The sequence below is a fragment of the Manacus candei genome, unplaced genomic scaffold (assembly GCF_025592945.1).
Source record: "Manacus candei isolate 608988 ecotype Guabito, Panama unplaced genomic scaffold, ASM2559294v1 h1tg000076l, whole genome shotgun sequence".
Taxonomy (NCBI): domain Eukaryota; kingdom Metazoa; phylum Chordata; class Aves; order Passeriformes; family Pipridae; genus Manacus; species Manacus candei.
This window is the reverse complement of record NW_026138124.1, coordinates 9984988-10124395: the sequence shown is the minus strand read 5'-3', so window position 1 is coordinate 10124395 and position 139408 is coordinate 9984988. Positions and strand designations below refer to the sequence as shown.

Sequence of the window (139408 nt, the reverse complement as noted above, 5' to 3'; positions counted from 1 at the left end):
ATTAATCTAAGATCTTCCATAAAATTGCAATATGGCACCATACCTTTCAAGTGCCTTCATTAAAATCCATGTTATTTCTAAATCCTATGCATATCTATGAGGTCATACGGTGTTCTATTAAAATGGATTTTTGAAAGGCTAAGCTCTTTTATCACCAATTGTCATAAGGTAGTTTACAATAAAAAAAAAAATTAAAAAACTGAAATCCTCTCCTGCTGCTTAGGCAAGGAACAGATCAGCTATTTCTGCAAACTACACCTTTTCCTAATTTTTAGCCTTTTACCAGAGATTTTACATTTGGTGGGAAAAGAAAAATCACTAGAGCCTCCTTGTTTGTGTACTTTCTGCTGTTTACTATGTCCAGTACATTGCACTTTTGAAATGGATCATCCCATTCAGAGCCAGTGGACATTATTGCCAAGATTTGCCCCACTTGTCTATAAGGCATCATACTCTCAAACTGCACACTGGATTTTTTTGTCATTCTTGGGATAATACACTGGCACAAGTTTATTTTTCTGCTGCATCCCTTTCCCTACCTCTTGTGTACATTATATATTGGGACAACACTTCAGAGGGCCAGTTGGAACAGGGACCTCATGACAGAAGATGCCAATAGCACGAAAGACAGATCCTGTCCCCAAAGCCCCCTCCCTCCACACCTCCCACCCATTTAGATCAGAAGATATTCAAAGGAAAGAATTTTCCTCTGCATTTTCTGCTCACTGCGAGCAAACACAACTTGGGCAGTAAAGTTCTTACACAGTTCAGGCTTATGTGCATAAAAATAATAATACAAAGAGCAATGCAAAATAAATGGAATAATCCTCTTCCTAATAAGTGCACTGAGGTCTCCCTCCAGTGCCTGATTCTGCAAGTTCCCCTGCCCAGCTGCCTTCCTGCACCCCAGACCCTGCAGATTCCAGACCCTCCTCCAGGATTATTTCCAGGAACAGGGAATAAATTCATCCTGCCAATACCTGAGTTTACCTGAGTCGTGCTTTGCTCTGGATGTTCTCAGACCCCCCTGCTGCTTTAATAAGCAACGTCACAGCAGGGAGTGAGGGAGGGCTGGGCTCCCTTGGGAAGCCTCTCAGAGTTGGGACACGTTCTCCCAGCCTTGATGGGACTTGCCAATCCCACCTCTTCACAGCACTGGCTTTACTCCCTTCCTGCAAGGAAAAGCAGAACAAAGTGCCACCATTTACTGCAAAGCCAACAAAAGCCACTTCCATGAGAAATCAAAGCAACAAGTTCCTTAAAACAGGGATGGTTTATGTGTCTCCCTGTGAACTGAGGAGGAAAAATAACCGAAAAGACAGAGTAAAAACCCTCTGGAGTACTGCAGAGTCTCAGGAACACCTGCCTCACTTCAGAGCAACATGGGCACATGGGGAGGCAGCCTCTGGGGGTGCAGAGATACCCAAGATGCTGCTGTGAAACACTCCAGCTTTAAATTCAGTCCCTACCTATGAGCCAGCAAAGTGGTCCTGCCTTCCCACGCTCCAGCTGGAGCATCCCAGGCTGTGCCAGGCTCATGGGAACAGCTCAGGGATACAGGCAACAATCCCAACCTCCCATGTTTGCCCCAGGCTTCGCTGCACTTCAGTTTCTATCAGTAAATTCTGCAAGTCTGGAGCCTACTGATGCCACTGGAAAGCTCTCTGTGCTTATGGGCTCAGTTTAGACCTCAAACATTAAATAATTGCAAGTGAGGCCAAGTTGGAGCAACCATTGCTCCCTCCTTAATTAAATTTGCCACTTAAACCTGAGTTCAGCACCCACTCTATTGATCTCTTCTGGAAAAAAAAGAAATTCACCCTTTCCATTAATGCCAAACAAAAATAGATCCCCGGCAAAATCTAATGCAAACATTTGAGCTTTTTCATGGAGGGAAAGAGGACACAAACAACAACACCTGCACCCAAAGAAAAATAACACCACACAACATTTCCATCCCTTGTGCAAAATATTAACATCCCAAAGAGACAAAACTGTCCCGAGGTCCTGCCCTCGCCCTCTGCACTGTTTTAGAGAGGTTCCAGCAAGAGAGGCTGCTATTGAGATGTCATTTGTGACAAACCTTGCACAGTTAGCATTGCTTGATGACTCCAGCCTCGCCTTCCTTCATCCTTCCATAAAAACCCGCCCCGGCTGCGGCGCCGAGCTCACGGTGCAACATTACTCTGAAGAAGCAATTACAGCGAGCAGAGCAAGGAACTAAAGACAGGTCACCTAAATGAACTGAGGGGAAAAGTACATGAGAAAACAAGAAAATGTCTTCATCACTTTTCAGGCTTCAAATTGGAAAAACAGGGATCAATACGGCAGAACTTCATTTAATGGTGTGAAAAACAATCCACCCCGAGACAGGCAGGAATCACTTATTGCCAAACAAACAGGCCAATTAGGGCCAGGCAGGGCACAGTGGGATGGTGGTGCTGGAGCCATTCCTCCAGCCTGAGATGTGGGCACAAGGGATGGAGGCACCAATGGAGGATGATCTGAAGCCACAAAGCAAAATATCCCCCCAAAATGGGCCACATGGCAGCATTTGCTGTTTTTTCTCCCCTAATTTTTTCACCCACGGTACTTCCCTTTAAGTCTGATCAGCTTCACTGAAATGCTGTGCAGAGCTGGTTGATGCAAACACCAACTCCTGGGCTGGGAGGTGGGGACACAACGTGCTCTTGTCCGTGCTGAGGTTCAGCCAACACCTCTTGCTCTGGCCCCCAGCACAGCGAGGAGGAGGAGGATGGTACTGAACCTTGGCTTCACGTTGTCCATGATCCTGGGATGTGCAGGAGAACCCCTTAACCACGGCTGCCACCACCATTCCTCATGGGAAGCAGCAGACCCTGCAAAGCCACGTTCTCATCCTTTCTGTATCCTTCCTCAAAGCTTGGTCCAGCACAGAATCACAGAATATTCCAGGTTGGAAGGGACTTTAAGGATCATTTTGTTCTAACCCTCCCATCATGGGCAGGGACACCTTCCACTAGCCCAGGTTGCTCCAAGCTCCATCCAACCTGGCCTTGGACACTTCCAGGGGTGGAGCAGCCACAGCTTCTCTGGGCAACCTGTGCCAGGGCCTCCCCACCCTCACAGGGAAGGATTCCTTCCCAATATCCCATCTAACCCTGCACTCTGGCAGTTTGAAGCCATTCCCCCCTGTCCTGGCACTCCAGGCCCCTGTAAACTCTCCCTCTCCATGTTTCTTGCCAGTTCCCTTCAGGTACTCAAAGGCCACAATCAGGTCACCTCAAAGCCTTCATGGCCTTGAAACTTTTGGTGTGGGGAGTCCAGCACCCTCCTCAGTCAACTCCTTCTCTGAAAGGCTCTTTGTGTTGGGAAGTTTTCCTTCATCCCTAGAGGAGCAGCAGCTCTCCTCTCCAGCACAGCATCCAGGACACGGCTCCCGAATACAGACATCTGCCAGGGAGGGTTTTATTGCTTTCACTGTCATTGCCACTGCCAGGTCCTGCAGCAGATTAAACAGATTAATAGGAGTGATGGAGAGGGAGTATAAATCCTGCCAGCCTTCACTGTGGGCCAAGTGCCACCGAAAGAGAGAGGCTGGAGCTGACATTTGCAGAAGTAACGTCGTGTTATTAAAACAAATTTGGCGTGAGGGGGAAACATGTTTGCTTTGCACTTAATGATGGCTATGAGAGCATATTCAAAATCAAATATTTGTAAGGCAGTAAGTTAGTGTTTTCTCCTCCCCTTCGTCATTCAAACCCTCGTGTTACCAAGTCACAGGGCTGCGGGTTTTAAAGTACATCAGAATGCAGAGTGGACATCAGGCCTAAATCTTAAATCTGACTTTGAATTTATATTTGTCTTCAGAAAAATAATCAACCCCAAAACATGTGGCCACAGACTCTGGATACATTTCCAGAAAACTGCTATGCACTGCAATTTTTCTCTCTTTCCCCCCCCCCCCCATCGAAACATTGGTTGTATTTTCTCCCTTTATTTATTGGAGTGCTAAATGGATTATTTCAGTAATAAATCAGGCCCTTTCATTACATTTTTAAGGTGTTGTCACTGTTATGAAGTACAGCGTGCCATCAAAATTAAGCTCAGATTGCATTACCACCTACTTTATAGATAGAGAATTACTTGATGGATTTTTTTTCCAGCAGTCTAAGCACTTTGTGTCTTTCCTTCCAAGAACAACCAGCTCCCTACTTTCACAGGAATTTTCCTCTACAAGTTACAAAATTTTCACTCAGATTATCTCCCAACTATCTTTGCATTATGTTTTAAACCAGAGGGATGATATTTCTTCTAGCCCTACCTAACTATTCATGTAAATGCAAGGAGCTGTTTTGTTACTGGGTGCAGGCAATGCTGGAGCAGAATTACCCGTGTGTCTGGCTCCTCTCTCACTTCACAAGGCATAAATCAGAAGTAATTCCACTGAAGTCAGTGCAGTTACCTTACAGCAAAAGAAATTGCCTCGGTGGCACTGGAACAAGGCAGCCTTTTGGTTTGGCTGGATTTGGAACAAAGGCGACTGAAGGAGAGGCTGATTTCCAGGATAACTTCTAATTGACTTCCTTGGAGTGAGAGTCCATCCTCCTTCCCCTGGTGAGCACACAGAGCCCACTTCACCATCACCCTGTTCCACGGCTCCACTGCAAAGGACAAAGAACATTATTTGAAATTGATTCCCAAACAAACCTCCATCTCTGAGAGTTTACTATTTACGTTCTCTGTTAACCCTGGAAATTTCTACTTGGGTGTTTCAATCTGCAGTAATCATATATGAACTTATGTGAATTATAAGAGTACTAATAATAATCATCACTCTGCCAGGGGCAGTGCAGGGTAGGCCAGAAAATCCAAATTTAAACCCCTGAGCTGCCACGTGCCATGGTGGCGAGTGTTCTGAATTGCATCTTTCTGAGTATTTTATTTAATACAGAAAATATACCATGGACATAAGATATAAAGAAAGATCCATAGCACAGTCACTGTGCTGCTCCATGGCCATGTTGCTCCAGGACAGACTGAGTTGCACAGTCCAGGCCAGGCACACCAGGTGGATGGGACTTTTGGTCACACAGGTTAAATTCAGGTCCACTGACCTGTCTCCTCACATCAGCTCCTGCAGTCCTGTTGGGTTTAAGCAATAGGTGGCACTTCAGGAGAGAGTTTCTTCCAAATTTCCGAAGCAAGGAGCTTTTCAGCATTCCTCCTCTGTGCCTTTCCTTTAAATTGACACTGGCGTTTTTGCCAGGATTCTTAGTAACCAGAATGTCCCCGAAGAAATGAATAAAAAATGTCTCACCTGCAAATCACAAAACCCCCTCCAACCCCCGCCGTGCCTGCTCCTTCTTCCACCCCCGATGCAAACTGGGAGCAATCCAAAGAAATTAGTGACATTACCCTCTGGTAGCCCAGTGACACTTATGTTCCAATCTTCAGAAAAGTGACTGCAAATCTGCAGGCACGTCTGCCTAGTGCTGCAAAAGTAATTTTAGAAAACTGGCTCCTGCACATTATGGGCGATACTTTGTGAGCCGCCTGTGTCAGTGACCCGCCGCTGCATCCTCTGGCAGAGCTGCAGAGCACTTCATCTGTCTTCCCTTTCTGGCCATGGCACTCAGAGGCTGAAATCTTATGTATTATTTAAACACTTTATTTTTTTTCCCCCCCCTCTCCAACTGTACAGTGTTCACAGTCCCAGCTCTGCTCCTCCACGGATCCCGCTCTGGCAGTTTGGCACCGAGCACCCTCCAGGCGAGGTGAGGGGGCTTTGCAGGTGGCAGGGCTGGAGCAGAACTTTGCAGCTTCCAGGAAAAAGCAGGAATTTCCTTTTAGTGCTCCAGGCTGACTCTCCCTAAGCCCCAGGAGGATGATGTGCTTGTGGGGAAGGGCCGGGCACCCTGTGGTGTCGGCCACCGAAAAAACAACTATTTACAACTCCAAAGTTTTCTCGTTCATTAAAGATGGGGCGGAGGGCCAAGCTGCTCAAGGAGTTAAATGTATTAAGCAATTTACAATTAATATAAAACTCATTCCAGAGATATCTACTAGAGAGTACAACAGGGCAATTAACCCACTAATACACTAGGCTATTACATCGCTATGTCTCTTATTTTAGCCCGAGGTGATTTGAAACGCATTGGATTAAAGGATATTACAGGAGATAGCATGAAAAATAGCTTAATGTAATGAGCCATCCCGTGATGTCTGCTATTAAAGATGATTTGCAGTTGAAAACTACAACATACAGTAGTTCAGCCATTTAGAAACACGAGTATATTTAACCCTTCTCTAGCCCGTGTGTCCCTTGGATGAATCGGTGCAAGAGTTTCTCCCTCTCCTCCCCCCCACACTTCAAATGCCTTTATCTGAGGATTATCAAATGCACCTTATTAAAGTACAATAGTATCTTTGGGAGATTGGTGCCTGAGGTTGATAGAAAACCAGTAATCTGCTAATAACTTTTAAAAATAGATCCCCGAGAGAGTAAATAGGTTATTTGACTGGCGACACGTTCACGAAATGGGAACTTGTAGCAAATTTCTATACTAGCCTCAGGCCTGTCATATCAGTTCCAAACGGTGACCCAGACAGAACTGGGAAACAAAAGCACCTTATCTTAAAATCTATAACTGTACAGCTTAGCACAGAAATGGCAGCACCCAGGGAGAGGAGGAAAAGTGGCTGGAAAAGTTCCTGCCAATGGAACAGACTTGCCGTGGAGACCTCTCTGAAAGCTCAGCCACACTCCCTGCTGGGTTTGTACAGCTGGCAGCTCCTCTTCTCTGGTTTGGCCTGACTTTGGTCAAGAAACCAGCACCAAAAATCTGGGCATTGGATAAAGGCACCTAGAAGATGTTTTGTTCCCAAAAACCCACCTGAGCAAATACTTACTCTGAGCACAGAGCTTTGGTCATGGGCATCACCCATCCTGGGCACCAGGGGTGTGCCACTGCCAGGGGAGGTGGGTGGAGAGCACAGGGAGGTGCTGGGGGCCAAACTGTGCAGCTGTAAATCAGGTTCCAGCCCCAGATCTCCTGCACAGACAGGTGAGGGGTGAAGGATGAAAAAAGTGAGAAAGAGCTTCACTGTGCTCCTGCAGAAAGGCACTGACCTCAGGGATGACCTGGCTGCCCAAGGCCTTCTTCAGGTGAATTTTAAAACTCCGAGGATGGAGATTCCCTCATATGTCTGGGCTCCTCTTCCAGTGCTTGGTCACCATCATTAAGAGTGTTTTTCTTGCATCCAATCTGAATTATATTTGCTGTTGCCTCTTTCATGTTGTATAAAAACAGGTAGAAACACCTACAAAAGATCCTTCCCGCCATTACATCTATTGATCTTGGAAGAAAGGGGAGAAATCAAGTGTTCAGCAGGATCCAAAGAACCAAAACCTCTCCCTGAGCCTGTTATCCCTTTGCAAAGCCACCCAAGCCAAGAGCCCCTGCCTGTGGCTGAGCCAAGGAAGCAACCCCCAAATCTGCCTGGGGTCAGGTACCCCACAAGCACCAGGGAGAGGAAACCTGTCCCTTGGTTTGCTCTGGTAACTTCTTATGCTGTTCTTCTAAAAATAACACAGGTTTTATTACAGATATCTGTGAATATTTTAGCCCAGCTTGCTGCCTGCAAACTGACACCCTTCCAGCCCAGATGTCTGCTGATTTCAGTTCTCAGGGAAAAATCACAATGCTGGGAAAGCAGTTTCCACCTGACAGTGTGCATTTCTCTTTCTCTCATTTCTGAGCTCTCCTCTCTGACTGAAAATGCAGCAAAATCATTGAATTCGTGCTGTCAGTCGTGATGGTTTCTGTCTACGAGACAGGTAAGACTCTGCACTCCCCAGGCACAGTCTCTCTTTTTAACAACCCCATTTACACAGAAATAGAGGTGAACTGGCACTTATTTTCCCACCAGAAAAAGGGAGGATTTTTTTCCCCATGTTTCCTGCGAAAAAGTTTCTTTTTTCAACAAACCACAAGGAAGAAAAAAAAAAATAATCCCATGCAGCCCATTGAAGACAACCCAAAGGGACCTATAAGTAAAATATGATGGAAAGAAGATCATTTTCTGGGCAGCTTTGCAGCTGGGTGAGGCATCACAGAGCTGGGTTATCTCACCTGCCTCAACAGAGACAGTCCCAAAGCCACTTCTCACCTTCCCTACCTGTCATCATGTCCTTCCCTATGCCATGTCTCCCCTCTCCCTCTTGAGGTTGCTTTTCCCTGGCTGCAGAGCTCTGCTTTGCTCTCCATCCTCAAAGGAGTAACAGCCTGGTTTGGGTTGGGGTGTCCAGGATTTGGTCCCTGCTAATTGTGATGTCCTCTGGCCCTCTCAGAGAAGCACTTTCTCCCTGAAACCCAAATTAAAGCACTTGGTCATAAAATAATTTTAAGAAGGATCAGATGAGTAATTAGACATTTGCATAAAAGTAGGAAAACAATCAGCATTGCAAAACAACCCAAACTGACCACAACTTCTCATGGGAAGCACTTTGGGAAGGTGTTCTTCACATGAGGGATAACTGCAGGGGGGCAACAATTATGAGAAGGATGAGTGGTATCCTTATGGTTCCTCCTTTAAAAAATACGTGAAGAACGGGAAAAAGAAGGAGAAAACAAAACAAACAACAAACCTACACCAACAAACTTACACAAACAAACCAACAAGAACAGAAAAGAAAAAAACAAAACCAGAAAAAACACACAAAGAGTGCTTTCAGGCTGAGATTCTCCAGGACCCGAGCTGAGACATTTCTGCACCAAAACAGAAAGAGAAGACAAAAAAAAAAGTCCATTTCCCCAGCTGACCTCCCTCTGCATCGAGGGTTTTAAGCAGAGGGTGGTGTTTTCCACAAACCTTTCCGCAGGGGCAGGAGGGAGGAGGTGGTGGGGACCTCTTTCTAATCAAAGAACTTGTCACTGTCACTTTGGTGTTAGCAGATGCCACGAACAATAAGCAGGCCCCCCGTGCCTCTGCAATGCGTTATTAACAGGCCACATTCATTGCTGCCCACCCCTGCTCCAGCCAGCTTTCCTTTTTGTTTTACTCCGGGCTGCCTGCATCCCAGGCGGCGCGGGAACCTGTCATTTCTCGTTTCCATCCGCGGGAACGACTGATTTGGGAGAAAGGGAGAGGATGACCAGGGCTTTCTGACCTTTTCTCCTTCGATTTGGTTCCTCTCCCGGGCGGGGAGGAGGTGACAATCACTCGAGGTGGAACCGACAAACTCATCTCTGTGTCACTCCCTCACGCCCGCAATGGCCGTGTCACTCGGCATCAGGGATTCCGGCCCATGATGGCCCTAATCTGGGAGCAGATTAACACCGCCTCATTCCTGCCTGGGTGGGATTATTTAGTTGTGAGCACGTTTATGCAAAATGCATCAAAAAAAAAAAAAAAAAACCTTTGAGGTTTTGTCCGTTTTTCCTTCCCGAGCAGGATTGGTGTCTCTCCCTGTGCCCGTGGAACTTCTTGAGGGGGTAAGAGCTGGTGGCTTCTGAGATCACTAAACCCTTCACATCACTTTGTAAATGAAGCTGAGGAGCTCTCAGAGGTGTGTTATAGTGGTGGGGAAACTGAGGCACAGATAAGCAATGGGGCTGTCCCAAAGCCATGGCAGAGCTGAGAGGGGACTGAGCACCAGGTCCCTGCTCTGCTCCCTCCAGGGCTGCCTTGCAGCCCAGCAAATGGGGATGGACAGTGGAGGAAGGCAACTGGACACTCAGGAGCAACCCCTGTCCTGTGCCACCAATAATCCCACGGAGAGAAGAAAAGAGGTATCAACAGCCCTCACAGAACTGTCCCCAGAACATCAGAGATACATGCAGAGGGGGGCCTGGAGCATCACAGCTACCTCCACAAAGAGCCAGTCCAAGGCAGTGCCAGCATGGTGAACAACAGAGCAATTAATTAACACAAAAAAATAGCAGGAAAAATGGACAGACAAGAGGATTCAGTGCTAGGACTGGCATCTCTTACCAGGTGGCTTCCGAGCCCAGCTTCCCAGCTCTCCTCTGCCTTCAGGGAGGAATCCTGGACACACCACTCAGATTCATTTCCCTGTGTGTTTGATGCTGAACATGAGTGTTGGCCACAGGAGCCCAAGGGAGGCAATGCCTCTGGAGCTGCCACAGCCCCAGCGAGGGGCACACCAGCACTGCCACAGCTCACCACCACCACTGCAAACCCTCCAGGCCTCCACAAACCACCTGCTCTGCTCCTTGGACAGGGACTGACCATTCCCATCTCACCAGGCAGCTCATACCTTTGGCAAACACGCCTTGGTTTGGGGTGGGAATGGTTTATGGTGAATTAGAGGCACCACCTTAAAGGGGATTTTTCTAAACTACTCTTAAGTCTCAAAGGATCAAACCCAACACAAACCTGCTGGAGACAAGAACAAAGAACAGCCGTGGCATCATTTTAGTCACTCTGACTAGTTCTAGGTGAGATGTGATGTTGCAGGACTGTATATTCCTGGTTGGCATGATGCAAAACAGCTGATTTCTCCTAATGCCTGAATGGAAAAATGTAGGAAGGCAAAGGGAGTGGAGAGGAGCAAGGGTGAAGGTTTGCACAGAGAGATGGTCTACAAGAAAACTCCTTTTTTGGAGGGTAGGAGGGATATTAGTTGGTAACAGCAAGAGCATAGATTTTTGCACTCCTATAAATCATTATTACTGGATGTCCCTGAGGGGATGAGAAGAATGAATCAGTTACACACACACACACAAAGCCAAACTTTCAGATGGAGAAAGAAAAAAGAGAAAGAAGAGGGGAAAAAAAATAAAGAGAGAGAGAGAGGAGACAAAAAGGGGGGAGGAAAAAGAAAATAAAACATTAAAAATGTAGGAAAAAAAAAAGAAAAGAGAAAAAAAGAGTAAAGAGGAAGAAGAGGAAAATAAAAATAAGAGAGAAAGAAGAGAAAAAAGTGGAAGAGAAATAGACAAAGGCGGGAGAAAGGGAGGAAGAGAGAGGGAGAGAGAACAAAAGCCAAAGGAGAAGGAGGGAAAGAAAGGGAAGAACGAGAAGAAGGGAATGAATGAACTTTGGAAGCAATTTATAATTCTTTTCACCTACATCATGAATTGAACATGCAAAAAAAAAAAAAAAGAAGAAGAAGAAAAAAAGGGAAGGAGGAAGGGAAAATATTCCGCCTAGCATGCAGATTATCATTTGAAAAGATTCTGTTGCCATGTTTTTGTCCCTGGGTGATGAAAATGAAATTGTCTGATGTGTGCGCCGTGTTAGATTTACCTTTGCAGGGTTCACCCACAATCAGTAGAGAGGGGTCATGCCACAATATGTCATCTCACAGCTCCATCACACCAACTCCAATTTATACGAGGAGGTATTATGCATTTCAAAGGAACCCCCTGTGCGTGGCTCTTGTTACTGATCTATATCACAGCTCAGCTGAGGGAAGATTAGTTCTGCTGCAAGGGCAACCAGACTTATTTGTTTATGATTATATTCTCCTTAAAGACGCACTATTCCTTTTTTTTTTAATGTCTAATTTAAAGTGTGCATTAAAGGCGTTGGGGAAGGGGGTGGGATGGAAAAGGTGAGAGAATTCTGCACTCTCCCACAAGGAAACCTAATAGTCTTAGTCTCCCATGCATCCTGCTCATTAAAAAAAAAAAAAAAAAAAAAATCTCCATTTAAATGCAAATTTGAGTTTTAGCTGGGGACTCCCCCAAAAGCTTCTCTTGGAAGCACCAGGGAAATAGGATTCAGAACCTAAAATGGCTGACAGCAGCCGAACGCCCGCGGAAAACGCTTCCCATCTAAACACCCCCGTCCTTCCCCCGCCGCCTCCGGTGCCCCCCGGGTCCCCGGGATGCCCTCGGACAGCCGGGCTGGCTCCGGCGCAGCATCGCTTATCACCGCTCTCCGCCGCACGATTGTTTTACCTCGGGCAAACACCACCCCAGCGAGTTAAAACTGATAATATTAGCCTTTCAACTCCTGCTCGCTGTTGCTTTAATCAACGTTTTCCCAGAAAGTCGACGGGTTTGTCCCTGATAAAGGCTCTGAAGGATTTAATGAGGCCGCCGAGCGCTGCGGAGCCCGGGGAGCCCCGCGCTGCTCACTCCGTGATCCCGAACGTGGCCTCGATTTTGGGGAGGCTCCAGATGACTGTGGGCACCCCGAACATCGAGTTGGCACTGACTCGATCTGTCCCTGAGCTTTGGGGGGGCAGGGGGCGATGTAACCCCTGGCATTAAAAAGCCAATGAGCCCTGGGAAGCTTTTCCAGCAGAAAAGTCGATGTCTGATGGGAAAAGATGCAGAAGGAAAAAAGATGCAGAAGGAAAAAGGTCCACGGTCCTGCCTGCGGTGGTGGGGATGCTCAGAGCTGCCAAGGAAACCCCACAGCTGCTACAGAACCTGCTCAGGACCCTCTTCCTTGAGAAACACCCCACACTGTCAGGCACTCCCACAGAACAAAAAAAAAAGGCAAAAAACAAGGGTGAAAACAGACTGAGGGGCTTCTAAATTAAAAAGGGAGAGCTGTGGGATGAAGGACCTGTGCCTGTTCTTGCAGTGGAAGAGCGTTTGCCTTCCTAGTGAGAGCAGGGCAGGATTCGTGCCGAGCTCTCACACAGACACTTGTGCTTATCATCGCTGGGCCTGTTTCCGACTCTCCTGCCCATGATTAACGTATCCCTGGTTATAATAAATAGGCCCATTCCCATCTAGGAAATAAATGGGTCCAGCGGGGACCCGAGGAGCGGAGGCAGCGAGACGCTGCTCTCTGGCCCCATCTCTCGGCACCTCCAGCCCCTCGGCGGAGCGGAGCTTCCCCGGGAGCAGGGCAGCGAGGGCTGCTCTCACACCTCCAGCTTTTCTTACTGTTCTGTTGAAGCATTTTGCCAAAGTTTGCCAAATCACCACAGAACGGGAAGCATCGAAGCTGCCGTTGCCTTCCCTTCCCTTCTGTTCAGCCACAACAATCACAAGTGCAGACTGGAAGTGATGCCCGTCCACCTTCACAGTGCCCACAGCATGTGGGGACAGCAGATGAACAGATAAATGTACAGAGAGGAAAATGAGTGTATTATTTAAGGGTGGAACTGGCTCATGTTTCACTTGAAACACATCCCACACTGATATGGCATTTCCCCTCACCCCGGGTCTGAGCACTTGGTGGGATGGTGGGATAGCAGGATGGCTGCAGTGCCCACAGGGATCCCACCCCAAGGAGCTGCCAGTCCTACAACATGTCCCTCTCAGCCTGGGGGCCTGATCCTGCTCATCCATGCCCAGGGAAACCATTGGCATCACCAAACCCCTGGGTATCGATACAAATGGCCAAGGTGGGGAAGGAGCTCCCTGTTGCTCAGACTCACAGTGTTAAATATTCTCTGCTGAAGTGAAAAAATCTTTACAGAGTTTACAGGAACTCATTGAGTTCCTTCCTGCACCAGACCTTCACCAGAGAAGGAGAACCCGAGTTGCCAAGGGCCAGTCACAGTCCCTGAAACCCAGGTCTATCCAAGAGCTGTTTATCCAACTTGACCAAACCTCTGTGCTGGCCATGGCATCACCTTCCACCACCCTGGGGGAGGCAGCGAGGTGCCCATCCTTGGTTTTCCAGGAGCTCCTCCTGGGAAAGGAGCCAGCCTTCCCTCTCCCTGCCATTTCCTCCCTTGTTCTTTGTAAAAACCACGCTCATTTCACTACTTTGAAAGCTCATAATATGATGGGTGAAAACAATTAAATGAAATAGACTGGTAATACCCATGGGAAAACATTTTTAGATATGATATTACAATCTTGTTTCAAAATTGGATTTTGCCAAGAGGAAATACAGTTTATTATAAAACACATTTCCTTTTAATTTAATTATATAATCTTTGGCTTCAGAGAAGGGATGCTTAAATCAGACCCATTTAATTTTCAAGTGTATTCACCCATCACCTAGGGCAAATTGGTTTAAATTAGTAGGTGACTATATAAGTTCTAGATATGTGTCAGACAAAAATTTATCTGTGAACTCTGTATAAAAGACCATCTACACCAGCAGCAGAAATTACCAGGGATGAACAGACAAGTACCTGAAGAGCAGAATTTGCTCTGATTTCAATGATACCCACCAGAAAACCCGACCCAGGATTATTTTTTATCTTTGTTAATGTTTTGCCAGATCAGTTCATCACCCTGCATGTCTGCACTACGACAATAAAACCTGATGACCTGCAGTTAGTTTCTACCAGGTGCATTAAACTCCCATAACAGGAGCAGATCTTGCTAAGTCTACCATAGCCTCTCCCTTCGCAGAGATTACATTTCCAGCCTAATGACAGGAGCGGTTTGTTCAGACGCCGCAGCCGCTGAACCTCCCTCCGATCCGTCACGGTGACCCGGCACTCCCCGTGCTCTCCCAAACAGCTCCGACTCACACCACACAGGCCTCTTCCCATCCCTCTCATTCCACCCTGTCTCCACAGGGTGAGCCTGCTCGGGGTTCCTTTGGAAGCGGCCAGAGGAAATCCCTCCAAGCCCAACCTTGCCCGAGCTCCCAGAGCTGCTGCGGCTCAGGGGGGTTCGGGATAATCGCCCCCAAAGACAGGAGAGGAGATTCCTCAGTTCCTCAGCCGAGGGAAAATGCTGCAGTGCAGGCAGGGCTGGCTCAGTGAGAACATACAGTGGGAATAAATAATAACACGTGGGATGTGGAAGGTGCTTTGCGTGGCAGGTCACAAAGTGCCCTCCCCCGGAGCTGCCCCGCTCTGCCACCGCGAGTCCTCAGCTCCAGCACCCAAACCAGCTCACCCCGACCATCCCTTTGTCCCAGAGGTGCTCCCACCCATGGGTCACCCTTTGGAAACCTTCTTCTCAAGGCCCACCCGAGCCCCCATCCAGGCTCATCCCCCACCAGCCCTCCTGTGTTCCTGCTCACCTCAGCAGTCACATCCAGTTTTGTGCCCTCCTGGTGGTGGCACCAAAAAATGGGCACAGTGACCCTCACGTTAAATAAACCACAAAAAGCAGAGTTTCTGCCCTTGCATCTGGGCCAGGAACCCAACCAGCATCAGAGGACAGAAAACAAAAGCAGCACCAAAACTCAATTTGGTTGTTACAAACCCTGCAAGGCTGCTTTGGTTTTAACAAACAACAACAATCTACATCACCATTCTCACGCCAGGCAGTGAGCACAGGTGTGCATTGTGAGTCATCTGAGGAGCTGCTGAAGCCTTGGAACAGGCTGCCCAGGGCAGGGGTGGAGTTACCATCCCTGGAGGGATTTAAAAGCCAGGTAGATGTGGCACTACAGCTCCATGTGGGACATGGGCTTGGCAGTGCTGGTGGAACAGTTGGACTCGATGGTCCTAAAGATCTTTTCCAATCTAAATGATTCTGTGATTGTATATATAGGTTTAGTGGTGAACATGGTGGCAGTGTTGGGTTGACAGCTGGACTTGATGATCTTCAAGATCTCTTCCAAACTAAACAATTCTGTGATTCTGTAGGTAATTCACAAATAAATGTATATGATTATTTCAACAGGTGTTTGGACATCCACCTCCTTCTGGCTCTTTGTTGCTCTCCCCAAATTGGCTACCCAATTTGTGGAGGTACCCAGTCCATCCCTCAAGACCCCAAAGAACCCAACCCTGCCAGCCCTCGAAATGCAGGTGTACTCCAAGTGTTATGAAAACATATGATCTCAGCCATGGCTGGCAAATAAACATTACAAGGGGCTGTTTCAAATCTTTGTAGTAGCAAATCTCAGCACTTAACTAGTAATGCAATAAGTCCTATCAAGAGCACGCTGAAAGGTGGAATAAATTTCCCAGAGAACAATGTGGGTGATGTATGCATATGACCAACACACAATAAAACTGTAGAATGGGAGGAAAAAAATGCATACAGTCAATACAATAAAATCAGCACAAATATAGGCTGTGTAAGCAAATAAATCTAGCAATCCAAATATTTTACAACACACTCACATGCAGAACATTTCCCCCCCCTCCCCACACCCCAGAAATCCTAGGGTAAAAAAAAAAAAAAAAATTAGACTGTTTTGCATCTGAGTGTATTGTAAAGGCACCAGCGGCTGTCTGCACAAATTACCATTCATCTAGGCGTTGTTGTGGAAATTTTCAAGGGATTTGCAGTAATTATATGACAAAATGCTTGCAAATCTCACTCATTGCTGAATAGAAACACACGGGTCAAAGATTGAACACTCTCAGCTTGGTAATTTGTAAATGTCAATCAGACGGGGGCCACGGGAGGCACACAGGCGTGAGCACTGAAAGGCACAGCGATGCCGTAGCAACCAGAAAAAGCCTTTTCAATACACATTATAAAAGGCACGGGATAGTTTTACTTCCCAGCTTTTTTTTTTTTTTCCCTCTCCTTTTTTTTTTTATTTTTTTTAAACAAACTGATCACCTTGCGCCCAGAGGAGGAGGAGGAAAAAAAAAAACGGGGGGGTGGGGGGGGAGGAGAGGCGGGAGGAGGGAAGTAAAGAAAGGAAGGAAAAACAGTTTAAATAAAACTGGTGAGATTAAATTAACTGATACATACATTCGCGGAGGTAGATCGTTTGCTCTGTAATAAATATGGACTCCTATCTTCCCCCTCTCCCAGACAGCAAGGAAAGCAAAATAAAATTAAAAGATATAACAATAAAAATTATAAATGCATTGCGGTCCCGCAGACCAACAGCCTGTAATGAAGGCGGCGGCGAGGTGGGAAGAGCCTTATCTCTGGGGATCGTAAAGAGGGAGAGGGAGGCAAGGTGAGGGGGTCCAGCCTCCCCATGTCCCCCTCCCAGGCTGCCACTGGCCTCCCCTGGGGACACAGACCTTCTTGGAGAAGTCAGCTCCAGCTTTCCCCGTTTCCCAGAAAGTGGGACTGGGAATGGAATTGTTTTCAACTGTACAAAAGGAATTATCCCGGCACCTCCCGCTCCCCGGGGAGTGCATCAAAGGAAGCATCTCCTCCACCAGGGCTGTTCCAGACACAATTACAGCTCCTGGGCACCAGGAATTCATGGCACTTGCCCTCGAGGGCCTGCAGCTTCTCTGCACCTTGCCCTCTATTTCTGTACTAACCAAAATGCCATTTTTGTTTAAAAACAGTGATTTTGGGGGTTCCTGAGCTTGGTTGCCTCTGGCTTTTTTTTTTTTTTAAAGGGGGAAAAACACCCCCACAGGATGACAAGATGCTGCTGGTTTTGTCTTGGATACTACAGTTTTAGGACTGAAGCCCCAGGGCAGGAGAGTTACCAACATTCCAAGAAGCCATTAAGCCACTTCCATGGGTGCCACGTGCTCCAGGGTCTGGAAACCTTCCTTTCCTCACACTGCTGTGACACCACAGCCAGCCCAGGCAACACCACCAAGGCTCCTCCTGCTGCTTCCCCTGCTCCAAATTTCCTTAAATCCAGCATCATCAAGGGCAGAAGGAAACCAAGCAAAGCCATCAAGCTGCAGAGGTAGTTTTTTTCCCATACAAATATTCCCTCTGTGACCACACAGTGAGAGGACATTGCATGCCAGGAGGGGGTGACATCAGCCAGACTGCAGGATGTGACACCAGAACCACTGAAAGCCTTCAAAACATCCAAATGTTGGTACACTTGGCATCTACCAAATAAGAGCTGTGCTCTGTTTACTGGAGCCTTTCTGGCTTGGTAGATGCCAAGTGTTGTGCAGAAACATTTGGTAGATGCCAAGGTTAATGCAGAAATTGGAGAAACCCCACAGAATTTTATCAATACCAAAGCCAGAGCTGCCAAAATTCAGCCATCACCACCCACTCCTTCCTTTCCCTCAGTCCCAGCTTCACCTCATTTGGCACGAACTCAGCCTGGAGAAGGCTCCTGCTGCACTTTGCAGGGGGTTATCACAGAGCCACAGAGTGGTTTGGGTTGGAGGGGACCTTAAAGCTCATCTCCTTCCATTCAGGGACACCTCCCACCCTCCCAGGTTGCTCAGAGCTCCACCCAGCCCGGGTTCCACACTGCCCCGTGGCACAGAGAGTGCACTACCTGCTCCACCCTCAGTGGGATTTAATGAATCTGAGAAAAATTATGAAGTACCATAAAGCCACAAGCATCATAAAAAGTATAATAAAATTGAGAAAAGCTATTAAGTTATAAATACAACCAATACATGCAACATCACTCAGATGGCAGAAGCCAGCTATAAAATAAAGTCATTTTAGACCATCATTCCACAAGTTACCAAGTCTCTTAACTCACAAGTCACACGTCCCTTTATGGCACCCAATCCTATTGTCTGTATCAAGGGCTTTATAACATATATCTTCCTGTGCCAGTTAAAAATACATGTGCCCTTATATATAATGCAGGACAAAAGACTTTGGTCCCTCTTCCAGCCTCTCAGTAAGTAGCTGTGCAGATCACTTGGTCTCTCTTATTTAACCAACTCCCAAAACACCTGGCAAGGGCAGAAAACACCTCTGGAGTTACTGCAGGATACTGCAGAAGGAGGGTTTGGGAAGCAGGGAAAAAGAGGGACTCCAGGCACTCCTGCAGCCAAAACCCCAAAGCCTGGTGGGTTTACAGAAATCAGTGATGCTGCCTGACTTTTGAGTTCTGGTGCTGCAGCATCAGGCTCCAAATACCTCCAGTTAAACCAAAGCTATTCTAAACACACCTAATGCCCACAGAAAACAAATTATTCTCCAGTAAGTTCCTCGGTTAGAGGTGTGTCCATTTCTTAAACATATAATGTATAAATACACAAATAAATAAATAAAAATATCAATATATTCACCAAGGATTTACAGTACAGGTGTATTTCATTTTCCTCCCTCAATTTAAAGATGAGCCTTTCCTTACCAACCTCTCAGTTGCTGTGGAACAAATTCCTCTCTTTATTTCCTCTAAGGGTCCTGTATATTATGAATATTCATTGAAATAATTAAACACCCTGTTCACAGCTTGTTGTGTTTACTGTTAGTCCAATAAAAACCAAACAGGTTAATGATGATCTTTTAATATGGGAATTTAGTATTATTTCACCTGCATATCAGTTAAAAGTTTAGCTTCCCCTTTAAGCCTCATCAATTTATGGAAAATAAGTAAATACTATAAAAACACACTGCAGACTGTAAGTCAGAGGTACAAGTCCCTGTATATTTGTCTTCTGTGCCTTTTTTTTTTTTGGCTGAATTTCTCATTTTGGTTTAGCTACAGTGTTAGAGAAAAATCGAGATTTTTTTTTTTTTCCTGAGAATTACACACATGACAGGGAGTTTGGAGCAGTTGGTTGGTGGAAAACAGGAGCCCAGACTGGACTGAGGGAGAACAAACCTTTAGTATCCAGCAGTCAGCAGGAAAATATACTTTGCAAAGATGGTGTCCTGGGGAGGAAGCCTCTTAAGGAGAATTTGAATTCGTGGCTCTGCTTTGCTGGGGGAGGCAGAGGCCAGGGTGGCATCCTGGGCTACTCTGGAAGGTGCCACCCAGCCCAGGCTGACACCTGCTAATTAACCTGCTCGTCAGACCCGGGAGCTCCCCATTAGCTGCTCAGAACAGGTGTCAGAGACACACAGAGGGAACAGAAAGGAGCAGCACAAATCAGGGGAGTTTATGAGGGTAACTTACATTAATTTTATCCTTTATAGGCAATAAACCTTTGCTGGTTCATTACTGGCCACTGTTAAGTTTTAAAGGAGTTTTTTAAACACGGAGGGGAGGTGCTGCTTGGCTGGGCTGGGCTGTCACCAGGGAGGGCAGGGGGGCTTGGGGACAGCAGGGGTTTGCTGATGGCACAGAGGGGCCAGCACTGACCCCAAAGGTCCTGTCACTGCTGGTGGGGGCACAGGGTGGGGTCCCCCTGCTGAATTTTGGTTGCTCACAGCTTCCAGAACAAGCACCCCTGAAAGTTTGGTCTCTATTTTTGGGAAGAGTGCACTGACCTGCCATCAGAAATTACAGAGCAAAATATCCAGCTGCAAGGAAAAAGTGGGCTGGAGGTGCCAAACTGGAAAATAAAAAGGAGCAAGGGGAGACACCTGCCCCCCATCACTGCCCCAGCTCCAGCTTCCCGAGGATTAAACAGCACCAGCTTGGCTGGAGCCTTTCCCTGGGCCCTGAACATTCAAGAAATATTATTCTCAGAATTACCTGAAGTTTTATTTAATGCAATAAAAGCTCATTTTCGATGTGAATTAGCCCTGAAATAGATGACTATTAGGAAATGCCAGATGATGCATAGCTCAGCCCTCTGAACTAATAAACTCCCAAATACCTGTGGTGCCACACAGGGGAGGGGACTGAGGGGTGTTTGATGCCTTTCTAGTGGAGCTTACAGGATAAATAGCTTAAAAACCATCTCATTTAGCACTGAAATTAACAGGGGTCTGAGTATTTACACCAGCTAAGCAGCATTTCCTCCAGTATTCCTTTAGTATTTCCACAGATGGAGCCCGAGCCAAGTTCTTCCCTTTTCCAAACCACTCAAAGGGAATGAGAAACTAAAACCAAACCATCAAAAAAAAAACCCCACCCCAGAAAAAAAACACACAGCAAGAGAAAACCAGAGGTGTTGCCTCTCTTACAGGGTTCTACAGGGCATTTTCTATTAATAGGATTTTAATAAAGCGAAGGAATTCAGGGCAAGGAGAGCAGCTGGAGCCAGGGTCTCAGAGGCACCCCTCCAGTAAAATGCCTTTGGGCAAGAAAAGAAGAGAAAAAGAAAAGGGGAAGCCAGCAAAGCAAAATCAGGGGAGCAACCCCCACCTCCTGCAGAAAAAAAAAAGATAACAACAAACCTGTAATTCCCTTCAGGAGGCTCCAGGCTGAGGGCAGGAAATAAAATACAGGAGAGGACGGGCAGTTCAGGTATTTATAACCTTCAGCCCTCCTCACCTGCAACCTGGTTGGGGGAAGGAGGTTCCCAAGGAAAAGCTCCACCAGATTGGTGACTGGGGGCACCTGAGCACTTCCTCAGGTGCTCTCACTGATGAATTAAGGGACAAGTTCGTTTGGAAATCATTTGTTCCCACAATTTTATTCAGCTCTGCAGTGGTTCCCAGTGCACACATACCCCCAGCAGCCACCAGGACAGCTCTTTAACAAGTTCCCTTGAATGTTTCTCCAAATATATATACTGTATATATATATACTGTATATATACAAATATATATATATATATATATACTGTATATATACAAATATATACTGTATATAATATAGAGAACATTTCTTCATATATAATATAATATAATATATAATGATTTATATAATTAACCCCATTTCCAGCAGAAAGCAGGTAAAAGGGTAGAAGAGGCAGTCAGACAACTCCATGTGGAGCTGCATTTTGGGGCAGTTTGGCCCAGAATTGGTGTGTTTGGCACTGGGGCTGCTGGACCATCCCTTCCCACCCAGCTCTGAATGGAGGGGCCAAGCAGAAATCCAAAGATTCATTTAGCAGTGGAGCTGCAATCAGGAGGAACAATCCATACCAGGCAGCAACAGGGAAATTTCTTTCTGCTTTTAAGCACCAGCAAAGCACACGACCAAACAATGACCAGGAGCAAAAATATCTTTAAAATGACATGGAGAAGGGGAGGAGGTGCCTCAAATTTCTCTCCTTTCTCTTTTGAGAGCTGAGCAGGGAGGAGCAAACAGCCCAAGCTGGGGATACCCCGATCCTGGCTCCCCTTTCCAGGGAGCATTCCCAGCTCAGGTGTTTCCTTCAGGAAAGCAGAACTGTGCATTTCCAAACCAGCTGGTTTGAGGAAGACAGGGAAAAGTCCCCTGTATTTCTGATGGCCCAGTTAATGTACATACATACTTATATTGTTCAAATATATATATATTGTTCTGAGAGGTGTAACAAGTCACTCCAAGTGGGCTTCCCATTCTATCCCTCCAGACTGTGGTGTTCCCAATGGCCTCAGCCACAACACATGTTCTATGTATAGGATTTGGTTTCCCAGCCTCAGCACAGTGACTGGGGTCTGTCCCCAGCCCATGGGGACACCCAGCCCGTCCTTTGTCACCTGGGGACAGGGCTGGTGCCACCATCCCATGGCCCTACCCAAAGGGTGCCACTGGCATGGGAGCACCAGGGTCCCATTTAGCCACATCCAAGTCTCCAAAGGGAAAAATTTGATGTTGCAGGTCATGTTTTTCCAACCCACCTCTGCTCAGGAGCTGCTCTGGGCAGAGGGAGGGATGGCACCCCCAAAACAGCCCCTCCATAACTAACAGGAATGACCAAAAAAGGGGCTTTCCCCCATTTTCTTAGTACTCTGACGAGCCCCAGCATGCTCCTCGGGACCATCCTGTTCCATCCATGTCTCCCACAGGATTGTGGTTGTCTCCAGCAGCCACGGAGGAGATGGGCAGAGCTGGAACGTGGTGGGAGCCTCCAAACCTGCTGTGGCTGCCCCCAGCCCAGCCTGGCAGCTCTCACCCAACATCCCACAGCTGCTGACGTCCCTCTCCAAGGGCTGAGCCCTCACCCACTCGTCACACACCACCCACAGCCACCTCACAGCAGCAAAAAGCAAAGTGGGTTTCACATGGAGCTCCCCACTGAAATTTTGCTGCCTTTGGACCTTGACACTTGGGATTTTCCCTCCTGCTTCCCATCATTTTGTCCCTCCAGGAGTTTCCAGGGGCCCAGGGCTCACCCGTGGGTGCCCACACCCCCTCATGTCTAATATCAGAGCTCTCTCCAGCCCTGCACAGCCCCTCCCGCTGCCCAGGCGAGGGGGAAGGAAGGGGGGGGGAAGGGGGAAAAAAAAAATTAAAACATATTAAAGGTGTTAATAAGCGACTTATTTAAACGGAGTATCACATATTGAACATTAATCACCTTGCAGTAAAAGTGTAATTAAGGAGTCACTCTGCCTTCTGGGGAAGGCTCGCTTGGAAGCCGAGAGAAAATGGTCTCTTTATTAACACAAATTATTTTATTTGGCTAAAGGTAATAATTCTAAGTGAGGTCAACGGGCCTCGTGCACACGCGAGCGGCGCCGGGTCCCGGCCAGCGTTTCCATGGCGACTGAGCCAAGTTCATCCTCCGCGGTAATGGCTTTGCTCTCCCACCACCGGCTCGGGATTGTTTCTTGGGAGAAAACAGCCTTCGATCTGTCAGCGGCATCTCCTCCCTGCATCCCCCCCCTCCCCGGGGACCACGCGGGAGAAACACCCCCCGGGCCCTCCCAGGGGGGCTTTGCAGAGGTGCCACGTTCAAAGGGCAGTGGCACCGTCCCCGCTCAGCCACTCGGTGGCACAGCACCCACCGAGGGATCTCCACGTGGGAACGGTGCTCAGGGAGCAGGACCAGCACACGAGGTTGGCTTTTCATATTTTCCAGCACAGCTGCAGCCTGGGATGGGTGTAGGACAGTTGTAGGATGGTTGTAGAACCATGTCCATCCTATCCCTACACAGCCAAGCCATGGGAATTTTCGCCCTACAGCTTCCCACGGGCAAGCCAGGGCTTTACAGGGCTTCAGCCTCCCTGGGGAATGGCAACAAACTACAAACCCACAAGGAAAGCTGTGCCAGGGATGTGCCCCCAGGTGTCTTCTATCCAGAAGCATATTTTCCTCCCCCTTTTAGCCCTAGTGACCGCGTTCACCATCCTCATGGGCACCAAGCCTCAGCAGCCACTCACCCACGAGCACCTCCAGGCTCCCACAGCGCCGAGTGTCCAGCACGAGCAGGGAGCACCACAGTTAGAAACACATCTCATTTTATGAAATCAAGGTCTAAGAGACGCACCAGTAAAAATCAGGGAAGGTTTGGGCCGTAAAAGCCCGTTTTGCCAAGCACATTGCTGCGCTGGGAGAACTCATGTGTTATTCTGTCTCCCGCAGATTATTGTCTGAAGGCGGCGGTGATTTATCTGCCTCCCATGTCATGTCATCCGTTTACGTACAGTATTATATGTAGAGTGTGGCATTAACATTTTACTATTATTCTTACCTTTCAATGCAAAAAGATAAGAGTGTAAATCTGGGAGACAAGGGATGTGTCAACAGCGCCGAGCCGGCGCTCCGGGCACGCGGGGCCGGGCGCGGGTGCTCACCCTCCTCCTCCTCCCTCCGTGCTCCAAGGCTGTGCCCAGCCCAGTGACCACGGTGGGGACAATTCCAGCACCAAAAACGTGTCCTCGTGATCCTCCTCAATAAATCAAACCCCCTTAACCACCAGCATCCCTCTGGCACCAGCCACCTCCCTGCCACGCCAGACGGAGCAACAAACAGCCTGTTCACAACTCACGGCCGGCCCCGCGTAACTTATTAACACCTAGTCAAGATTAATCAAGCAGGGAAAGCTAAAGCAGGGCCCTAATTAGTTGCTGATGATAACTATATTTGTCATCCTCTCCCAATTAGTCTACTGTACGTTTTGGAGTCTAATTGCACCTTGTTCTTCATTTAAATGTCATCGTGCGCATATATTCTCCTCCTTCTTTAGTAAATTTGAGAAAAATTTGACATTAAATATAGATTATCTTTAGATTTTCATAATTAACACAACTGAACTGCCTTCAGCCTAAATACATCTCCTTATGCAATAAATCTGGCCACTCTCTTGGAAGTGGGATTTTCCAGAGGCGACATGGGTGTGGGATGCATCCCCTGGCACTGGTAACACTAGGGTGATGAGTAGATATCCCTGGTGGCCGTGGTCAGGAGGATGTGGCCTCAGGATCTTCCACAGAAGGAAGGGATGGAGCAATCTTTGGAGTTTTCTCCCTTCTGGATTTTTTTTCCTTAATTTTCAGAGCTGATAACATTTTTAGGAGTCTGATTTGCAAGGGATGGGTCAGACTGTACCCAGGGAAGTGAGGAAGGTGAGGAGACTGTCCCACCTCCCTCCAGCCCACTGCCAGACCTGCCCTGGGCATCCCTCTCAGCCCTTCTGTCCCTTGTCACCGTTAGGACAAGGGGTCTGTGACTCTACACTGGTCACACCCAGATCCCACCGATGCAGATTAGTGGGTATTCAATATATTGATGGACAAGAGAAAGCTCCAGGGACTGACCTGTGCCTCCACATCCCAATGCCTTTAACCCTTCAGCTGCTGCCCAGAGCTCACCAGCAGGACTCCAGCCTTCCCTGCCTCCCAGCAAAGCTGATCACTGCCAGAGGCTGGGACCAGCACAAGAACCCCGCTGCCCACCCCATTCCCCCATGCCCACCAGGGCACTGGATGTAGCCCATGGGGCACCCATTGCTGCCTCTTGAGCACCCACAGAGCTGGAGGAGGTGCTGGTGGCCAAGAGTTCTGCCCACAGCAACGCTGGCACTGAAAACAACAGTCAGTCTGACAGAGGAGAAGAGGAGGGGAGGGGAAAAGCAGTGAAGGAAGATGTACAGTCCTACCTGTCCCTTAGGAAGAAGCTCAGCTCACGGATCATCCCTACCACCTATTAAGAGCAAAAAAACCCGGGCTATGATCTCCTAAACTGCTCCAGGGCTCGGCGTGTCCAGCGCAGGGGCTGCAGCCACTCGCTTCCCGGGAGGAGGCTGCTGCCGTGTGAGCGGGCAGGGGAGGGAGAGGAGAAAGGGAAAACGGGAAAAAAAATTAAAAAAAAAATCAAGGAGTAGTCAAAAAAGTGTATTAGAGGCAAATTTGGAAAGAAATCAATGGCACGTAATTGGATTTGATTTTCCTCCCCGTTTTGCTGGCCGGGGGTTCCGTGCGCGGCCCCTCCGTGAGCGCGGGATCGGGCGCTGGCTCCGGGGGCCACCAGGGCATGACAGCTCCATCTCGGCTGCCAGGGGGACAGCAGGAGAAACATGGGAATAAATAAAGGGGGGGCCACGCAGGGAGGAGACGGGCATTTGCTTATTTACTAGTTTAGCTGCTGCTCCCCCTGCCAGCGTACAGACCGCCCTGCCAGCAGGGAAGGGGCTGTGCAGGGCACGGGACTGTCCCCAAGGCCTGTCCCCCTCCCCTTGGGCTAAGGCCCTCCCAGTGCTGTGGAGGACCTGGATGAGTCCTGCCCAGTTCAGAGGGTCACACACAATGACAGTGATGTCCCTAAACCTTCACCACCCTGCTCTGGACATCGGCACGAGCCTGACATGGATGTGTGGTCACTGGGAAAAGGGAAGAGAGACCACTTACCCCAATTCTCCACTTACCCCACATCTCCAGACAGCCTTTAAAACCACAGGGTTTAGTTCTCCTCCCCTAAATGGGAGTGATCCCTGTGGTGCTTGGAAAGCAAAGCCAAATCCCTGTGCCCCATGGCACGGGATGCACACGGGGATGCTGGTGCTCATCGGTGTTCCTTAGGTAAATACAGGCAAACACGAGGCAGGATTTGATAAAACAGAACTGCTGGTGAACCTCAGCCCTTCCCACACCCAGCAGCACCGAGCAAAAGCTGATTTTTCTTTTTCAACATGCTTCCTAAGGAACCTCTCCACAGCTGGAGAGTCCTACTCCACACGGCAGCCTTTCCCAGAGAAAACTTGGGAAACAGGCACAGTCTGCAGGGACAGAGGATGTACAGCCCTGTGGGAGCATTCACGCAGCCACATGTACACACACACACAGAGGCTTGGATGTATCATGCATGTATGTATGAATACATATATATTTTTATATATATATCTATCTATCTTCCTCCCTGCCCAGTTTTCAGTGTTGATTTTCCAGCCGTCGCTCCTCGCCCTCCGAAGTTGTGAGCTACCCTCTTTTTTTTTTTTTTTTTTTTTACCCTTTAACCTTGAAAATTAACCTAAAACACAGGGTGCTGTACACATGACTTACTCAAATAAATTGCATCCTTAATTATGAACACCCTGGGCTCCGCTGTGCTCCGGGCCACGCTGCCCCAGCGGACACCCCCCTCCTGATGAGTGGTTATTGAACACGCAGACAACAATCAACACTAATTAAATACTCAGCTGTTGAGAGGAGACAATGTTTATCAAAAAATGCAAGAGGAGGGGAGCGCATCTTCTGTTTTCTATAATTAGTTAGTGATATTCCCCAGGCGGTCTCGGAAATCGAACTCGGGTTTGTTCACATCTGTTTGGCACAGGCAGACAAAGGCCACCGTGGCCCTGGTCCCCCTGTGTGTCCCCCCCCAGCACGTGCCACTGCAGCATCACTGGCCAGCAGGGAAAGGTCCCCCACCCTGCTCATCCCCTCCCCACGGGGGATTAGGACATTCAAAGGGGAATGAGCCACCAGAGCGGCTGTTGGCTGCAGGGATCCCATCCTGGGCAATCCCGGGGATATGAGCTGGGAGGTGTCCCAGCTGCTGGGGGCTCGGAGAGAGGGCAAAGGGGAGGGAGAGTGCACAAGGTGCCTACACCTTCCCTTGCAGCCTGGTAAAACCAAACCCCTCATCAGCAGGAATGTCGTTTTGAATGCAAATCTATACCTTTTTAATACTTTGTTGTAATTCTTCGGTGGTTTTCAGCCAGGGAAGGGGCAGGACAAGGCTGATCACTTCCCTCTGTCTCATGTTATTACCAGCTTAAGGATCTACTCAGCAGCAGAGGACAAGAGTTAAAATTTCCCTGAAGGAGGGGAAATAAGGAGATTAGTGATCACTGAAGTCTGGGACAGCTCCAGATAAGGAAAGACTGGTTTCAGAGTTTGTTCATGAATGAAGAACAACAGGAACAAAAACCCCCTCTCTGTCATACTCTACACTCCAATATTCATCCAAGCACTGCTGAACAGTCCCTGTCCCATAGATCCACATGGAATCACAGAATATCCTGAGTTAGAAGAGACTCACAAGGATCATCGAGTCCAACAGCTGGCCCTGCCCAGACACCCCAAAAATCCCACCCTGTCCCTGAGAGCATTGTCCAATCCCTCCTGGAGCTCTGGCAGCCTTGGGGCCGTGCCCACTGCCCTGGGGAGCCTGGTAAGTGCCAACCACCCTCTGGGGGAAGAACCTTTTCCTGAGATCCAACCTGACCCTGCCCTGACACAGGCCACACACTAATTTTCCTGCCTTCCTACATGCAGCTGATAGTACAGAGGAGCCCTGCAGTGACACTGGGTTTGCTAAAACTCCGACCTCAGGCAGTGCTCCGAGGTTACCCCTCTGGCTGCTCAGGGAGCAGTGCCACGAGCCCTTTGCATCTGCTTCTACAGCAACTGCTGCACCCACCCATCACCCCCCTGCTGCCGCTCACAGGCACCCCCTGAGCACAGACCCTGCACCCCAACAGACACCGGTGCCCTTGCAAAGTCTGTTCTGCCCCGTTAACAGCTCACCCTTCCCAAATCCCGCCCAGAATTCCACGCTAACAAACGTTCTCCAGGCAGCACCGTCCCCAGCCCGACCCCGTGCCGGGAGGGTGCTGGGGTGATGCTCTGCTGTTGGCCCAGCAGGAGCAGAGCCCTGGGGACGCCCCTGCCATGCCCACCCCCCTCCATTCCCTGCCAGCAGCCGTTGCTTCCCAGCCCGGGCCCCGCTCGATCCGTCAATACCGGGCGCGGGGCCGGGAAGGGCAGGAACGGCCCCGATCGATCGGCAGCGGCCGCCGGCCCCGTGGGTGCTGCACTTGTTGAGCGAGGCCGTGGTGGATGAAAAAGAAACCACGTTTAACACATTCCTCCTCCATCTGAAGCCAACCCCAAAGGCGCAGGAGCGAGCAGGAGGGCAGCAGCATCTCTCACTGTCTTGCAGGGGCCGAATAATGGCAGGAAAAGCCGGTGCAGGGAGCTGGGAAGAGCGTCCCTGTCACTGCTCATGGGTGCACCTGACACTGCTAATGGCACACGAGCTTGGGCAGGAAAACACACGGGAAACAGCAGATGAAAGCTCAGCAGGGCTCAGTGGCACCACTGGGCTCCCAGCCCCACGCTGGGGGGGACAAGGGTTTCACCCCATCACCCTGGTCACCAGGAGCAAGAGCTGGGGGTCAACACATGGCTTCCCTGGGCAAGTCTGGATGTTACAACCAACAGCAAATTATACTTTCCTGGTAGTCTCCATCCCAGGGATCTCAAACCACTCTTCCTGAGATCAAGGATTAATCCACACTGCCTCCCTAGGGCACAGAGAAGGACCAGAACCCTCCAGTCACCACTGTGGGTGACACCAGGACAAGCCAGGACAAGCTGGGATGAGCCAGGACACTCTGGCAGAGCAGAACCTGCTGCTGCTGTGGATGCACTTTCCAGCTCGCTCACTCATGGCCTCAAGAGCTCTGGGTTTATATAACCAGACTCAGAAATCTGTGCATTGCCCTTACACTCTGATCAAACCTGAATACCTACAATACTTCTGGTAGTAAACAATCTCCAAGACTCATTTCTTAGAGCAGCAGCAGATGGTCAAGAGCATTTCCTGAAATTGAATATTATAATGAATTTAGGATCAAAAAAATTTACATAATAATCTGGTTTAGATTCTGATAGTGAAGAAACCTACGCAGAAACCGCTTCTTTTCAGCTATTTGAATTAAAGTATAAATCTCCGAGAATTTTAATTATAAACAAACTTTTTGCCCTTCCAGTTCCATGGAAGAAATTGAAAAATTAACTACCCAGGGAGGCTCAAGGCCACACATCAGGCTCAGTTCAAGTTTTACCTCTCACGACCCAGTGGCTGGAGGGGGATGCTCAGGAGCTCGGCTCAGCTGGGGCTGTGCCTGTTGTGCCAGAGCTGAGCTGAGTTTGGCTGATCCTGTCGAGCCTCCATCAAACTGCACAACCAGCAGGATCCCCCAGCAGCCCAGCTCGGGCTGGGAAGCTGTGGAGCTGCCCAGGGAAGTCGGGAGCCCTGGGGCTGGGGAGGTGTCACAGCCCTCGAGCGCTTTGCCGCAGGGGCTCCGGGTCTGCACCCCCAGCCAGGGGTGGGAGGGGTGGAAGGGAGGGGAGGGATGGGACAAGACTATGCCTCCCAGGGAATTAGCCATGCCCAGATGCCAGTGTAGGAAGCAGGATCCTCCAGATCAGGCCAACGCCCTGGGCACACACATCACTGGGAGCCTCCTGCTCCTTGCCCACCCTGCTCGGGTCACCCACAGTGACACAGTGGCACAGACACAGGGGAGGCTGGGAAGCCCCTTTTGGGGTCATCTCCTCATCATCCTCATCACTGGCACAGCCCTGGCCAAGCCAGCCCTGTGCCAAGTGAATCCCTGGGATGGGGCTGTGCCACACCTGCCGTGGGGCAGCAGCACAGTCTCCTCCATCCTCCCACAGCTGCTGGACCACAGGAAGATTTCCCTTCCCACCCTCGTGCTGGGAGATGCAGAGGGCCTTCCCTTTCAGAAAAGCAAATATTTAGTCTAGATAAAAAAACCCCGAGAGCGTTTTCCCCAGGTAATACTGGTAACTAAAATAATCACATTCACTTTGCTGGTTTAATTTTATATTTCCATTTCTACCTTATCTTTTTTCTGCAAGCATCATTAAACCACACCATAACAAAAATACATGAACTGTTATTCTTTCCAGAGAAGCCATAAACCACCTCAAAGCTTTTCAAGTTTATTCTTATCTCGTACATCTTCCTCTGGTTCAGGGTTTTTTTTTTTCCCTTCATGCATTTCAGAAAGGTAGTTTTCCCTAATGTTAAGAATAGTTGCATTGAAAATGAGATGCTGCCTCTGAAAAGCCCCTCTGGAGGATTAAATAAGTAAAATATAGCCAGAAAATAAACTGGAACCTCATTAAAATAATTTTGCAAGGAGAAATCCTACTTTACAATAGGTTTTCAATATCACTTAGAAAATTCTTAGAGTCATATATATATGTTCTTAATTCAGGACCTTCCATTAAAAAAGACATTACAGAGGGAAGTGAAGGGCCATTTAGTACCCTTGTTTATATAAAAATGCATATTAGGCACAGATGCAATCTCCAGCCTCAGAAGACTTGGGATACTGCTGGAATAAGCTGTGCTTTGCTGGAAGGTGCTAATGAGGGTTGGCAAAGCTGCCACCACCTCGTTTATTCTGCCAGGGAATGCCAACCACTCTGGCACCCCCCTTACTTTTAACTATTCCTTATTTTTAACTATTTTAACACTGCTGAGGCTGCAGCTTCTAAAACAGGCCAGCTTAAAAAAATAAAAATAAAAATTAAAATTGGCAGGTTTAACTTTGCATCAATTCACAGTGTTCTGTTACAGTTTTAAAGTGTATAAAACTATTGATCAGAAGCAAGGCAATTACTGCTGCCCGTGTTTAAAGCCACGTGGAAGCCACAAGGAGTCATCACTGACCCACCCACACAGTTCCCATTCCCTCCTTTTCTGAGGGAAAAGCTCATGAGGAGGCTCTTCCCAGTGAGGCCACACACACCCCCCCAGGGCTGCAGTCCTCCAAACCAGAGTCATGGTAAAATCACAGAAATTGCCAAGCTGGGAACAGATTTGGACATCCTGCTTAATTAGAAGCTAAAATACAGGTGACCTGTGCATGTACCCCTGGTGTACTCACAAATATTTCATCTCCAAAGGCTTCAAAAAGCATCATTAGAGCAATTACTATTCCCTGTCCTTTGGAATCAGGAGAACTTCTTCAGGTACCTCCACACCTCCATCATTTTGAGCTGGGCCTTGAAACAGCTGTAATAATTAGAGTATTATTAGATTATTATATTAGATTATTAATAGCCATAATTTATATGAGATCTTAGGAAGAAATCCTTCCCTGTCAGGGTGGTGAGGCCCTGGTACAGGTTGCCCAGAGCAGCTGTGGCTGCCCCATCCCTGGAAGTGTCCAAGGCCAGGTTGGACGGGGCTTGGAGCAACCTGGGCTGGTGGAAGGTGTCCCTGCCTGGGGCAGGGGGTGGGACTGGATGAGGTTTAAGGTCCCTTCCAACCCAAACCAATCTGTGCTTCTCTGAATAACCCTGAGACTGAAGCCCAAGGCAGGTTAAGGCACAACAACCCCTCCAGCTCCCAGTAGCCCCCCCAGCCCTGGGGTGACCCCGGTGCCAACCCCGAGCCCTGTGGGTGTCACACACCCTGGGGGTGTCACACACAGCCCAGAGACGCCTCTGCAGTGACCAAACCTGACATGCACGACGTCGGGGCAGCAAGTTTTGCAGAGAATAAATATCACACTCCAATTTCACGGTAACTTAGGAGGGTTTGCTGGCAAATACCATGGCTTTTACATGGTTCTACCAATTACCGAGCAATTACACATAACCTAGATCTGGAGGACACATGGCAGCCACCTAATGTATTCCTCTCTCCTGGAAAAGAAAAAGGCAGTTAATAGAAAACACACTTTTCTTTTTTCTTTTTTTTTTTTTTGTAATAATTATAAACCCTTCCACAATATTCCTGTGTGACATTATTAAAACTCCACGTCGATACGAAACCCAAAGCGACGACTGCCATCCCATTAACACATCAGTTGTGGGATGATCGATAAAAATTTGCTTTAAACTGCACCATATGTCGCTCCCCACAAAGTTTTATTATTCAGATTCGTCAGTTTGTACCTCAACCCCCCCACCCCACCCCGTGCAATTAAATCCTGTTTAGCAGCACTGACCTTCTGATTTGAAATCATCGTTCCTGCAGCTGGTTTGGGGTTCCAACAGCACTTTTAAATAAAGGGAAACAAAATATCTGTGAATTAACAGTGGGGTAGGAGGAGGTCTCCGTGGGGAAAGCCCTCCAGTGACACCTCCAGCAGCACAGCACAGCTCCCGTGCTGGAACAGGGAGAGAGGGAGGAAAAAAAGAAAGGGGAGGGGGGAAAGAAACCCAAACCAAACCCAAAACAAAGAGCGCCAGCACATTTTAACATGTTGTAGCAAATTTGTAAACATCGTTAATCACGGATTAGCAGATGGTAATGTTTAATTGCACCTGTGGAAGCAACAAGACCTCAAGGTTGATTACATTTACAAACCGGGATCCGGCGCGGCGGAGAATTCCAGAGGTGCCCCGTGGGCAGCATTCCCAGCTCCTGCCCCGGCCCACAGCACCCCACACTGCTCCCTCCAGCCGTGCCACCAGCTCGAGCCTGGCACAGGGAAAGGTGCTCCCTGTCCCAGAGCCCTTCCAGCCTCCCAGACCTCACCGGGCTCCGGGATGGATCTGATGGGACGAGGTTTTTGTGGATAATGTGAGCACTAAAGTAGAATGTGGGGCAGGAGCTGAGCTGTGGGCACAGCCAGCACTCCCCGGGGTCAGCCTGGGGAGATGAGAACATTGGTGTTCTCCCCTGACTGAAGATAAGGCAGCACCAACGCCCAAATCATCCTCTGAACCAAGGAGGACAAATATTTTGCTGCTGTGCTTAGAGACACTTTGATTATTGAGAAATCATTCTGGAAGGGCAATTAGTAAATTTTAAAATCAATTTGGTAAATAAGCCTCTGAAAGGAATCCATGACAAGCAGCAGGGAGGGAAGAATTGACTTTCAAATTACACACACACACTTTATTCATATCTAAATATCAAAGGGGCTCTATGTACAAACAGAAGTAATCAGGAAACGTGTTTTGATCTTGCTGATGTACACAAAAAATGACAATTAATGTCCTCCTTTATGATATAAAGCTGGGAGTTTTTTTACAGTTACATTACAGGGACGATTATAGTCAAGCTTAGGGCTAAAAATAATGAAAGACTATAAAAACTACATTTTAACATTTAAAAATATCCAGGAAATTAACTGGAGAGGCAGGCAATGATCCAATTAATGGATTGCATTTATTAGATCAGGGGCAAGCCACACAGCACCAAGCTCCAGCTCCAGAGGTGGGAGAGTGCAGGGGTCCCTGTGCTCCTCACGGGCCTCAGGATGGGGCTGGGGCAGAAGGACACAACAGGTACAACCAAAAGTCAGGGGAGGTGGATCCCAGTGGAAGAGAGTGGGGTTAAAACTCACCACTGAGGGAAATGGGATAAATGTGAACAGCAGAGCTGTCCAGAGTGGGATTCACTGCACCCAGAAGAGCCTTGTGTTGCAGCTCTCCAGCAGAAAACTCAAGGTTGTGGCCCCAGAACGTGCTCAGATTCCTGCCTCGGAAAACTCAAGCCTCAGGCAGCTCCCAGTAAGCCTTGTCTGATGCTCCAGTGCCAAACCAAGGTGCCCTGTGGATACAGGACTGGGAAATTTGCAGGGCAGGGGTGATGGACAGGCAGGAACTTCAGTGTACCCCTTGCTCTGTTGGCAGAGCTGCTGCAGGCACTGAGGTTTCAAAGCTTTTTGGGAGCCTTCCAGAAGTAAAGGAGCTGTCCCATGGTTGCTCACCTGCCTCCTCGTTAGAGGGGCTGAGCAGATGGCTGAGCACAGACTGACAGCACCCAGCTTTCCCAACCACACAGAGCCAGGAAGTGCCTCCTCTGTTACAGCACTGCTCAAATTAATTAAAAAAAAAAAAAGGCAGTAAAAAGGTAGAAATAGCAGTGAGATGGGAAATAAATATACTTACCTACAGGTCAAGAATAAAAAAATGGCTTTACCCTGATCCCTGCTGCTCCAGAGGAAGGATTCAAGTGCTGAATCTTTGAATCTTTCCTCTGAAAAAGGAGCAAATCTGAGCCACGGGCACCCTCTGCTGGGGCACCCATGGCTGGCAGGCAGCACCACGGGGCTGGCTGAGGCCTCCAGGCCTGCAGCCTTTTCATTTCAGCTTTAAAAAGAGAGAAAAGGGCACACTCAGCCCCCCAAATGCATCAGCTGTCACCTTACACTGCACCAGTTCATGGTTCTTCAGCAACCAGCTCATCTTCAGATTTGGGCAACAAAACCCTGTTTGCACGGCAGTGTTGTTTTGGAGTGATTTGGGGTTTGTCCTGTGTGGGCACAGCTCAGGACACCTGTCACCACACCAGGCACTCCCTCCATCACAGCCACAGCAGCGAGTCCTGGACACCTTTCAACAGCTCCTTGTCCTGTCCTGGCCCCCATCCCAGGCACTTGGGGTGTCCCCAGTCCCACAGCACACACCAGCCAGACCCTCCCAGGGAAAAACCCTCCACAGACCAGTTTACAGACATCATTTAGCTCAAAGTCCTAATTAGTCACTCAGAGTGATTTACTTGTTCATTTGGAAGTGGGGGAGGGGGCAGACTGAGCAGAGTTGTTTGAAATTATCCCTAAAGGGCACAGTAAATTAAGTGTTAATGAGGAATCCTATGCAAAGGGCCACAGTAGCTAAATAAAATAATTAAGGTGCTAAGTGATAACATTCTTTTGGTTCTCAATAATTTAGCCAGTCTGGTTTTCATCCAGGATATCTGCAAATGAAGCCACCCCCACCCCAAAGCTGGTGCAGCTCAGCATCCAGTAGGATCAGGCCCACCATGGAAAGGAAACTTTCCTGGAAAAAGATCCCTATTCCCACCTGAAGGAAGTGCTCTGCTCTGCTAATCACACTCTGGATTTATATATGACACAAAATGTATTGATTGGAGTCTACAACAAACTTTACAGGAGCTTTATTTCCACGGGCTGTGGGTTTTTTTCCAACAGCTCACATCCATCCCTCGGCAGGGCTCCCACCTGGTTTACAGCCAAACACAGAGGAACCACCTCCTCATGAGGAAGTCCCTGCTGAGGGTTCCAAAGCACAGCAGGCTCTTGGCAGCTCCCTCTCCCTGCTGAGTGGGCTCAGGGTGGGCTCAGGGTGGGCACAGGGCTTGGCTCAGTGGCAGCACCAGCCGAGCACTTTCCCCCCACAGCCCAAATTCTCTCCACAGCTCAAGTGATGCACGACAAGCACAAAGCTCACAGCCACCCCTGGGTGTTTTCCTGCCAGAACTGAAGGATACAGCTGGATGCTTTCAGGGCTGGCTTCGTCTTTCCCCTCCCTGGAGCTGCTCCTCCCCAGTGCTACTCAGGACAGGAGGTGTCTGCCTTGGGCACTAAGCCAGGGATCTGGTGGCATCCTGCATCAGCCAGTGGGGCTCTGCCTGTGACCTGCAGGGATGGTGGAGACTCTGGGAAGAGCTCTTCCATATCCACACTGAGCAGAGCCAGGGAATGCTGAGCAGCCTCCCCCACCACACAGAGAGGATTTCAGTCTCCATGCCTCCGTTTCTGGCTGCAGATGGAGTGCAGGAGGATACCTGCAGGAAAGTAAAAATAAATAAATATTGTGAGCTTTTTGGTTTTTTTAAAAACCACAAGAAATCCGTTCTGTGGGCCTGGATGTTTGGTTTTTAGAACACAGGAGTCTGGAGTTCAGTGCCCTTGTGCTCAGAACTGCTCTCACCAGTAGCAACAGAGACGTTGAGCGAGTCGATGCCGGGGTGCAGGGCTCTGCCAGGGGGGATGGCCAGCACCCGATGGCACAGCAGCTGTGTCTCCAGGGAAAGGCCCTCCCCTTCACTACCTGCAGGAGAAAGACACAGCTCAACAGTTGCTGCCACATCCCTTTCCCCCCCTCCTCAGCCCAGTCCTTGCCAATGCTCTGTCACACCTACACCCTCACCCTCAGCTCAGCAGGAACCTCACCAGCTCCCAGACAGCAACAGCCCAGAGCTACCAGAGCTGACACAGGCACCTTGCCATCTTCCCTTCCTGCAGCTGTTCTCCACCATATCAGGAGTGTTTTTGAGGAATACCTGAGCAACACACCTGCACAAAGCACAGAGCCTTGTCCGAGCACAGAGAGCCCCTGCACAAGCAGAGCTGTGCCAGCAGAGAGCTGCCCGTGCCCAGGGGCTGCTGGCACTGGGACAAGGCAGGCAAGAGGCCACAGAACTGCTCTGGCCCAGCAAATCCCACATCCCTATTGATAGTGACGGGCTCAGCCCTCCCAGCACACAAACCACCGGCTGGGTGCAGCTTGTGCATGCAGACAGTTTAACCAGAGGCTTCAATTGATTAGTTGTTAAACCATCCAACAGCCCTGATATGTTTGGGCTGATACACTGGTGAAACAGAGTTGAAATCTATCCCAGGTCATTAGTAGTTGTTTGACTCACGCTGTCACAAAGGGAAATGGAAAGGGAGAGGCTTTAAACAATCCTGTGCGCAGACAAGTGAAAATGCAGAGGACCAGGGACCTCCCAGCCCGCTTGGCTCCCCAAAGAATTCTTCCACATTCATTATTTAGAGCTACACAGACAGTTACACAGCTGCAGGAATAGCCAGCTCGTTCCAAAGACCTCTGGCAAAGCAGGCTCAGCATGTGGGAACCAAACATTCCCCTCCAACAGCCATAGCCTGACCTGGCTGAACCCCAGACTGGTCCTGGAATGGCACTGCCAGGGCTCACAGTGCCCACCTGGGGCTTCTGCCTGCCTGACCAGGGTTCCCATGGCCTCACTCAGCTCATCTAAATTCAGACATTTCCCTGAAGTTTTAACAGCCCACGTTCCTGTGCCACTGGAGACTCCTTCAAACTCAGCAAGCTGGCTGATTGCCCCAAAGTTCCTTCCCTGGTGTCTATTCCAGCAGCTCCCCACACATGGATCTGTGTGATCCCTCTGACCACACAGGGAAGGAAAGGGCCATTACTCCCATTTTTTGGCTGGAAGCTGCTGCCCAGTCTCTCGTTCTGCTGGGCTGCTCTAACTGGCAGGATGCACTTTTGGGTAAAGAAGAGGATGCTTTGGGTAATGCATCTTGCATCACCTCCCCAGATGAAATAAGCCATTTGCCAAAGGCAACCTTTGGCTGGGGTGAATGAACCTTCATAAAACCCAAATCCCATCCCAACCATTCTTTCCCTCCTGCTGTAAGCCAGCAGTGCAGACAAGGCCTGGGGGAGTTATCCAAGGTCACAGAGTGACACCAGGAATCAGAGCCAGGCCTCCCACGGCCCAACCTGCCTCTTCATCACTACACCATGGTGGCTCTCCAGGGATCCTTAAAAAAAAACCCCAAAATAGCATCCTACTTTTTCCTGATTCAACACAGAAAAGTTTTACAACTTACAGTCATATTTGCCTCCTGAGCCTCCCAAACCACACTCCCTTGGGACTCTCCAACTGGGACAGAGGTGCAATGGCTCCTGGAGCAATCCTCTCCTGTCCCTGATAAGGGTCTTACGATTCCTAATAAAGGTACCAATTTTGCTTCCAGCTTTTACAAAGCTTTTTATGGATCTAGCTGTTTAAAATAATTAGGAACCATAAATTCAGGGCAAAAAGGCTTGCACAGTGTGACACGAGGGAGGGAGTATTGACTGAATCAGATTAAAACCTGGTTTATACTGGTGAACAAAACACTTCCCACTTCAGATCTTAAACTTCCATCTCTTAGCTTTGTTCCTCACTTCAAAGCCCAGTGTTAGAGCTCGGTGAAATGATAAAACAGGTTTCCTGCCCCACTTAACAATCAACACCACCAACAGCTGCAGTTCCCAGGGCAGAAGTTCCAACCCAGGCAGCGGCAGCAGCAGAGAAACACAAAATGAGCATCTCCACAAAACCCTCGACCCCGTGGACAGCCTTAAACCCCGAGCTACAGACTGCAGGTCTGAGAGGAACAAATTGCCCAGGCACTCTCCTCACTCAGCCATCCAAGTGCTCCCCATCTGTTCCTGCTCACAGCAGGCTCCCAGTCCTGCGGGCAGCCAGCCCTGCCTGGCACCTCCAGCAGAGACTCCAGAGCACACAACGTTGAGCTGGACTGTCCAAATCTCTCCCTGCCAAGCCAGCCAGGATGCCAGGAGGGTGCACTGGGAGCCTGCAAACGCTTAACTTACAAGACAATCCGTGTGGTGCCAGGAAGCTCGCTCCCAGGCTGAATTATCTCTGCTGCTCTCTGCGGCTGCAGGAACGCTACATATTCAGATCTAGGACGTTTCTCCCCACCACCTCAGCACCAGATGACTGTAATGTTCAATTTTCTTTCCAGAGAAGAGTTAGTGCTCAGCAGAGAGTTGAAATCATTACTGCTGCAAGGTCCGGGAGCTCTCCTCATGCATCTACCAATCAGCCTCCAATCTCCCCTGACAAAAGGATATTTGGACTTTTTCCTGGAGAAATCTCTCATAACTCAAGGTAACGACACCACTGCCACTTTCACCCCCTTCCCTTCTGCGGGCGTTGTCGCCGTTTCTGGGATGCATTTCTCTGTGGTCCATCAGCAGTGCTGCCAGCCCTGCCTGCTCCCTTTGTGACACGGCTCCACACATCTTGTAGAGGTGCCAGATTTGCGGCGCTGTCTTGTCAGTATTTCCAGGGGTTCAATAAACATTTTAATTAAAGGAATGTCTCCCGAGCCAAGAGAACCGCGGCACGGGGCAGGAGTACAGCCCCTCCGTGGCTCGGGGCCAGCACGACTTGCAGGTGGGAAAGCTCAGAGCAGCTCCTGTGCCAGGTGACACGAGGTGGGGGGACACAGCACAGCCACACGCAGGGGCCTGGAGCAGCACTTTGGGGGGAGTTTCTTTCCTGCCCTTCCTTTCAGCTCCTGGGAGGCTGCACGACCCCAAACTCTGCCCACAAAAGCAGCATCCTTTGCCAGTATCCTCTGCACTGAGGGAGCAGAAGCCCTGCAGGAATTACCCCGGTCAGGGGCTCAGGGGAGTGGCACCCACTGCCCCAACAGGGAGAGATTATACTTGCTCCTGCAGCCAACACCTCCTGCCTTCTCCTGGCCGTACAAAACCAGCCACTGACTCCTCCCTGTGATGGTCTCTGTGCCACAAAACCCAACCTTGCATTCAGACCATGCCAAACAAAAGCTCCTCATGGCTCTTTCCAGACCTGGGCACAATATATTCCTGTTTTTATCAGAGGAAACATGACAGAGCCATGACATGGCACCGTTCACCAGCACAGCCTCTGCACAGCAGGAGCAAACACCACCTCTGGGGCTCCCCCTCACCTCTGGGGTTCACCCACACAGAAAATCCAGGCTTGGGGCTCTGGGACAGGATCAGAGGCAGCACAGAGCACAGTTCAGAGGATCACACCGTGGCTGCCCTGGCACTGGAACTGCCACCCAGACCCTCTGCAGCTGCTCACCTCCCCACACAAACTGCTTGCTCCTGCAGCTCCTCCTGGGAGGCTTCTCAGCTCCCCCTGCTCCTCTGGGTCCCTGTTTCCCAGACCATTCCATGAGTCCTGCTCTGCTTTTCTTTTCCAGACAAAGTGTGATGTGACATAACAGACCTGCAGCCTTGGAGTGAAACCTGCCCCCGAAGGTTCCCTCACACCTGCACCCCCACCCAGCCCACAGCTCTGGAAATTCAAATACCTATCACTACAATAAGGGGTTTATCCCACCGAAATTCCAAGCAACTGATGACAGGGACATCTTCCACATCCTCGGGTTTGCTGGCTGTCCCCACCACTTTCCAGCCTTCTGCAATTTTAGCCTAGAAAAGGAAGGGAAACAAATGTTAAAGAGTTGCCAATTTTTCGAGCTTAAAAAGAAAATAAGTCATCTATGGAAAGACACTGGTGGGGTTTTTTTTTATATTTTCAGTTAAGCTGACTGGTTTTTCTGTATTTTTTTTTGCATCCCTTGAATTTTTACCACCGAAGTCCTCCCACTATCAGCACACAAACCTTGACTTAATAAACAACAACAACAACAAAGTCATTTTCCTTCTGGCATTTATTCCAGTTCAGTAAGCAAACAAACAGCAACTGAAAAGCTTTTTTTTTTTTTCTGCCCATGCAACAGTTCTAGGAAGGTTTTTTTTGCCAGGAAAGCATGCAAAAAGAGTAGTGTTAAACAAATTAGCACAAGGCTAATGCATAGAGCAGTGCACTGGAAGTTGCAGAAGCCCACAGTGACATTTGCAAACTCAGATGCCAAAATTCAGCTCACACAAAAACACTCAACACTCAGTGCCTCACATAACCAGAGAACCAAACCTCCCTCCTGCATCCTGGTAAAAAGAGCCTTAATTATTTGTGTTGGAAATCCATTTTAACAATAAAAGAGCTGCTGCTTCTTGCCAGCCTCATTTCCTGGGAAACTGGCACTTTTTACACGATGTTATATCAAATTTACTCCAGCCAGGCAATGCCAGGGGTGAGGCCCGTGAGTCCAGGTCCAATTAAATGATCTGCTGCAAACTGTTAATAATTCAAGCTTTACAGCAACAAAGTGATTCTTCCAGATTTTCAATTAAATATCAATGTATTTTATGTATCTTTCATTTCACCATCACCCCGAGCTCCAGCTGCCACAGACCCATTTCTAGCACCAAGTGGGCAGAACTGGAGATCCTGCAGCTCCCTCGTGCCCACAACGTGTCCCCAGCCCAGCCAGGGCACAGGTGACCCCCACAGGGGTCAGGGCAGTCACACTGTGCCCATTCACAGCCACATCCCCGGGCTTGTTTCAGTTTAAATCCCCTTTTTCCACGTGCATTCCCTTTCCTTCTGCAGCATGTTCTGCAAAGGGCCCTATCTCGCCTCACTGCACAGGTACAGTGTAAAAAGATTTCCAGCAGCTCACCAGCCCTGCTTTCTCCTCTATTCCCTGCTCCAAAGGCTGCTCCAAAGGCTGCCCAATGCTGCCATCGTGTGCCTGGGCCCCGGGATGCTGCCTCTGCCACACTCCAGGCACAGCTCCAGTCTCCAGGGAGGGAGGGGACACAGATCCCAGCATACTGAGCTCACAGCCCGAGTGTGGGAGAGCCACAGGGCTATCCTGCTACCACCAGCTTCCAGGAAAAACACCCACAGCCCATCCCCAGCCGATGGAATGGGGCTGGAGGGGGGGTGTGTGCCTGTCACTGGTGGTCCCACAGCACAGACCACCGGCAGCAAACAGGAGTGCACAGCAGGAGCACAGACACTGCAAACAACTCAGCCCTCCTCCTGATCCACACAGGCAATATTTGAGTTTTCTTCGAAGGAAAGGGGGGGGAAAAAACCAGGGAATCATTCTACCTTCAAAAAGCTCTGGAGATCATCTGTGCTGTAGACATCGAAGACCTCCATGGCTCCAGCACTGGCTTTGCTCACTGTCGGAGTCAGGGGGCAGCTGCAAGGGAAAAACAAAGGAAAAGCGTCATACGAGAGCAAAAAAAGGAAATCCAGGCGAATTTCTGTCTCTGTATTCCCTTCTATTGCCTCTGCAACCCACTCCAACCAGTGCACTACGATCCCCCTCACTGTAGGGCTGTGTTTTACTATGGAGAGCAGGAGGGCTCAGGAGTTCACCCAGGAAATAGGTCCCAGCAGTTTTGTGCAGATGGGACAACTGAAATACGAAATGGGTTAAAACAAGTGCCCAGAGAGGGTTCCTTCCCAGCCTGGAATACCACATCCCTCAGCCTGCCTGTGGAGCAGCAGCCACCCAAAACCCTGCTCCCCAGCTCAGCCCCAGAAAGCTCTTTGAACGGCTGCTGAGTGATGCAGGCTGGAAACCTCCCTGGGAGCCAGCAGGGAAGGAAAGAGGAGCTGCAGGAGCAGATGCAGAAGCCCCGTACCTGTTCCTGTGGCTGGTCACCACTCTGTCCACCCCCAGGAAGTACGCGGAGCGCAGCAGTGCCCCCAGGTTCATGGGGTCCTGGATCTGCTCCAGCACCAGCCAGACCAGCTGCTGCTTCCCACTCGCATCATCCCCCAAACCGGGCGTTTCAGCATCCTCCAAACTCTTGAACCGGAGCGGGGTGGCCTCCAGACACACTCCCTGGTGGACCTGACCCCTGCAGAGCTCGTCCAGCTCCCTGCGCTGGACATGCAGCACCGGGACCCCTCGGGCCGTGGCCTGGAGCACAAACTCGCTCATGACGGGCCGCCGGGAGCTGCTCTGCTTGAGGAACAGCCGGAACAGGTCCCTGCGCGCCTGGCTGAGGGCCAGGGAGCACGGGCCGATCCCGAACAGGATCTCCGAGCCCTTAGTCCTCTCCAGCCGCAGAGGCTTTCGCTCCATCCCTTTCCTCGCCCTGGGGAGCTCATCCAGCTGCGACAGCCACAGCTCCCGCCCCGTTGCCGACCCCCGCCCGGCCCCTCTGTGTCCCGGCCGGGGGTGTCCCCGCGGGGTGTCCCGGGAGCCCCCGGAGCCGGGACCCGCTCCCGGGCCCCGCGGGAGGGATGCGGGGGGACCTTCCTCGCCCCGACCCGCGGGCGGGGGCGGCTGCTCGCGGGTGGAGCGGTGCCGGACCCCGCACGGCCACCGGGGCCCGCAAGGCCACCGGCACAGCCCCAGGGCGCGGCACACGCGGGGCATCAGCGCCCGCTCCATGGGCGCCCACGGGGGGCGATGAATCCCCTTCAATTCCCGGCCCCGGCTGAGCCGGCGGGGGGAGGGAAAACACCGCGCTCCGCTCCGGACCCGCACAACACGGGCAGGGGCTGGAGGGGCTCCCGGCCCCGCAGGACCCTCGTAAGGACCCCCCAGAACCCTCCTGGGGACCCTCGTGGGGCCCCCCCGGCCCCGCCGCTCCCGCCCCACTTCCGCCCTGCCCGCTCCACTTCCGGCGGCGCCCGCGGGCCCCGCCCCGCGCGACAGCGCCGCCTGGCGGCGAGGAGGGGAACAGGCCGCGATTCCCCCCCCCCGCTAATTAACAGGAGCCTAATTAACCACGAAACAGCTTTAAAACCGCTTAATCGCGGTTAAAGTAAAAAGGCTGTTACGCTTTTAACACAGAAATGACAGAACACACAACGAGCCACAGTGTGCCTCTCTTTTTATTCTTTATTTTACAGCTCACAGTTAGGAACCTACTGATAAATTACACAGTTGATCCTCCCGTTCGGGGGTTTCAAATGCCTCAGGGTCGTGTCCCATCTCATCCCAGGGAGGTGGCTGGGGGTGCCACCAGGTTCCAGGAGGCCAAACAACCCGCACCGAGCCCTCCGCGGGCTGCGCTTCATGGGGGGGTGAGCGGGCAGCAGGAATCATCCCCTGGAAACACACTGTGAAGTGGAAAAACATACTGGGCACAGTTTCAAGACTTGCAAATGTTACAAATGTTCTTGAGGAGGGGCGGAAAAAAAAGAAAAAACACCAAACCAAACAACTTCCAGGGCTGCAGGGCAGCCAGGTTGTGTTTGCAGGGAGCAATTACCCAAACTGCCCCTTCTTGAGCAATTCTCTCCAAATCCTCCTTTTCCAGGGAGATAAGTTAGGTCCCTCCTCAGCCACGCATTTCAACATCTGCTGAACTTTGCACGCAGTTGCTGCCACCAATTCAATGTTTCGCCACATCCCTGCTTAGTTTTTTTTTCCCTTCTCAGAAGTTCCCCATTTCTCAAATTTTTTTTTCTTTTTTTTTTTTTTTGGCCTCCAACTCCTAGTTTAACTCCTTTCTCTTAAAAAAGATGGCACGCACTGCACAGAGCACCTGCTGGATTTGCTCTGTGCAGAGAACCCACACAAAGCCACGGCCTCAACAAGCTGGAGGAGGGCAGTGCACTAAAGCTGTGCAAGAATTTCACTCACAGTAAATTAAAAAGCCAAATCCAGAGAGGAGGCTCTGTGCACTTGTCAGTAGAAAGGGGTGACAGATGAGGAATGGACAGAACACACCATGGGCATGGGTTGATAAACAGGAAAAAAAAAAAAAGGTGGGGCAAATTGCCTTTGTTTTGCCATTAAGAAGGAACATTTTGCCAGTTTTCTCCTTGTATCCTTCTACAGCTGCTCACCTTTGGCACAAGGAAATTCTAGGTATCACAAGGTTTCATTAATAATAATACTTCATACAACACTCAGCACTTACACAGCGCTTCTCGTGGTCAAAGTGCTTTACAAAAGCTTGTGAGTCCTCACAACACCCCTGTGAGGTAGGTAAGTATTATTATCCCCATTTTACAGATGGGGAAACTGAGGCAGAGAGGTAAAAGTGACTTGCCTGAGGCTGTGCAGGGAGTTGAACTCATGTTGTAGTGGCCCAATTCTGGCCTCCCTGACGGTGGGGTGACCCAGATGGACTCCCAGAGCTCTCCTGGTGTGAGCCAAACCATCCAAACCCAAATTTCTCAGGCTCTCCAATCCTCTGCTCCGACCAACTGACCATCCCAGCTCCACCTGAGCCAACATTCGCCCTCAGAAACACTGCACAGAGTCCAGCAGGAGCGGATCTGAAATCTTAAGGCAACGTGTCCAACAGCTCCAGAGGAAGTAGGGCACACACAGACCACACTGCAAAGAGTCTCGAGACAACTCCAGTGCCCTCCACCTCTGCACGTGCCTGCTTTGAGGCCCATTCTCTCCTCTCTCAAGTAGAGTAAACCCAGAGCAAAACACTGGGGCTGCACCAGTGTAGCACTAACACGAGGTCTGACCCAGCCCTTTCACCTGCTGCTTTGTAGGCAAACACCCCTACAAGTCTCTTTCCGTCTCAGACACCTTCAGCACGGTTCATTTCACTCTCTCTCTCTCCGAGTTTGTATCTCTCCTCATAAACAAACTCCCGACAAACTTCCAGCTCCTCAGCACCAGCATTTCAACAGCACCAGACGTCTTTCTAAGACTGATCCACGTTTCCAGAAAAGTGTCAATGCATGCAAATATCACATACAAAACATCGAGAGTGCTGGGAGATGATACCACGGGTAGAGGTGATGATCACAAGACAGCACACGTTTAGTTTTTATTAAAAATACCAAACAACTCACTCTTACTGTAACTATGCCACTGAGATTATTGTCCTAACCTGCACAAGTACAGGTACTTTTCCTCCAACTATTTACCTACCTAGAAAAAAAGAGAAATATCAAGCACACACATTTATACTTCCCCAAACTTGGCAGGCATGATCCATGTGAACGGGAAAGGAGGGCTAGGGGAGGTGGGGGAGGTTGTATGCTGGGTTTAGGGCAGTGGAATACAAAAGAAATAGAAAACACCACATGCATCATCACCATCAGTAATCAACCTGATGAAAATAAACCCAAATATTAGATGGATTCATGTATGACATCCACTGAAAATCTCAAACCCTAAGCACACTGAAGCTGGCAAACATCTTGTGCCACTTCACATAGGTCCAGACACAGCATCAGCAACTAAGATCAAACAAACCTTGAAAAGAAAGCAAAAGGAAGAATAAACCAGCCTGGAGACAACAATCTTCCACAAACCACTTCCCTGCATTATCATCAAATACATTTTACTCTTAAGCAGTTTCACAAAGGAGTGGGGGAGAAAAGAGACCCACTACTTGTTGTTGCTTGTTTGTTTTTTTTTTCAAACTGGCTCAGCACCAGCACCAGCTCAGAGAGAGGGAGAGAAAAACAATTCTTCAGACATGATCCTTGGTACTTGATTAAAACGTTGCCAGCCAGCCTTTGACACCCTGGATTGCCAGAGGGTCCGAAGTGGAGTGGATGCACTGTGCTGCCCGAGGGCCTCTGCTCCTGCTACGAGATCTGCTCCGTGGGCCTCATCTGTATATCCCCGATCTGGAAGAGACAAGGCAGGGTTTTACTGGAGCCCACTGGAAGTGCTGCACTGCAGAGAAAGAAGCAAAGGTGAAATGTGCCTGCTGTGCCTTCAGCAGGAGGGATAAAAGCTCAGACGTGCCCAGGGGAGGCGCGAGGGGACACCGGCTGCCAAGTGTCACGGTTCACATCCTCGGCTGGGTCCTGATCCCAGAGGGCCAAGCAGCAGCACTGCTCCAGCAGCCACAGGCAGGACCTTTTATCTTTCAGCCACAGGCAGGACTTTTTATCTCTTTAGGACAACAAGGCCAGTCATCCCCACAGATCCAGTGTCAAGACGGCCACGTCTTGCCCCAAGGAGCAGAGTCCACACGAGGGGCTGTTCAGCCTCTCGTGATCAAAGTCTGCTTTCACAACAGGAGCTTTCGTGTTGCACAGGGTAAGCACTGACACGGCTCCTGCCTCCCCCTGCCTCCAGCTCAGAGCTGTCCACCTATTTCTTGTTCCACAGGAGGGAGTCCCTGAGGCAGCACAAGCATCTCACACACCCTCGGGGAGGTGCTCAGCACTCGGCAGGATCGGGCCCAACGCGTCATTTGGTGACTGGTACAACTCGAGACTCTCAGCAAACCTCAGATGGCACCATCCAAAAGGGCAGAACGTGCCCATATCCCTCACATTCCTTCTGTCTTGCACAGTCCTCCTCTGCAGTCACAGAATCACAGAATGCCCTGAGCTGGAAGGGACCCACAGGGATCACCCAGCCCAGCTCCTGGCCCTGCACAGACACCCCAAAAATCCCACCCTGTCCCCGGGAGCACTGTCCAAACACTCCTGGAGCTCTGGCAGCCTTGGGGCCGTGACCACTGCCCTGGGGAGCCTGGTCAGTGCCCAACCACCCTCTGGGGGAAACAACAGAGTCAGCTCAGCCTTTGCTGGATCCGCAGGGATGTGACCAGTCCAGGCAGTGCAATTCCAGAGCCCAGGCAGTGCAATCCCAGAGCTGCCATAAGGGAAGTGTAAACAAACGTGATCCCCACTAATCCCCAGCCCAGGCTCACTAAGCTCAGAGTTGATACAGTGGCTGATCAGCAAATGTCAGGGCAGCCCTCATCCCCCTCCACCCTCAGCCCCTGCCCCAGCCCAGCCCCAGCCTACCTGTACATGAGGGGGGGCACTGAGGACATAGATGACAGCATTGGCCATATCTTCAGCTTTGAGACACTGCAAAGACAGCAAAGGGATTCTCAGTCAAAGGGCACTGCAGGAAGTTAACCACAAGATCACCCCTCTCCTAACCATCAATAATGAGTCTCGACAGTGTCACTGGGGCATGTCAGAAAGATGCAAGCAAGCAGGAAAAAAAATAATCCATTCAAGATTTAACAAAGGACATGTCTGGTGCTGATAATTCTTCAGTTGCTGTGAGTATTTTTACTGCTGGCACGGTAATTCTGCCAGGTCAGGTACTGCCATCCTTATCAAAGATTCCCAGAGAAGCACAAGAAATCCTGTGCCACCTGCAAGACAACACGCTCTCATATTTCTCCCCGAGCAGGAACGTTTACTTGTTACATCTTCTCTGCAACAAAGAAATCATAGCCTGCAAAATGTCAAAGCTGACTGATACTTGTTTACAGAAACATCAAAATAAAAGGAAGAATACAGGGAGTTGGAAACTGAACCCAAATGAAAACCTACACGGTGTGTAAATACCAGTGCAAAATCTGAGGTTTGAGGGCTGAGACTTTGGGAGTGCTGAGGGCATCCTGGAAAGAACTGGGCACTCTGTGGAAGCATTAGCCAGGAGAGAGACTGTTCAACTATAATCAGAGCCACTTCCCTCTGTGTCCAGTTCTCCAAGTCCTACCCGAATGCTCTCATAGGTTGCAGCAGCTCTCTCGGGGTCATTATCATGGAGTTTAAAAGCAAATCCCGTTTCCACCAGTCCTGGAGATATACACTGGAAAAAAGCAGAGCACATCCTAATAGGATTTGTAATTGCCCTTCAGTAAAACAATTTTAAAAAAAGGGAGATAAAACTTTTTAGCACTGAAAAAGCAAAAAAAAAAAACTCATCTCTTTTTCTGCTATTCTCCTTTCCTACTCATGTTTTAGGGGAATAGTTGAAGTGAGTGGACTTTGCCTTAATGGTTGTTGTGGCAGGTACCTCTGGGGAAGTGCTGGTGGGTACTTCCCTCTCCACACCCCAGAGGGACAGAGGAGCAAACAAAAACACGGAAAAGCTCTGACTGAGAGCAAGCAGCCCAGCCTGACTGCCCCCCTCTGTTGATGTGACCCCCCCCATCGCTCCCTGACAAGCAACTGCCCACATTTTGTGCACCCAAAAAGCTTATTCAACGCCCCCTTTATGCACCCAAAGAGTTTCTCCCTGGACACAGCTGTGCCTTCTGAGCCCCAAACACTGCCCGGGAAAGAGAGGCAGCCCGGGACAGTTGGCCACAGGACTTTTTGAACATTCCCAGTGTGCTGAGGACTGGTTTTGCATCCCCTTGCCTCTTTTCCAAAGGGAAAACCCCCAGAGCCTGCCCCCAGTACTCACTGTAGCTCGTATATGAGTCTTTGCCTCCCGCAGCTCCTGCCTCAGCCCCTCCGTGAGGGCTGTCACCGCGTACTTGGTGGCACTGTAGAAGTGCACCACGGACTGTGGCACGACACTGTGGCCATTCATGCTGGGGAGAGAGCAGAAAGGAAGGTGCTGAGAGCTGGGAGGAAAGCAGTGTCCCACCAGGATACTCAAACCACCGTCATGAACACGCAGAGAGGGTGACGTGGTGGCTACGGGAGGAATTCCCTTCCCATAGGGAGCACACCCCCCCATGGGCTCCTCTCCACATGGTTGCCTTCTGGAGCTGGTTGAGAAGTTTCAATCTTCAGCCCTGCACCACCACAAGGGGTTGACATCACCCTTTACTCCCTGCTTTGGTCTTTCCTGCTTTAGACCAGCAAAGACTAAAAGAGTGGTTTGAAAAATCAACCATCACAATCCTTGGAAAACCCCTCCTTGGGCACCATCAGCTCACTCCAAGGTTGAAGCTCCAGTGCTTAATCCTCTCTACAATGCAGGGAAGAGGAGGAAGCCCCGTGGCTGATCCCACATCCCCCCTCACTTACCTGTTAATGTTAATTATATGCCCATCATCAATGTTTCTCTCTTTCATGGACTGGTAGGCCTCTCGGGTGCAGATGCTCACAGCCATCACATTGACCTGAGGGGTGAGGGAACAAGAAGAAATTAAGCCCAGCAGCCCTGCCTGGCACTCCATGACTTGTCCCTCTCATGCCCGAAGCCAGGAGTGCAGGTTCCAGTCCCTCTCCCAGGGCAATTCCCAAATGCACATACACACACCCCACATCATGAGCTGGGTCAGAGGGGGCAGGGGGGCACAGATACCCCATTCTGTCAGACAGCCCCAGCCTCTGCCAGAAATAAATGGACTTGATCATTTTAGGGGTGTGAGGGTAGAGCCCAAACTAAGGCAGAGCAAACCCCCCTCTCCTCACAGGCAGCACTGCCCAGGAGACAAAGCTGGTTGTTCTGTCCAGCACTGAGCACACGGGTGTCTGGGCAGCTGGCAGGGCACTGACAGCAGGTAATTAGGTCAGTTAGTTAATGAGGAAATCCCCAGATCTTGGCTGTCAGAGCACCAGGCGCTCGGAGGCACCACCAGCAAAGACCTTCCTGGGCACAGACAAAGCCAGAGATCACCTCGTGCCACGGGGAGAGCCAGAGTGGGCAAGTCACCCCGTGCATGTGAAAGCCACCAACCTGTCACCCTGCTGACATCTGCCTCAGCCTTAAGTGGATCAGCCAAGGAAGCAAGGGCATGGCAGTTTATCCAGCCCTGTACCACAGGATCCAGAGCTTTCCAGGCTCTTGCTGTCTGGACAAGCACACTGTGGCTCAGTTAAACTTGGCCCTGTCACCTCCACAACGTGCCACCACTAATGCACAGCTGCCTTGAGCGTTCCCTGACCATAAAACACAGAGTCAAAGCCTCCAGGAAGACAGATAAGGGAATTCTCCCAGCTGGAATACAAAGGGCCCAGAGGTACGTGCAAGACTGATGAGCAGGAGTCTCAGCAGCAGTGCTGATTGCTTAAGCTCACAGTGGTTTAGATTTGGAAGAGTGGCTGAAAGTGTCTGCTGAAGGCCTCCAGAAAGGATGTGACCATCCCAAGGCAGGACAGCCTGGCAGGTCCTACCTGACAGTGTGTCACTTTGCCAACTAAATGAGCAGGCCAGACGAGTTTAAACACACTGCTGTGAATGAAAGACCCAGGAAGAACTCAAGTTCTGATGAATCAGAAGGCAGGTGCCACTACAAACGGGTTTATAGCAGGAACAAGGCCATGTGGACAGAGAGGCACAGATATGGGAGGGGGCTGGAGATCATCTCTGGGAAACTTATAAACAAGAGTGAGGCAGAGTAACTAGGCTTGCTAGCACAAAAGGACAGGCAAGAGGGGAACAGTGGTGTGGAGACCAGAAAGTGAGAGGCAGAAAGGGCTGGGGCTGAGAGATGCAATTACTGAGCAGCACACAAAGAGGAGCAGGGGCAGCCGGAGGATCTCCCGGTCACTGCTTTTGTCTCGGTCCTTATTTCCCACTCATTACAAGAGGCCATGCTTGTGGGTTTTGTCTTGGCCACACATAAACAGCCTGTTTATCTGCCCGTGGGAGTACCCAGGCAACACAAGGAGAGTCGTCACCCTCATCCAAGTGCACTCTGGTCAAGCACAGAGTCACTGCCAGACAGCTCAGCCACCGTGCCTGGGGCTGCAGAGACACAGCCCTGACCTGGTGGTGGGGAGCTCACCTGGGCTGTGCAAGGAACAAACAGGGCAGACGTGGCAGCAGAAGTGGCCCCTCAGCACTGGAGCAAAGCCCAGAGCAGGCAGGGCGTGTGCAGGCTTTGGGATTCCACAGGAAGGTGGGCAGGGAAAGGGGGAGTAACTCACCCCAGCCCGATACAGGAACCAGTGAGGAGCCAATCCTTGTGGACACAGATCTGGGCAACTGCTGGTGTAAAAACCCTGTGTGACAAGCAACATCCCAGCTCCCCTCCCTGCCCCAGGAACCCACCAGGCACCACGTTTTTGGTGCAGTCACTCCCCGAGTCCATCTCCACAGGCCACTAGAGGGTAATATCAGCCCAAAGCCTGAGCCCGGCTCCAGCCCCGACTCACTGAGCAGCGATTCCCCTCGGGGGCAGAGGTACAACATTTTGACAGTGACTGGCAAAGCAAGGTACTAATCAAGAGCCACATAGGAAAGCCCCGAGCCCGTGTGATAAAACACCACGGTACAACAGAACAACTGGCTGGAAAGCAGCTGAGCTGGGACTGCCTCCCTGCCTTTTCCCACTGGATTCTGTGGTGAAATCCCATTTCAAACCATGGAACAGGAACTCGGGAAGCTAAAAGCATGCCCGGAAAACGAGCAAGTCTTAGGGCTGTATCACCTCCAGGCTGTTGTTACCAATGCCCACACAAGACATTTTTCTGCCTCGTTCCTATTTTAAGTAGGAAAAGTTCAAAGGTCCCTCAGCAGGGCTGGCCAACACACCTGCACCCTGCCCCAGACAGCAAGCCTGGGACAGCCCTGTGTGCTCATGTGACAGAAACAACGAGGCCACATTTTCTAGTAATTAATGAGTTCCCATTGCCAGGTTGGAAGGACATAAAAGATCCCGTTCCTAGAAGAGCTGAGCATTTCACTTCCCAGAAAGTCAGCCTTTTCTAAGGCATCAAAATGAGTATCCTGGTTCCAAAGCACATCTGGAAAGGCAGGTTAAGGAAAACATATCTCTGCACAGATGGTTTATAGAAACAAGAAGAGCAGAGCCTGTATGGCCAATGAATAATGCCAAGAAGAATCAAACCCATTTAGTGTCTAGAGGAGCGAGAGGATGTGCTGCAGTGCTTTGTGCCCTGAACAGTGGAAATGGAAAGTTCAGCCTGAGTTCCTGGTTGTAAAGGTCAGTAGGTAAAATGTGAAGGAGCTGCTCAAATCCCAGAGCCTGGAGCCCGTGGGTGCACAGCACCCAGCCCCAGCCCCCCCTGTGCAGATCAGGGATGGCTGGAGGACTTTGCTCCGGCCTCAAGTCAAACACAATCTCAACAACAAGTGAGAAAATGGGGGAAGCTGTGAACCAAGAGGTGATGGGCTCAGAACCTGCCTGAAGTAGCACGTTCCCTCCTGCTCCCACACTGGATTTCCTGGCTGGCAACGCTGGGCTCTGTGCTGCTGTAAAGCAACACATCCACAGCTCCTCACATCAGACTCCTGCAGCTCCCCCCTTGGGAACAGGGGGGACCCCCACCAGACAACAAGGAACTGGAACATTACAAAAGAAGAGGAATAAGCAAATGATAACATGGGTTTGACTGTAGATGTACAGCAAGAATAGGGATACTGAGAGGGGAGCCTGGAAGGAGAGAGAGCCTCAAAGCTCATAAAAAATGTATGGAAACAAAAATCAATTTACCAAAAAGAAAAAATGCCTTTAATTTAAGGCCCTAATGCCTCCTAAATCGATAGATTGATGGCTGCTCAGAAACTTTTCCCATCTTGCAGCCCAGAAGTACACTGGAACTCTCCAAAGGCACCTCAAACCCTGCTGCTCTCTAACACCTTTCTCCAAGGAACCTTTGCAAGAAGCCTCCCTGCTCCCACATAGCTCTGCAAAGCCCAGTGGCCCGTGAAAGGTGCTGACAGCCTTCCCCCATCCCAACCCTCTGAGAGGAATGGGCCTGGAGAGAGTTTCCCTGGGGCTGGCGTGGCACAGCAGGGAGAGCTGTCACTGCACATCCACCCCAAACCCACCACACACCCCTCCCCAAACCCCACTGTCACTGCACATTCCCCCCAAACCCCACTGTCACTGCACATCCACCCCAAATCCACCACACACCCCTTCCCAAACCCCACTGTCACTGCACACCCCTCCCCAAAGCACTGCCACTCCAGTGCCTGCACAGCCAGGAGAGAGAGATTTCCAAGCAGGGAAGTTGCAGCCACGAAACGGGGGCACACAATGAAAGGAATTACCCTGAGCTCTTCCTCCCACTCACCAGCAGGACCAAAAGCAAAGCCCAGGCCTGTCAGGCTGCCCAGGCTGAGGTGGGTGAAGCCTTTGGAGCTCCCCAGGGCCTCACCTTTGCATTAAAGGGGTTATTCCATTACACAACAAACCCACCAGCTGCTGGGAAGGTGGTGAGAGGAAAATATTTGCCAGTGAAGGAAGAAATCTTGGATGTCTCAGGCTGCTCCCAGTGCTACAACAGCGTTTTTGCCAAGCAAAGAGAGCGGATGGAGCTGTACAGATCACCTCTGGGAATAAAACACACTCCCAGCTCTCTTTCCTAAGGCTGCCCTTGTGGGGCCACCACCCCATCCATCACCCACAGGGAGGGGGATCCCCCAGGCTCCCAAACTTTGAGCCCCTGTAAACACCAACGTTGAAGTGTCTCACACAGGACAATCCCCATTCCAAAATCTTTCTCCCCAAGAGAGGTGGAAGGTGAGATAAAGGGAGCACTCCCACCCCAGCAGTCCAGGGAAGGGAGCACAGGGAGGGGAAGGGCCTTCAGCTGGGAAAAACCAGGAGTCCCCCCAGCCTGCCCACCTGACAGAGAACAAAAGGTGAGAAGAACAAAGACAGAGGAGCACGGGGTGGGGGGGACACGCAGCACCCACAGAGACACCCACACACGGTCACAGCAACCAGCACGAGGAGTTTATAAGGCACAGGCGACCCCCAAACCCGGCTCGCAGCGAGACAGCGCCAGGCAGTGCCCTCCTAAACTCCAGCTCAGCCTCAGCTACACTTCACTTAATTTTCTTTAAAGACTCCATGGCAACCGGGGCCGGGAGATGCGGCTGTGCAGTGACCCGGGCTGGGCAGCCCACAAAGCCTGGCTGGGCAGACAAAGCTGAGCTGAGCTTGCTTTGGCTGCGGTCACAGCGGCCGGCAGTCCGGCCAAAATCCTAACAAGAACTTAATTAGCCAGGATATGGCAGCTCTTGCCCTGGCAGCAGGAGCCTGAGGCCTCAAAGTGCCTCTGTGTTCTGCTCTGCACAGCCCCCGAGGCTGCTGCTGGATGAACAGCCCCCGGGAGCTGACAGATCCTGCCAGCTCCAGTGTCAGAAAGAGTGGCCCTGAGCCCACAGCTCTGAGCAGCTTTTCCAACAGACATGTCCTTCCCTTCACTAGGACAAGCTCTCAGTGCTGCTGAGGGTGCCACAAGGATCACTCAGAGCCCTGAGTTCCACTCCTGCACCTGTGAGGATGATGCTTTTGTGCACAGGAGTAGGTGGCACAGGAGGGGAAATCACCTCTGTGAAAAGCTCCTGGTTCAGCACCTCACTGGCCAGAGCTGCAGGAAGGGCCATTGCAAGGACACACAAACTGCCCCGGGGTCCCACAGCCCCTGTGGTTGCCACTGGTTCATGCAGAAAAGGGCCACCCCATAATGACAAAAAACAGTGGAGTCCCAAAAAGATGCCCAGCAGCACCTCAGGACAGGAAGACCTGGTGCTGCTTGTAAATGGGATGGACCATTTGCACAACTCCCACTTTGGCACACGAAACGGCCTCGCTCACATCCAGCTCTAACCAGATTATGGGCAGAAAATTAAGCCATAAAGACAAAAAGCGTTACGGCTTTTTAAGCCAAAAAGAATCTGCCCATTTTACAACCCACTGCTACAACTAACAGGATTAGCTACAAAAGCCAGCACTTGGCATTCGATTTCCTGTTTTATGGAAGAAAAAAAGAGTGAGGCTCATCACCTAGAAAGCCAGTGAGCTAAAGGGAAGAAGTACTGAAGGTACCGAGTGTTTCCACACTCCAGGGTGAGGGTGTGTGGCTCAGCAGGGCAGGATGTCTTTCCACTTCCCAAGCAGCAGACCCAGGCCATGTCAGAGCAGGCTGGGAAGCAGATGCTCAGCTCTGCACACGTAGAATGAGTAGATGGGACAACAGTACCAGAAGAAACAGAACTCTGGCCCAGCTCCCCCTCCCTCAGGGGCACTACTCACGTCTATCATGGTCCGCCAGCCCTCCGTCTTCCCCGAGAGCAGGGGCTCGGGGCGGGCCAGCCCCGCGTTGTTGATGCAAACATCGACCCCCTGGTGGAGGGTCTTGATGGCCGAGAACATGGACAGGATCTCCTCTTCGTTGGACAGATCACACTTGTACGGGATGAGGGTCCCCGGGTAGCCGGCGCTCTGGCACTCAGCTGCCAGTTTCTAGGGAAGAGAAAGGAAGGAAGAAAACAGCCATCAGCCTCCTTTCCTCGTGGAGCAGCTTGCCCAGCCATTCCCTGTAGAACACACCTCAGGGCTGACAAACCACGGCCAGCTTTGCGTGAGCCGGGATTAGAAGCAGGTGCCAGGGGAGAACCACCGTGGTGCTCATTAAGAAAGAGGAAATATCGATGCCCACGAGAGGCTGAGCGCTTCAGCCTTCACGTCACTGAGCTCGAGGACACCCTCAGTGCTCGTCCATCACCCCAGGCAGCACAGCTCAAGGTGAACAGTGCTGGCAAAACACAGACAAATCCCGCCGTGGCACCAGGCTGCAGCTCTGCGGGGCTGCTGCACGGACTAGGGATGTGGCAATCCCACACCTGGCAATTCCTCATTAGCCATTTCCAACAATTCCTCCAAACGTCCTGATCTCTTATCAGACTGGGTGATATAAAGTAGGGGAAAGGCAAGAGCAAGAGCTGCTGCTGCCACCGCCCCACATCCTCCCCAGGATGCCCTTTACCCCCTGATGCTAATGAGAAGCAGCATCTCATCCCTGATGTGTCACACCAGCGACAGTGACAGCTCCCAGCGCCGGGCCAGAGCCACATGATGTCTGGCTCCTGCGGAGAGATGGACTCTGGCTACGAACGTCCACCAAATCACTCGAACGCCGTCGCCCACGGCGCTGTGGCCGACGTGACATTGCAGCGGGTGCAATAAAGCTCTGCCCCTGCCACAGGCAGCTTTCCCACTCCTGCCAGCTCCTCCCTGCATTCCAAGGACTGCGATTCACTGCCTTTCATAAAAGGAGGAGCGAGGCCCAGCACAGGAATCTCCTGGCTGGAAGCAGAGGACCCCAGACAGTGATTGCACATGAAGGCGGCTGTGGAACAGCTCCGGGCTGGGAGCTGTGCCTGCTCAGGACAGGGACAGAGACTCCAGGAGCTCCAAACCCCTCTCCGTGCCCCGAGCGTGTTCATTTTAATTACTCTGTTTGGTAAATGATTTTCAGTGTTTCCCAATAGCTGAGCCCACCCCAGAGCTGGGCCAAGGCCCTGAGCAGTGAGTTTAAAGCTGTTCCGCTTTGCCTTTTCCAGGAACCCACACCTTCCAAGGGCCACAAGCCAAAAACCAGCCCAGCCCCACAGCTCTGGTCCAGACTCCACTCTCCTTTCTGACTATCAGATCAGGGGAGGCACTGCAGTAACACAAGAATGATTATTATTGCTCTCACAGCACCAAGCGAGAAGGGGACGGACACGCCGAGTTCAGCTGGAGATCGATCCATCCCAGCAGCATCAGGATCCCCGGAGAGCTCTGCTCAGGCTGAGCTAGACAATATCTCTGCCCGAACAAAGGTGCCCCAGGGACTGAATCCTACCTCTCTGTGCCCCCCTGGGGCTGGCTGCACTTTGCTGTACACGCAGTGTTGTTGATTTTGTGCTGATAATGGTAGAAAAAAAATATATTCCTTTCAAGGATCAAGAGTACATGCTTGAAAAAAAACAGCTGGGGGGAAAAAATCTGCAAAAGCAGCACTTAGAGAATTAAAAGCAGTAGGAAGGGCTGCTGGAAGGTGCTAAACCACTCCAGGGATGGGGCCTTGCTCCTGCAAGGATAAAAGAGGGAAAAATGGGCAAAGGGTGCCTCAGTCACTTCCCTGGCATCAAGGTTATGGGAAGAATCACTGTATTGCTAATTAAGTGGGCTCTCTCCATCCCACTGCCCACAGGCTGCAGCCCAGATGAAGGGGCAGATGGAGGAAGGGGTGCAATGTGCTCTAGGATGCCCCTGCCTGAGCAGGGGGGTTGTACCAGATCACCCACTGTGGTCCCCTCCAACCTGACCCGTCCTGTGTGCTCTGGACAGCACTGTGGTGCTGGAGCTGCCCATCCTGTTTTCCCAGTCAGTCTCCAGATGCACCAAGAGAAAGGTCTTTCCCCCTCAGAGAAAGGCTTCTCTGCCACAGCTGACCAGAGAAATCAAGTATCTCTTGAGATCCTTCTTTTCCTGTCTGGTGTCTCGAACGAGACTCAACACGGCTCCTTTCATCTCTCAGGCTGCACTTGTGTTAACAAATTCTCTTTGAAAACCAAGTGCTGAACACCACTGACATCCAAGGGGGCTGAATGTGCTTCAACCATCCAGAGATAAAGAGTCATCACCACGGGCTCTTCAAAGAAACATCAACTGCAGGCAAGTTTTCAAGAGACTTAGGAAAAGCAACTCTGAGTCACAGAGCTTGCAGGGGGTTTTTTTTTCAGAGCATCCGTTAAGTCACTCAATTAATTCTCATTTCACTTTGAGCACACCATGCACAGGGAGGAAAGAAAAAAAAGCTGGTTTTCCACATTTCATAAACAATGTGAGAGTCACCATATAATGCAACACCAGTACAGAGAAAGCCAGTGAGCCTTCAGTGGCTGGAGATGAAAGTCTGAAATAAAACCTAAGCACAGAAGCACAGAATGGGTTGGGTGGGAAGGGACCTTAAAGACCATCCAGTTCCACCCCCCTGCCATGGGCAGGGACATCTCCCACTAGACCAGGTTGCTCCAAGCCCTGCCCAACCTGGCCTTGGACACTTCCAGTGTCTCTGTCCCACACCATTATCACTGGATGCTTGGGAATGGACAGCCAGGAGCTACTGCTGCTGGTACAAACTGGGATAATGCAACATAAGGAAGAAAGAGATGTTAAAACATTTAACCTGGAGCCATCCACTGCCATGGATGCAACCCCTCAATTCTGACGTGCTACCCAGTCTGAAAGGATGCCTCGCATTCCTGGGATGGTTTTGGTACGTTGAGGCTCCATCAGTTCTCCCCAGAAGGGGTTAATGCTCTTTGTGCATATGACACTTGAAATGGGCACAGCGCCTTGCATCTACAATCAGTCTTGATAAAACAGTTTTACAAAACTAATTGATATAAAAATGTAAAGGGACTCTTAAGGGGAGGAAAAAAAGACAAGAGCCACGTAGGGCTTTATTTGGCAAACCATCCCATTAACTTCAGACATGTTTAGTTCAGAGAGATTAAAGCCAGGAGAAACCATTAGGTAATTTTTAATCTAACCTGCCATTCATCACAGGTGCTTGAGTCCTACTGATAGAGCTTGTGCTCAAATACAGAACTGCACCAAGAAACCAACTGGAAAAGCACCGAAGTCACCCCAATTACTTGTGCTATCCATAGGAAATGAAGGAGAAAAATCCTAATGAACAGCATCACAGCTGTGGAAGAAAACTGGAGGCTTACAAACCCTTTCATTTCACTGATTGGCAAGTTTGAAGCTTCTTTTAATTAAGATTTAATAACAGTACAACAGCATAATAGAGGAAGAGACGTACAGTGAATAAAGCACTAGACTGGGGTTTATTTCCACAGTGCTCTGTGGGCAAGATCCAGAGCTGTGTCCCCACTGGAAAATGGAGATAACCACACTGAGCCCCCTCCTAGAGCTGTGGGTACTTTTGGCCCACATGTGATCCAAGGATAAATGTCACTTCACCCTTCTTCCCAGGCACTGGAGCCAGACTCCTGCTAAACGGGGTCCAGTTGAGCAGTCACCCATTCCCAGAGCTGCTGACTGCCCTCCCACACTGCTCCAGACTCACGCTGCTCTTTTCCAAGCCCTTTCTCAGTAGTTAAACACCCAAGATGATGTTTTCCCCAGCTCACTTAATTTTCAATTTCCAACGCCGCACGCGAGCCCGCCCGCCCCGCTGGCACTGCCTGGAGGTCCCTGCTGCCTCAAGGCACTCACACAACCCCTCCTTACTCATGTCAAGGCTGGAGGCACCTTTTATTTTTTCCCTGCTTGCTCAGATCACGTCGCCACAGGCTGGCGTGGGGGAGGAGGAGACGCTGCTGCCCGATGACAGCTCATTAGAGCGATAGCTCTGCCTCCCTCTGAGGTGCCACTGTCCTAAACCCGGCCCCACAGGAGCCTGGCTGCTCCCCAGCCCCAGCCCCAGCCTGCACAACGCAGGTTCCCACCTAACCCGGCACGTGGACCCTTCCCTGGCATCCTCAGAGCTCTGACTGAGGCTGGAGCCGCTGTCCTGGTGCTCCACCAGCCCTTGGAGCGGCGCCCGGATTGCCAAGGCAACCCCAAACACACGGCTGGGAGGGCACAGCTCCAGCCTGACACCCTCAGATCTCGGCACGTGCCTCGTGTGTGTCATCCCCACACGGGGAGCCGGGGAAGATGATCTGTTGGAATTAAATCAAGCCAGACTCCACCTGATCTCGCAGCAGGGAAGGTCTGAGGTGCCCGGCGACGCGTCTGAGGTGTGGTCAGAGGTCCGTGGACACCAGCCATACCCTGAAGATCCAAGGTGTGAAGGTCCAAGGTGGGACCAGCCCATGCCCACCCTGAATAATGTCTATAATTGAGTACATCAGGAAACCAGCCCATGCCCACCCTGCATAACAAACAGAATCGAGTCTGTCACCACACAGGGTGAGGAAGACTTGGGAGCACCCCTGAGGGTATCCAGGACTCATTCCCAGATCACTGGGGGACTCACCCCTTCCCAGCCCCAGCATCCTGACGAAGCAGCAGCAGATGACAACCCACTGCTGAGCTCCGAGCTCGGGGTCCCAGGAAGACCCACGGAGAGGGACCGAGCCCCCCCCTCGGTGTGACCACGGCTGTCACCCCAGAGCTGTACCAGCAGTACCAGAACAGCAGGTCCCCGACGTCAGAGCACGAGATTGGCCTCTTCTCCTCTCAACACCCCTCGGCGTGGCCCTGGCCCTGCTCCAGAGCTGGCAGAGCCGGGACCTTTCCCGCTCTCCCAGCACCATCCCCGCGGGAGCATCGCTGTGTCCCATCGCTCCCGCCCGCCCGTGTAATCCCGAGGAATCCTCTCTGAACAGGCAGATTAACTCACGCCGGGAGGGGCATGGGGGGGCCTTCCCCTACCAGCCCCCGGAGCGCCCCGGCACCAAAATCCAGATGACGGGTCCTGAATTTTGACCCAGCCCAGATTTAGGACCCACTGACGGGCCCCACGGGGGCTGCCACACGTCCCAGCCCCGCATGGGAGCAGAGCAGCCTCCAGGATTGGCACTTCCAGGGCCACCCAGCTGCAGGGGCTGTGATTAAACATCTGCCCCAACGCCAACGCCGCTCACGGCCGCGCCGGGGCTAATCCCCGGCTTAGCTGGGCAGAGCTGTGCTGAGCTGCCAGAGCCCAACGGGGAGCAAGGGCTGGCTGCAGGAGCAAGACCAGGGGTCCTCTGCCCCCATTTTACAGACCCAGGGTGGGCACGAACCCACCCGGGGCTGAGCAGGGCCAACGATGGTTTTGCCAGCCAGGAAATCACCGGGAACACTTCCCAGGTGGGCACGGGCAGGATGAGGGTGACAGCTCCACTTCAGCACAGCCACTGCTCTCTGCAGAGCTTAAACTATTAACAAGACCCATTATTTTCTCCATCATATTTTCTCCCCAATGCTGTGCCAGCTCCTTTCAGACCTCCCTGCTCCAGGATATTCTCCATAAATCCAGAACACAGCCCCTCCATGTCCAATGCTGCTCCCAGACAACCCTCCCACCTTCCCAGAGCAGCTGCCAGGTTTTACACAGGGAAACAGGCACGGGACAGCTCCCAGATCTGCCTCGTTACACAGCAGAACACATACCCCAGCCCATCCCATCTCCAAAATCCCAGGAAAGCCTCAGTTATTTATGTTTAGGGCTGTGAGCACAACATGCCCTGGTATTGCTGCTCTGCTGCAAAGCCCAGTGGAACAGAGGAGCAGAGAAGGGGGGGCTGCTGCAATAAGACCTTCTTAAAGCACATTTTGGGGGAGAAAGGGGGTGTTCTAACCCAGTTTAAAACCAACTCTTCCCCCTCATGCCTCAGGAAAACCATGGGGACAGCAGAGCATTTGTTCCCACCACTCAAGGCTGCAATTATGGGATCTCTCCTGTTTATCAGAAAAGGATCTGGTCAGGGACAAGTGGCAATAAAAGCACCTGAGAGGCCTTGAGTACCCACCATCCCTGAGGCAAGGCCTTGTCAAACACAAAACAAACCCTTCCAGAGGCCAAGGAGATTCTGAAGGTCATTTATTACACAGGGACCATACCTTGGGAATATCCTGCCTGAAGCTGCTCCTCCTGCCTTAAGAGAGGTGAAACCTGTGGTTTTGGGAACACCCCATGAAAACCCATCCCTGGCTGTGGGGCAGAGGGACAGACCCCACCAGGGACACCCAGCACTGCAGGGACATCCACAGGGGGAGGCCAAAATGTCACCAGGTGACCTCTAAACCATGCAAGTGATTAAATCCACATTCACCTACTATGAAACAAGTAGCTGTTAATTAACTGCTTGGAGCTTGGAAGGGGTCAAGAGCCTCCCTTGCACCTTTAGCCTGGGCAGTGCTGGGTGGAGGTGGCCAGAGAGCCCCCAGATGGCTGCTCAGGATGCTCAGATCCCACGAGGAAGACTCAGCTCCTTCCTCCTCCCACAGGGCCCTGGTGCTTATGGAAGAGAGCACTGACCCCTTCAGAGACTGGGCTGCTCCAACCTGCAATCAACAGCTCAGCTTATCAAAGGCTGTTTCCTGAGCAAGATCTAACCTTGGCAAAGCCGTCCCTGGTTATAAATGTTACCTTTGATCAATACCTGTCACAAATGCATTGGAATGAATTGGCTACACCTTGCATTTTAAACCACATTTATTGCTCCCTGCACGGCCCTGCTCTGCACACTCCAACAAAGGGAGGAAAAGGTGGGTTTCTTTTGGAGCACGACATCCATGATGTCCCTGGCCATGCTGGAGCAAGGTATCCAAGGAATGAACGAGCTGCTGGATGGTTTCTGGTGTGGCAGCATCAGGTGCTGCCTGAAATGAAGCAGGTGGGTGGGACTGTCCCAGCTGGAGCATCTCCCATCAGTGACAGCCCTGGCCATGCTATGGATCCAGGGCTCTGACACTGGAGCTGGAGGGAGAGCTCCTGCCAGCACTTTTGCCATTCTCTACAAATATAAAAATACATTAATTTTAATTATAAAAAATTATCATCAACTGCAAACCCTTTGGAAACAGCTCCCTGCCTTGTACCTCCCTGTACTCCAAGAGAAAACCCATGGCATACCCATGTGCCCTTACCACACCTGCTTTTACCACAAACCCTCCCAAGTCTTCCCCCATCCCTGGGAAAAACCCTGTGAAATAAAATTTACAGATCACGTGGAATAAAAGAGCAAAAAAGGGGGCTGCCAGCTGAGGGGGGAGAACATTTTGTCCCACGCATGTGGAAACTCTCCCTTTTTTGTGCTGCTGCAAGAAGTCAGACACTAAACATAAACTTCTGGAAAACACTGGGAGGAAGAAAGTTGAGGAGCCTGGAAGTGAAGCCATCAGAGGGATCCTCTGCCTTCTGGCTGCAGGATGGAGTGGCTGTAAACCTCAAGGAGTCTCCCTGAGCACTGGAGACCCCAGTGACCAGCAAAGTGGGTCCCTGTGAAGGTGATCAGCTCCCAGGGAGCAGTTTCCCCCAAAAGCCTGGCCTTACAGGCTGCTAAAAACGCTTGGCTGCCTCATTAAAGCTCCTGACTTGGAACGCGTGGCCGTGTCTGAGGAGCAGGAAACGCTCAGCGAGCACACGCCAGAAAGTCCTTGACAGCTGTTAGTACCTCCAGGCTTCACATTTAAAACAAGCCTTCAACCTGAATTACCTCCTGGCATGCAAAAGTAAAATAAAGCCATTTTTAATTATATTTCATTCCTCGATGTCTGACTATTAAAGTCACCGCCGGGTGACCCGCAGGAGGAGCCTCCGCTCGAAAAAGCTGCATGAGGGGGGGACACGAGGCTGCCTGGGAGCAAGGGAGGGACAGCACTGCAAATCCAGCCACTGCAAGGGAAAAAAGGACACTTCTGCAGGTTTTTTTAAGCATTAGCGTTTTTATTTCAAAAGTCAAATAAAGAGCGCTGGGGTCTCCACACAGGTTTAGTGCCAAACCCGCAACTCTGCAATTCCTTTGTTATCTTGCCTCAAGCCCTTATCTGATTTTCCAAGAGATTAAGAAATCTTGACACAGTGTTTATTGCCCGAGCTAAAATTTCCAGGAGACAACCTGCTCTTTCAGTCCCCAGTTTACTGTGGGCTATAAAACCACAACACAGAGGAGTTCCAGCCACTTCACCTTAAAATTGGTGACTCGTGCAGAACACTGATGAAAACAGATGCTTTTCTGCTACAAAGTCAGGATTGTATTCCTGGGTTTAAACCCTACTCTCTGCCCCCTTTCCATTTCAAGCTGCCTCGATATATTTTTCCTGGTTTGCTCCTCTGAACATCATCATATTCAACATCATCCACGTTGATATTTAGCAAATTATTCAGTTTTAAAACAGCAACAAGATTTGTCCTGCAGTCACTTTGTTGCCCAGAGCAGCTGTGGCTGCTCCATCCCTGGAAGTGTCCAAGGCAGGTTGGACAGGGCTTGGAGCAACCTGGAATAGTGGAAGGTGTCCCTGCCCATGGCAGGGGGAAAATGGGATGAGTTTTAAAGTTCCTTCCAACCTAAACCATTCCATGATTCCATGAACTATGGCCATGATGCTCTGGCAACCCCAGCTCCTCAGCTCCTTCATATTCCTCTCCTCTTGTCCCTCCATCACCACTTTCCAGCCCCAGACTCCAGCACTGCAACCTCATCCTGCCCTTTACATCCGAGCTGTGCTTCCCGAAGCAGAGCATCCCTGGGATCCCCAGCAAGGATTCCTGCAGGGATGCCATCCTCCTGCTCCTGACCAACAGTGACTTGGGAAACCAGGAGCCAGGGAGAGCAGAGGAGTGGAGGTTGTGGATGGCTCTGGTTGTGCAGCAACCAACCAAGGTGAGAACACGCTGACGGGGCGCTGATGGCACAGCCCTTCCCATCTCCTTCTCCTGCCCGGAGCATCCAACGGGCAGGAGCCCTGCAGCAGCTCCAGGGGTGGGGTCTGGCATCACCCACAGTGCCAGCCACAGCACAGTCATCCCACACCCAACACCAGCTCCTGCTCCTTGACGTGGCTTCCAACAGCCAAAAATCCCAACCCTCGGCGGCAGCTCCACAGTCCTAAGACTGAATATCTTCCTTTTTTCTTTTTTTTTTAAAAGGAAAGGCCCAAGGTGAAGCACCTGGAGGAAAGCTCAGCTCTCATTTGAAGCATGGAGCTGGTACAAAGCCCCATCTGTGCTGACACAGCATCCCTGGCAGCCAGGCCGAGGTGATGGACCTGTTCCCAGCGTGACCCTGGGTCACCTCCCGCTCCACCACCTTCCCTTCCCCGAGCAGGCAGCACTTCTGGGATTTTCTTCCTCGTTAAGGAAACATGCTTCACAATAAATAAACCCAGAATAGCAACGCAGCAAGACACAGTCCAGACACCCACCAAAACAAATGACAGCACACTGCAGACACACCTCGGTCCCAGGGAAGAGGGAGGAAACAGGGACAAACATCAGCTGCCCTGGGAACATGTGTTTCTGAAGCACGACAAGAGGGCTGGGAGGTGTGAGCAGCCCCAGCACTGCTCAGCACTTGTGCACCCCCTGCAACCCCAGAAATCACTGCCCCGAGCGTGGCTGCACCCAGTGCAGAGCCAAACAGAAAGGCAAAGCCTTTACAGGAACTCCCATTCCTAAATCCATGCTGTGTTTTGGCCAGAAGAGGTTCAGAGAGGAAGGAAACTCTTCTGCAGCACCGAAGGAAAACACCAAGTTTCACTGATTTCTTTACCAAGTGAAAAGATTCCAAAACAAAACCCAAGGAAAAGGCACTACTGGAAACAGCAACATTGGAAATAACTTTGTTGTCTTTTTTGGAGGGGAACGGGAAACAACAACATCCTTTACAGCATCCTTTGCCAGGGACCGTGGGGCTCCAAGAGCCTCCCAGGCTGCAGAAGCACATTAAACACCATCAGCTGCACGTGGGAGAGCCCTTGGAGAGCTCGGCTTTCCCTGCAAACCACAGCAGCAAAAAGCTGGGAAGTCCAAAATTAGAAGCAAAGCCCCAGAGGACAGTTCAATAAGTCACGTTGGTGTGTTCTCTCTGCAAGTGGCATCTTTCTGATCCACAGTGAAAAACGGGGGAAAAGTCTGGTTTCTACCAAGCATTCCTTTACTCAACCCCACTCAGCAACACCACCAATGCCAAGCCTTGGCTCCCGTGAATTTTGGACAATTTATTCTTGGCGCAGTCAGGGTGAATCCTTATCACCTTGGCTAAGGAAACACAACCCCTGGATGTTGTACAGATCTCCTCTGCATCCCTGGGCACCAAACAACCAGCACGGCAATATTTAAGCTGACTACAACTTATTTCCTACCTCAGTGGAAACTTCTTAAAGAGCAAATAAGCCTTATCTCATACCACGGCAAGGCAGAGCCGACAAAACGCACCCAATACAAGGAGGATCGAGAGAAAACACTTCTTTTAAGCATCTTTATTTTCAAGCCAACGCCGTGAGGTTTTTGACGCGGCTTTTGCGATGTCCCTCGTCGGGGCGAGCCACACGTTAAGGACCCAAAGGGCTGAAACTCTGTTTTATCATTAAACCACAAAAATACCCCGTCTCCCAAACAGCCGAAGGGCTGGAAGCCCCAAACCCGCGCAGCCCGTTCCCGTTCCCGGGGCCGGCCGGGCAGGTGTTATTTTTAACCACGATAAGAAGCGTCTCAAAAAAAAAGAAAAAAAACAACAAACACCCCAAAACTGAACGCGTTCCTCGCTCGGGCAACTCCCACCCTCCCGTCGGGGCCGGGGGCTCCGGGAGAGAGAGCCCGGGGCTGGGTAGGGATGGAGGGCGGGGGGGATGGAGGGAGGGGATTGCCGGAAAGGGGGATTCGGCATCACCCCGGCGGGGACACGGCGAGGGTGACCCGGGGAGCGGCCCCGCCGCCGGCGCGGCCTCGCGGGGGAGTCGCCCCCGCCCCGGTGCCCTCCCCGGTGCCGGTACCTCGATCTTGTCGACGCTGCGGGCGCAGCCCACCACCTTCATGCCGTGCTGCACCAGCGCCCTCGCCACGGCCGCGCCGATGCCCACGGAGGCGCCGGTGACCAGCGCGACGCGGCCGGTCCAGCGCTCCATGGCCCCGGCCCAGCCCCGCCGCCGCCGCCGCCGCCGCCGCGCACAATGCACCGCCCGCCCGCCCCGCCCCGCCGGGCACGCCCATGGACACGCCCATCGCGGGGACACGCCCACCGCGAGGACACGCCCACCGCGGTGCGTGCGCTGAGTTTGCGGGGGCTCAGCCCCAGCGTGGGGGTGCGTCGTGCCCGGCTGGAATGTTTGGGTTGGGCTTTGCCTCCCCCCCGGGAGATGAGAGTTACCGGGGAAGGGTTTGGGGTGGGAGGGAGCTCAAAGGGCTTCGCGTTCCAGCGCCCTGCATCCCAAAAAAACTGGGCTGTTTTATCCAATCAGCCCACGGACAATGCAGCAGAGACCCTGCAAACAACCCCCAGCTGAGTGTGGGACTGGGGAGGGATCAGAGGGCAGAGCAGCTCAGGAAAGGTGCTGTCAACCCCCTCACAAGGGTCAGGGATGCTCAAGTAATTCCCAGAGACTTGCGAAGAAACAGATTAATAGAAACAAAAAAAACCCCCAAACCTGTGAAAAGTCTGACGTACAGATATTTATGAAAGAAGAAAGGGTGGGGGAGCTGGTGATTCTCTTTGTTCAAAAAGCACAGAGCCTGGCACACTGCTTTTTGCAAGGATCTGTCCTTTCCCAGGCCAGGTTTCCTCATCTTACACCCCTCCCTCCACACAGCCATCCACCTGTGTGACCAGCAGGAATTCATCCTGCTGGGAAGGAGTGCTCAGAGTACAAATATAGACACCCACTTTTACTATGCATATTAATAAATATTCTTTATTTAAATTTTGCACATTGCGCTTTAACATATTACATCCAAAACATTTTGCAAATGGATGTCTACTTTGTAAAATCTTATATTCAGCTCCTTGTCATTCTGTACAGAATTATAGGTACAACATTACTTTGCCACTAGTTTGCTTCTTTGTAAGTCTCACAGGAAGAGAAACATTGAATGAAAAGAGATGGCTTAAATTAGAAGAGAGGCTTGCACAGCTACTCAACTAAAGATACAAGCCTGGAGAAAGAACAAAATTAAGGAAATCACCTCCACCAGCCTCCCCCAGAGGAAAAAAAAAAAAAAACAAGAAAAAAAAAAAACAAGAAAAAAAGAATCACATTAATTTAAGATAAAATTTTGCCGTTAAGTCACTAAATTAAGTCTGGAAGGAGAAGGCGCAGTAGTCATCTCGAGTTTCAGTGACAGACAGAGAGGGGGCCGGGCTCAGTTGGCTCCAGCTGTTGCCAGCCAGCTGTTGCAGACCGGCCCCTTGTGGTCGTTGAGGCGACAGTACTTGTTGAACTTCTCCTTCAGGTGCTGCCGGTACTGCTCCCGGTTGCTGTAGAAAGACTTGTTGTTTGCCATGAAGGACTGGATCTCGTCCTGGGAGATGAACAGCTCCTCGTCAGAAGTGCACTCGGACTCGTCCTGCCAAGGGGAAGGGGGATTTCAGAGCTGCAGCACATCTGGGGGCACACACACAGCCCGAGTCCCAACTCACACCCAGGGCTCTGCTGCTTCCTGGGGTGAGAGGCAGCCACAAAGTCAGGAAATCATTCACATTTCCATTGGAAGAGGATGATTTTCGTTTGAGGTTTTTGGGGGGAAAAGGAGGGGAAAGAAAGAAGGGAAAAAAAAAAAGGAGGAGGGGGAAGAGGGGGAAAAAAAAGCAGAGGCAAGAGGAAAAGGGAAGGAAAGAAAGAGGAAAAACGGGGGGAAGAAAGCAGAAAGGATCTAAATAAGGGGAAGGAGATGGAAAGGAAAGGGAGATAGAAGAAAGCTGTCCAAGGAGCCTGCAGTGGGAAGTAACATTTGAGGCCTGAGGGCAGCAATAATGCCCACTTCATGTTATGGAATAATGCAACCCTTGACAATGAACACTTCTGCCACTGCATTCCAGGGACAATTTCTCCTCCCCTGCAAAGCATTTCAGCCATAAACTTCCCAGAGAACGTGCACCATGCAAATAAACTAAACACTGGGAGTCCAACAGTTCCTCAGTGGGATTTGAGTTCTAAGCCCCACCCTCTGCCCGAGTCTTAAAGCAGGATGCTACAACCTCCAATTCCAAGGGAGCCGTTACTTACAAGGAGTTCCACTAAGCTTTTGGCACCTTTTCCAGTATCAGGAACGAGTGACATTTCTGTAGGTTCTGCAAACTGTGACACATTTTTCATATGCTCAAACCAAGGCAACTGCTGGCCGCTTTTGTCTGCGCTACAGCAGCTCTCAGCGTGTGTGTCTTTGGTCTTGTCGCGATGGAACTCTGTGTGCGTGAGATTCCCTGAGGTCTCTCTGGTACCTGGATCTGCCAGACAGCTTCCAAGTTTCTGAATCTGAAATGGAAAACAAGCCTGGAATGAACTACCCCGTGGTATTTGATACGGAGCATTCGAGTTTCAGGTGGAAGCAGAGGGGGAAAAGGGGAGAGTTCAAAGGAGAGCAAGGAATAGGCATTTTTAAATGTGTGCCTGGGATGGGCAGGGATGTTAATTCACTGAGAGTGAGCAAAAGTGCACATGCTTAGGAATATAGTAGAGATTCTTTCCACCACAACCTACTCCAGGAAGGACCTCAATTCCAAAACTTGGATGGAGAGGGAACAGGAGATCCCCGTTACCCCGTTTTCAGCGTTAAGCACAAACGGGACTTAAAATCCTCCTGTGTAACTACTTTCAAACGTAAGCATTTAGAGAAGCATCTGGCAGAGCCGTGGTCCTTACATGGTCATTCTCACACTTCAAAGCTTTGCTTTTCTTTTTCTTCTTTTTGTTTTTGCCTTTTGTGTTGTTCTCTTCCGCGTTAGCCCAGCACTCCACACAGCTGTCCCCATCCTCCTCCTTGTCGTCGCAGCGATGGACACAGGGATCGTCTCCTGCAAAAGGAGATGTTAATTCTAAGCTACTTCAGTTTTGGGGACACTAAAGCTTTATTATCTTCTTCCCAAACCTACCATTTTCATCGTGGTTGCAGATGCCTTCGGTGCAGGCCACATCTGACCCCTCCCGAGAGCCCGTTTCACTGCCCTCCATGCTCGATGAATAGCCACAGTCACTGCCAGTACAGTGTGGAGATAAACCTGAGGCAAAGCCAAAAATCACTGTCATCCACAGGAACTGCTGCATGTTCTTCAGTTATGCCTCTACAAAAAGGAATTCATAGAATCCCAGACTGGTTCAGGTTGGAAGGGACCTTAAAAATCGTCTCGTTCCACCCTCCTGCCATGGGCAGGGACACCTTCCTATAGACCAAGGGAACCTTCCACTGGAGCATCTCTCCAAAAACCCAATTGTTTTTAAAAATAGCTGAGCCCTGTTTACCCCTAAAAAGCAAACGTTTTTAAAAATGAAAAATAATAACAATGAACATTACCTTTCTTGATTTTAGGTGAACCTAATAGGGTACCACTACTAGGACAAGTGCAAGAGGTGCTTTCATTAGTAACAATTACTTCTACACAGTTGTTGGCTTCTTCGGTGCTACCACAGGCTTTGCAACTGCTTTCTGTGAAGTTGGAGTTCTCCTTAAAACACAAACAAAACACACTTGCAGGCACTGAAAGCAGCTTTGCAAAGGACACTCCTTCCACAACAAAAACCAGCTGGCACTGACTGATAACAGCATTGCTTCGAATTCTTCACAAACACAAGACAACTAAACAAATTCCAACCAACTTTCCTACAGTAATCTGACCTACAGTCAACTAAGTTCAGTCAACATATCCTGAGTAATTGCACTTAGTCAATTAAAGCTTCCTCCTCTCCAAAAATTCGATGGGAATTGTCTACAAGTAGCATTTGATTTCCTGTATTAAGTGATCTCAAAGGAGTTATAGCTGAAAAATACTCTGGCATAAGCTAAACCCCAGATTTAGGATTTAAAAAAAGAAACCCCGAGCCCCCAAAAGCTGAGGAGTTGCAGGTAACTACTTTACAAAGGCTGCACTAATCTGAAAAAGTTTTAAATTCCACCAGTAACCAAAACTAGTTCCCAAAAATACAGTAAAAACCTCTCAAGAATCCTACCACGAACAGAGATCTGATGAATGCAGCACCTGAAAGCCCCGTTTACCTTTGCCTGATTGATTTCCTTCTCTTCTGTTGCCTGCAGAGGAGCAGGGATCTCACACACACACTTATTTTTCCGTCTGTTCTTCCGTTTTTGGCGTTTCTTCTCTTGTTTCAGCTCTCTCACTCTTTCTTCTTCCGAAAATTCTTCACAGAGCTGTTCCAATCGACTAATACCTTGCACTTTTTCCACAGCCATCTGTTTGCAAGAGGTTAGATCTATTTATAGCAGTTATCACAATTCAAGCTTTCACATTTATAAAAAAGGAGGAGGAAAGCAGCCAGTCATAAAGTCCCAGCAACACAACTCTTAACTACAGAAGAAAAATGCCCATCCAGATTTATTCCCTCTGTTCAGACTGCTGAAGATATTTGTATGGAGGAGCTCTGTGTTTCACTTATGGCCCAGATTCACAATTTTCAGTGAAAAGCTGCTGAATTTTATGCATTTTGGGATCTGTTTACGTGGTAGATACTCTGATTATTTAACACAGCAGCACAAAAAAGCCATATCAGAACTACTGGTACAGGATTCCTGCAGCTCTTTATCCAGGGTAAGCAGTGAAAAACCTACTCATTTCCTAGGCAGTCCAACCTGAAGTGTAGGTGTATCTCAAAATATAGCCAGTATCTAATTAAGTTCCTTAATACTAAATTTAGAATAAATATCATAATGCCACATCTAGGTACAGAGTTAACAGAATATAATTAAACTAGTCAACTATTCTGGATTGATGCTCTTACAGAGATAAAAATAAATTCAGAGGGCTTGCTTTTATTTTGGAGGGTTTTTTTCCCCAAATCACTCTGGAAATTCCTTTAGCCAAAATGAGCCCCCATCATTCCTACTCAGCTTAGAAAAGAGCCCCACATAAGTTATGTATTTCAAATTCACAGCCATCCTTGCATACCAGCAAAATTCCCTGAGTTTTACAATGTCAATGGATTTTCAGTTCCATACTTTACTAGTTTAAAACCCCACCAAGGCAAAACCTGACACAAATGCTGAAGCATTCCCTGTCCAAGGAAACTTCCATATCATTTTTGGTATTTAAGAAACAAATTACTTGTAAAAAAACTCCAAGAACTAGTTTAGGGTTCCACTATGACCAAATCCAAACTGATTTTCTTCCTCCTTCTCTGATGTTTTAGAAGTTTTGAGAAAGAACAGTCATTATGAAGGGAAGACAAAGGTAACAAAAAAGATCTGTCATACCAACTATTGACTAACATGAACTACTGGTATATGTTAAAGGAACCACGTGATGCCACAGAGTGCATTTGGAACACATGGAATGCAGGAGTTAACAATCATGTCTGTAATTCAAAGGCACATCCTCCAGTTTTACTCATAAACCAAATAAAAACTGCTGCAACCTGACCTACTTTAAATGCCATCACGTAGAAGAACACAGAAATAACTGTGAATTAAAAACACAGAAGGCTCAGTGTACTACAACACGCAGCCTGAAAGTAAAAGCAAGGCTCAATCTTTTCCATTCCAGCAGATTTCACATCAGAACACAGCTGTGCTGTGCAGGGATGTCACACAACTCAACGAGGGAGTCACTGCAACACCCTCGAAGCCTAACATGTGGAGAAAGCAGAAAAAAAGAACTGCAGTGAAAATGGAGTTAGATACAGTCAGGTAAAACTCGACTTACCTCGAAGCTCTTGCGCAGAGCATCCACCCCCAGGTAGAAGAGCATCTGCCACGTCTGCTCCTCGGCCCGCAGCTTCTGCCAGATCCGGTGCAACCTCTCGTAGAGGTGGATGCCCAGGCAGGTCAGCACCTCCTCCTGGGCGATGTCTATTGTCTTGGCGTGCCTCTCCCTGCGCCTGCACAGGAGTGGAACCAAAGCACAGCCTTGTTAAAGCAGCTGGGAGCCAAGCCAGGGATCAAAGCAGCGGCTGCCGTGTTGGTTTGGGTGCAGCTGCAGGTTGTGTTGGCACGAGCAGCCTCTCGCCCGGGCTCTGCTGTGCCACATGCGGATGCAAAATAGAAAGGACCAGGTCAAAGCCACCACTGAGCTCCTGACGGGCTCACTGTGCTGGTGAACAGCTCTGTGCCTTCCCACCTCGGACTTCAGGAGTCACCCCATCAGTCCCTGCCCTTACCAGGAGAGAGCAGCAGTTTTAATGCCAGTTTTAATGCATTGTTTTGTTTCCTAAAATATGCATTGAGTTTGCAGCAAATATTTCACCATCAGCTAACTGAAGTTGGATAAACACACAAAGAAGTTTTATACGTTACTTACCGTACAAAGCAAAAACATTTCTGTATTAATCTGTTCATTGTCAATCCATTATCTCTCAATCTGTTCAATCTATCATCTACTGAGGGAAAATCATTATAAAAGGATTGACTCTCTTAATTAAACAGGTGTGACTGAGCTTTAAAGGTACTGGGGTTGGAACTAGGAAGATCTCTTTTAAGGATCTTTAATATCCCTTCCAACCCAAACCATTCTATGATATTGAGCTCAGAACTGTACTTTTCACTGGGAGATTTTAAGATGCTAAAACAGGTTCAGAAAGTACTGTAATACAAAAATGGCAGCAAAATCAACCTGAACACTTGGCATTTGGCAGAACTGTCAACCAAGGTTGTCTTTCTATTTCGCATATTTGAACACCCCAATGGACAAGCAGTGAACAATGAACCAGGAGACACTGGGCAATTTCTTTCTTTAAATGCACTTTGAAAGTCAAAAAGCACAGATGAAACCTCGGCTACTTCGAAGCGCCACCTCCAGAGTCTCCCAACATTCACAGTCACGGGTTCATCACGCAGCCAGGAGGCACAAAAAACCACTTTGGCAAAAGACACTGAAGGATAAAATAAAGAAGCAAAGCGCTAGATAGCCCACTCTAGCCAATTACATACTCATACCCTCCTGCGAACTCGGGCTCGGCCCTCCCCAGGAGGTGGGCGATGAAGTCGGTCTCGCAGCACACGTGGATGTGGCGCTCGTGGGGGCAGCAGCGCAGCCCCTCGTACAGGGCAGCACAGTAACCCTTCTCCTTGCTGCAGTCCAGCTCCCCGATCAGGATGTTGTAGGCACGCAGCACCTTGTTCTTGCAGTCAGTGCAGAACCTGGGGGAAGCACAGCACAGCTGAGCTCCTGACCAACCGTCTGACCCCGCTCCAACAGGGGCACGGGAGCTCTGTGGCACTTCAAAAGGGAAAGTAACAAGATTTTGGCTGTAACTGCAGTTAGAAGTTCCTCCAGAGGGGCAGAGGAGGGGCAGGCACTGAGCTCTGCTCTGGGGGGACCAGGGACAGCACCCAGGGAAGGGCTGGAGCTGTGCCAGGGCAGGGTCAGGGTGGATCTCAGGGAAAGGTTCTTCCCCCAGAGGCTGGCTGGGCACTGCCCAGGCTCCCCAGGGCAGTGGGCACAGCCCCAAGGCTGCCAGAGCTCCAGGAGGGTTTGGATGATGCTCTGGGGCACAGGGGGTGACCCTTGGGGATGGGCCTGTGCAGGGCTGAGGGTTGGACTCGATGATCCTGGTGGGTCCCCCCAGCTCAGCTCATTCTGGGATTCTGTAATAAATTGCCTGTATGAATTATCCCACCTACCATACATAAAAGCCTGGGTATCAAAACTTTCATGCTCCAAAGCAAAAGGTAAGCTAATTGTTAATATGAAGAAGTTCCTACATGGATGTGGATATGCAATTGCACCTTCATTCAAAGATCAGAAATCTAACAGTGAACAAGCTGAATCCTTAGTACAAGCCAGGACAAAATCCCTCTCAAGGAACACACTCCAAGTTACCTTACAGCAATTATTTAAAGTGTACTCAAGTGATAAGAAATAAGTTTCCTCTGTTGCCCCTGCTGTACAAGAGCAGTGTTTGTTTCCACTACAAACACCTTTAAGCATATTTTGAATTATTAGATTACTGTGCTGATAGCCAAACAAGGTTTATTTATAACACCACGCATTCATTTTAAACATGTGACAGCTCATGTGTGAGAAGAGCACACTTACAAAGTCTGTTATAATTAAAATACAACCAAATTAAGCTCATTCTATGTTATAAGAGGAGTAACCTTCAAGAAGCTACAAAACCTCTGCATTACTCTAAAAATGCAAGTCAGACAAGCTGCTCACATTTCAGCTTGAAAAACTGGCTCTCCATGCCAGCCCTGGATGGTGTTTTTCCCTCTGCTAGCGTGTCCAGCTTGACAACACCAAGTCAAACACACTTTGCTGTGTGACAGAACTACGGTACCTGCCTAGTTTCGGTGGTGAAAGCAAAGAAAACAGCAATATTATTGCAGGTTAGCAGCAGGAACGCTGCCAAAGCCCTGTTTAATGTCACAGGAGATTAAAGTTATTTTGTTTCCAAAGTGTTATTTCCACAGCACCGCCACCCCCACACCCATCTGTGCCCCCACAGTTCATATCAGAACCTTGAGACTGCTGGAAACGAAAACTTTTTAATCAGCACAGCAGCTACTGCACACATGCAACTATAATTTAGTGCCTCATTTCTGCCCTGCAAGAGGGACTTAACAGCACCAGCACTGCAAGTCATAAACAACTGGTTTAGAACAGTGATTTACAGGCAACACCAAGCCTAAAATCTGCTGCTGAACAGGCACATACTCCCTGAAAGCCTAAGAGCATAATCCTGGAGTGGGCTACTTGTGAAAGAGTGAATGAATATACACAGTTTTAACACATTAAATTGTAAATTAATCCTAACCAAAATAATGGAGACAAGCAGCTATGACTTCACCTGAGGTCTCCACATTTCCCCCACCATAACCTGGAGCAACAGGTAAAACACAAAGAACATTTCACCATCTTTGTCTCATCCACTGCCCCAACGCAACCTGCAGGGTTCCTCTGTCACCACCGAGCTGAGATCTTCAGTTTTAAAAGGCTGGCATAAGAATCCTCCACGCATTTAAACGATGTGTGAACACACTTATCACTCACTCATTGCATTTTTTAAACTGCAGGTGTCTTGCTGAAAAGGAACCCTCTGTTCCTTTCACATACCTGTGTTTTCGTAGGTAGGTTTCTAACGTTTCTAGAAGACAACTAGAGTCGATTAAAACTACTTCATCCCTGCATTCCTGGGACATGAGCTCCCACACATCCATCCAACAGCCCCTGCAAAACAATCAGAGGAGACAAAAGGCTGCACATTACCCTGGGGGGGGTTAGGAAAGAAGCAAAGCAAAGCCTCTTTGGTTTACCTGACTGCTCCCTGGGAAGGTCCATAGCAGAAAATGATGCTACACTTGCTCTCCTTCCTCCTCCTCCTGTCTTCTCTACTTTTAACTGCTTTTAATTTCTTTGTACTGAGTCTGTTACTGCTCCCTTCACTGTCACATAGTATTACCAAACATTTTTCAGACCTATAACATATATATATTATGAACTAGTTATTTTTCCTAAGCAAATCCTATGAAAATGCTGCTGTGTTCCTTAATTTACTTTGAATTCTCTACAGGTTAAGCCTTAACTTGTAAGAAAGTCTGGGTCAGAGAGTCAGAAAGTCTGCATCATGAGATGCAAATTTTGCTGTCCACGTTTACAATCCAGACTCGTCACGACTTTTAAAAGTTACAGCTGAAAACCAGTAGTAATGTTTCAGAATATTACTTTAAACATACATAAGTTTTAAGATTAAATTTCATAAGATAATTCACTAAAATAATAAAAGAAAAAAGCAAAACAAAACCCCCAAATTCCACACGTCTACTACCATAAAAAAAACTAAAACACTCTATATTAAATGTAAAAAAATTGCCAGAAAAATACTAAAATGACATAGTTAGTGGATAAGCTAAAAGTAAATTATAGAGCAAAGAATAAACATAAAATCACATGTCATGTTTACTCACAGGCTTGTCTACACCTGACACTTCATCACTTCTGTGTGAGCTCATGGATGGATACAACACAGCAGGAAAATGGGAGGAAGCACCTCTATTTCCTAACTGCAGTACTTATATATGCCATGATCTCGTTTGCCAGAGCACAGGGCCTGCACTTCTGAGAGTTTAAAATGCTCCTGAGCCCCAAATGGCACCGAGCAGCCATGAATGACCCAGGGACACTGAAACTGAGCACAGCAAGCAACCCTCGAGTGGAATTAGCTGGTTACATAACCCCTCTAATTAAACACACAATTACAACTCAAAGCCCTTTTTGTGTGCATGAAATGCCCAACAGATGCAACTCATCTGAAGGAGTTTCTTGCACAGAAGCAGAGCAGTAGCTCTACGTTGATAAATAAGGTTTGTTCCGTGAGACAATTCCCTTAGATGCCTCCACGGCACAGCTGGAGTGGGTTTGTGCCACTGCAGGAAGATTTGTTTGGAGAAATATCAGTGCTGATACACCCTGGGCACTTCTGCCCAGCACAGAGGGGTTTGACTGAGCAAGGGAGTGCAAGTCATGTTTCTGTAGCAAACCACCCTGATGGCCCACGAGCCACGGTACCTGAGAAAGCCAAAAGTTTTCCTTGCACTGTAATAAAATACTGCTCTTCCACATATTCCCTATTAATCTGCATCCAAAACACTAAGGGGATTTATTCCAGCATGAACTGAGGAAATAAAGGCAGCGCTCTCCTCTCTATTCATTCAGTTGGAGAACTGTTCTGCCGTGCCCAAAATGCCAACTGCGGGTTCCACGGCGTGTGTTCTCACACAGAAAAGATTAAACTTATTAAAGATAAGGAAAAAAACCAAAACCCACTCTCATAATGCTATGAATTTGCTTTATTAAAAAAAAAAATATATACCCCTATACCTTCATGATCCTGTGTAACACAAGTTTTAAACTAATTATATGAAAGGCCTGTAACCAAAATATAATAGGAGATAATTATTAGTTACCACTGTGCTGAGGGAGCACAAGCAAAAATTGAGTGTCAGATTCCATATCCCTGGTATCCCAGGGGATTTAACTGAACCCAAAGAGACTCAAATCTGCATAGAAAAATACATGTCCTGTAACTGGAAACCAACTTTTACAGGTTGTACACTCAACCAGGAGCAGAACACAACTGACTAAAAAAGGTCTAGACATTCCAGCCAAGCACAAGAGCCCAATTTATTTGTCATCATATTAAAAAAAAAACCAACAACAAAAAAACCCAAACCCAACAAAAAACACCACTTCCAAAATCCACAACAGATTCACAGGGAGTGTTTTTCTGGTTAACCAGTTGGCATATATGCATATTTTTCAGTGGTGTGTTCAAAACATGCCGTCACATTTTGAGAAAACACATTTTATTGAGTCCCAGTTTTAACCCTGCACCCGACCACAATAAAGCCCTTGATTAACAGTTGTGCAAGGCATTTTTAATAATCCCAAGCAAAATGATGTATATTTGTTTAGCATGTACTCGTTCACCTCCATGTGAGAAAATCTGCTGATCAATCCTTTTGGTCTAGAGCATAAGAACCAGTTTGTCTTTCCATCACAGTGCAGAAGCCACCCGTGCCCTGAGCATGCCCAAAACTCCTGGTGCTTCTCTTCCTCTCCCCCATTTGGGTCTGCTATAATCCAGCTAACTCTGGCAAACAGATCATCGTGTAAGAACTGATCTCAATGCTTAAAAATAAATTATCATCAATACTTTGGTTCTTAAAATATTTGAGATTGAATTGGAACTTACCCCAAAGGTTTTGGTTTGTGTGTGTCCAGGGAGTGTAGCTGACATCTCTTGTTCTTCTTACTTTTGGGAATTGCATCAATCATGTCGTTCAGTTTGGACCTATGGAAAAAGAAATGTAACCAGCTTAGGATTCTGGAAAGCACTTGTTCTTACACTACCAGATCTCCATCTCCTCAGCTCTGCACTAACCTCTCCTACTTTTCCTGCTCACTGGAGCAAGAAGGAGGACCTGAAGCCAACTGGAAGGCTAAGGCACAGCGTGTTGAGCACTCACTGTTTGCTCTGCTGACATCTGAGAAACTAATGGCACTGGGGCTATTTATTGTGCTCACCAAACCCAGAAGGTTTCACTTTCTCAGGGTTACCTTTCTACCCAAGAACAGAAAGTTTTGGTGGGCAGGTATTAATTAATTTGTTTTCTTTTATTTTTTCCATGCCAAGTAGCGAGGCAAACAATCACTCTTCTTCCACACACCACAAAAACCCCACAGTATCTGTGCCAGATTAATGGCCGAATATATTTATATTTATAGATGCCAATATTTAAATATTGGTATCTTTTAACTGCAATCATGGCATTGCAACTGGTGATATGAAGATCAGATTAAGTGTTGGGTTTGCTTTTTCCCAGTTTAGGCAATAACTAGTTTAACATGGATATAAAAGACAAGGAGGTTTTTAAGACAAGACTGGATGTGGCACTTAGTGCCATGGTCTAGCAACCACAGCAGTAGTGGATCAAGGGTTGGACTTGATGATCTCAGAGGTCCCTTCCAACCCAGTTGGTTCTATGATTCTATGACAAGGATGTACTCTAAGATGCAAGATGTGACAATTTAGTGTCCCCAGGAAGGCAGCCCAGACAAATGCACAGACAAATGCACAGACAGCAGCCTTCCTTTCCCCCGGGCAGTCCCAAGACACTCACCCATGCACATAGAAGAGCGTATAAAGCTTCTTTGCATCAGTCATACAGCTGCGAGTCACAGAGAGCACCCCCTTTGGCCCCACTGTGAGGGGCTCCAGGGCTGGATTCCCAGATTCCACGAGCTGGGAGAAGAGCCTCTCCACGCTGCGCCGACAGCCCACGCACGGCACCAGCTGGGAAAGGGCGCTCAGGACCTCCCGCGACGTCACCATCATGGCAATGTTCAGGTCCTGCTGCTTCAGCATGCTGTGTCTCTGCAACACAGCCACACGGGCCAGTGTTAAAAAAACCAGGCACAGAATATTTGCCTCCTCTTGTTTCCTCCTCCTCCCGCTCCGACCAGCCAGTGCTGCCTCGGGATGAACGTCGCCCGTCCCCGCTGCCATCGCGAAACCCTTCTCCTCCACCTCAGCACAGATGTTCTAGGAAAGGGTTTCACGAGTTTGCATCTTCTACTCTCACACTCATCTTTGGCACACAGAAAGGGAATTCATGAATTTGCTGGCATTTATGGAAATCTCACTTACAACAGACTTGTTCTGCTCAGACCAAGACAATTTAACAATATTTTTCCTGGAAGACTAAATGCCAGTTCCCATTCCAATTCTAACAGCTGAAACCAAAGAAAGCACACATTACTGCTCAGGGTGAAACATTCTACTTCAGTAGTGAACACTCCATGTGTGCTATTCATAGAACATTAAAGACAACACCTTCTAATATTGCTGACATCAATAAACAATTGTAGATGTGTCTCCTGGTCCCCCTGTCAAACACATCCAGGCACACATAAAAAAGCACATACCCTTCTAGTCCTTCTCACTGCTGTTCCATCAACACTGAACTGCCACTAGCACAGCTCTGCAGAAGAGAGACAGTCCCTTCCTCACACTCCAACACACACATTTACACCTGGGCTGTCAGCACCACTGGCACTTCCCAACATCATCTGTCAGAGCAGAATCCTGTCAGTGTATTTATTGACTGAGGGTCACTTTGCCCTGGTTGCACAAAGCACAGCTGGATCTGCACTGGGAACGTTCTGCCACGATAGTATTTTCTGTATTATTGTCACATCACACCACTCAAAACACTCCCAGTGCAGAAATGCCTTGTCACAACTTCTGGGGAAAGAAAGAAAAGGCCCCACAACATGAGAGAACTCAGCAAACCCATGGAACGTGTCAATACATCAGCTGAAAAGAGAAAATATTTTCAGCTCCTTTTATGTAACACATTATGAAAATAGAGCTATCACCAGGTAACATTTAAGGTTTGTGCTCCTGGAGGCAGGCCCATCAAATCATCTGACAAGCAATATCACTGTGCAATAATCCTCTTTCCTGTAATTAATGGCACCAGTCACAGCAAAGCAGGAGTGAGCTATTTTCACAGCACAGCTCTGTCTGACATGCAGCACATGCTGGCAAAGCACGAGAGGGGACGTGCAACTGCAGAGCAGCAACAGGGCTGCTCCTCTGGACACCAAGGGCACAGCCCTGCAGCTGCTACAGGTGTTCCAGGGCTGCACTTTTATTTCTGTTATTAAAGTTCCAGGGGTACCACAAAACCATCTCTCACTACTCACTACATATAAAGTATAAACTGGCACGTGAATTCTACCCTGGCACGGCACCAATCACAGGAACCCAACCTTAAGCAATGCCCACTTCCACTTGAAAAAGCAGTTCAAAACTAGCTAGGAAAATAAGAATCAAAATGTATTTAGAAAAGTGTAGTTTCCATGGTTAAGTTTTCAGTCCTAACCAGACGTGCAGCAACTGCCTCCTGACAGGACAACCTGTAATAAATGCTGTGAAATCCAGGGAACAAAGGAGCCCAGTGCACTTTGGTACCAACATGGGATTGCTCACAGGTGCTGACGTGTCTTAAGTCACTCCAGGAGTCACAACCTCTTGAGAAGCAAAAGCACAAACCCAAGGAAAGTAAAACACAGGAGTAGGTACTTACCTGAATGAACTGTTTTAATTGTGCACTGTTATTCTGGTGTCCATCGAGGTTCAGCACATTATCAGGAAATTCCATCACCATCTGTAAAAAGAGAGGAAAAAAAATTTCAAAAAGAGCTTTCATAAAAAAAAAAAAAAAAGCCAAACACAGAACATCAGTTGTTTTACTTTCTTGGGAGAAATAAGACAAAAATTATCTTAAATGCTCACACTTTCCACATGATTATTGGAGCTTGGGAAAGGATAAAAGTAACTGTTTAAGACAGTAAATGTCCCAGCAAAGTAATAAATATTTCATTAATTCAATGTTCTAGAGGTAGTTTATAAATGGCAACTCTTAAATAGCTGTCAGAGAGAAAGCAAAAGTTGCTAAATGGACCATCAGAATTTATATTATTATCTACATGGCTTGAGACCCTGTTTCAGTTTTTAAAAATAACATACTCCAACACATTGAGATCCAAATGCATCCAACAGCCAAAGTGAATTTATAAAGCTATGAAGAAACAGCCACAATAATTTAATGACAGAGTCGACTCCTCCAAAGGCTAATTTAAAACCATATTAACCCAACAAGGTACTCCAAGGCATAGTTTGTTTTGTGTGATTGCAGCTGCAACTCTCAAGAGGCTCAGAGTAAAATGTTAAGCCTACAGAACAATGTGATGACTTGCAAGTAATTAATAATATTTCTTATCAAATTACTGAGAAACAAAGGGGGCACTTTCCTGGGGAGGGGCAGAAATCAGTAAAATAATTTTCAGGTGAAAATCCAACTGTGCAACCGTGGAGTAAAATGAAAGCAACTAGAAAAACATGTAAAGCCTGGCTTAGTTATGTTCTTGTCCAAGCTGAAAATAAAGAGAATTTGTCAATATGAACAGTGAAAGTTCACTTTAAAATCCCAAAGACAAAACGACAACTTGGGTGAGTAACTAATACTGATCAACAGCAACCCAAATTGCCTGATTCATCCCTTTTCCTCCCTCCACCTTCCCTCAGCTGCCCAGTTAAGGCAGAAGTCCCTGCTGGCTGCCTAAGTGCCACCCCTCTCTCCAGAGAACTCACACACTCACACTCTCACAGGCTCTCAGCTCTGCTCCAAAATAAACCCCGATTCTCTGGGGGCAGAAAGCGAGGCAGGATTTTGATCTCCCCTGTGCCAGAATCTGAGCACCAGCACAGCTGCCTCATCTTTGTGCAGGGCAGCCAATGCCAACTCCAGCCTCTCATGCATTTCCCTTCCAGCCTCCCTTGCCCCTGATCCATCCACACGAAGCAGCAGCACCAGTTTCTGCTGCAGAATTACAGGTTTCCTACCCTGTTAATTTGGTGTTTCTGTGGGGCATGAGCTACAAGCAAAAGTAAAAGCTCTATCTGCTAATAACAGAGAGGCAAGAGATAAATCTGCCTATTTTCCCCCCCTCACCTTCATCTCCCACTATCAGACAACACCCTCAGGTATTTTGTACAACAGAGCGAAAGAATCAAAGGCTAAATTAATTCATGTGTCTGCTGAGATTTTATTAAGTGGTTAAACATCAACCACCATCACACCCTGAACTGGAAGGAAAAAAAAAAATCCCATAATACCACATCAAATGGAATGCCTCCTAGAAATCATAAAAGCTGCTTAAGAAATGAAAAGGGTTCAATATTCAAACCTCCTTTCATTTCTAGCTGAGCCAGAAGGAGCTGAGCAGTGTGGTGGTGGTGCACAACCCATTGAGTATCTCACTGCACCTCAACTGCCTGCTGTGCTACTACAAAGCTTAGAGCACTCTGGCCATTCACTCCTAATTTACAACCACTGATTCTAGATTTAAAACTAAGATTAAGTCTTCCAGGTGACTAACAGACAGTTAGTCCCTCTACTTGTAACATTTGTGATTTAAATGAAGTCAACAGAAGCCAGTTACTACCAATAACCACTATTTTTCTGCAGATAGTGCTGCAGATGCAAAATTCTGTTTCAAAGACAGCTCCACGTCTTGTTCTCATTAAGGATTTTAAAAATAAATTATAGATGACAGACAAGGAAGCTGAGAGTTCATTCACTTGCTTCTGCAGATTTATTTAACAAAAGCCACCAGAAACCACCTAGAAATCCAAGCACTTTGTAACAATAATAATGGGAGGGGAAAAAAAATGGACCCAAGATAAGATTTCTTCATGGTAAGGATGACTTGCACTTGCATAAATGCCTCTCCTCCAGATGGATACAAAACTGATTTACAGCTGGAGGAGCCTTTCAATCACAAGGACAGTGTAAAAAGCAGCAGGACAGTAACAACACAGTGCAATTACACAGAGTTTGGGCCTGGCATTAAAATTCCAGGACCAAACCACAAATGGAATTTTAGGCCTGCTGAAGACATCTGTCTGTGCCTGGTACAGCTGAATGTTCTCTCTTTCTCAACCTATTACACACAACAAAGGTAACAAGAGCATGGCAAGTCTACATGACACAAGCTAGTGGGTAATTTTTACTAGGGAGTCCAAGGAAAATAAAATAAAGAGAGAAAAATCCAAGAGCTTAAAACTCCATGGGGAATGGATGGGCAAAATAACTTCAAAGGCGTGACCCAGACACCCAAAACCACAAACTTACACTATTCCTGCACAGTGGTGGGTTTTCCAGGTCATAAATCCCTTTAGGACAGATAGATACTGTTCTGGACAACTGTGGGGGAAACTTTGCCTCATGTATAAGCACAGTTAACAGAGATGACATAAACAGTGATGATGTTTGGTAAATTAATAATATGCCACCCTTCAAATGATCAAAACTAAAATACAGCAAAGATCCTTTCTTCAGATGCAGCAAAACCAGACGAGGTCAAGATAGATAATTTGGATGGAGGGTAAGGGACTGTCTGAAGATACTCAATTATTTTGTTCTGGAAGATGGAAGAATCCCTGAATGGTTTGGGTTGAAAGGACCTTAGAGATCATCCAGTTCCAACCCCCTGCAATGAGCAAGGACACCTTCCAGTAGAAATTATATTACAGAGTTGCCCAAGTTAGCTGATATAAAACTCAGAAATTCCTCCATACTAAACATGAGATCAGGAATTTAAAGCCCCCACATTTTATACCATATAAAGTAACAGCAGGTACTGTCACACTGACAGCAAGAGAAATCAAATACAAATAATCAAGATACCAAATTACACTAAGTGCACTATTATTTTCTACCCGCTATTTTCATGCCTCAAAAATTAAAACCAACATCAACTGGCCAGCCAGAGAATTTTTTTCACTTTGCCATGTGTTTCCCCACGATGCAATTTCGGAGCCTTCCTCTAAACCCAGGAGAAGGAGGACCAGAAAGCCTCTAAGCTGCACTTAGCTGATTTTTCCACTGAATATTCTAGAAAAAGCAAAAAAAAACACACCACGTTTTTCAATTCAGAAATGGGAAACTCCCTCAGATCCTGCAGACACAGCAGCGCGTTGCTGCACGCTAAATAAGCCTGACTTTAAGGCAAAGGTTTCACAACCACCTTTAGCCTTTTCTGGCCTGTTCAGGAGCGGAGTAACGAGAGGGTTTTAAGCTGGGCTTTAACGTTAACATGGCTCCCTTCGTCCTCGGCTGGAAAATGGCTTTGCTCCACCTCTGGGCTCCACACACGCCGGTGGCTCCAACACAAGTTGTGCCCAGGCCCCAGCGCGGCAGCGAGTCCCTCGTTCTTCCGCGGCCTGCCCGCCTCGGGAGCCGCGGATCAGATTAAAAAAAAAAAAAAAAAAAACAAAAATAAAGCCAAAGTTGCCACAGGCAGCGCAGTTTAAACGCCGAGAGTCGCCAAGTCCCCGCGATGAACGAGGAGCCAGCGCGGCCCGGCCGGGGGGGGAAGGCCCGGCCCGGGCATTGCAACACGCGGGGCGGCCCCCGGGGGGGAGCACTCACCGTGAGCGTGTCATCGATGTACAGCGGGATCTGCCTCTTCTCGAAGGGGAATTCCTCCTCGCCGTCCCGGCACACCGCCACCAGCCGCGCCATCGCTGTGCCGCTGCTTCCTCCTCCTCCTCCTCCCCGCTGTGCTGCTGCTGCTGCTGCTGCCTGCGAGCGGCCCAGCCCCGGAGTAAACACCCAGCGCGCTCCCCCGCCACACTTTCACCACCTCCGCACGCACACCCAGACACAGCCTGCGCTCCGCATCGCCTGATTCAACACGGCCCGGCCCGCCCCGCCGGGCGGCTCCGCGGTGGGCACGGGCGGGCACGGAGCGGCGGGACACGGGGGGACGGAGACCCGGCTGGGGGGGATGGAGCACCAGGGGGGGAGATGGAGCCCGGTTAAGGAGGGTGAAGCCAGGCGCGGGGAGCGGGGGTGCTGGAAAGGCGGGGGGGGGGAGATGGAGATCCGTTTGGGGGGGATGGAGCCAGCCGGGGGGAGATGGAGCTCGGTGGGGTACATGTAGCCCGGTTGGAGGGGAGATGGAGCCCAGCTGAGAGGGACGGAAACCCGGTGGCAGAGCAGAACCCAGCTGGGGGGATGGAGACCAATAGGGGGGAGATGGACCCTGGTGGGGAGAGAGTGAGACTGGTAGGGGGAGAGGGAGCCCCGTGGGGTGATGGAGCGCTCGGGGGCCACGGACCTGGGGAGCGGAGGGCCAGGAGGAGATGGAGCCGCCGCCCCCCGCCCGCCACCGGCCCAGCGCGGCCGGCGGGACCCGCCCAGCCCAGCCCGGCCCGGCCCGGCCCGGCCCGGCGCGGCCCTGCGGCTGCTCCGCACCCCGGGCCGGGGCAGGGGGAGCCGCCACAACGCCCGGCGCTGCCCCCGGGGCGCCCCTCCCCGCCGGCCAGCGCCCGCCCCGCCGCCTCCCCGCGGGGCTGCACCGCGGTCCCGCCGCACACCCACCCCTTCCGAACGGCGCTGCCCGGCCTCGCCCGGTGCCGGGGAGCAGCCCCGCGCGGCGGGCGGGTTCCCGTTCCCCCGTCCCCCCTTCCCTCCCCTCGCCGGGGGCGCTGCCCGCCGCCCCCGGGCCCTCACCGGGTGCTGGCGGCGCTCGGGGCCCGGGCGCTGTGACAGGCGGGCGGCACCGCGGGCTCCGGAGCCGCCTCCTCGTCGCTGCCGCCCGCCCCGGGGCCGCCCCGCCCCGCTCTCGCGAGAGCCGCGGGCACCGCCCGGTACCGCCCGCGGGCACCGGCCGGGCCCGAGCGCGGGGGGAGCGGGCGGGGCGCGGGGAGGCGGCCCCGGAACGGCCCCTGGGCCGCTGCCCGGAACGGCCGCCGGGAGCGGCGGTTTGGGCGGCGAGAGGCCCGGGGGGAGCCCCGCAGGGGGGTTAAAACCCGCCGCCGCCTCGAGTTGCCTCTCACGGGGCGTTACCGCGGGCGCGAACGGCCCCGGCAGGGTCCTGCCCTGGCGCGGAGCGGCAAAAATGCGCGGAATTCAGGGCGCTCCGTGGCGTTTCGGGGGAGCCTTCGGTCGGATTCGATCCTTGTGGGTCCCTTCCGAGCCGGGATATTCTGTGAGTTCGCCTCAGACACCGCCCCAGCCCAAACACCCCCGAGCCCTCCGCGCCTGGTCCGGCCAGGCAGGGCAGGATGGAACTGCCCCGACCGAGGGATGCTGGCGCCTGGACAACCGGCCCGAAATCCTGTGGCTGCCTCAATTAAGCGGTCAAAAAAAAAATAAAACACCGAACCCAGCGCCTTTCTCGAGCTATTAAATAGCCCAGCTGATCTGTTCGTTCTTGTTGTGTGTGTGTGTGCGCGCGTGTGTACAGACATTGAAGTCCTCACGAGAAAACGCAGGGGAGGTAATTAAGGAGCAGGAATTTTGCGTTCTTTTTTTCTCGTGTCTGCATAAAACCCGTGCTTGGTGGAGGAGTTAATTTACTCGAGCTCCTCGTGCAGCATCTCTAACGGGAACACGGCGCTTGCAGCGTTTGCAGTCGGTGTGTTTTCATCTTTTTCTGCAGCAGAAAAGCTGGGATTTTTAATAATAAAGAATATTTCTCACACCAGAGCTCTGTGAGCAACCTGAACCAAGGTGAACTTAACGCTTTCTTTGCAAGGGTGTGGGTTCCTGTGTCACTTGAGCCCCTCCACTCCCAGAGCGTGGCTGGATCCTATCAACAGCAGTGCCCAAATTTCGCATTCTTGGATTGCACATTGATGACCTTACGTATGAAAAGCACCATCGCATTTCATACAGTTTTTATCCATGGATTTTTAATTTTTTTTTCGTTGCTGGAACACACAGCTTGTTTGTTGTCTGCAACACAGTGGAAAGGCAGCCAGCCCCTTCCTGCCTTCATTTGCATGCCCCTCTTTGCCTGGAAGAAATACCTGTTTCCCGAGGACACCGTGGCTTTGAAATAGGATACTGCCTGCAATCTTTATTGTAACATCTGACTTCAAAAGAGACAGTGCTGGGTTGAAAGGGAAGGCATGCTAAGGAGCTGATCCTTAAAAATAATGAGATCTGTTAAGAAGTTACTAATGTTTAACAAAAGGTTAAGGATAAATGTAATCAGCTCTGCCCTCTCATCATATTTTTTCCATCTTGCAGCCCTACAAAAAGGTAATTTGGTGAAATTATGGCAGCAAAGGCAAAACACTTTCTCTTTCCCCAGTCCTCTGATTTACTGTTATTGAAGTTGGTGGCACACTATGGTTGAACCATTTCAGTGTTCACAGTTGAAATATCTTAAATTTTTACTAATTATGTAACAACTAAATAAAAGTTTCTGATTTTTTTTAATATATCTTTGATCTGTAAGGGGTTGCTTGTCAAAACACAGCCCGGAGTGAAGTGAAATGCAGTGTTGCAGCACCCAGCTGACAGCTCTGGGGTGTGTGTGGAGAAAGTGCCTGCAGACTGTTCACTGCTCACATCTTTTCAGCCCCACTGCAGTGCTGTTTGCTCCCACAGACCCCGGGATCAAAGAATGCCCCCTTGCATCTCTGGGCTCTTTGAGGGGCCTGGGTAATTATCTGTATTCATGGCCTAAATATTCAGCATTAATAACCACACTTCAGGGCAGAGCTGGCTGCATTTGTTATTGACAATAAGCAATGAGAATTAATTGTCCCTCGTTAATTCAGTGGTGAACAACTTGCAGAATCACAGAATTATTCAGGTTGGAAAAGACCTCCAGGACCATCGAGTCCAGCCTGTGACTGATCCCCACCTTGTCACCCAGCCCAGAGCACTGAGTTGGTCCTTGGACACCTCCAGGGCTGGGGACTCCACCACCTCCCTGGGCAGCCCCTCCCAATGCCTGGAGACCCCTTCCATGAAGAAATTCCTCCTGATGTCCAACCAAACCCTCCCCTGGCACAACCAGATGCCCTTGGTTTGCTGGCTGTGCTGCAAACCCACCTGTGTGGAGCTCCCAGGGCTCTGCCCAGACAGCCCAGACCTCCCACGGCATTTCTGCTTCACCCAGTGCACTTGGCACCTGGGCAGCTTGTGCTTGCCCAGACACAGCTCTGCCTGTCACACCCAGTTCATGCCTTGGTTCTGAATCACACCCATAGGCTTGTGCTCACAGGCACAACTCACTGCAGGGCCTGGGCTTGAAATATTTCAAAAATTAATATCCATGAGTAAATTTGCATAAACGAGCAGTGCCATTCAGTTCATGAGGGAGGCCTTTCTTCCCTAGGCAAGGCTAGAAAGTGCTTTAAAATAAATACATCCACCAGTTACCAGAAAACTGCTGTAAACACACAACTGTTTCTAAGACATTGTTGCCAATTATTGCATTTGTCCCCAGGATAAACCAGGCTGGATCTCTTTAATTCTGGAGACTACTTGGATTTCACTTGGAAGCAAACAAGCAGGAATTCAGCATGGCCACAGCTTTTAATCCTCAGACTTCACCCTTCTGTTGGCCAGGGGCTAAGAGAACCTCACAAGTTTAGGAATCTTCCACAGCATGGCTGCCTCAAGGAATCTGATTTAGAGGCTCAATCTCCAAAGGTTTTATGATTCATCACAATTGATAGAGAGGAGAAATATGAAATATGGCCCCTGTGCACTGCTGTAACTGGACTGACATCAGCCATCTATCATCAACTACCATTTGTATTCTAAAGTATTTATATCCCATTATTGAATTCCTCATGCTCTCTAAATATATTTCTCTTCTCGGTAACCTTATGAGATCAGGAAGAACTGTCACAAAGAGGGGGTTCTGCTCTGGCCTTGCAGGAAGACTGAGAGAGAGAAACTGAGCACATCCCTTGTCAAGGCCCTGCCACTGCAGAGCCTTTCTTTCTACCTGCACCCTGTCTGTTTGCTAATAAAAATTAATACCAAATATTCCCCCTGGAAGACATCTCTCCTGTCAAAATACAGTATTCAGTGACTGAAGTCATTTTACAGACAAGTAGGTGGGCCTTGAGTACTTTGAAAGCTGAAGTCCCTATTTTACAGAGTTCCTAAAGATAAGCTGTCACAACGTGCTGGTCCTGCAGGTTGGGGGTGAATGAGTTTGGGATCTTTGTATTTTCTTATAAAAGGCTGTGGTGCTCTTATTATTTGCACCACAACCTCCAACAACTGCTTTATAAATTCATGTGCAGTAGAGTTTATCCTTCAGAGCATCACACTTTATCCAGGGTCTTCATTTGTATTCATCAGTGAGGATGGAAATAAAATTTAGCTTTAATTCAAAGGCTAATTTAGATTTCGGTATGTGATTAAGATTCCACATACAATTACTACCATCAAAGTCAAGCATATGCATAAATCTTTGCAGGACTGGGGCCAAAAATATTTTTAAGTATCCACTTATTCAATATATTTTGTATAAAGAATTATTCTTATCTATTACTTATTCAAGGGCCTTAACTAAGTAAATCTTGACACAGCTAAGCCTCTCTCTATATATAATTACTCATTTTCTTCCTTTTCATCTGGCTTCTCCTCCATACATCGCTACCTAATTCCACCAGCCCTTAGGTATGAGCACAGTTCACTAACTGTAAATACAATTCACTCCTAGGAGCAGCAGGAATATTCAGCAATCTCAAAAACTAAGTTTTCAGGAAAGCGTGTAACAACTTCTAACAGGTAACAGCATTGACTGTATAATCTGGTAACGAGGACCAATAAAAAATAATCAATAATAAATGATAAAAATCTATACTAAATTATAAATTATTGCAATACAGGAAAAGGGAGGAAAAATACTAATTTTTGTAATGCACACAGGAAAAATACTAATTTTTCCATATACCACCATCCAGCTACAGCGAAGTCCAACTAGTCCACTCAGAGTGGAAATCACCAAAACTTTAATACTATATTTTTGGCGTGCAGTATAGACATAATTAAACAGTTAACAAACATATACAAGTGCAATATGCACAGTGCAAAGGCAGCCTTGCTGTGGATCGTATCCACCAGGATATTCACAGCACCGGTCATGACGTTTGCCAGCAAGAAAAACAGCAGCTGGTTTTTGTTAATAGCACTGATCAGGCAGGGCTGGGGCAGCTCGTCTTCCCTTCCCGCCGGCGCGGCCGCCGTTCCGAGCTTTTTGTTGGAATTAGGGGGCTTGGCAAGGCTCCAGCTGCAGGGCACGCTGGAGCCCTTCACCAGCAGCTTTGTGAGCACCAAGGTGAGGTCAGTGGCTACAAAGAAGATAAATAACATCAGGGAGTGGGCGACGACCCACAGGCAGAAGGAGAGGTTGGCCATCCGGCGGGACACGGGGTCCGTGTGCGCCTGGGACACGTGGAGGGACACGAACAGCACCACGACTGCCAGGGCCAGGACCCGCAGTGCCCCGAGCCAGCCCTTCACTGAGCTCCTGCACTGCAGCAGCCACAGCCCCACCTGGACACTCGCCAGGTAAGTGGCCAGATACCCAACGAGAGAGACCAGCCCCTCCCTGTTGGCATCCAGAAATCCAACCCTGCTGTCCCTGCCGCTGCTCCCGTGCAGGAGAAACGTCTTCAGAGAGGTAGTGTTGAGAATGAGCTGATGAAGTGCAGCCAGAGTCAGAGCCACGATCCAAGACTTATTTTTAGGAAATATGGCTAAAAGTAGAGATGCTGCAAGTCTCACGGAAGCCAAGGTAAAGAAGAAATTCCAGTGCACTCCGTACTCCGACGTGTGTTCGTGGTAATCCATGGATTTAACGCTCAGCAGTCGCCCCACGCCGAGGGAGACCAAGGGCCAAACGGAAAAGAGCTGCCTGGCCAGGTTGGAAAACTTGGGCTGTGCCACATGAGACTTCTGTCGAACCTCAGGACAAACGAGAGCGTTGCCAAAGACGAAAGCTCCGACCCCCAGATCCATAACTCCCGTGCCGTAGGTCTCGGCTTTGGCGTATCGCCGGGGATACTGCGGGAAATCCACGGCCAAGATGCTGATGGTTGTCAGCACGTTGACATAGACACGGAACACGGTTATTGCTGGAATGTAGTCGGGATCCAAGTACGTCTGCTGGAACTCTTTTACAATTTGCCCAAAGGGCACCCTGGTCTCCTGTTTTCTCCGGCTGCATATTTTGGAAAATATCCCGGCGCAGAAGGCGGCGAGGATAACCGGCACGAGAAAGAGGACTGGAGACAGGACCGTGCAGGAGAAGAGCAGAGGAGACACCAGCACCAGGAAGTCCAGCAGCAGGCTGTATTTCCTTGAACTTACAGGTTTTCCATAGTGCAGGTGGTACAGAATCAGGAGGAGCCCTCTGCAGAGCAGGCACAGGGGAGGCAGAGACAAGCCCACGGAAATTTCCAGCAAACTAGTTCCGTTCAGGTTGCTGATAAAGGCTTCCTTCAGCTGTTTTTGGGACATTCTTCTTTCTTCCTCTGAAAACACAAATGTGACCTTGAGTTAGTTTTGTAGCACAGTGTAGCAACTGAGGCACGGACACCCTTGCTGGTCAGCAAGAGAATCCTTTATTATTTATTTCAAGCCTCTATTCATAGAGGAACTAGTTTCATTTCTGGTTTGTGAGCTAAGCATCTTCAACCTATCAGCAAGCAATACTCGGCCCTATAAATTTACAGTATGCATACTTCTACCTTCTAACAAACTATTGTTCATCTTTACACCTATTCAGCTTTCTTCTTTTCTTCAATTGTCTTGTTCTGGGTCATGCAACCTTTGGCTCCATTCACCTTGTAGATACTTCCTCCCACCTTCTGCCACATTCTCTTCTGTTCTGGTAATGTCCTTTGCTTTGGTAACCCTTTAAGTTCTGCTCTGGTCCACGATCATTCACAGAACAGGGGTGTCAGAATTCCTTAAAAAGAAATCTTATGTACCAGTTCATTAAAACACCATTGATTTCAGGAGTTATTGAGTTACTTTTCAATTTAAAGAACACAGAGCAGCACCCCCCAAGCTAGAAACAGTGGCCTGAGAAGCTGAGCAGAGTTACAGGCAAATGGAAGACTTGGACAAGCTCCAGCATTACCCATCCTTCTGTACTCCAAGATTCTTCATATATTTGTGTTTAAGGTCTCTAAATACCAGATACTCCACTGAATATTCCCATTGCGAATAATCTTACTGTATGTCCCGCTCTGCAGAACACACTTTGCCATCTTCTCTATAGTGTAAATGAAACAGTTATGGAAAAACGCGACCTTAAGGAACTTTGCCATGCCAGGTCAGCAACAAACCCGGCGGCTGAGATCCCCCCCTGGCACCTCTCTGAGGCAGCCCCAGCCCAGCCCGGCTCCTCCACCTCCGGGAGAACACCTGTGAAACCTCCACAGCGTTAATGAACAGCTCAAAGCCAGCGGGTTTTGTCTCCCCCGCGGGATCTTACCGGGAGCGGGGACAGCGCGGGGGGCGATGGCACAGGCCGGCGGGGGCGATGGCACAGACGGGCGGGGGCGATGGCACAGACGGGCGGGGGCGATGGCACACACCGGCGGGGGCGATGGCACAGACCGGCGGGGGCGATGGCACAGGCCGGCGGGGGCGATGGCACAGACCGGCGGGGCCGGGGCCGGGCCGTGTGTGTGTCCCGCATCGCCCCGGCCCGCAGGTAAAGCCCGGCCGCGCTCGCCGCCCGCACTTTCGCCAGCGGAGCCGCTTCCGCAGCTCCCGAATCCCCGCCCGAGTCCCCGCCCGAGCCTCCGCCTCCTCCGCCCGCCGCTGCCCCGCTCCCGCCCGGCCCCGCTCCCGCTGCCGCCCGCGGTAAGTCCCGCACCGGCCCCTTCCGTCCCACCCCGCCCGTCCCGTCCCATCCCATCCCTCCCATCCCGTCCCATCTCATCCCATCCCTCCCATCCCGTCCCGTGCCTCCCGCCGCCGCCGGGATCGCCCGCCCGCTCCAACCCCGGCCCCGCTCCCGCCCCGGGCCCGGCGGCGGCGACCTTGGGCTGCCGACACCCGCAGGGAGCGGCCGGGAGGGATCCCGCGTCCCCCGGGATCCCGCACAGACACAAAGGCCGCTCGCGGGGAACCGCCATGGACCGACGGGATTTGGGATGGGGGTCGCGGGGTGCCCTGAGCTCTGCGAGCATCAGCTCAGGGGTCGAACGTGGCGCTAAGTGGTGTTTTCATGCCATGTAAGAAAGGAATAAGGAATAGGAATAGGAATAGAGAAGAGAAGAGATAAATAGAATTATAACATAATATTATATATTAGAATAGAATTAAAATAGAATGTCGTATAGTAGAATTGGAATATAATATAATTTAAAATAGACTATAATAGAATAGAATTGGAATAGAATTAAAATTACAATAGAATTTGAAATAGAATTAGAAATAGAGTGGGAGCAATGGCAGTTTCGGCTGCTGGAAGGACAGAATTCTTCCTGGCTCTGTGACTGGAATCTCTGTGTTTACCACAGAAATCCAAAGGGCTTGACTCACCTTGGGTTGGCTCCACGGTTTTCCAGAGGAAGCAGAAAGGGGACAGCAGCCTATCTCAGCAGTTTCTGCTGCAGCACAAACTTCTCTGAGTCACAGCCTTTCCAAAAGCACTGGCGGCTCCTCCGATGCCGTCAGACCACAAATCCTTCCTATTCGGCCAAACAGAAGGAATTTAACAAAAAGTTGCAATTTCTTGCCCAGAAACCTTGCTTTATTAATTCAAGAGAAACAAAATGTTTTATTCCTGATGTAAGGAAAAGTTCATTATTCTCTCCAAATCAGCTTTCTTTGCAGGGGCAGTAGAACGTGTGACCGTCACTGACAGTCTGGGTAGGCTTCCAGTGTTGCCTGGTCCCACTGGGATCAGTAATTCTGTCTGAAGCCTTTGGGCTTTGCCTCTGGAGATTGACATGTCCAGAGGTATCTGGTTCTAAATGCCTTTTTGTCTTATTTAAGGATCCTTCAGTCTGATTTGAATGAAGTACCCTAAAGTAAGGCTCCTCTCCAGCGTTCCCATCCACAGGCCTGGACAAGATGCCAAAGCAGGTAAAGAGAAAACCAGGAACTGTGTGTGCTAATTAAATTTTACTGCCAGGAAAGAATTCTTGGCTTATTTCCATGCAGTCAAGATTAGGTAACTACTAATAAATATTCACCCCTACTTCATGAATTGACTGGACCTATTTACTGTGGGTTTGAGCTGTGCTACCAACAGCAGGCAGGGATCTTTGTTATGCCCTTGGCTCTAACAGGGCAGGTGCCTAGCACATCCCTAAGGGTATTTATTCCCTTCTTCATTTTCTTATCTAACCTCTCCTTTCCCTGTAAGTGACAAACAGGACCTGGAATCTCTCTTAGTTTTCCATTATGTTTGTACAATAAGTGTGTCCTTCCAGCCAATATTGTGAAGGGCACGGGAGCCCAGAGGGAAAGATTTGAACATTTTTGGTAATTCAAAGGGGACAAATCTTCAGCTAATGCAGGCCAGCTCTTCCAGAACCACCATTTCTCTCCCCTGGCTGGGGTGTGTGTACCCTGAAAATGAAAGTCTCTGCTGGGAAAACTGCAGTTGTGTTGGTCCACAGTTGGACATGGGAGCAGTAGAAGAGCTGGAATAGTGGATGAGGTGAAAGTCCAGCTGGATTCAGCCTTTGACTGGTGCTGATCTGACACCCCCTCTAGGAAAATGGCCAAAAAGGAGACTCTGTCATCTGGAATGACCTCAGTGAATCATTTGAAGAAGAAGTTAGAGCCTTCCTCAGTGATGAAGAGAAACTGCACCTTTTTGATGACCTCACCAAAGTTAATCCAGTGACAACCACGACAGGTAGGAGCAGCCAGGGGAGGATCTCCTGAGGAATCACTTTCCCTGGCTACTGATCTGGGGTAGTTCCTGCTCTCATTGCATTAATAGGGCCATGAACACAGCAGTTAAAGATTCAAAGCCTATTAAAGCCTGTTCTGAGCCTTTGAAAGTCACACTTAGCACGCTCTGCATGCAGAGCTCACATGGGTGGTGTTGGTTCAGGCAGCCAGGTGTGAGTTAACACTGTTGCAGGACTCCTGCAGGACCTTGGCACTGCAGTTTAGTGTTACTGAACACATCAGAAAACGAGCTCTTAGATTCCAAATATAGCCATGAAATTGGTCTTAAAAAGTAAATTCCTCCCTCAGCTTTTAAAGATGATGCTGTTAGAAGCAGCTGAGGCCTGTTCCTAGCAGAGATGGGGAGTTCTTGCCTGTGTGTTCTGCAAGGGAATAGATTTGCCTTCTAGGACTGTGTGAAAAAAGAAAAAAACCAGGATTTATTGAATGGAATAGCAGATCCCTTAAAATTTTTACAAACAAGGACAACTCTTGAAGACATTGTTGTGTACATTAGACCCATATCTCTCTCTTGGTCACCTCATTCTCTGTTAAACCTAATAGGTAACATACCTGAGGATTTCTGTTCCAAACAGGCTCAGGATGAATCAAATACACTTTGCAAAAGGTGCTAACAGAAGGTGTGTTTTTCAGTTCTGAGATGTCTTCAAGCAAGATACAGAGTCAACTTGTTTTACACCAATGCTGGCTGCAGCCTCGTGGCTTTAAATCCATTCCAGCCTTTCTCCTGCCTCTATTCCCCTGAGCTTATGAGAGAGTACCATGTTGCACTTCGTCCTCAGGTAATGCTTGTATCTGAAATAACTGTCCTTCTGCAGAACCCAGATGTCAGGCTCCTCAAAATCTGTGTGAGCAAAACACTCCTAAAAGCTAAAACCCATTTCTAGTGAAATATTAGTTCTGTGAAAAGAGCAGCACTGTTTTCAGGTAAATGTGAGGTGACCTTTATTATCCATTGCTGTTGAACTGTGTAATTACTGTTCTCTTAAATCTGAATATTCTCTTTCACTGCCAGGATTTAAAACCTCACATCTTTGCAGTGGCTGAGCAAACCTACAGAAACGTCCAAAACCAGATGGACCCTGTGAACCAGTCTATCATTGTGAGTGGGGAAAGTGGTGCTGGGAAGGTAAGAAAATTTCTTTTTTTATGACATTGCTCTTAAGTTTTGAGATCTGCCAGTGATTTGTAGTGCAGAGTGTTGCACTGAAGGAGCAGAGATGAATTAAAACCCCCTCTGATGGAGCACGTAGCCAGTCTGCTCCAGTGTGACTCTCTTGAAATATGTGTGAAGCATTAAGTGATTGCTGCAGTTAAACACACTCTGCTTAATATAGCTGCTCTTCAGGTGACATCTGTCATTTCTGGGAGGGCTGGGTTTGAATCATTCAACAGGAACTGCACCTGAGTTGATGCCCCAGCCTGGTCTGTCTGGGAGCTCATGTGGGTCTCAGCAAACCCTGTGTAGAGACTTAGATGGAGCAGAGAGTTCAGAGCCTGCCCTGGGCCCTTCCCTATTCAGGACAATATTGAGGGTATTTTTAAGCCTGAGAACAAACTGATTTGCTGGGTGTTAATGACTCAAAATCCCTTTATATTCCCTTCATCTTAAGACACTGGCTGTTAATTCAGGCTGAGCTTCCAGATGGTGACATCTCAATGAAACTGCCATTCAGCAAAGCACTCCCACTCCAACAGCGTTTCAATGTGTCTGTGGCACAGAGTTTCCACTGAACCAGAGCTATCAGCCTGACACAGTTCCTCTCTTTAGCCTCCCCACCAGCTGCACACTGTGTCTCCAGCAGCCAGCACTGCTCACTCACTGACACAGCTGATAACCTGGGAAAAACAAGGCCCTTATTGTCAAGCCTCTCTCTTGCAGACCTGGACCTCTCGCTGCCTTATGAAGTTCTATGCCTCTGTTGCTGCTTCAGTTATCTCCCCAAAAGGCAATGAAACTGTGGAAAGGATAGAGAGGAGAGTGTTGGACTCCAACCCTGTCATGGAAGCATTTGGTAAATGAGGCTTTTTTAACAGCAAAAAGCAGGAACGGCCACTGTGGGAATTTTCTTTGTTAGCACACAAATCCAAGCTATGTCTTGGTCCTCCCCTTAAAAGTAAACTCTCAAAATACAGGATCAAATCACCCTTACTATCTGTATGTCCTGCATGGGAGAGTGGAACCACTCTGATTATTCTGTCCCTGGCAATTCCACAGGCAACGCGTGTACCCTGCGGAATAACAACAGCAGCCGCTTTGGGAAGTACATCCAGCTCCAGCTAGACAGGTAACAGTCACTCTGTCAACCCCCTGTTGTCTTGTTCCTTTAAACCTTCACAAGCCTGTTGCTGAAGTCTGCCACAGAATATTTGATCTGCCTTTAGAGCGTATTTTGGTTTTGCTGGCAGCTCACACTGTTATTATCTCCCTTCTTGTTTCTGCAAGCTCTCACCCTGATCTCTCAAACAGAGCAGTGGAAGAAGAGAGATGCAGTTAAGAACTCTGAATGAAATACGAAATTAGGCTTGCACAAAACTGAAGGTGAACTGCAAAGCATTCACAGTCAGTTGGTGTCACAAAACACAGCACCTGTTGGATTCTGTGAAGAGGTTTTGTTGAAATCTTTGCTCTTTTTCCCCCTCTAGATTCCACCATCTGAGTAGTGCTTCCATTCAGACTTTCCTTTTGGAGAAGACCAGAGTTGCCTATCAGGCCCCCAATGAAAGAAACTTTCATATTTTTTATCAGGTTTGCCTTCAGTTAATTTTGCTGCGTATTTCTGACAAACAGTGGGATGAAATCACCAGATTTAGCACAGTTGCAACTTTCAATAATTAACAGTTTCCCTGTCTGCCAGGCTTCCAAATTAAATCACCCTCCCAGTATGTTATTCTTCCTTATCTGTGAGCTGTAAATATCAAAGGCACAATTCAATCTTTACCTTGTTTTCTGCCTCCAGATCACAAAAGGTGCTACTGCAGAGGAGAGGCTGGAGTGGAACCTTCCAGAAGGGGCTGAGTACCGCTGGCTGCCAAATCCTGAAAGAAACTTGGATGGTAAAGATGAGTTTCACTGTCCATTAAAAACAGCTGGAACTTTAAAGGAAGGCAGGCAAAAATATGTCCTGTTCAATCCCGTGCCCCAGGGCCACCTGCATTAGTGGGACTCTTTTGAAGTTTCAGTTTGCACTGTTAAATCTTAAAACTCAACCTGGCTGTTTGTGGCTGGTGAATTTGCATCTCTGGGGCTGTGTTTTGAAACTGTCTTGTCCCTGCATGGGCTTCAGCACCTGCTGCCTCACTGCAGAGCCACAGAGGCAGCACTGAGTCAGGGACTGGGTTCTCCAGCCTGTACTGGGGGATTTACCCCAACTGCCTCTGGCTCCCTTGGTGTCCTGTGACAATTCCAGCCGAGCTGGAGCTGTGCAGGGTCCTGCTTGCCTGTGTTTGTGTGCGTGGCTCTGTTCTAACCAGCCCTTGTCTGGCTTTGCAGAGGACAGCTTCGAGGTGACCAGAGCTGCCATGTGTCACCTGGGCATCGAGCGCTCCACGCAGAGCAATGTTTTCAAGGTCAGGTACAGAGAGGGGGCACCACGAGGCTGCTGGGGGGGTTTGGAGTGTCCTCCTGCTGGGGGATTGCTGCAGAAGGAAACCTGTGTCAGTGCAGAGCATGGGCTGGTTGGTGCTCCTGCAGCAACACATGGGGTTGCACAGCCAAATATTAGATCTTAACTAAAAAGCCTCCACCTGTGAACTGCAGTTTTCCTTCAGGAATTGCAGCACGAGGGATTCACACAGAAGCTTGGAATGTGTTTGCTTCTTCTGGTGCAGAAATGTTTTGACTTGTCCTGTTCCTGGGGTTAAGGAAGGCTCAGAGGACACTGCCTTGGAGGGGAGCTGTTTTAAAAACCTCAGTTATTGATTGTGTTTCAGGTATTGTCAGGCCTTCTCCACCTTGGGAACATCCAATTCTCTAATCCAGTGGATGAATCTCAGCCTTGTGACCTGGAAGACAAAACCAAAGGTGAGGCAACAACCATGCCATGCTCCAGGGAGTCCTGTTATCTCAGTGCAGATGCCTGATGGAAAGGATTACTGCACCCTTCTGCTGATATAGACTATCAAGGTCATGAGCAAACCAAAATTTAAGCTTGTTTTTGTGAGTAAACAAAACTCTAATGCTCCCCTGCTCTGAGAGACAATATCCTTCTGTGACAGGTCAAGGCAACTTCAGCATCAGTCAGTGATTTCAGCAGGATTATTGGCAGAACTGTGACTCTTGATTGCAGTCTTACCCTGACACCACAAGACTTTGCAGAAATCTGAGCCAGAGTGGAGAGCAGGGCTTTTAACATGAAAGCTTTGAAGTTTTCATGATAAAGACTTGAACTGAGTAACAGATAATCTGTTAAAATTGCAGCATAAATAGAGGTGGTTCTGCATGTCTTTAGGAGGCTTGTGGGTCTAGTTTTCCTTCAGAATCAAAACTGTCCTGAACAGTGAAGTTTCCTACTAGGATTTCACAAACTCTATTTAATATTAAATTGTTTTTCATACAGCTCAGCTTAGCAAGATCTTTGAGTATTTGCTAACAAAGCATTCTTCTTCTACATTTTCTGGTTTTTTCCCTGTTTTTTTTTCTGGCCATGACTGATTTGTCTACCTGGATTTCAAGGTCTCTGCTCAGAAAAGGTGAACAAGTAACAAAGACTAGAGAGACTCTATAACACACCAACTTCAGTGTGGCAAACTTCAGAATTGCTTGGTATTGCTTCATTTTAAATAGAGTACCTGAAATTCTAGGGGAACTCTACATCCAAATTAAGAGTCTGGTCTTGCAAAACTTGCTCCCAAGTTTGGGTAAAAAAGATCCAAAGTCCACATTGAAGCTGGTGAGCTCATGGAAGTGTCATTTTCCTACACTATAGACCTTCCAGAGCTTAAAGGATCTGCATCCAGGTAACCTGGCACTGTTTGTCCTCCTGAACAAGGCTTTGTGAAGACCACTGGAGATCTGCTGAAGATCCCCGTGGAGGAACTACTGGAATCCCTAAGAATTCGGACAATAACTGCTGGGAAACAGCAGCAGGTGTTCAAGAAGCCCTGCTCCAGAGCTGAGTGTGAGACCAGGAGGGACTGCCTGGCCAAAGTCATCTACGCCAGGTACGGCCGTGCCAGCCCCGGGGCCTTGGGGAGGGAGGAGGGAGGCCAGAGGGATTTACTCCCCTTGGCTTTCTGCTTGGATTCCATCACTGTAACCCTCCCTTCCCTCTCAACACCCCTTCATTCTGCTGTGCACTGGCAGAGAATCCTTCAGAGTGCTGCTGTTCCGTGCCAGAGATTTCTGTTCCTTCCAAGTGACACCGACAGGAACAGCAGGATGAGAACTCTGCCCTGCAAGCAGCTTCCACCCCATCCCACTGTCATTGCAGGTTGTTTGAGTGGCTCGTTCTGGTCATCAATGAGAGCATCTATGCAGATCCATCGGTGTGGACCAGCTTCATAGGTATGGATATTCCATATTCCACCCTGGTTTCACTGGAAGTCCTTCAAGCTGCTCCTAGACTAAAGCTCACTGTCTTCCCACCTTCCTTCTAGGCCTGTTGGATGTTTATGGTTTTGAAGCCTTCCCTGAAAACAACCTGGAACAGCTCTGTATTAACTATGCCAATGAGAAACTGCAGCAGCACTTTGTAGCACACTACCTGAAGGCACAGCAGGTGAGACCCCAGTAAGAGAAAAAAAAATCTAATTTTAAAACAGCATCTTTTGTCACTTCAACTGTATTTATTTCTGTGCCTCTGGTCAGATTGCAACCTTCAGGCAGTAAGTAATGCCACAGAAACCAGTGGGATGTAACAGTGGCTTTTTAAAGAGGAGAGTGTGGGGCAGTTGGTGGAATGACACAGCTTTCTGTCTTGGGGACTGGAAATCTGTTCCCTGTTATCCAGCTCCACTGTTAAACTGTGCCTGTTAAACTGTTTGGTTTTCTTCAAAGAGCTGAACACTTTAAATTCTTGAGGTAAGTGCAGCCTAGAGATTCTCTTGGAAGCTGCTGCTCATAGCCATGTTAATTCTCTTCCTCAAGCACAGAGTCCCAAAAAAAAGAGTGGGGAGCTCCCAGACTGAGCTCAGTGTGAAGGCAGAGCCCAACAGACCCCTGTCACCCCAACACCCACGTGGTACCTGTGGAGTCCTCCTGCTGCAGGGGAGCAGCTCCATGAACCAGCTGCTGTGTCAGTACCTGTAAAACCAAACCTCAGTGTGCATCAGCTTTTGGGTTTTGTTAGGAATGCTCACAAGTTGTGTTGTTTCACACTAGAGGAGGTATTTGCACCACGCTAAAGGCTCTGCAGTCCCTCAGCTCACTGGTCACACACTGCTAATTCCAGTTCTCCTGAGTGCTCTGGGGGCACAGAGTCCCTTCCAGGGCTGCTCCAGTTCCCCCCCAGTGCAGCTCCATTACCACATTGCTCTTTGCCATTAACTGCATAATCTGGGAAATTATTTTCTTTATGGCACCAGCACACTGGCACCTCCTGCCTCCCAGCATGGCTTTGTCAATTTGTTCAGGAGATAAGTGTTCCTTTGACTACAGTTTGTGCTTTCACATTCCCAGGCTTTTTTCCCTGCCTGCCCTCGTCAGTGTGCCAGGGGTTAATGGTCAGTGAAGATGGAAACCGAGTTCAAGCACACAATTACTTGCCTTGAAACTGCTCCATGACCTCTGTTTGCTGCTCCCCTCCCAGTCACTGCCTGCCCTCTTACCTCTCTGCCTCTGGCTGGGGCCCAAACCACTTAAATGCCATTAGTGGCTGTGCTGAGCAAGCTTTTGGCAGGAGACTTTTAAAATAACTGCCCAGAGCTTGAGCTTGTTAAACACTCCTGACAGACTGTCCTGTAGTTCAGCATAAATATTGTGCAGATTATTTCAACTAATATCTTTCTGTACTTCCTCTTGGATCAGGCTTTAAAAGGAGCCCAGTTAGTAAAGCCTGGCACACAATGGTTGGTTTAGGGCTGTGTCCCAGTCTAAGGAAGGAGTTCTCCACGTTCCTTGCCCTTCAGGGCAAATCTCAGCACAGCCAGGACAGGCTTTGTGTGACTGTAGCCTCTGTTCACTCTCTAAATCAGCCTTGCAGCTCACTCTGATAAATCTGTGAGGTTCCCAAATACTCAGACAAATTGTTCCAGCAGGATCTGATCCACACTCAAAACCTACCTGGGCAAGAATACCCTTGTTTGTTTTTTTTTTTTCTCATCTTGGTCTTAAACTCGAGCTGAGCTTTGGATGAGCAGCTGAGCTGGGATTAACTCATTAAACATTAACTGCATCAACTGCACAAGACACAGTTCCAGGCTCTGGTGCCCTCTGCTGCAGGATGATCCTTTCCCTCTTCCTTCAGGAAGAATATGCAGCTGAAGGCCTGCAGTGGTCATTCATAAACTACCAGGATAACCAGAACTGCCTTGATCTCTTAGAGGGAAATCCTCTCAGCATTTTTTCCTTGCTGAACGAGGTAAGTGTGATCTGAACCTTGAACTTTTTTGGCTTAGTTTCCTGCCTTTGTCCCACAGCACCAAAGAAAGTATGAACAGAAAACTTGTCAGATATACAATTTCTGCAGAGCTCTGTTTTCAGAATAATCATGACACTGCTCCCTCATATTCTGAGTATCTTTTTCCCTCTGATCCTGGATGTTCTGATTCAAATACGAAGCCTCAGTTACTTCCCATCCTCCCCACTCCCCCAATATTCCAGGGCTGGCATGCTGCAAAAGCAAAAAGGCTGTTGATTTTAAATTGAAGTGGTTCATCTTTTAGAGTCAGTTCTTTGTGACAAATCCCATCTCGTTTGCAGGAGTGTCGCCTGAACAGACCCTCCAACCCCACCCTCTTCCAGACTCGGATTGAGAAAGCCTTGTCTAGTAACCAGTGTTTAAGTCGAGACAGGTTTAGTAAGAAGCCCAACTTCATCATCTCACATTATGCTGGCAGAGTCTGTTACCAGCTGGCAGCAATGGTGGAGAAAAATAAGGTAGGTGTTTCCAGAGAGACCAAATCAAAGCACCACTAACAAGTCTATTCAGGGGTGTGTGCTGGATGTACATACCTTGCTCCAAAGAAATCCTTCAGGCCATGTATAGCTGGGGAATGTTCTTGCTCTGGTTTTCAGTCCATCACTGGCACAAACAATTCTTTGTTAGACCTTTCAGCTGAGGATTAAGTGGACCATCACCAAATCAGGGCCTCTCCCATTCCTGGGGATGCAGAACTGTTAATGGCATCAGGGCATTTTTATAACCATAAATAGAGTGCTTCATTTCCCCTAAAAAAAATCTGGTGAGTTTATGAGAAACAAGAGCATGGACTTTACTGGAAATTCTGGAAGTATTCAAATTTTGGCCTCGTTGTGCCATCAGGGAATAAATAAAATAGGTGATGCCATGAAACACCATCTCTTAATTAAAAGGAATATTTCTAATAGACTTTCTAATGTTTGCTGCAGACTGTCCTTTTAAACCAGTGCTGAGGCTTCTGGCTCACTCAAGCTGAATAACAAGAACAATGGAGGGAGCAGTCACACATTTGACTGGATCTGCTAAATATTCAGGCAAACATTGTTTTCAGTTCCCAAATCTGACTATGAATGAATGGACACGGTCAGATTTGGAACTGCAGCTGTGGTGAAATCAAAGCTGGCATCAGAAATACTGTTCCATCTATTTATGTGGAATTTTCAGTCATTTGCAGAGGTGGCAGTGTCTGCCCAAGTCCAGATTCTAACACATCATGTCTGTGTTTGCAGGATGCTGTTCCACCAGAGCTGGTCCATGTTTTGCAGAACTCTAAGGACTCTCTGCTTCAAAAATTATTTCCTGTGACAGAAAACAACCAGAATAACATCAAAACCCAGAACAGAGCACCTGTTGTTACAGTGGTGTCCAAGTTCAAGGTACATCCTCTTCAGCTTCCTGCTTTCCACAGCTGCCTTCGTGACTAGATGAGAAAACAGGAGCTGGATGAAGATCAGTAAATGATGTAAAACTGAAACAGCTGTAAAACAGAAACAGCTTCAGACTCCTGCTATTGTCTGGGTCTTAACTCCCTCTGATTTTACCTTTAACAGTTGGGCACCTGCCTTTTTGAGGCTGCTTCTTACCTGTTCCTCTTGAGGGGTTGCTGCCAATGCATGGCCCTGCTATAATTTTGGAAACTTTCTGAATTTACCATCAACAACTTGATGAAAGCATCCATAGAGTGGATTTTTTTTTGCTCAAGTTGTCCCTGTAGAATTGCTCTGAGTCTGTAAAGCCATCCTTGCGAAAAAACAGCTCCCTGGGTTTGACAGAAGACCCCTGATGAGCTGAGCTCCCTGTGGAGGAGTTGTCCCTGATCCCTCCTGTGTCTGTTTTGTGCAGAGCTCCCTGGAACATCTCATGGAGATTTTGAACAGGACCACCCCACACTACATCCGCTGCATCAAACCCAATGCTGACTGCAAGGCAATGACTTTTAAAAGAGAAGAGGTAACTTTTCCAAAGCCTTTCCTCACTGAGAAGCTTCCTGGAGACGTTGTGGGGCCTTTGCATTGCAAAGCTCCTCTCACAGCACATTTTGAAATAGCTGCTTCTCCTCTGAGGCTGCAGAGAAAAACCTCCCTTCAGAGTCACTGATGGTGCTTGTCCAGAACAGAGCCTGTGAGCACAGCAGCTCTTCCAGGTGCAACTTATGTGTTGCTGTAGGAGAAGTTCTCTTCCCAGGGCACTCCTGGGTTATTTGGGGTGCTGCCCTCCCAGCCCTCAAACAGATGAGGGTGATCTGAGTGCTCAGCAGCCCTGGGCACACAGGGATCTCCCAAACAAACCTTTGCTTGCTCCTGGAGTGCAGGACAAGTTGGATGAGACCAGCTGAGGACTTTGGGAGCAGAGCTGTAACTAGAGACCCTCATCTGATAGGAAAACAAGCAGCTGGAGTGTTGCTGCCTTGACTTTAAACACTCATAGAATTTGCTGAGTGCACAATAGTGTTAAAATAATAAGGAGAAAATAGTATTAAAATACCCCCACTGGCTTTTCACCTGCTGCTGCATTTGGTCAGTCAGGGTGTGGATACCACAAGAGAGGAGCAGCTCCCAGAGTGTCACCTAAACCATCCCAATTTATGCCTCAGGTTCTCAGCCAGCTTCAGGCATGTGGAATAGTTGAAGCCATCACCATCAGTGCAGCAGGATTCCCTGTCAGGTGAGTCCAGACTTCTTGAGCATAACCCACTTCTGCAGCAATTAGTGGCATATGTTATTCAGAAGAGCTTATAAGCAAGGAAACCCAAATATTTTGCACTTTGTTTTAGGCCTCGAAACTACTGATGCTTTCAAAGCTGTCTGAGAGCTCCCTGTACCTTTCCAGCCTGAGAAGCTGGGGAAGAGATGTTTTGATGTGGACTATTATGTACTAAAATTTTTCTAACTGAACGTGGCTTCACAGCAACATTTTTAGCAATTAAAATTAAATCACAAAAGGCATTTATCTAAGTGTAGACATCTCAGAGCTCAGCATCCCATCACAGCCTTGCTGGCCTTTCTTGACCACGTTTAGAGGGTGCAGAGCCAGGCCTGAGATAGTCACAGCTCAGCACTGATGGGGTGAAGCTCATCATTGTCATATCCAAGCACAATTCCTGCCCAGTCTTTGCTACAGGCACTACTGGGAGTTTGTAGTTTCTTGCCTGTTGGTGACTCTTCAGGCATCAGTCTGTTTGCATTCCCTGCACTGGATCTCTGAAGCCATTCTGCAGTTTTTACCCCCAAAGGATAAGCTCTTTGCCACAGTGGTGACTCTTCCCTGGCATTCACTGTGTTTGTCTGCCAGGATCCCCTTCCAACGTTTCACTGAGCGCTACGAAATCCTGAGAGAGTCCTGTGGGCCCAGTAAAAGAAGAGTGTGTGATAAAAGCAACTCTCACACTGCTGAGGAAAAAGGTATGTTTGTGCAGATAATCCCTCTGCCATCAAGTAAAGTTACCACTGCACCCATTTGATATTGCATAGGTCAGGTGATTACTGTGTTCAGCACGAGGGACACCTCTGTTCTCAGAATACTTCTCTAATCTGTCACCAATTGGAGTTTCTAATTTGCCTAATGCTTACAGCAGGCTCTTTTTAAAATCTTTCCTCTTACTGCTAGTTTTCTGTGTTCCTCTTGGCTGGAACAATTACAGTTACAGTGGTGTCTGGGGTTCCCTCCACCCAATATAATTTGATTTAGAGTTGGTTCTTTAGCAGACTTGAAAAACCTCTTACCTTTTGGCTCATGTTCCTTCTCCCTCCTTTCTTTTTCCCCCCACTTTGCTTCCTTGCTGAATCACTGACCTTCCAGCTTACCTGGATTCTGCTGCTTCTTCCACCTTTTGCAAACTTCTCTTTTTCTAAGCAAGAGCGAGGATGGACTTTAAAAAACACAACCCAGTCTACAAGGTAATGCCTTTGCTGTGAACCCCTAAAAGGAGGAGCTCATCAGGAGGTTACATTTAATACTGAAGGTTCCTGCAACCCCTTTCTCTCTCCCAAATTAATCCCATCTTCACCCAGTGGGTCTGTTCCATAACCAGCAGGAAGCAGGACCAGTAAGTACCAGCCTGTTCAGATAAGTAAAATGTCTGGATATCCATTCACTGGCTGGAAATGGAGTGGAGGAAGGAAGTACAGGCTGGAAAATTACTTACACACTGTATCTTTCCCCCTCAATTACAAACCCATTAGCTGCAAAGCCTCTGTGTGATAGGTTCTTAGTCCTTTTTATCTTTAGGGGGTAATAAGCTGCAAACAAAGCAAAACAAATTTCCCAAACACGGGGATAAGCTTTTGGTTCCCTTATCAGCCCGGCCCCACGAACACCATCACAGGCACCAGATGTCTTCCTGTAGGCAAGAATTGCTCCTATTTGTTTTCAGTACCTTAAAATGCTCTCATCTCCTTAGAAATATTTATAGCAGAAAAGCAAACAGTATCCAGGATGGAATGATACAAAGCCCATTGCAGGAACTCCTTGAACAACACAATCTCTTTCAAGGACAGCTCTGAATTACGTCTGAATCTGCAGTTAAGATTCATCTGGCCAACCTCTTTGTCTCATGATGTAAAAAGCTGTGCACTGTGTCCCACAAATGGTTTTAATAACCTCTAATTGCTGCAATAAAGTCCTGCTCAGTACCTGACCCCATAGCTGCTTCCAATGCCCTGGGAAGGCTGGAGACCTGTGCACAAGTTGTCTCCCCCTCCTGCACCTTTCAGTACATTAAGGCTGAGTCCAATTCCTTGCTTTTTGTTCTTTGTTCCCAGTTAAAACACCCCCCACACTGGTTGTCTGGTTGCTGGCACCTGATGAAATCTGTGCTGTCCCATTTTACCCCAAACCCCAGTGAGGCTGAGTGCTCTCAGCCATCACCTCCTCCCCTCTTGCTGGAGGTTTTCCCCCTCTAGATGGCAAAGAAATCTCAGTGTGAAGACAATTCCTTGGTCCTGATTTCCAAGTCTTGTGACTCCTCCTCCTCAATGCTTCGTTTCCAGGTGAGACTCCAGTGATGGATGAAGACAAAGCATCACGTTCTGCTGTTCTTGGGATCCTGCAGAACGTTGTTATGGGACAAAGCACTGCTGAGCAAACAGGGAGTGGAGCAGGAACTCCCTCAGTGTACTGTGGGAAGACCAAAGTATTCCTGGCCAGTTCTGTGGTAAGTTGGCTGACAATTCTGGAGCTCACCTGCCCAGTGGGGATTCTGGCACAGGTATCACCATGGTGGGGGCAGTGCTCCTGCCAAGCCAGTGTGACCAGAATTGGGCATTTTCCTTCAAATTACTCAACTCAGTCAGGCATCCATCAGAACCCAGCCCTCAGAAGCTGTTTAATGGCCTCTGTGGAGCCAAGGGACAAGGAGCTGCACTTGTGTCTAGAACTGTCAGGATTCTCCCAATTCCAGGAAAGATTACAGCTTTCCTTACCTTCAGCTGACAGATCTGGCTACTCCAACTGCCCCACACAGCTTCCTTGGGGAAGAAGATGAAGGAGACAGAGCTACCTTTGCCAAGCTTGCAGGATGCAGCCATAGAACCCCCTTCAGTGGAGCTGGTTTTAAGCCAGCTGCTACTGTGACCCCCCAACTACTTACATTTTTGTCTCCATATTATCTAATAAGCACTAATGGAGTGCTGTCACTTCCCACACCTAATCCAGCAGTCACAGGACAATGGAATGAGGATGTGGCTCTCTGACAAACACCAAGAGGCTGCAGAAAAGGGAAGAGTTGAGAGCAGAACTCTGCCCTGAGTACTAACTCCATGCTCCTGTCCCCACTGCAGCTGGAGCTACTGGAAGCCAGGAGGGCAGAGGTGTTAAATGAGAAAGCATTTTGCATTCAGTGTTGCTGGAGGAGGTTTAAGCAGAAGAAGTTTGCCAAGGAAAAACAGTCTGCAACTGTCATCCAAGCAGGTAACTCCACAAAAATGTGGCTGGGACAACAGAACAAGGAACATTTCCAGTTATGTTGGGGGATTAAAGTGGCAGGGGTGGTGAAGTGCCACCTCTTACACTGTGTGCCAGAGCTCCTGAGATTGTTTGTACTCAGCTTTGTTTCCACTGAACCCTCAGCTGTCCGTTCCTGGCTGGCCAGGAGTCGGTTCCGAAGGACGCGCGGGGCTGCCAAAGTCATCCAACGTGGCTGGAGGAGATGGAAGGTGAGGGTGTGGGGACAGGGAAGCACAGAACTCAGTCACTGAGGCTTTTTTTTTTTTAGAAGGAATCTCCCTCTTAGTAGTTACTGCTCTGCCTCAACTAAATACAAAAGCAGCACTGTCAGTGCTCCATTAAACTCCTCTCCAGCTGAAGAGCAGAGGATGCCAGTCCTGCACAGCTGCTTCTATTCTGCAGAATAAACCCATTCCTTACCTTCATGGGAATGCCCCAAAGGGTCTGCTGCCCTTTCAGATTCCCTCCTTTCCAGACTCTTTAAATTCTGCTCAGGGTGTCTGAGAACCTCGCTGAACACTGTTCCTTATCTTCACCAGGCGAAAATGGCCGCGTTGGCAGCGGCAGAACTGGATGAGGGGGAAGGGGAGGAGTTCCCAGCTCCTGGAGCCACGGTGATCCCGGCCAAACTGCCTTGTTCCCTGGACACAGCGTGGCCTGGGCAGGCCATTGTCCAGTTCTGGCCCCTGGGCCTTGTCCTGGCTGCTGCCCCTGTCACAGCCACAGGGCCCCGCAGGGACCTGGCGCTGCTGGGCTGGCTCAGGGGGCTCCAGGAGAGCGGCTGCTCCAGGCTGGAGAGCCCTTCCCTGGGCTGTGGCATCGCTTCCATCAGAGCTCTCCCACAGGTAACCACCTCACGGACCCCAGTCAGCACGGGCAGGGTGCCAGGAGTTCAAGGAATAGTCCTGGATACCATTTCCTACCAACAAGCTGCAGCCACTGGCTGCCCTCAGAAACTGCACCTTGTCACAAATCACTTTGGTGGGTTTTTTGGAAACTTTTCTGAGGTTGCATAAAATTCTGGGTGCAAGAACCGGTCACAGTTACTGCAGGTAGGCAGAAGCAGTGGCAAGTTCAGCACTAAACACTCCAATTTCCAGAGTTTAAGCTAATTCCAGTTCAAATTACAGTATTGGTACTCAGTTCTCTTAAATCCATTTGTACTAAAACTCCTCTGGAGGTCCTCTTCTATCCTCACAGTCACTAGCTGCTCAGAGACACTAAACATGAACAACAAAATCACCTCAAAAGCTGGCCAACCCCCCAGCTGACCTCTCCACCTCTTTTCCTTGCAGGGCTCTGTCAGGTTCCACTGCAGGAAGTCCCCCCTGCACTATTCCAACGTCAGCCCCCACAGGGATGCCTGTTCCATCACGGGATTCAACCAGATCCTGCTGGACAGAAAGGAACTCCTGCCCACATAGGCCTGCCCCCTGCACACCTCTGCCTTCAGGGGAGGGCTCTCTGCAAGCTGCTGCTTTCAAATCACTCAACGGCCACATCTGCTGCTACCTCAGAGCTTCCACCTCGCTGCCTTGTACGTAAAATACAATGTGATGTAATATAGGTCAAATTTGGGGGGCTTGGGGGCCATTCCTCCACACAGGCACATGTTACAGGACATATCAGCACTATGAGAACAATCAACTAAACCAGATCAGGTGCTCTAAGCAATAAATACTTGAACTGAACGCTGCTGGCACTACCTGGAGAGGCAAGAGGCTGGTCATGAGAGAGCAAATAATGCAAATATTCCTGATTCCTGCTGGGTTCTCAGAGGCACAACCCTCCTGAGTGACCACCAGTGTTCCCCAAACACTGGCACACCTCTGACTGACCGAGGGAGGGAGGAGCAGCCAACGTAACACTGAGGGCAGATGTCTCAGGGAAAAGCAAGACTGGGCTCTTGCTTTTTTCTCTCTATGACTGAAATATATGAGCTCTCACAGCTGCCAGGCGTTTCCAGAGCTCCCCAAACAGCACTGCCCTGCCCACGGTCTCATCAGAGGTGCTCTGTGCCGTCCTTTTCTTGCTCATGGGTCTCAGAAATGTTCAACTCCTCTGTGTATGTCATTTTAAATAAACTGCTCAACACCTTGTCAAGGTGTCTGACCATCCCAAACAACGAACAAAAACATTTCAGAGTATTTGTCGATTAAAATAAATGCAAATATATTTAATATTGTCACTGTGAAGTAACATTTGCCACGGCTGCCAGTATTTCTGTACCAACACAAAGCAGGTCTGCAGAGTGTCAGGTTCAACCCCCAGTCTCTAGAAACCTCTCACTGTCAACTCTGAATTGAAATCAGAGCACTGAAATCCAGGGGCAAAGTGACCAGACCCTGAGGAAAGACACAGAATGGAGCAGCTCTGCAGCACAGAACCTCAAGGAAAGGAAAACGTGCTCACTCGGGGAGGATGTTCTCCTTCTCGGGAGGCTCCACAATCCTCAGGCAGCAATCTGCAAACTCCACAAACAGGGGCTCCTGCATGAACCTCCTCATGAGGGAGCTTTTGTCTTCTGCCTGGTCGATGGTGAGGAGCAGCTGCCGGAGGTGTGGGTTCAGCAGCAAAGCCCTCAGTTCTTCTGATTCCCCTTTAAAAAGAAAAAAAAAAAGATAAATAGGAGTAATCTCAAAGGGTTACAACCGAAGTTAAGACCTTCCTTATTTTGCAAATAAACTTTCAAAGAGACTGGTGGAAGGCCAAATATCTGATATTTAACTCTTTAAGGCCTTGCAACGAGCTGCACGACTGGGAGCAGCTTCAAGCAGAACTCCTGGGAATGGGGAGTATTTCTGCTAAAGCCCCACCATCCCCACACCCGGCTGACCCCCGAATTCCCAAACTCACCTAAAAGCTTGAGTTTCTGCAGCGGGACGCGGTCCTGCTCATCCTCCTCGCCCAGGATGTCCTCCAGGGACCAGGGGCCGTGTGCGGGGCTCGGCGGGGCCGCGGGGGGACCCTTCTCCCCGTCCCGCTCCTGGCTGGAATGCGGCGCGCAGCGCTCTGCGGACACACAGCGGGTCAGCGCCAGGGCAGCCCCGGCCCCGCCCGGCCCCTCCCGGCCCGGACTCACCGCGGTGGGTCCGGCAGCACCGCACGGAACAGCTGCGGGAGAGACAACGGAGCGTGAGGGGCCCGGAGGGGGGGCCACACCGGCACAAAGCCCGCCGCGCCCTCAGACCCGCCGGGCCCTGCCCCCCGTGCCCCCCTCGCTCACTATGTGCTGGCACAGCGCGGACAGCGGTCCCGGCCCGTGTCCCGCTCCCCCGGCCCTGTCCCCTCGCTCACTATGTGCTGGCACAGCGCGGACAGCGGTCCCGACCCGTGTCCCGCTCCCCCGGCCCTGTCCCCTCGCTCACTATGTGCTGGCACAGCGCGGACAGCGGTACCGGCCCGTGCCCGTCTCCCCGCACTCCCCGCACGGCCCCGCTGCCCTCATGGCCGCCCCGAGCCGAGCGCGTCCCCCCAGGCTCGCTAATCCACCGCCGAGCGCATCTCCCCAGGCTCGCTAATCCATCGCCGAGCGCGTCCCCGCAGGCTCGCTAATTCACCGCCGAGCGCGTCTCCCCAGGCTCGCTAATCCACCGCCGAGCACATCCCCCCCCCCCCCCCCCAGGCTCGCTAATCCACCGCCGAGCGCATCCCCCCAGGCTCGCTAATCCAGCGCCGAGCGCGGCCCCGCCCGCCCCGGGGATCGGGATTATATAGAAATAGAGATGGAAAATGTGGATGTCTAGAGATATCAGCAGATAGAGAGAGAGATGGAGATATCTAGAGAGATATATAGAGATCTATAGATATATATAGAAAATATATATATAGATATATATAGAAAATCTATAGATATATATAGGTATCTACAGATATAGAGAGAGATATTAGGTATTTATATAGATATAGATTTCTATATTATATAGAAATAGAGATGGAAAAAGGTGGACGGATATATAGCTATATAGATATCTATAGATATATATGGAGAGATATCTAGATATATATAGAGAGAGCTATATATAGAGATATAGATATCTATGGATATATAGAGATATCTATAGATATATATAGAGAGAGATCTATAGACATACAGAGATATCTATAGATATATACAAGAGAGATCACAGACATACAGGAAGATATATTTACAGATATCTAGAGAGATGCAGAGGCAGAGAGAGATCTACAGATATATAAAGAGGTACAGTTATAGATATATATCTCTATATATAGGGAGAGATTATATATGAGGGGGAGAGAGAAGAGGGAAGTGGAGAGAGTGAGAGAAAGAGAGAGAGATTAGATAGATGTACAGATAGAGAGAGATGAGATACAGAGAGATATAGACATATACACAGATATATCCATATAGAGAGATATAGATAGAGAGAATTACTGATACAGAGATCCCGACCCTCTGGAGGGCTCTGGCAGGATCCCAGCTGTCCCCTTGGCTTTCCCAGTGACAATCACTGCCATGGGCAGTGACACATCAAGTGTTCTGCTCCTGACATGTCACCTTCCCAATGTCAATATGGAAGAGGATAAAAAAATTACACCATACAGCAAATATCCCATCAAAAACCACCCCGGGTTGATCTTCACCATCTGCCCTGTGGGAAGTTTGGGTTGAACCTCCTGTTGTTGAGGGTGAAATACAGATGTTCAGGTTCCAGCCAAACCCTGCTTGGGGTTGGGGGTGGTGGAGTTCCCAGAAGTCCCTGATAGAACAGCAGTGCTCCAAAATAAAAAAAAAAAAAAAACAATGGAGAAAAGAAATTATCTTGCCTGAGTTACATTATCCATTTAAATAATTCATTTTAATTCTGTGTCACTTAGGGCCATCCATTTCCTTAAATATCTGAATTTCAATTCAGACAAAAGAAATATCCCTGGAGTTCTTCAGTGTGAAGCAGCACAGGAGAGGGGTTTGTCACCAATAAAGGGAACCACTGAGTATTAGATGTGTTAATGTGATGGCACTTCCCAGTTCTTACATTAGTGAGTGAACCCATTTCTTACCCAAAACATCTCTTTTCTCATACCCAGCCAGGATCAGAGCAATGGGATTTTCCCTCAGTTCACTCAAACCTTTTGAAGTGGGGAAAGAACAACAACAACAAAGCAAAGAAACTGGAAATAAATCCCTGGAAACTCCAGTCTGTGCTGGAAGGGCTGATTTGGGTTGGATTGTGCGTGTGATGAACGTGAGAACATCATCACTGTGTGGATTATTGATGCCACTTTATTGGTGTACACTGATGAAACCCCACAGAGCAGCATCTGAGAGCACTTTAAAAAACCAGCAAGGTGGGCTGATGTCACCAGATCTGTTAAAACCAGGCTTCTGGTTGGGGCAAGAGAAAATAAACCTGCTTTGGTTCAGGCAAGAGATCAGAAGTTTGAACTCTGAGATTCTTCTAGAACATATCCCTGTGTAACTAAGAATAAACATCCACCTCCACTAGGATCTGATGAAACAATATCTACTAAATAAATAATAAATATTCAGGAGCCAACTTTCCTTTTTTTTTTTTTTTTTGAGAGAGAGGGAGTAAGACCTTTTTCTTTTACAAAATACTCGGTCTTGACATTTTTATTTTGTTTTGCACAGGCAACTCAACTTCAGTTCTGATCCTGAAGGATCCAGCCATCCAGCCAAGGTTGTCACCTGGAACAGCACAAATTTCACAAGCCATGGACTCGAGTGTGCCTCTATAAGCAGAAATATGAAAGATGTAGCCACAAATGTCTCACAAAAAACATGTAATCCAGCTACACACTGCAATTAAAATTACCCCAGGAAAACAGGGCTGAGTGCCCTGTTAATAAAGATTCATCCAACAGTCAAAGAGACAATTTGACTGAGTGTAAATGAGAAAGTAAAATGACAATTTCCCCCATACTGCTGAGAATTTTCCAGCCATTTAACTGCCTTCAAAGCCATACAAACCACACAACAGGGATGGGAGTCTGGGCAGCGAAGCGAGAGCAGCAGCAGCACAAAGTAAACAGGGCTAATGGAGTTATTTTTATCTCCAAGGAAAACAGCTCCCCTGCTCCCAGCTGGAGGCAACACAGACCAGGGGCACACACAGCCACTTCCCCAAGGAGAGCCAGGCAGCACAGCTCCTCGCTGCTGAGGGCTTTGGGAGACACAGAGTCCAGCCCCCCTTTCAGGGCTGCCCACACTGGTTTCTGCACCCCAACACCTCCCCCTCGCTGGGTGCTGAAGCACCTGGGCTTCAGGAATGGAATCACAGGAAACACGGTTGGAAAAAACCTCTAAGATCAAGCCCAACCATCATCCCACCACTAAACTGTGCCCCCCAGTGCCACATCCACGTGTTTTTTGAATCCCCCTGGATCTGGAGCAATTGCAGAGCTCTCCCTGGCTCCGCTGGGCAGGTCAGGCAGTGCTGCAGCAGGGGCAGCCCCACCTAGATGTGCTCGATGGCACAGGCTCGGACGCTGTTGGTGGAGAGGCACTTCAGAGTCTTGAGCTTGGCCCCCAGGGTTTTGAGCTTGAGGGTGTAGATGAGGGGGTTGCCCAGGCAGTTGATGGTGATCAGCATGGCCGTGCAGTTCCTGAAGATGTAGACGCCCGGGTAGAGGTCGACGTGGCACCGGTGGTTGGTGGCATCAAAAATGACCCCGGCGAAGAACGGGGCGTAGGAGATCAGCGCCAGCAGCCAGATGAAGATGCTGGTCCTGGCCACCTGGCTCTCAGCCGATTTGTAGGTGCCGGTGGCTTGCCCGCACGCCTTCATCCTCAGCTTCCTCCTCCTCAGGATGATGATGATTCTGAGGTAGGTGAACAGAGGTATGATAAAGGCCACCACGAAGTTGGGGACGGCGATGAAGAAGAGGTAGTTGACGCAGAAGGGGCTGTAGAGGACCGAGACGCTCTTTTCCCTGTGCAGGCAGTTCCAGCCCATCAGTGGCAAGCAGCCCAGAAAGAAAGCAAGGACCCAGTTGGTGAAAACCACGGCTATGGAATGGTTTCTGGCCACCCTGAATCTCGTCCTCATGCTCTTGGCCACAGCCAGGTAGCGCTCGACCCCGATGCTCACCAGGTTGTAGATGGTGGATAAAATGGACGTCGTGTACAAGGCGTAAGGGGCGAGCATGTCCTCGGACCCAAAGATGGTGATGTCGGGGTTGGTGATGAACAGCGTGGAAATCCAAAAGCCAGAGAAGCTGGTGAAGAGATCAGAAACAGCCAAATTGCAGAAGAGGATGGAGATGGGCTTGTGCAGGTCCTTGGTGGCCAGGCGGGTGAGGATGACGGTGCAGTTGAAGAGCACGGACGCCACGTTGATGGTCAGCTGGGGGATGGCCAGGGCAAGCACCAAAGAATGACTCCAGATGTCTGTGTAGTTAGCAGAGCAGTTTGGAAATCCATTCATGGTGGAAAATCCTCCTTTCAGCCCTCAGCCAGGTCGGCTTCACTCATCCCATACTCCGTGAGAGACCACACCACACGAGAGCTGCTGCCACCTTGTTCCCCAGGTGGGGAGTGGACCCTGAGGCGCAGCTTCTACTGCCACATCATCATCATCATGACAGTGGATTAAACTTTAACCACATGTGGTATTAAATATTTGGGTTACCACCTCAGGGCATCGCCAATTACCGTTCAGTTGCTAGGACAGCCCAAACTGGAAAACATATTTGTTGCTACATGGATGAGCTGCTGAAAACAACCTCTGCCAGCAGTGAAATCTGGCCAGATCTTGAGAGGATGAATGATCACAGCAGTAGTTTAAAATTCTTTAAGGATAGTCTAAAATGGAATTAATGTGAATTCAGCTTTAACTCACCAATAAATCAGATGATAAAGGATTAGAGAGTCAGGAAACAGAGAGCAGGATTTTGTGGGTTTGGAGGGGGGAGTGTGTGGCTGATGGAGCTGAAATAAGAACATCAGTGTTGGGTCACCAACCTGGCCCTCAGCTCCTGCCTAAGCAGTTAGGAAAATGCCTTTTTTTCCACCTTAATTCCTGGATGAGAATGTAGTTAAACAACAGCAGACATCACTACTCATGCTCATTACAGGATATTTTGTGTTTATTTAATGTGTGACTTGCACATTAATAAACCAACATCAATATCATTATATCTTTTCTTTCTCTATCTTTGTAAAGGCAAATGATTTTTGAGAACTGGATTTAAAATACTTGAGCCTTGGAGAAAAAAAGCCTTTGGGACACACATTCCATGCTCTCAGCAGAGGGCACTGCTGGAACAAAATACAAGGTTCAGTGGGAACAGGGAGATTTTAACCAGCAGAGCAGTTCAGGTGAGCAGTACAATTACCCAGGTAAAGCCATGTTATGTCCGAATTTATTCTGATTTAACTCATTTCTCACTGTCATCCTAACAAAAGATTAATTTCCATGAGTAACAATTTTATACTGTGATACTGCCAAGCAGCTCAGCTGAGTTCACGGGCTTTCCACACTCAGCACTGACATCTGATCATTGCAGCAGCAATTCCAGCTCTAGAGCAGGAAATCTGTGAGCTCTGATAGCTCTGCCAAATTTAAAACATCAGAAATTCAGGCTAAAATGTGGAGCTTGAAAAGGAAAATTCTAGGGCTCCTTTTCTCCAATTGAAATGTATGAAAGTGTATTCAGGTTAGTGTGCAATTGGTACACAATAAATATGTACTAGAAATACTTTAAGTATTTCAGGTGGTCACGTAAAAATGCAAAGAATGATTATATAGAAATAAAGGGCTGCAAAATGACAGATCAAGCCTGTGGATGTCTTAACATCCTATAAAATATTCTTCTCCCAGTGTCCCAGATAAACCATCCTTTGTGCATCCTGGAACCCTCCCTGTCAGCCACACCTCTGGTGTGAGGTTGCTGCTGAACAAGGGCTCCACTATTTCTGTCACCTCATCAGTGCCAACACCTCGAGTCAGCAAATCCTTTCAATGATCTGAAATGCTGCAGATATTCCTGAAAATGCTACTTGAAATTGCTCTAATTTGAAAATTTGGCGTTCGAGCACTAAGCACTAAACGAAATGAGATCGGAATGTAATTAAAATAATATCAAGTAGTACAAACAGCTCTTCACAAAAGCTTTGTAATCTTATTTCCCTAATAGAATTACATAAAAATTAGCATAATGTTGCTAGATTAAGGGAGACAATATTAGTGTGGAAACTGCTTTTTTTAGTGGGCTTTAACATACAGAAACCGCCAGGTTTGTGCATTCCAACCCTCTGGGATACAGCTGGAGCTCTCAAAACCAGATGAAAACTACTTTGAATTGAAAACTCAGAGACAGAGCTGCTACACATCCAAACCTCTGCACATCACAACCTCAGTCCAAGGGCATTTTTCTACTCCCATATTCCAGGAACTGTGTGACCTTCCTGGTACTTACCTCACTCTACATCTTCGAGGGAAGTGTGTTATCTACATCCCATAAACGGGAAAGAGCAATCACATTATTTGTTTAAGATCCCTCAGAAGTCCAGAGAACCCAATCTAATCTCCAATAGCTCAGGTTGACACCTCAAACACTGGCTGTACCATGCTGTTGGCAGCCTTTGATTTATAACTATCTAGACCTCGCCTTCTACAACATTTTTTAGTTCTAGAATTGTTTTTCTTTTAGTTCTATGATTGGTTTTATATTTTTATATCTGTCTGAATTGGTGTTATTTTGATACACGTCATGTGTTAAGAAATGGTCTTATTTTGTAGAGAATCTCCAAGTTCAATAATAATTACCTGATGATTGTGCCTGTGGAGAAGAAAATAATCACTGAACATGTGGAAGAGATGGAGAAGGAGACATGAGAAGCTTCAGGTGGAAGTTTTAATGATGATTCAAGTGGCTGTTGTGGGAAATGCATCTTTGCCCCCCTCAGCTCAGTCTCAGAACTGCTCACAACTGCAGCTCTCAGGGATTCTCAAGGGCTCAGGACAACAGGCCCAGCTGGGACATTCCCAAGTTGATCTTAAAACAGGAAATTTGGTCCAGGAGCCGAGTCCCAGCTCTGCTCAGTAACCCTTTGACAAGAGACACACTTATCTTGGTGTGATGCAGAGCAACCTTTGTGCTGAGAGCACTCTGAGGAACTGAGTTATGCCTGAAAACTACAGGAGAAAAAGCTGCATCCACGTCATGAAAACAAGAATCCCACAGCACAGGGAGTAGAAGGTGAGCTGCACGTGGTTTGGTGTCACCTGCAAGGCCATGGACACACATTATACACACAGGAAAAACCAGGCACTGGGAGGATGAGGGATTCCACTGTCCTGGTTTCTTCCCTGTCACATTCTCCCTGAGCTCACAGTCAATTCCTACTCGTTCCTGACACTCCAGCTCTGCACTTTCACAACAGATAATACCTTACCTGAGCCAAAAAATGGCCAGTGCCACCCAGGTCAGCTGAGCATGGAGGCAGAGTCACTCCATGGATCCAGGGTTCACTTCCATGACCTTCAGTGAGAGCAGAACATCCACCTGCTCACTCTCTCAGTGGCCATCATGGGGCCTGCAAAGAAGAAACAGTCATGAAGGACAGTAATACAAATAAGGAGCCTATTTATCCAGTTTATGTTTTAATTTATGCAGATTAAAGTCTTCCTTTCTGGAGAGGAAGGCACAAATGGGATGTATGATCTCCTTCCAAGATTTTTCTGGGATGTTTTGAAAACAGAGAGCTCTGCTCCTCCTCCACCCTCTCTCTTTGAGGAGTTTTTGCCTCACGGGTTTGGAGTTATCCAACATCCCAGTGCTTTTTCCACGGCCCTCACCAGGCACATGAAGTGAAGATAATCAGATAATCATCAGGCTTGAAGTCTCTGAGTGCTGTTCAGCAGCACGTTACCAACAAGCCACAAAATATTGGTAAAGTTGGTTTGTTGCAAGGATACTCCCCAAACCAGACCCTTTTCCCCTTTATCCAGAGCCAGAACTGGTATTTTCACCTTTTGAGAACTTGCATTGTCCTGTCTAAAAGGAAACAAACAGGAATAAATACCTAAACCCAGGTGTATGGCAAGCAAAGCCTTCCACTGATAATTTAGATGTGAAGAAGCCAGAAAACATCTTATCCCTGCTCCTGAGTATTCCATGGAAACGACCCTGTGCTTGTTCCCAACGGAGCAGACTCGGGGAGGATCAGAGCCAGCCCACGTTCCTCGTGGAAGATGAAGGCCCAACGACTGTGATTCACCAAGAGCTGTGAAATTCCAGATTTCCTGTTCAGTGGTGTGGGAGCTGTAACAAATAAAATGGCAGCACACAAGTAACTGAAGAGCACTGAGCGTGTTTTCTCACACACAGGGTGGGGTTCCCAGTCACAAAACTCATCTGGGTTTGAAGTCTCTTGGAAGTGCTTCCCTCTCCCATCACAGGGGCGATTCCTCCTGGGTCATTTGTGACCAGGATTTGGCCCGGGGCCAGCGTGACCCTCACAACCCTTAGATTTTCCTTCTAAGAGCAACAGCTCAGCCTCCAGCCCGAAGAGCTGGGCTTTGGGTCTCTGATGCCTTTTTGGCACGGATTCAGCCCCAGCCAGCCCTCATCCCTTCTGCTGGGACATGGGATGCAGCCCCTCAGCTGGAGGGCTGGGGACAGCTCTGGCCTCCCTCCCCTCAGCACTTGGTGGGATCCTGTGGCTCAGACTTGTGAAAGCCTCACGAACCACCACATCCCCCCCAAACTTCCCTTGGGAGCAGCAGGATAACGTCAGACCTCACACGTTCCAGAAACCAGGCTGGGGGAACATCCCCAAAACCTTTGTTGCTGTGGCTCTCGAGGCAACAAAATAAATGCAGTTTTCACTGGTTTTGGTGTTCCCACCTCCCCTGTAGCTATGGACACAACTGCAATAATTCTGCCAGGAAAAACCAGCCTGGAGTTCAGTGATCTGCTGTCACCTCCCTGCTTAACCTTGAGTCTCACCTTCTCTGACCAAGATCCTCACATGTCTTTAGGTTCAATGTCCAAAACCAACTCACAGAGTAATTCCTTTCGAAATTATCCCAAGGTGCAGCACTGCCATGGAGAACTGATAACCAAGTACCTGCCAGGTGAGCTTCTTTAGAAAAAAATAAGGACATCACACGATGTCTGCCCTGCTTCTTTAATTTACAGGCTTCATAAGGAGAGGGAATGTCTTTCCCTGAGCGTGCCTTCACTTCCTAGAACAAATAAAGGCTTAATTGATATGACTGCAGTGCAATTTATTATCACTTTAATAGTGATAGGCTGAAAGGCTTGGGGGGGGGAAGGAAAAAAAAAAGAAAAAAAAAAGAAAATAAACAAACCAAGAATCCTGATTTTTAAGATCAACATTTCTAACCCTATTTTCAGTCCTGAACGGAGAGTTTCTAGCAGGCTTTTAGCTCTCAGAGAATTAACAGAAACAGAGTGAAAAAAATCCATGAGAGTGTCCTTTCAGGTCGCCACTGAGGATTATCCCCAGGAGTGAAGTGTCTCGTGGATGCCCTGGAGGGCTGACAGCACCTGACCCCTCCCTGCCCTACGTGCTCAGGACTCACCTTGCTCCCGGAGCTCCACCGGGACCGTGCTCGGAAGTGAAAAAATGCCACTAATTCCCTTATTGTTCTTGTCACTGCAGCAACTATTTATCTTATCACCATGTGCTAGGCAAATCATCCTCTGTGCGGGCTCTAACTGCCTAGAGCAGGATGGAAAAACACTCCCCAGTAGCTCTTCATTGTTGGGGGGTTATTTATAGCCGGTTTTTTTATGAATAAAAGAGCTGCTCGTGAGTCAGCTGTGCCGGTGTTATTGCAGGTCCTGAGCCCGTGCCACCCTTCTGCTGACAGCACAGCCTTGCCCTGGGAGCTGCAGCTCTTGGGGAAGGCAAAAAGCACTTTCTTGGCTCCTTGTTTTTTAATTCAGCCCTTGCTGGATGACTCTGCATGCTCAGATCTGCTGGCACGGCATCGCTTCGCTCCATCCACCCCTTCAGGGAGAAGCTCTGGGTCGGGCATCCTGCTCTTCTCCCACCCAACCCAGCGTGGACAGAGAAGCATCTGGGGAAGGGGAAGAAGTTGTTTCACTCCCTCATTTGTTTTCCTCAGCTGTATCAAAATCCAAACCCAAATTAAAAGATGACACAGTGTCTATAGCAGAGCAAAAAGTGGTCGTGTCGCTTTTCTGTTTGTTGAACAAACAGTCTGAGCTGCCACTGAATCAGGCACATGGAATTAAAAAAATCAGATAGGAAAGGGGACAGAAAAAAATATCTGTATATATTATATTATAGCAGCTGAAGCAGAAAGTTAAGAAAAAGGATAATTAAAAAAAGTACCATTCCTTAACTAAGTAAGTAAGGTGCTGCATGTCACCTAATAAACATTTCCAGTCACTGCACACAGAATTCCCATTTTCCAGTCCCTCTAATCTACTGCAATCCTGAGGAGCTGTTTGCAGGGCTGTGGGGTGGGGATGGGGGCAGTTGGGGCTTTATTTGTTTCATAGGGGTTTTTTTAAAGAAAACACCAACTTTAACACACATATTAATCAAATGTCATGGGGGCTATCAGGAAAAAAACTACCACTAAATAAAAACGTAGCATTTCAGTAAGAGGTCACTAAAAATGCACAGGTTGCAAAGTCTCAGTTATTCACTGAAGGCTCAGTGCCAAAGAGCCTCATTCCCTTTGCCATTCATTTTGGAGAATGAATAAATTTAGGCAAATCAGGAGCAGGGTAAATCTGGAGAAATTACAAAGGGGAGGAGTTCACCTTCCTGCCATGGCTTTCAGGTCTGTCCTGGAGTACTTACTCCAGTATAAAACTGAGAGCAGAAATATGATCACATCCCGAGGAGTCTAATCAATTCTGGTTCCAACACCGAGCCTGTTTAAAACAGAGAATGGAATTGCTGTTCCTTGCTCTGTTCTCTCTGCACATTCTCAAGACAGAGGCAGTAGGTAAGTCCTTGCCTGCTCTTTCTAACCCTGTGTTAAGGTTACTCTGATTTCTGATTTGTTTCTGGGTGTCAGGACAAACAGCACAGGCTTTCTGCTTCTTCCATATGGTAAATGAACAGTGATTTATTTATTTCTCTGTGTTTTATTATTTGGGGTAAAATATCAAGTATAGGCTTTTCTCATGAATGAATGAGTGCTTTTGGGTTGTTTTGGTTTTTTTTTTCACCTTTAGAGATTCTATCTGCCTTCCTCTTCCAAGGAAAATCAATGTGCATTTATATCGAAACATGATTTCTTTCCCTGTAAAACTCCTTAAAACTTAAAGCAAATACTTGTTTTGGTTTTCCACTACTACTGCGTTGCTGTTTATGATATAAGGTGAAATTCTGCTGAGGGAGAGTGAACAATATGTCTTTGCTGCATCAGCCCAGCAGCCCCATCTATTTTTGCTCCCTGGGCACCATAAGTACACTGAGCACTTAGATGGCTCGATTAAACAGTGATCTATAATTAGTATTGAAAAATGCAGAAGGCATTTTTACGCTTCTATTTAATCAGCGATGCTGCAACATTGAATAAATCCCCCTTCCTATGCACATCCAGGCACACAGCCCCAAAATTAAACCCTGCAGCTCTTCAAAGCAAAGAAGGGTCTATTGTTTGCACTAAACTAGACCAGAGTGCAGGGAGGGAAAGAGAGCCCTGGTGTTATCAGAGGTGTCGGGGGGAAGCACCGACGGCGGCTGAAGGGAGATGCTTTTAAAGCAGATCAAGGTTCAGAGACTTGGGATAACAGAGGTGCACAAAGTGCCTTAAGGAGCCCAGTCTGAGCACTGGGGAAACTGAGGGGCTTTCCCTGATTTTAGTTCTCTGTTCTTAATTAATTCTCCATGGCTCAGTAACCTGCCTTTTCCAGGCTCTTACCTGAGAGTCCCGATACCTTCCCTCTCCTTTAGTCCCTATTTCCCTATTTCCTCATGTTCTGTTCTCTCTCCAGAGGTTTCCACCCGTGGTACAGGTAAACACAAACACAAACACAAACAGCCTTTGCTTTTCCAAAGTCTACAACGAGTGTTTGCTTGCTATTTGTCACTGACTGATTAACACTTTGCTAAATTTGCTGCTCTGTTAAGGGATGTATTACGGAAACTTGAATGACTATCTAGAAAACCATTGTGACTTTATATTAGATAAGTGTTAATAATTAATGCTTTAGCAGATGGAAGTAATATAGGGGATGCATATAACATTTTGTGGGTGGTTTTTTTGCCCTAATCCTGATTAATTCCACTTTTTTCCCCAAGTGTAGAGCCAAACTACACAGTTATTAGCACAAAAGGAACCTGCACCTTCTTTTCCAAACTTTTCCTGAAGTACAAGCTTCACAGGGTACATTATGCTAAGTTAAAGGCTGCACATTTCAAGAAACCTCAACTTCTGAGAATCAATTACTTCTTGTTACACTCAGAAGGTTTCTTTTTTTAAAAAAAACAAGCATTTCCCTTCCATCTTGCCCCTTTTCAGAACCAGCTTGAGTGAGATCCCCTGACCAGCTCATTTAACTCACCTCCACCTGGGCTGTTCTAATCTGGGCAGTTCATCACTCCCCACACTTAAACAGGCAAATGACTGATTGCTAATCTTTCAAATTGCTTTCAGCCTTGACCTGTCTTAATATCAAAGCACCTGGCTTTTAAAATTACTACTAATAGCCCTTCCAGGGTTTTGTAAGGAAGGAAAGTTCGTTATCCCCATTCTACAAGAGGAAAACCAGGGCACAAAGGTGCACTCACCTCACCTGGAAGAGAAACCCTCTCCCTTAAAGCTCTGTCCAGCCTCACATCCACTGACTTATACAGGTCTCAGTATATTCCTTTACCAGCTGCACTGCTGCACCTCAGGTGGCTGGTTTGATTCCTTTGAGAGCCCAGGGATCTGGTGCTGCTGTTGGGCAGAAGAGAGGCCAAAGGTCTGCAAATTCCAGCAGGAAAGTTCCCAATATTTGAGAGGGGTTTTATTAATGGTGGATTCATTCCAGGACCATTCAGAGAGCAAGAATATCCATCCATCCATCCAGCAGCTTTCAGGTGGGGTTAGAGCAAGCTCCAGGTGTTACTGAAAATAATTTTCTTCAAGAGGAATGGAATGAACCCCAGCACATTTTAACTTTTTACTTTATCACAGAGCAGGGCTCAGCCATGAGGGGACAATCTCCCACAGTCCATGCTCTGGTGCTCCAACAGATTGTTGCCTGATAGAACATGATTCCTCTAATTTTCTATATTTCTGCTCACATACTTTCAACTTTGAGGAACATAAAATTTACATAACCATGCAGATATGGACGTCAGCTCTCACTCTGGGGCTTCCTCAGGGCCATTCACGTTCAAAAGACACCCAAAAGCCCCACGAACAGCACAAAAAGAGATGCTGTAACTTCTTCCCTTTCCAGCTCTAATGGTGTGGACTGCACACACATTGGTGGTTGCATCCCAAATCCGTTTGAGGGTTGGCAAAGTTGGGATGCTGCTGCACTTAAGGCACACTCTGGGATGAAAAGCTGCATTTTCAGTTGATTAAGAAAGAATAATAATAATAATTGCAGTGCAAGACCTGGAACAGAGAGAACAGGCAGTAAGTCATAGCTGCTTTAGGCAGTGATCCACAGGTGCTTTAGGAGGTATGGATTGCCTGAATTTCCCTCTCTCCACCACTCTAACCCAGCACATGAGTAAATACAGCTGACAAGCTATCACTGACATTATGCCAAAGTGGCTGCTTGACTATCTCAGTGCAGACAGACTTCTGATCTCAAGGAAGGGTCTTTATGCTTAGGGCTTTCTTCTCTTCCTCCCTGGCAACTTTCAGGCTGCCCAAACAGATGTAAAGGTTTATCTGAGGATTGTCATGACAGTCAGCTCCCCTGTGTGCTGGGGATTTTGTCAGGATGCTGGGGGTGCACTGAGAGCAAGGGACTCCCCCTGCTTCATTTTGGGGGACAGAGAACCAAGCCCAGCAGGCAGAGAACAGCCCTGTGTATCACTGGCAGGATGCCAAAAAGCAGTTCTGAGACAGTAGGAGAGTCATATATGGGATTTCTCACATTTCTGCAGCCTGCCAGGTGTGACATCAAGATATATCTGTGGGGCACAACTGGCTGACTTTGTGTGAGACCAGGAGAGCCTTGAAGCCCTTCCCAGCAGTCTGCATGGGGTTGGGAAGGATGTGTGCTGTGCAGACATGGCTTGCTGAGATCCACATTCATCACAGATCCCAACCTGCCCTCAAAGAATTACCCATGGAAGGGTTTGAAGGCCACCTCTGCTGCCTCCCTCGGGAATGAATCCCACACTGCCCCCACCCTCACCCACCAGGGTGAATCCTGCTCTGTTTGATCCATGCTGTGCCTGAGGCAGCACATGGATATGAGGTGCCTCAATGGGCATCAAGGCTCTTGAGCAGGCAGGTTTTTACTCAGCTGATGCATCCAAGGGCATCCCAGCTGCCAGTCCAGCCTTTTTGTTCCCTGCCTGGCAGCCTGTTCCTGGTGACACATCAGGAATGGGCAGTTTTCCAGGGACACAGTGGCCCCAGTCACATTACTAATACTGCATTTAGGGATCAGCCTGAGGAGCAGGAGAACACTCCAGACTCATCAATTTGTGTGAACAGGCTGGAGCTGACCTCATGCAGGACTGCAATGTGCTGCATCACCTCCTCCTCCACCAGCATCCAAGATTCCAGGGCTCTGTCCTGCTGCCCTTCAGCTCTGGGGGAAGGACAGGAGTGTGGCAGAAGCCCCACACAGCAGCCACACCCAGGTGACAAGTGACATGACCCCAGCTTAAGAAATAAATACTCTCCTTTCTCCTACAGCAAAGATATCAGCATAAGGACTGGAACATCCCCAGCTGGGCACTGTGACTCTTAAGAAAACTGGAGCCACCTTTTCTCCTGGCTCTTACACTGAGATCTTGAAGATTGGAAAAGCATTTTCAGAGACAGGTGCTGCTGTGAGACACTTTTCTCTCAGCTACCCAAATAATCAGCAAGAGCCTTTAGGTGTTCAGGACATGCTGCAAAGTCCAGTGTCTGTCTCCACAGGAACAGGCTTTTTTTTCCCCCTGTTTTTGGCACTGCAGGAGATGCTTTGTTATGTTGCAGAATATATCTAATGGCCTGTTATTAGATTTTTAGTTATATTTTTAGCCATAAGATCAGTCATTATAAACTCAGCATAAAAGACTGCAAGAGGACAGTAAAGCCACAAAGGGGGTTGTTGGAATTCAGTTTTAAAAATACTTCAGAAAAATTCTGAATCATATTTTTACGAAACAAAGCAAGGCAAAATCCCTCACAGAGGCCAATCACCTTAGCCCTGGATACTCCTTTTTTTGTTAAAGACCAGCTTCTGTCTTTGTACAGCACATTTATGAGGACACAGATCTATGACAGAGGCTACCCCAGTATCACAGGTCACAGCTAAAAACGTTCTCCTGGCTCTGACACAAAGGAAATAGTTTGCAGATGTTATTAAAGCACAGTTAGAATCCTTCACCCTCTGGGTTTTTGCTTTAGTTTATGTGTGTTACAAAGACCTCACTGAGCCAGTGATTTATGTGTACATGTGATTTATGTGTACACGTGCAAACTATAAACACTGTGCTCAAATCAGATGTGGTGACTTGTAATGTTTCACCACTCCAATAAAGCTCATTTTCAAGGCTAAATCTCCTTTAAATACCTTGGAATGTACATGCATAAAGATATATATAATTATGAAGAACAGAATTCCAGGTAAAAGTGAAGAGAAGAGCAATGGATGATGATAAACACTGTTAGGATACACAAATTTAGGAGTAAGCACTTGGAACTGGTTTTGTCTGTCAAAGTGGCTGATTGGGGCTTCCTGAGGATGTGTAACACTTAAGAATGTATAAATAGGCTTATCTATACATGCTGAGCTTGTGGTCAGCATTCTCATTAATTACAAAGACAGATAACAACTGCTTTTAAGTTGTTTTGTCTTTTGTCCTAAAAATAGTAAGTTTTACAAAGCCAGCTAAAATTAGGACGAGCTCAACACAAACCAAAGCTAAAAATACATCACGTGCAAAACCAGCTTTTGCCACTTCCAAGGAAAAGGCTGCAGAGGTGACAGCAGGTTTTGGGATGGATTTGAAAACTGTGGACTATAGAGCAGTAAGGAGAGCTCTGGCACCGAGGGCAGCCTGAAAGGGAGCAGTGCAGCGGGAGCACTGATCTGTGTGTCCCAGAGAACAGGGAATGGTCAGCCAGGACGTGGCTGAAAGGGTGACAAGAGGCTAAAGGGACAAACAAAGGAGTCAGTCAGTGAAAGGGAGAAGGGATTGGAACTAAAGAGCAGCACAGGATATTCTTGCTGTCCCACTCCTTCAGGCTGCTCGTGGCATAAAAGTCATTCGCGTTTCAAGAGATTAAATCCAGTTAATAAAAATAGCTGTCAAATGTAAAATTCATGACTTTCAGCCACCTTGTCAGAGGGACAAGACCTGTTCTAGTGAGTCTTTTGTGCATGTGAATAAGTTAAGAGGGCATTTTGAGCCCCCAGAACACACCTGTCCCATGGCACTGACTCCGAGATCGGGCTCCGTGGGTCCAAGCAGGGCAGCAAACAGGCGACAAGTAGGACAAAGTAGATTTAGGAACTTTTATGGAATTCAGGCAATCTGAGCACGGTCCAAAGAGCTTAAGGGTCTTTTCCTAGATCACACAATAGCGGCTTGGCAGCTGCTCCCAGCCTGGCTCCCAGCCAGCAGCGCTGTCCGTCCGCCTGCCCGGCTGAACAGAAGAGGGAGTTCTCCACGGGGGGAATTTTCTGCCTGGAGCTTCCAAAGGAGGCCTGATAGCTAAAACAATTGAAAACGTTTACAATGAAATGAAAACAATACGTAATTGTATTGTTTTCCAGCTATTCCCGGTGCCAAGAAAACGGCTTTGGTCAGGAAACCAGTTGTAAGTTTGACAAGGAAGAAACAGAGATAAGTAGGATTGCTCGCTTGCCAGGAGAGACTCCCTAAATTTAACTGTCCTGAACTCTGGGGAGGAAGAGGAGGCCTTCAGCACAGTTCAGCCCTACTCTAAGTTAAACCTGTAAAGGCAATGTGATAACTATGGTGTGGTACATCACTACTTAAATCAAGGATTCATAACACAAGGTAAAAGCAAAATATAGTTGATAATACAGTAACTGTAGGTCCAGGGGTGTGTGTATATATATATATATATATATATATATATCACTGTAATTATTTCAGCACCTCAGCTATAAAAACAAAGAAACAGAAAATAAACATTGAAACACTGAAAGACCCACTTTGTGCTGCATTTCTCCAGGCAACAAAATAAATGACAGGAAAGAAACTGGGTGAGCTGAGGAGGTTTGACTGAAAGAGCAGTCAGGTGAGAGGAGAGCAGGGTGGGATCTGACAGGTACCCAGGCTCTGTAAGAAAGGGAGGTCAGACAAAGAGGGATGAAGGATCTGGAAGTTGAAATGGTGTCAAGAGATGGGACAAAGGATGGATGAAGCAAGAACAGGAATTACAGATTAGCAGGGAACTACTTGAATGCTGTAAACACCAGGGAGGGAAAAGAATTGTTTAGGGTGGTTCAGTCATATTTCTAGGAGTGAAGGGATGCAGATAAGCAAGTGGAAAACGTAAGCTGTTCCACAGGAAACATTTCCTGATGGTGATGGCTAATAGACTGTGGAACAGCCTCCTAAGGGAAGTGGCAGGAGCCACTCAGACAATTAAGACCAGACTAGACAACATACCTTAGGGCCTAATCATGCCTAAGACCACAGACAACTGACTGGATGTGACAAGTATCTTTCCTTCTTGCTTCAGAAATAAAGCCCTAAAGCTCAGGGGAAAAAAAGAACTATTGTCACATAATAAGGTCCCCACACGTAGGGAGGAATCACACCTGACTCAGATAAAATCCAAAGGCAAATTTTCCTTGTAAGTGACACTGGGGAAGGTCCCTCCTGAGCAGTATCTACACAAAAGGTCCTGTTCTCCAATGTTCCATTGCTGCCAACCAAAAATGTATCTAATTCACAATAAACATTAATTCACTGTTTGCTCAGGCGTTCTTGAATGTTTAATTAGGTCATTGTTTAAGGTTTAACAGCTTTAAGGACCTTTTTCTTATGAAATGCTGAATTTATATCCTGTTCTACTTCACTGATACCATCCACCTCTCTAAACCACAACTGAGATAAGGACTTGATAGAAAACACAGATCCTGTCTTTGTTCATAGACACCAGGAACTCACTGGAACCCTTGCAAAACTCAGACACTAATTATTAGTTAGGATTCAACAGAAGAAGGGATGAACACTGCTGAGTGCTGGATGTGAGGCAGCTGTAGCCACCGAGGGCTGGATTTTTTAAATTTCATTTTATTTTTAAAATCTTTTTTCTCCCCTTCATCTTGGTGCCATGACTGAAAGCCTTTCAGGGATGGTATCAGTCCACTCAGAAGTGATTGAGGTTTATTTGAGAGAACCTGCCAGCACCTGTTCAGGCAGTAAAAAGTCAGTGATTGCTTTGTTTGGGAAGGGTGGGATGTGAACTCAGCAGTAAAAGCCTCTATAACCCATTTCCACAAAACTGAGGTGCTGATTCAGGACCATTGACAACGTGATCCTGTGACCTTCACCTTCCCTTTACCTTCCCTCGGTGTTTGCTGTGGTTGTCTTTGGTTTTCGTGGTTCTACAGCCCTGGTTTAAAAGCTCCACAACCTTATCCCCAATGAACTGGCTGCTCTTACTCCCAATTGTGAATCCCACTGACAGGAAAATCCGATTTGCATCACAGTAGAGCTCTGATGTCTGAGCCCTGCTCACCTCCCATTGTGCAAGGCCCTGGGCAAACCCAGGAGTTTGGGGTAAACAGCCCGGGGTTCCTCACCTGACCTTGAGTTCTCACCTGGCAACTCTCCTCTCTGCTTTAACTCACCTCCCAAAGGCTTTGAGAGCAAATCTTTGCAGGTGGCTGTCCTCTCATGCCCAGGTTATTCCCTGCTTTCTTTCTCCTAAAGGTTCACTCATGTATAAATTGCCAAGAAAATCCCAATCCTGATGTGCTGGTGTGGAACTGTTAAAGCATGGGCTGACCACTGAGTTGCCAAAAATATGCCTGGAGTCATCCAGCCAAGCAAACACTGACTCATGGAACACAACCAAGCATGTGAAGGTCTCCTTACCTGGCATTCTTTGGGCATTTATTGATCAGAATATCGATGAAGGCACTTGGTGACATCCTGTGCCTGGAACTCCTGGTCCTGCTGGGGATGAGCTCAGCTGGAGGTCAGGCCACTCTCTGGGGCACACAGGCCTGGGAAAATGCAACCAGCAAGTTTAGGAGGTGAAGTTTTGTATACGATCAGAAGCCTGTCAAAAATTAAAACCTTGTCAAAAGGGATTTTTTTGGATGATTAAAAAACATTAATGGAGCAACACCACGGAAATCCCTTCAGCTCTTCCCACACAAACTAACAGTGCTGTTTACTTTTCCTCTCAGCAAGTTACTAAACACTTGCTAAACTAGAAAGTGAGTCAACATCATTTGTGGTTTTCTGCATAAATTTAGTTTCTGTGAAAGGAAAGCTGGAACTCTCGTTTTTTTTCAAGGTTATATTAATTGCCACAAGTTTGTCCAAGTCTCCCTCTGGGTTATAGTTGCCCATGTTTTATGTCAAGGCTCTGTTTATAACTTCTAAATCCTTAATGGATGGATGTATTGCTCTGCTACTGATATCAAGATAAAGGTGGTAAAAGCCACTATGAGCCTTCCAGCAGGTGTGTTATAAATTACAAATTCTGGTAATTACCAATCTAATGACAGGACCCCTCCATAATGATCCTTAAAATTGATTTGCCATTTCCTAAAATGTCTATAATTTACTAATCATGAGAAAACAGAAGCTCTAGTATTAATCATCATTATAAAAGGTTTTGAATTGTTATGGATTAAAGTTTGATGGTCTAAGAGAACTATTCCTGTCCAAGTCCTTTTCAAGTTTAGATCTGTCATAAAGAGCCACTGAAGGAACCCGTGACAACCAAAACAGTCCCTCCTTTCCTGACTAGATCAACACATACTTCAGTTAAATCAGCTCTTTTCCTCTGAACTCTGCATTTCTTCTGGCAATGAAAAAATAAAATTAAGATGTTCTACTGAAAAAATTCTCAGCCATCTCTGTGGGATGGATCACAGCTGGGTTACACTAACGATCCTTCAGGTCTTCCAGGAACTGAGATCCTTCATTTCTTCAAATTCCCTATGGCACCAAGCAACCTTTAGAATAGTTCCTGGAACAGAGTGAAATAAGTCCTCTTGCATAAGTGAATTTACAAGTCTATGAAAGGCTGGCAAGTGCAGAACTGATAAAGGGAATTTATTTTAACACTACGTGTATTCAAATGTGGAACTTCTGCCTCAAGAAATTGCAGAAGCCAAGATTTGAAAATCAAATTATTTAGAAGCCACACAGAGTCCTACTGATTCCTGCTAGAACTGTTGCTGGGGGGAATGTTACCAGGTAGGAACTGATTCAGTAGAGACCAGGAGGAGATCTAGAGAGGGCAGAGCTGTCCACTGTGGGGTTTTAGGATCTCTTCTAAATTATGGGATATCAGAACCCAGCTGGACTTGCTGCATGGTGCTCTTCACCCTGCTAAGGAGTCTTGAGCAACTCAAGATTTCTCTACAGCTGAAGCACTCACCTCTGCCAGCCCTCCTTGGTTAGATACTTAAGAAATGAAACATCCTACCTGAATAAAATTGGGCAGAAAACCCCAAGGAATTCTCAAAAACATGTGCCCAGTCATCACTCTCTGAGGATCCATTTCACTGCTGATTTTGGGGGTGGGACAATTTGTGCAGCTTTTCATTCACCTAATTTTGAACATCTGCTGGTTTGATTTCTTTTTCTCTAGTGGGAAGCCACTGGTGTTACCGGTCCCAGAAGTGTGAACACCCGGAGTGTGAAGGTACAGCTGACCAAGTGATTTTTTTCCAATCACATTTGTGATTATTCCATTTTGCAAAGGGGCTATGGAGAGAAATAATGCAAAAATTCACACAACTCAGCACTTGATGCTTTATGCACACATAAGTGCTAAATAGGATACCTGGGGGAGGGTGTTTTTAAGATACCTGTGGTTGTGGTAACTGTTGATTTTTCAAAGTAACTCCAAATGAGGTGCAGAGGAGATCACTCTGATGTCTCCAGTTTCCCAAGCAAGAATATACTGGTTGGGTGGTTTGGTTTTATGAGGGATTTGCTGTCTACAGAAAAAACTTGTTTCCTTCACCCTGCCACAGATCCTCACCAGTGGCACCTGACAGACGCCGCCTGCAAAGGGGACAGACAGTCCCCCATCAACATTGTCACCAGAAATGTCGTTTATGACAAGAGCCTCAAGCCTCTGACTTTTGAGGGATATGATGGGAAAGGCTCTTCAAAGTGGAGTGTGGAAAATAATGGACATACAGGCAAGTACTGCCAAATATTGTGGGATTTACCTGTGCCTTGCCTCGGAACCAGCGTTCGCTCCTTCCACGTCCTGGGCACAGTGCTGGGTATCCCTGTAGCAAGGAAGCACAGATAGGATGTCAGCCCTATATTTCAGAAGTGAAACTTTCAGAACACTGTCTGAGCTAAGACTTTCTGGGAATTTTGTGGGAGTTATCAAGTTTTTGGGTTCTGGGCATGGCCCTTGAGTGTCTCAGCAGAAATTGTTCCTGTAGATGTGCACAAACAGAGCTGTCCAGGGAACTTCTAACCCCAACAGCACCTGGGATGAGGATGTGGGTGGGTACAGGGGTTCAGGACAACCCTTTGGGCAGAGACAGATGATTTTCTGCTGAATGTTCCTAAACCCTTCATTTCTGGGCTTGCCCTTTGCAAACTTTGCTTCTGCACAAAGAATTCTGCTGAAACAAAAACATCACCTGGGACACTCATTCCACCAGTGGCTCGTGGTGTGTGAGTCCTACTAGTTCTTTAAATAATGAGCTGAAATCTTCTCAGATTTAAACCTGTTCTCTCTGCACACAGAAGGTAACCTGAGTGTGTTGATCAGCTACTTATTGATTCAGTAAACAGTGAATCAGTGAAGAGTAATTTAGAACTGTTGCACTTCCTCCAGCTTTCTTCACTAAGAGCAATTGTAATGATGATGCTTCAACAAAATTATGTTCAATTACTTCAGCTTTAAAAATAAACCTGTGGTGTATTTTATTTTAAATTATCTTCAGGTGTTTTTAAAATCTCAGATGGGTTATTTGAACTGCCAAATCCTTAAAGCAGAAAGCAGCAAGTGGCAAATACCTCCTGGCTTAAAAGGGAAGGGTAGGAAGGCAGCTGGGGTGATTTGAACAGCCAGAGATTCTAGTTTAAAACACTGGTATTGTGACAGACCAGAAGGAAAAGGCAGTGACTTTTGTGGGTTAATGACTCTGCCATTACAGAATGGTGCCCTAGAATGTCCACCTTGCAGTCCCTTTTACACAAAAATTAATATTTATAAGGATTGCTCAGAACTCTCATCTTCCCCAGGATTAGGGGTTTAAAATTTCCTCCTTCTGAGGGCAACCAGTTCCTGGGCTAAATGAGTACAGCACTGGAAGAGTTATTGCATAAATTCCCACTGCAATTAGAAGCTCCAGGTGAGATTAAACCATCCCTGTGTTTGGTGATGGGCAGATAGCAAGGGTCAGTGTCTCAAAGGTCCCACAAGCTAAATAAACAAAGCCCACAAAGATATGACATCCATTTACAGATAAAAATGCAAAGGAATTAAGTGACTCATGCAAGCTCCAGGTTCATTTGGAATTCAGAACACAAATGAAATCTCTGGGGCTGCAATCCAGAATTCCCCTATGCAGAGAAAAGTGCTGTGTTTAATGCAGAGATCCTAATAAGTAAAATTTAAAATTATATGTCAAATGTATCAAGGAAGTGATGGTGATGTCTAACTAGAAGAATATCTCCTAAGAACATATTGTTTTGCTGTTAACAGCAGATCAAACATCACATTAAACAGATATAATGACTTAGATGCTTAGGCTTAAATTGCAGCACTACTCTAAATTAAAATAGAATATCTTTAAACCCTGCCTAAAATAAATGTTACAGTGCAGATAACAGGAGATTAAAACAATGGTTAAACCCAAATAAACTGTGATCAAATTTACTTTCAAGAATACTTTGATAGAGGGTGTTTTCCTAGACAAAAAATGAAGGAATAGAGGGTCTTCTGAAAGGTAGAAGAAGCTCTGACTCCTGAGGTCATAATGGTTATAATTCATTCCAAATTAAACTCAGCTATAATTTTGTAAGAGTTCAGTTTCTGCAGAGTTGAATTTCTGGAACAGTTGGTATGAAAACTCAAGCCAGAACTTTTGGATAAATCTGAATCTCTGCTCTCACATCCTATCAATGCATGATCTGATTTTTGCCCTTAAAACAATTTCCCTTTTTTTTTCCTCCAGTTAAGGTAACACTGGATGCATCCCCGAAAGTTGGAGGTGGAGGTCTGGCAAGAAAATACAAGGCAGTAGAATTCCATTTGCACTGGGGGGTCCCAAGTCTGCAGCAAAGCAGCCCAGGAGTGCAGCAGTACATCCCTGGCTCAGAGCACAGCATAGATGGAGAGAAATATGCCATGGAGGTGGGTGAGAATCCTGGTGGGTTATGGGTTTTACTCCAGAACTCTGGCTTTTCAAGATGCTATTCACAAAAACTCTTGGCTGGATCTCCTAGGGAAGTCTGAGAGTGGAAATATGGAAGTGAGGACACTGCCCACTAACCAGAGCCTTGGCTATTGTGTTACAGCTGCACCTTGTCCACATAAGAGAGGATGTTCCAAATGTAGCAGAAGCCAAGAAATACAAGGATGGTTTGGCTGTGCTTGCCTTCTTTATAAAGGTAGGTAGTCACATTTTTAACTGTCCATCTCAAATCTACCAGCAACTTGGCTGAGTGATTGTTTGTGTCAATATTGCAGTACACAGGACCTAACCCTCCCTGTCTTCTGCAGGCATTCTGTCAGCATTTAGTTCCTCTACCCCTTTCTACATCCTGCTTGCTGCTGGTTTTTACCCTTGTGGTTCTTTCCTGGTTTAGCCACAATTAATTCAAAGCAACCCATGGTTGAGAAATACACGATTTGGAATCAAAATGTTTCCGTTTCAGGTTGACGAGGAAAATAAAAATTATGCAGCTCTTCTGAATGAACTAGAGAATATTCAATACAAAGGTAAGAAAGACACTTGTAACAGGGGTTTCACAAGCTGTGCAACGTGGGAGGTGCATGGGGGGATCAGGCTGAAGATAAGTATGGACAAAACCTGCAGCCACAAGTGTTACAGGCAGTATTTCCCTGTGGTTTGTTCAGGGCTGTCAGCACAGATGGATCCTTTGCCACTGAGCTCCCTTCTCCCACCTAAGGAAGAGCTTGGGAGGTACTATCGCTATGAGGGCTCCCTCACCACCCCTGACTGCTTCGAGGGTGTCATCTGGACGATATTTGAGATGCCAATTGAGCTCAGTCTTCCCCAGGTGAGTCACAGGGCAGGGTCTGCTTTGCCCCTCGGGCTGCCTGCCCACTCCCCCAGCACCACAGCCCGACCAGCTGCTCCCCTGCCCTGTCCCAAACACACTCGCTTGGCATCAGCCTAAATGTAGTCCCAAGTGCCAGCTGACTGACCCTATTGAATCATCTCGGGAGAAATGGCAGGAAAGGGGAAGGAAGGGGAAATGATGACGTGAAAAGAAAGCCAAGAAAAGCCCCCAGGTAATTGCCCAGCGCTTCGTCAGCACCACTTCCACTGCTGTCACCCGCTCACTCCCAAACCTCATGGCTCTTCTCCCACTGGCAGGAGACCAGAAGAGAATAATTCCAAATCCAAACTTTGAGCCTATCAGCATCAGCTTTAAGCAGCCCATTTTTGACCTGTAGAGTGGAACAGGAGATTGAATCACGAGTGCCTCGAAAACACGGATTGTCCAGAGGCTGCACGGCCTGGCTGAGGGCCAGCACCTGGATTTTAGCTCCTTGCTCACAGTTTGCTCACAGTTTCCTCACAGTCCCTCAGTCACAGGGCAGGGCTCAGCCAGGCACAGCTCAACCTCACACGGTGCTGTGAGGAATTTGGGGCAGAGACAGAAATCCTCGTGCTCCTACCTTGTGTCACTGTGACGTGGGGGACAAGGACAGGGCCGCGTGCGTCAGGAGGACGGGGGTGACCAGGTTCTTGAGGTGAACAAAGCATTTGGCTCACACAGAGAGGAAGTGCCCCTGATTTCCAAGGCTGGCAGGAGTCATCTGTGGGTGACCTCTGGCAGTGGCCCCTGTCACGGTGTTTCCTGCAAGCTTTAACAAACCCACACCGCTCAAAACCGCGGGTTCGCGACACCGCAATTCCCAGAGTCCTGCGGGGAAAAAAGAAGGTTTAACGATCTATTCTCTCCTTCCCTGCCTCCAGCTCTCTCAGTTTGCAGCTCTGCACTTTGATGGGAAGAACTCAACTCACATGATTGAAAATTTCCGGCCCATCCAGCCCCTGAACGAGCGCAAGGTGTCCTGGTCCAGCGCCAGCATCGTCCTGCCCCCGGCAAAGCTCCTGCTGCTGCTCCTCACACTTACGTACTTCCTGAGCTCTCCTTCCCAGTGAACATTTCTCACCTCATTCAACGTTCTGCTCTTTTTTTTTCCTCTTTTTTTTTTTTTTTGTTATTCTTGCTGTTGTTGGCTCTTTGTATCAAGCAGCCTCTCTAATTACCAACTCGTGAATCATATCTCAGTACAGAGTGTAACCTTGTCCTCCTCCAGGCATTAACCAAGGACTGTGCTGCTCTTACAGAAAAACCCAGAACTCAAAGGAACTGTAAGATAAAGCTGCAAAGATTCACTTTTAAAATAAACCAAAGCAAAACACTTAGAGGAAACATTAGGATGGATTAGGACGGATTATCTGCAAACCTGTAGTTTTAACACACCACTGGAAGGACACTTGACAAGCTGTACAGAGGACCTTCAAGAGGAATCAGTTCTTAAGTGCCTGTGAAGGGGTTTGTTTGGAGTATGTTTACACTCAACACTGCAAACCTGGCAGTCATTCCTATAATCCCAAACTGTCCTACCTGAAGGTACAACACAGAGCAAAGAAAAAAAACGCTCACACACAGTGGAGCAACATCTGGGTCACCCCCTCTAGGCAAGGGTATGTGACAAACCTCATCTAACACAAACCTCCCCCCCTTCTTCCTCCTGAGGATCTGAATCCATTTTAACTCAGGACACTGGATTCCTTTCACCTGATCTCCTGATTCTGGCTTTCGGGTTTCTCTCTTATTTATTCATCCCTTCTCTGGGATGCCAGGGTCAATAAGATGTGCCACAGAGAAACAGGGAAGCTCATCCCCACGGACCAGGGGCACATCTGTGGAAATTCCCTCTCTTTGGAGGGCTGCATTTGAAGCACGGGACTCTGACGATCCTTTATAGTTTTTATCTGCCTAATAAAATGGGACAGCTCAAGAAATGGCTCTTTCTTATATATATATATTTCTTTTATATAGATATATATAATTTTTAATAATAACATACCTGCAATATTCACATGTGGTAAAGACTTACAGTTTTTCCAAGAAGATTGTGATTTGAACTGACACCTTCAGATCTCACCCAATTACTTACAGAAAAGATATTGGTGAAAGGGGTTTCCTCATGTTATAACACGTTAAAGCTGCTTTTAGAATTTTAGATTTTGGCCACACCAAAACAGGATTTCATATTAGCAGACTTGTATTTTTTTTCTTTAAGGCAGTGTTTGCAGGGATGACTTTATACTACAGTTATATGGCCATTTTCAGGAAAATCCTGGCAGTGAGAGTAACCACAGCTCACCAAAGGAGAAAAAAACGGGGGGGGGGAAACGATTTTCATATTTATCAATCAATAATATAAGCTTTAAAGACACACATGGGAAAGCAAATCCACCTATTTAATGTTTAAAGGAATGATTAATACTTAAACTGTATTTTTATGTAACTGAAAGACTTTTGAGGAGCAAACATAAACAAAATATTAAAGTTGAAAGAGACCTATATTTGAATTGGTTTGAGTTTTTATTTCTTTCGTCCTTGCTGAAGGGGAATCTACAAACACTCTTTCAGAACAGGAATGTGACTTTTTTTTTTTTTCTCCTCTCCTGTTTTCTTCACAATATTTAGGGTTGGGTTTAGGGTTGGGTTTGCATTTTTGGGGAAGGGGGGCAGGGATTTGCAGTACTTGGGGCAATTTTCACTAGGCTGTGCCTCAGTTTATCATGGAGATAGAGACAAGTATTTACAGCCATTAATTCCAGTGTGGGAGGAACTTATTTACTATGAAATATATTAGAACTAAGAGAAAGACAAAAATCTGCTGAGAAGAGGGTTAGTCCTCTCTAAGTCCTCTCCTGCACCAACCTCAGCATGAATAAAACCTGATTAGACAAGTATCAC

The 139408-nt window shown here is 48.4% G+C and overlaps 8 protein-coding genes and 2 long non-coding RNA genes across 22 annotated transcripts; 2 read left to right on the top strand and 8 right to left on the bottom strand.

The window, feature by feature from the left end:
• Positions 1-35326: 35326 nt before the first annotated feature.
• On the bottom strand, positions 35327-43209 carry MRM1 (mitochondrial rRNA methyltransferase 1). Its single transcript, XM_051809428.1, has 5 exons — positions 42268-43209; positions 41726-41819; positions 40074-40194; positions 36133-36252; positions 35327-35986 (listed from the first exon to the last, which is right to left on the bottom strand). Exons 1-5 carry the CDS (start codon positions 43023-43025, stop codon positions 35937-35939), a joined length of 1143 nt encoding a protein of 380 aa, XP_051665388.1. The 5' UTR covers positions 43026-43209; the 3' UTR covers positions 35327-35936.
• A 253-nt stretch (positions 43210-43462) lies between these two features.
• On the bottom strand, positions 43463-66604 carry DHRS11 (dehydrogenase/reductase 11). Its single transcript, XM_051809456.1, has 7 exons — positions 66430-66604; positions 55237-55446; positions 49304-49398; positions 48732-48861; positions 48039-48131; positions 47327-47392; positions 43463-46189 (listed from the first exon to the last, which is right to left on the bottom strand). Exons 1-7 carry the CDS (start codon positions 66559-66561, stop codon positions 46148-46150), a joined length of 768 nt encoding a protein of 255 aa, XP_051665416.1. The 5' UTR covers positions 66562-66604; the 3' UTR covers positions 43463-46147.
• Positions 66605-67316: 712 nt separating this feature from the next.
• Positions 67317-86255, bottom strand: GGNBP2 (gametogenetin binding protein 2). Of its 5 annotated transcripts, none has more exons than XM_051809403.1 (15): positions 86183-86255; positions 85097-85246; positions 81188-81268; positions 79217-79470; positions 78289-78387; positions 75851-76012; positions 75651-75764; positions 73523-73732; positions 72300-72474; positions 70640-70834; positions 69941-70091; positions 69522-69647; positions 69292-69443; positions 68656-68904; positions 67317-67996 (listed from the first exon to the last, which is right to left on the bottom strand). In XM_051809403.1, exons 2-15 carry the CDS (start codon positions 85187-85189, stop codon positions 67793-67795), a joined length of 2265 nt encoding a protein of 754 aa, XP_051665363.1. In that variant the 5' UTR covers positions 85190-85246; positions 86183-86255; the 3' UTR covers positions 67317-67792. The 5 variants fall into 5 exon arrangements, with proteins under 5 accessions (XP_051665363.1, XP_051665362.1, XP_051665364.1 ...); XM_051809402.1 differs by having other exon boundaries at positions 85097-85249; positions 86183-86237; XM_051809404.1 differs by lacking the exon at positions 86183-86255 and having other exon boundaries at positions 73529-73732; positions 85097-85340.
• A 1929-nt stretch (positions 86256-88184) lies between these two features.
• Positions 88185-94134, bottom strand: PIGW (phosphatidylinositol glycan anchor biosynthesis class W). Of its 4 annotated transcripts, none has more exons than XM_051809421.1 (2): positions 93992-94134; positions 88185-91965 (listed from the first exon to the last, which is right to left on the bottom strand). In XM_051809421.1, the coding sequence occupies exon 2, from the start codon at positions 91949-91951 to the stop codon at positions 90431-90433; it is 1521 nt and encodes a 506-aa protein (XP_051665381.1). In that variant the 5' UTR covers positions 91952-91965; positions 93992-94134; the 3' UTR covers positions 88185-90430. The 4 variants fall into 4 exon arrangements, with proteins under 4 accessions (XP_051665381.1, XP_051665379.1, XP_051665378.1 ...); XM_051809419.1 differs by lacking the exon at positions 93992-94134 and adding an exon at positions 92934-93188; XM_051809418.1 differs by lacking the exon at positions 93992-94134 and adding an exon at positions 92182-92913.
• On the top strand, positions 93276-110999 carry MYO19 (myosin XIX). 3 transcript variants are annotated; one of them, XM_051809387.1, is made up of 25 exons: positions 93276-93307; positions 94448-94537; positions 95174-95318; positions 96011-96159; positions 96393-96506; positions 97260-97392; positions 97596-97665; positions 98024-98126; positions 98338-98434; positions 98871-98947; positions 99311-99401; positions 100369-100540; positions 100810-100883; positions 100976-101097; positions 102784-102897; positions 103239-103415; positions 104187-104333; positions 104800-104907; positions 105551-105621; positions 106249-106358; positions 107946-108109; positions 108735-108864; positions 109024-109109; positions 109440-109745; positions 110196-110999. In XM_051809387.1, the coding sequence occupies exons 2-25, from the start codon at positions 94526-94528 to the stop codon at positions 110322-110324; spliced, it is 2901 nt and encodes a 966-aa protein (XP_051665347.1). In that variant the 5' UTR covers positions 93276-93307; positions 94448-94525; the 3' UTR covers positions 110325-110999. The 3 variants fall into 3 exon arrangements, with proteins under 3 accessions (XP_051665347.1, XP_051665349.1, XP_051665348.1); XM_051809388.1 differs by lacking the exon at positions 93276-93307 and adding an exon at positions 93527-93681; XM_051809389.1 differs by lacking the exons at positions 107946-108109; positions 108735-108864; positions 109024-109109; positions 109440-109745; positions 110196-110999 and adding an exon at positions 106756-106853 and having other exon boundaries at positions 93278-93307.
• LOC127480870 (uncharacterized) lies at positions 99269-104804 on the bottom strand. Its single transcript, XR_007908041.1, has 3 exons — positions 104305-104804; positions 103491-103638; positions 99269-99382 (listed from the first exon to the last, which is right to left on the bottom strand). It is a non-coding gene; the product is annotated as an uncharacterized LOC127480870 (long non-coding RNA).
• Positions 111000-111047: 48 nt separating the features above from the next.
• Positions 111048-112380, bottom strand: ZNHIT3 (zinc finger HIT-type containing 3). Its single transcript, XM_051809459.1, has 4 exons — positions 112269-112380; positions 111983-112014; positions 111757-111912; positions 111048-111499 (listed from the first exon to the last, which is right to left on the bottom strand). Exons 1-4 carry the CDS (start codon positions 112346-112348, stop codon positions 111309-111311), a joined length of 459 nt encoding a protein of 152 aa, XP_051665419.1. The 5' UTR covers positions 112349-112380; the 3' UTR covers positions 111048-111308.
• A 1495-nt stretch (positions 112381-113875) lies between these two features.
• LOC127480853 (lysophosphatidic acid receptor 3-like) lies at positions 113876-116673 on the bottom strand. The gene has a single exon (XM_051809447.1). The coding sequence runs from the start codon at positions 116310-116312 to the stop codon at positions 115344-115346; it is 969 nt and encodes a 322-aa protein (XP_051665407.1). The 5' UTR covers positions 116313-116673; the 3' UTR covers positions 113876-115343.
• Positions 116674-116745: 72 nt separating this feature from the next.
• On the bottom strand, positions 116746-137189 carry LOC127480867 (uncharacterized). Of its 4 annotated transcripts, XR_007908036.1 has the most exons (6): positions 137085-137177; positions 133420-133482; positions 131096-131226; positions 124637-128731; positions 119915-120153; positions 116746-119425 (listed from the first exon to the last, which is right to left on the bottom strand). It is a non-coding gene; the product is annotated as an uncharacterized LOC127480867 (long non-coding RNA). The 4 variants fall into 4 exon arrangements; XR_007908038.1 differs by lacking the exon at positions 133420-133482 and having other exon boundaries at positions 137085-137189; XR_007908037.1 differs by lacking the exons at positions 133420-133482; positions 137085-137177 and having other exon boundaries at positions 131096-131342.
• CA4 (carbonic anhydrase 4) lies at positions 122637-138605 on the top strand. The gene is made up of 8 exons (XM_051809446.1): positions 122637-122843; positions 132831-132884; positions 133219-133389; positions 135391-135569; positions 135734-135826; positions 136094-136157; positions 136296-136459; positions 137386-138605. Exons 1-8 carry the CDS (start codon positions 122786-122788, stop codon positions 137572-137574), a joined length of 972 nt encoding a protein of 323 aa, XP_051665406.1. The 5' UTR covers positions 122637-122785; the 3' UTR covers positions 137575-138605.
• The last annotated feature ends 803 nt before the right edge of the window (positions 138606-139408 follow it).

Excerpts from the sequence above, each read along its gene's own strand:
- MRM1 (XM_051809428.1), bottom strand. The coding sequence starts at position 43,025 with ATGGAGCGGGCGCTGATGCCCCGCGTGTGCCGCGCCCTGGGGCTGTGC. Across the intron at positions 40,195-41,725 it reads ATCTCCAGAGCTTTTTGAAG|GCTAAAATTGCAGAAGGCTG; the intron begins GTAGAATGATTC and ends TTCCTTTTCTAG. Across the intron at positions 36,253-40,073 it reads ACCCCTTATTGTAGTGATAG|GTAGTGAAGGGGAGGGCCTT; the intron begins GTATTTGAATTT and ends TTTCTCCTGCAG.
- DHRS11 (XM_051809456.1), bottom strand. The coding sequence starts at position 66,561 with ATGGAGCGCTGGACCGGCCGCGTCGCGCTGGTCACCGGCGCCTCCGTG. Across the intron at positions 49,399-55,236 it reads GCTGGCGGACCATGATAGAC|GTCAATGTGATGGCTGTGAG; the intron begins GTGAGTAGTGCC and ends CTCACCCCTCAG. Across the intron at positions 48,862-49,303 it reads CATATAATTAACATTAACAG|CATGAATGGCCACAGTGTCG; the intron begins GTAAGTGAGGGG and ends CTCTCTCCCCAG.
- GGNBP2 (XM_051809403.1), bottom strand. The coding sequence starts at position 85,189 with ATGGCGCGGCTGGTGGCGGTGTGCCGGGACGGCGAGGAGGAATTCCCC. Across the intron at positions 79,471-81,187 it reads AATTAAAACAGTTCATTCAG|AGACACAGCATGCTGAAGCA; the intron begins GTAAGTACCTAC and ends GCTGTGTTGCAG. Across the intron at positions 67,997-68,655 it reads AAAGCTTAGTGGAACTCCTT|GACGAGTCCGAGTGCACTTC; the intron begins GTAAGTAACGGC and ends TCCCCTTGGCAG.
- PIGW (XM_051809418.1), bottom strand. The coding sequence starts at position 92,203 with ATGAACAATAGTTTGTTAGAAG. Across the intron at positions 91,966-92,181 it reads GAACAATAGTTTGTTAGAAG|AGGAAGAAAGAAGAATGTCC; the intron begins GTAGAAGTATGC and ends TTGTGTTTTCAG.
- MYO19 (XM_051809387.1), top strand. Across the intron at positions 98,948-99,310 it reads CGCAGAGCAATGTTTTCAAG|GTATTGTCAGGCCTTCTCCA; the intron begins GTCAGGTACAGA and ends ATTGTGTTTCAG. Across the intron at positions 108,110-108,734 it reads TATTCCTGGCCAGTTCTGTG|CTGGAGCTACTGGAAGCCAG; the intron begins GTAAGTTGGCTG and ends TCCCCACTGCAG.
- ZNHIT3 (XM_051809459.1), bottom strand. The coding sequence starts at position 112,348 with ATGAGGGCAGCGGGGCCGTGCGGGGAGTGCGGGGAGACGGGCACGGGC. Across the intron at positions 112,015-112,268 it reads CCGCGCTGTGCCAGCACATA|CTGTTCCGTGCGGTGCTGCC; the intron begins GTGAGCGAGGGG and ends TCTCTCCCGCAG. Across the intron at positions 111,913-111,982 it reads GTGCTGCCGGACCCACCGCG|AGCGCTGCGCGCCGCATTCC; the intron begins GTGAGTCCGGGC and ends GTGTGTCCGCAG.
- LOC127480853 (XM_051809447.1), bottom strand. The coding sequence starts at position 116,312 with ATGAATGGATTTCCAAACTGCTCTGCTAACTACACAGACATCTGGAGT.
- CA4 (XM_051809446.1), top strand. The coding sequence starts at position 122,786 with ATGGAATTGCTGTTCCTTGCTCTGTTCTCTCTGCACATTCTCAAGACA. Across the intron at positions 132,885-133,218 it reads TGAACACCCGGAGTGTGAAG|ATCCTCACCAGTGGCACCTG; the intron begins GTACAGCTGACC and ends ACCCTGCCACAG. Across the intron at positions 136,158-136,295 it reads AGAGAATATTCAATACAAAG|GGCTGTCAGCACAGATGGAT; the intron begins GTAAGAAAGACA and ends TGGTTTGTTCAG.